At 35.4% G+C, this 133,698-nt stretch overlaps 1 protein-coding gene across 1 annotated transcript; it reads right to left on the reverse strand.

Moving 5' to 3' along the window:
• Positions 1-533: 533 nt before the first annotated feature.
• On the reverse strand, positions 534-114,338 carry LOC145687658 (annulin-like). Its single transcript, XM_081761122.1, has 9 exons — positions 114,158-114,338; positions 92,583-92,715; positions 71,052-71,327; positions 65,900-65,979; positions 42,818-42,962; positions 38,562-38,707; positions 31,538-31,698; positions 6,872-7,011; positions 534-1,191 (listed from the first exon to the last, which is right to left on the reverse strand). The coding sequence occupies exons 1-9, from the start codon at positions 114,303-114,305 to the stop codon at positions 1,014-1,016; spliced, it is 1,407 nt and encodes a 468-aa protein (XP_081617248.1). The 5' UTR covers positions 114,306-114,338; the 3' UTR covers positions 534-1,013.
• Positions 114,339-133,698: the final 19,360 nt, after the last annotated feature.

Consider the following 133,698-nt stretch of genomic DNA (forward strand, 5'->3'; position numbering starts at 1 on the left):
AGTGGGAATTTCATTTTTAACCTTTCTATTGTGCCACCTATTAGAGAACCAGGAAAATTCTGTAGTCACCAATATATACATGTTCTAGCTATTCTTTATTTGAAACTAGCAGAATACCCGTTCTTCCCATGGGGAGAATACGTTTCATTTTGGACATAAAGGGGGGAATTTGGATTTAAATGACATCGGAAATGTTACTCTTCATCTCAGTGACCCCGAAAACTATGGATTTCGACGCTAATATCGGTCATTTTCGATCATTTTTAAATATTTCTTCCTCCTTTCCTCTAAGTTGCACCGTCAAAGTGAAATGATAAAAAAAAAAAAAAAAAAATTCTAGGCCCGAACCTCATCTATCTTGAAAATCTGATCGAGATCGGTCTGTTGGTTCAAAAGGTATGAAGTCACAAATATAGCCACTTTCAGTTTTATATGTACAGATTAACTCAACTTCGACTTAAATTGTTCATATATTTTTGATTTAGGTCTTTGATATACCACGAAAATAGAAAAAAAAAAAAAAATAATAATAATTTAAGGTTTTAAGCCTATTTATTAAATATAAACCCAACAACAATTATCTGTAATCTGAAATTACATAAACCCTTTCGTTTCATAACTTACAATAATATATCAAACTTAGCCTGCTATTGTATACACTGTATATTTTCCTTGCAATATTTTATCAGCATTACAATTAAAGGTAGAATGAAAACTTTTAGTAAAAAAAAGGTATTATGATTGCTCTCAACATCTCGTTGGTGAAGGGCCAAAGTGGCGTAACTCAAGAAATCGTGATTTGAGTTATGAGCACCATCCATCCTTATTTAACCTGCTCTATTAATCATAAAACATTTACAGCTGAATTTCTTATATTAACGGAGACCTGAACTTTCTGGACATGGCGAATCTTAAAATAAGTAGTACGCTATATTGTTACACGTGAAAATTTAAATCACTCTTCTGTAAAAATTATAAGTCAAGATACGCCACTTAGCCACTTCATCGACGAATTAAGCATCATCCGTACAAGAACAATAGTTGTCAGACTTTGGTTGAACATTGAGGATTAAACAGCCATTAACATCTTGCAATTCCTTGGATGTGAATTTTACTGCAACGCATCTCCGACCGCACCACTTGGAAGTGAGTTCGGATTCCATACATGCTATTTCATTTGGTGCCACATCCCTATAAAGACAAGAGAAATAAGAAACTATAAATATGTTGAATATTATAGTAATAATTCAATTTAAATGCGTATATTATCCCATATTTTCTGCACAGAAAGGCAGAAAGAAAGGACACGCTATTTTGTCAGTAAGAAACGAAAGGTAAAATTTGAATGGTATAACTTATAACATACAGATTTCCTTTTCTCCGTGTGTTCTATAGTATGCGCATACTGACGAAAGCACAATCCTTGTATACTTCTATTGTTGTCACAGAGGTTTTGCTATAAAGTAAACTTTTGGAAATATCCCTTCTTTTGAATTTGTTAATTCCATTAACACTTAGTTGGTCTAAAACATCTCTTAGTTGGATAAGAACTACGTTCTTGTTCTGCTCGAAATTAGATATTTCCGATTATTCCTGGAATTTGTGACGTCTAAACTTTTCTTTTTCTTTCTTAGACACGGCTGGACATAATTAAGATAGATAGGGAGGTAACTAAATAACAAATGTGTTAAGAAATTAGGAATAATAGTCTTTTGGTGTTGAGTCAGCACTCTGAAGACGAATGAAGTGGAAACCAAATAAAGAAATAGCGTGCAGTACATCAAATGACGGTGTTGTGCATCAATTGACCAAGCGCCATTTTGCGATTTTCGATATTTTTACATCAGTGAGTAGAAAACCATGTAAATAATGTAAAAACAAATTATTTGAAGCCCTACTATTTGTTTATATATTCAGGAAAAGCTATTCGACCAAGCGCCAAGTACTGGATCGTAATGGGAATATGTTTTTATTTCCTTCAATATCTCAGAACCGTGTTTTGGCTCTTAGTCAATTGATGCATAACACGGTCCTACCAGAAACAAGCATTTATCAGTTTTGGGTCCCTTTGGTAGTTAGTCAGTCTGGAGTTTAATGTTTATTTTCAGCAACCAAGCTATATGAGATATGAACTGACAGCTTAATGTAGAATCCGTATCGTATGAGCTCCCACCACCTGTCAAACCCGTGGCCTCTCGCTCGAAATATGCGTACCTTAGGCATAAGATGATCTCGGCGTTGGCTCGCATTCAGAACAAGAAATGAAGAAGTTATTTACTTTGCGTCAAGATAGCTCAAAATACTGATTCTTTCAAGACCGTGAGACAGGTAAAGAGGTAATTCAGAAACGAAGCACCAGACTGTTGCTAAACAAACTCAAAAATAATAGAACCGAAAGTTATTTGACTATGTGTTAACCAAAGTAAGCATGCATCATATGTCCAACCAGAATCATTCATGGGGAGTGAAGAGTCATGCTTCGTTTTTTTTTTTTTAAAAAAGAACAATATTTACAAGTAGTGTGTGCTTCACTGTCCCTGCTGCACTTACAACAACAAATATAGTCTGGAGGAAAAACCCTACTTTTGGACCAAACCAAAAATTTCAGTATGTCTAATGTTTTTCAGCGGTATTTAGCTCATTTGAGGGTGCTGAATCTGAATCTGCCGGGTGTACAAATGTACACCTTGAGCATTTTGAGTAATTCAAGATGGCAGCCAATATGGCAGCTGTAAAAGTGATAGGAATATTTTTGTATATTTTATCAAGATGGGTATCAAATTATGTTTTTTGGGTTGCAGATTCTAATAATAAAGTCAAAAATGTTATGAAATTGATACAAATCGAGATATTCAATATGGCGCCCAATATGGCGGCTGCAAAAGAAGTTTATGTTGTCATTTCTGAAATCTATTTTTGAAAAAAATATTTACTGACATGAGTAATGATAAATCGTAAAATCTTAATTTTGTGCTCACAGATGGCAGCATTTTCATAGAATTTAGGAAAAAATATCTCAGAAACAAAATAAGAGATATTTCCAAGTGAAATACTAGAATGATTTATGAAATGCGAACATGTTCAGCGTCACAAACCAGGTATCTGGAATGCTATATGGTCAGAGATGTTCATTGAGAATACATTTATGCGTTATGGCCATGGACCAGGAGGAATAGTCGGACTTACACTAAATCCGTCAGCAGTGAAGCGATGGGCTTTCAGCCTTCACACCTGCAGTCGTTTAGTAAATGACATTTATGTCATGAGAGATGCTGGACGAGATATGGAAATAACTAAGCATAAGGAAGGAATGCCATCTTGAGTAAAAGGAGATGCTGCAGACCGAATTAAGTTAAAGGAAAAGCTGTCTCATTGTATAGATCCTCTGAAGACCGATGATCACCCAAAAACTATTGTGAATATTGTGACAGGGAAAATTTGTTCCCAGAAAGTGAATGTCAATAATGCTGTTGAGATAGGTGAGAAGGCGTTGTGTTCTTACGAAGAAAAACTACCAACTGGTTTTCACGATCCAATCTAAATAACGGTTCGTAATGTTTCCTGCGATGACGACAAAAAACAGCTAGTATTGGTGTCATTGACACAGAACTCTTGTACACGCGTGCAATGTGACTCGCATCTACAAGAGATATTGAAGCTAAAGGAATTATTTCATATGAGCTTGCCGCTGTCCTCACATCTTTGTTTGATGAATATGGGACTCCCAGGTTCTGCAAAAGTAATTCAAAACTGAAAAAAATATTACAGGTAGCGAAGTCTATGAGATCGTACAAGCACGAAGATGCTATCATACTTGGTTGTGCCGTTTTGTGGGTGATCAACTGGCCATCTAACGGAACTGTTCTTGACTTCATAAAATTGTATCGGTCATATGTGCTTGAACAATTGAACAAATGCAACGTGTACCTGATATTTGACTAATATAAGGAGTACAGCACCAAAGGAGGAATAAGAAGCGTCAGAACAGGATCAACATATAGCAGGTATCATAAATTGTCTTTCAACACATCCTTGCCCTCCCAACAAGTTGTGCCAAATGTTACGAAGAATAAGGTACAACTAGTACAGCTGATCTGCTAGTATCTAATGACAGAAGGGTTGCCATCAGATTCCACCAAAAGCCTATTCATCACTGGACCAGAAGATGTTACAACAGAAATAACTGCTGATTGTATCAAGGAACGTCAAAATATGAAAAACACTCACGAAGAGGCTGATGTCATAATTATCACACAAGTAGTGACGGTAGCCAATCAGCTGGACAGAAATTGTACAATCAATGTAATTAGTGATGACACGGATGTTCTTCTCCTCCTGATGCACCACTACCACACACAAAAACTTACTTGTAACATTTTTATGGAGGCAACTCAAAGTCATAGAGGAGTTATTGACATTGGATTGTCTGTGTCCAAACACCGTGGTATTGTTTCAAACTTACTAGCACTTCATTCCCTTTCTGGCTGCGATACAGTTCCTACTCTTTATGGCATTGGAAAGCAGAAGGCAGTGAAAGTACGACAAAGTGGGGAAAGCTTGGAAGTAAGACATCACTACTTGAAGATGTGATTCAGGAGACAACTGAGTGTATAGCTTCTTTCTATGGTAGTAGGAAACTGGCCCTACAATGTCTGATGTCAGAAGAGATGTCTGGCTGAAGAAATTGTCAAAGAAATCTGCTGTACATATCCCGAAATTGAATAGCTTGCCAGCAACTACGGAGGCATTCTCTGAAAATGTAAAAAGAGCTCATTTCCAGGCTTGTATTTGGAAACAAGCAGATAAACCAGACCCACCAGACATGGATCAGACACATTTTGGGTGGTATCGTGATGAGTTGAACAAAACATTGGAACCAGTTACTGTACCACCGGGAACTGTGATGGCACCGAAAGACATCTTGAAGACGGTGAGTTGCGGCTGTTCTTCTGAAAACATGTGTAAAGGATGTTGTGGTTGTGTGACAAATCATAATAACTGCACTGACTTCTGCAATTGTGAAGTCTCTAAACGATGCCAGAATATCTTCACACGTCAAAATACTAGGAATCTAGAAGACGAAAACATGGATACTTCTTCTGACGAAGACTGACAAGTGACTGATCTGTGATATTTATTATTTTGTTGCGGAGTAACATAGAAAGATCGGCATTTTGTATTGTAAATGTACATATTTCGCATTAATGTGGCCAGCAATATAATTTTTGATTAAGAAAACGTCCGGGAAAAAAATAAGAAAATCTTCAAACCTAAGCTTGTGTTGTTTGTTTTCTTTTGCACACAGAAAAGAATGATTTTGTAAATAAATATAGAAAAGTCCAAAATGTGGAAAAAATGTTCTGGAGTGCAAACAAGGTGAGTTGCGGTGACGGAGAAAGCATCAACACCCAATCCAAAATTTCAGTGTATCAGATATTGTTCTAAGCATGTACCTAGCTCGAGGGTCGCAAATCTGAATATTCCATATTGAATATATTGATTTCTATCAATTTCATAAGGTTTTTGAAGTAACTATTGAAATATGCAACCCAAAAAACATATAATTCGACACCCATGTCGATACAATACTCCAAAAATATTCTTGTCAATTTTACGGCCGCCATATTGGGCGCCATATTGAATATCTCGATTTGTATCAATTTCATAACATTTTTGACATTATTATTAGAATCTGCAACCCAAAAAACATATAATTTGATACCCACCTTGATAAAATATACAAAAATATTCCTATCAATTTTACAGCCGCCATCCTGGCCGCCATCTTGAATTACTCAAAACGCTCAAGGTGTACATTTGTACACCCGGCAGATTCAGATTCAGCACCCTCAAATTAGGTTAAAACCACCGAGAAACATTAGACATACTGAAATTTTTAGTTTCGATGGATTTCCTCCAGACTAATACAATCTGCTACTAAATGGTTCATATTTGTTGTACACAGCACATAAAAAAATATGATTCCAGCAGAAGAAAAACATATTAAATGAATCTGATTTGCGACGACATACTTTTTAAGGCCAAAAAAGTCCGTTCTCCTCGAAGTTTTCGAAAACTACAAATGAAAATTCACTTTCAAGCACGTCATTTTATTCATCAAGTTGCAATCTATTGATTGGTATATTAGGAATAAGAATGAGATTTCTCGGCTTTCGGGATCTATAGCTGTGTTAGCCCATCCATTGGCGATCACACAACCGGAGGTATAGAAGAGGAAGAAAGGAACGGACAAGAATGGGAGCGGCCTAAGACAATGATGTTACGCATCATCCCACATTTGTCTGGTCGGGATGAAGAAACACCAGGGAAATCTCACTTAAGATGGCTGACGTTGAAAAAAGCTTTTACACTTTTTGCACCGAGTGTCCCCACCGAGAGTTGCACCCGGGACCGCTTGCATCAAAGGCAAGATCGTTAACGACTTACTACGCGGAGTCACTATCGATTGATATATGTCTCATCTTTGGATACAAAAATTAAAGTTTACGAGTTGATAATTATTTCGGGCTATATCTCATTAGCCATTGTCCTCTTACTAATGTCATAATGAAATGTTTAATTAGTGCATGTTTCAGAAAGAGTTCCATCTTAATAGGTGAAGTGATTAACGTATCGTATATATTTTAAGTTTACAAAAGAGAAATTTGATTTTTATCGATTTTCTCAAAAACTACGCATCAGGATTTGTACTCACCCATGTAATTCGGTTCAGTTTAATGAAATATATCGATTGTTATACGTTTCATTTTTGGATTTTATTAATTTTTAGAAGTTGTAGTTCTAATTTTTAGTTAAAAATAGTAATTTTTAAATTAATCACGTGAAATTCTAAAACGTGTCCTATACTTACTTATGCAATTTGATTTTCAGTTTTCCTTCTAGTCCAGAGCCTTCAACAGTAAACTTTCCTTTCCTCAGAGGAATTGGAAGAGGATTTTTGAACGACGCCATGATTGAAAATTCTTCTCCTTGAATTAAGTCACCACAAGTCTGTGAAGAAAGAAAAAAAAAGTCAGAAATTATTTGTTTGTTTATAACTAGCAGCGTTCACCCCGCTTCGCTGCGGTCACCCCGGAACGCAATAAACTTTGTTACTTAGATAATTTTTACTTTTTCGCTTTCAAATTGCAGTAAATGTTAACATTATAGCGCCTGTCATTTATGTTAACCCGCCGAGTGACCCGCTTCGCTGCGGTCACCCCGGAACGCAATAAACTTTGTTACTTAGATAATTTTTACTTTTTCGCTTTCAAATTGCAGTAAATGTTAACATTAAAACGCCTGTCATTTATGTTAACCCGCCGAGTGACACGGTCATGCGGGTTGCATATAAATACGTTTATTTTTACCTATGATGAACTAATAACAAAGGATGACACTTGAATGGTCAATTATCTCAAGACACTGGTAATTAAAAATTAAAGTGATATGATAAAAACCATCTAGGGTCCAAATCCTAATAACCCCCCAAAAATGAAAGAAATTGGTTCAGCCGTATTAGCGTGATGAGCGGACAAAGGATTTGTACGTTCTCTTTTATATATATAGATTGTCAACATCATCAACATTAAAACCAACACTATTATTATCATAAACACTACATTATCACTAACAGGTCAGTTGCTTCGAATTGAGAAACTTCTATACACTTTGTTTCTGCACAATCTAATCTCTTTGATACATGAAATAGGCAATAGTTTAAAATATTGCTCTAGAAATGCAATGTTTTTCCTTCTTTATTCTACTCCCTTTAGCCAGTGGTCGAAGTGAGATGGTATGCAGTGGTATGCCATACCACCTCTGGTTTTTCAGTGGTGAAGGTATACCACCTCTGTTTTTTTTTAGTAATCAGACATACCGTCACTGGAGAGTAAATACTAAATACCTTTAATAAATCCATGTTTAAACACAGTAATTGACGAATAGTTTTGCAAGAAGAAAGATTTTATTTCTTATGTGGAAATAATTTTTAAGTTGACGACACCGGCATTTTTGTTCTCTTTTTCCTGGGCGGATTTAGGGCTTGTCTGCTGTGCGGGGCGAATATTCCGGGGGTTTCGAATACTCCTCAGTCGAGTAGAGGGTTTGGGAGTTTTCCCACAGAAAATTGTTAATATAAAATCTCGGCTTTTGAGCATTTTCGTGTATTATTGTCTATAAGACAACATAAGGAGATATTGTTTTTTACATTTTTTTTCAGAAAGTTGTTGGCAGGGGATCAAAGTCAATCCATCCCCCCTCCCCCGTACTACAGAGAAGCTCTCTAATGGTTTTCAGTCATTATGTAAATAGAAACGCAATCTTTTAGGCAACATACACCCTCATTGTAGTTCAACATTTTAGATAGCCGGTATGCCGAGTCAAAATCGTAATAAAACATACCGCCTCTGCTTTTTTTTCCACTTCCAACATTGCCCTTTACCTTCTACGGGGTACAGGGACTAAAAGCATTCCCGGAGTAAGATTTATTGCTGAAGTTCATTTAACGAACCTTCTGATCCTGATGTAAACATTGCAGAATGGTATTACTACGTCAGTCGTCAGATGATTGGCTATCGGTCAGCGCTTCTTGCGAGAAGTACGTGCTTGTACCCTGTGGATGTTCTACATATTCCCTGTGGCGGAGCCAAGGGAGGCCCAGGGGGCCAGGCACCCTTGCTCAAATTCTTGGCCCCCCTAGTGTCCCCCCCCCACAGAGTGATACTTCTATAGGCCGACAAGCGATGAGTTGATAGTGGCCACAAGTAAAATTACTACCGAAACATCTCTTGACAACACAGTTACCAACTGCAGAATACCGTATTTTGCAATAGTCTGTGTTCCAAGTCAAATAGCTCCAGGCTCGTTTTTGTTTGTAGTATAGCAAGATCTTATTCTTCGAAATCTTTAAGGTGCATGCATTGACCTCAGTATTTAAATGTTCCTTTTAATCTCTGTCCCTTATCTGGTTATCTCCTTTGTTTCCAACAAAGAACCAGATAAAAAAGCAAAATAGTCGGTATTCTCATTCGCTTGAATGTTAAAAGTCATACTAAAATATGAGATGGTTACTTACAAATAGCATAAACTGCAGTACAACGTTATGCTTGCGTTGGAAGAAAGAAGTCTTCGTAGACTACTTATTATAATTCGTACACTAAATAATTAATTTTCATTCTTTATGGCGACATAGAACAAATGCATAATATCCATGAAATAATTTTGTATTATTATTATTATTATTATTATTATTATTATTATTAAAGAATCTTAATATCGAGCCGTCTTGTTTACTATACAGTAAAAGAAGAGAGCATTTTTTTTATTATTTTTGAAATAATCCTTCTCTCTATTGTTCGTATCCCGATTGTTTGAGAAAAATAAGATATTGAATACTACCAACACCTACTACTTGCTACCGATACTGATTCTCGCTTTCGACTATGTTCTGGTCTTGTCTCTAGTTCGTCTAGTTTCCTAATGCTCTTGGCCATTGGCAACTCTGTGAAACCTTCTGCTATGATGTTTAACAAGCGATACTACAAAGGATCTTGTAAAATAGAGATCCTTGGATACTACCGATCTCCAAAGAAAACGGAGTCAGCGTTGGTGGACCTATACTACTAACTAAAGCCTGGGCAAATTAAGTAAAAATCAATGGTTCTTTGTAAATAAATCGTTCGGAAGTATTTTCTTTTAAACGATTTCAACTGTAGCTTAATCCCAAAAATACTACTACATAGAGAAATTCCAAAGTTTATCACAGAGCCACTGTTACAATCTCCTGGTAACCATCAGGTACGATACCGAGACAATACAACTTGGTTGTAATATTATTTTGTGTAAAAGTGGTAGTTACTACCGCGACCAGGTTATGACATGAATTTGTAACGGATCCTTCTGAATCCGTGACATTGATTCTTATAGTTATCGATCGTGTGTTTTGTTGGTATTCCACGATGTAAAAAAAAGCGTTTGTCTGGATATGAATTTATTAATTTTCTATAGTTTACAACCGTATTCTCAAGCTGTACCGGGTACTCACCAGTTCGTATATTTCATTAGGTTGTAGTTCTTAGTTAAATAATTTGATTTATAAATAAGATAAATTAAAGGTAAATTTAAATTATATATATTGCTTAAGGACTACACATGATTAGATATATTTTTAAGTTCCAACATTTATAAACTTTTAATCAAAAATTTAGCTACAAGAACAAATGTGCAAGCTAAAATTTCTTTACCAGTATAGTGCATTCTGATTATATGTAATTATTTATATTTTAAACAGTCTATTTTCCACACAAAGAAGTTAATTATTACGAATATTAAACTATTAATATTGCAAATGATGTCGAACAGTGCATGAACGTTGATGGCTGTAATTACTTCTCTTAATCGGTGCTTGCCATTTATAAGTACGGGCAGCTGAAATTAATAGAAACCAAACAACTGACGAGCGAAATTGAAAGAGGAAGTAAAGAAATAGTGCTGTATAAAATAAATATTTTATACATTTTTGGATGAAATAATTTAGTATCAACACTTATTTAGGAATTACGGGAGTAAATTTTGAATGTTAAATATGATTCAAGGCAATAATGTTCTTACAGAGATAAATTCTAGTTTGTTCATAGCTCGGCATTAGTTGTTAGGTGTGACGTATGAATATAATTTTGATAAACCATAATCGGTTTATGCGTCGGGACAAGTCCTGCTGTTATTCAATTTAAGTTATAAAATTAAATTTTTGGGATATTTTATCTATGCAAAATAATTGATTGGAACTTTTGATAATGACAATAGAAGCAATGAAGTAACCTGAGTAGAACTTCGTACGTGAATTTCAGTGTAGACTATGAACTTTACACCAAGATGATGATTCGTTTGTAATACGGTAATGTGGTCTTCCGACATCGTCAGATAATCTCTTATCAGTCATGGGAATATACTGCAGGCACAACGAGGAAGTTTATTTGGGACTCGAACGGTGCTGGATGGTATAACTGTTTTATAAGGCAATCCCTAATCAATTATTTACTTCACAGGAGTTCGGATAGCTGCAGTGGGAATCCCAGGATGACTGATTAATACGATAAATTTGGCAATAGGTATAAATACAAAGTTTTTTGTCTAGTTCTTAGTGGTGGCATTAGCGGCAGTGAAAATTAAAACTAATCAGTGATAAAGAAATTTCTATAACTTTTATTTTTTTTCGTGTGTATTTGAACAGTGCGATGATGATGATGATGATTAGTAGCTAATTACCGGTAGCGTCATGCGCTTCAGGTTCATAGTGAGAATGACTTATAGCTGTAATCGCGTGACAAATATAAATTCTCGATTTTCATAATATTCTAAATTCTTTAGTTGATTATTAAATTTTGTAATTAATGAATGCTAACGTACGAAATGAACTTCGACGGTACAAATCATTCACAGTTGCCTGCCTCAGAAAACCTCTATCTGGTTACAATACGATTCATGCAATATTTAGAAATGAACCCATTTAAGAAATACAGATAATATTGTTATTATCATATTGTCTGGTTAGTTGGGCCATGCTGGAAATTGGGATTTATCTATAATCAACTTCTAGTATAATGCAATAATGAACGATTTTATTTTTTTTAAAGCTCAAGTCAATGCCTCACATTCCATATATGTTTTCTTCATGTAAATATCCTCACATTCCTCATTAATTTTTTATTGTTGAATAATTATAGAATTTTCATACTAAGTAGTAATTATTCGGAGAAGTAAATAGAGCTGGAAATATTGGTATATGGTATCGCCAATGTCATAAATCCACTGCTCTGCTCCTTCTTAACTCACGATAAATAATTTATTAGTAGTAGTAATAATGTATGTGCCATTTAATGTTCGTGTGATGGCATGGCTGATATAAACTTTGTAATATTCGTCAGAATAAGTAATTATAGTGTAAGATGACCTTTAAGCTAATCTTTTTTTTTTTTTTTTTTTTTTTTTGATACTGCAAGACAACCCTGATGTATATCCCAGTTTCTTAGCAGGCGATAGCAGGCCCTATTTATATGTATTAGGTCTAAGTAATGGATAGATGAAGATACGAGCTGCTGTGTTGAGGCCAAACTCACTGTCTAGGCAACTGTCATGTATATGTGATGATGGATGTTTCTTTGTTATTTCTGAGTCAATAAACATATTGAACAGGTTATTTTCATTTCAATATAAGCGCAGTTACAAATTTCTCAATTTAATTACTAACCTACAATACAAGATTTTTGTTATGAGAAAGGAATAAAGATTTAATTTCACTGATGGAATTGCTGCTTAGGACAAGATCCTGGTAACTTCTGATCAATAAGCGAGATTTTGCTTAATGTCAGTACAGTAGATTTCTTTCAAAATAACGAATAGTGTAAAATCAGTTTTTTTCCATTAAAATATATTTTCCATTTTTTTCAGTCATAATTATTTAATATTTTAATTATTTATTTCTACTTTGGAATAATTATTATTATTATTATCATTATTGCTGTTATTATATTCTGCCGACCGGTAAAAAAAGCCAGAGAAATTTATTGGTCGTAACAAATTTTCAACAGGATATACTGATTAATTTCCCTCCTTCAAATCTAATCACAAAATTAACAATATTAATTCAGCATCGACTGCAGAATAGTTGCGTTAAGTTACTTCAACCACATTAGAATTTATTTTAAGACTGTAACATTCGAGACCCAGAGGATAGAAATGAGGGAAATGAGTCAATTTGGCCATAGAAACTTCCTAGTGACACCGAGGAAGAATCTTGGTAAACTCCTAACTCGAAATATTACCCCGAGGGAACGATCACATTATCTTCCGAATCTGAAGTCGATGTTCTACCACTGAGCTTTGGCCATTTGTTGTGGGTCTGAAGTGTTTGTGTATTTGAATTCACGTCGAATTCTAAAAACTAGAGAAGGTAATCAAACGAAAGAAAGGAAGAAAAAGGCTATGTATACTTCTTGGGATGTAAGGAATCCCGATTGAAATGTCTATTCTAACAGTTTCATATTAGGAAAAGAAAAACATATTTCCTCTTTTTGCTTCAAAGAGTGTACACTTTATCATTTTAATGAAGTAAAGGCAAATTCATCACTCAGTTTTTAGAGCTCAAGGGTAAAAGTAACCAAAAATAATTGAACTATGGCCAAATCGAAACAAGAGAGTGTGATCTGTACAAGAGGAAATGTTTCCGGGCTGCTAAAATATGAGATGACTGCTGCCAAGCTATAACTTTTGAGCTTCGCCTCATCTCAAGTAGATGCAGAATGTGGGAAGGTTTGATTCTTGTAGATTCACTAGTTAAAATGTTGTCGAAGATGAGGTCTGGAGAATATGATTCTGAACGAACAAGAAAATTTATCAAGAATGTTTGGAGATATGCAAAGAAGCTTGAAATTCCAGAGCGGGAAACAGATAGCCTATAGGTGTTCCTCGTGGAAACGAACTAGACATTTGCCATCGAAATATCACAAATTCATTTTGGATGAATCTCTTCCTTCATTGGAGGCAGAAAATGAATTTTCTGAAGATAATATACTAAGAGACTTTTTTTTTTGCCGACTATTCATAAGGCAACCAGTGAGATGAAAAACCGCTTTGGATCATGTAGCAAAATCATTAGATCATTCGGCGCGCTGGAATTTCGTCCTCCAAATGTTTTTCTTGGAGCCCAAACAGCTTCAAATTTATTTCTGTGCAACTACCATGAAAATATTTGCTTATTTCCTCGTTCTCTTTTGGAATTGACGAAAAGGTGTTTCAACTTTCATTGCAAGTATTGTGTGTTATGAGTGTGAAATGAAGTGTATGATATTATTGTGCGAAAAATGTGGTGCGGACTTACGATTCAATACATGTATGAATGAAATCATTTCCGAAGATAGATAGAGTGATGAAGTAACATACTACAGTGGATGAAAAGTGGCGATGAAGGAAGAGTTTTTGGAAACAAAATAAGTGATACAGTGGAGGAATCCCTGAATACGCTGCAAGAGAAAAATGCTATAGTTTTTTTCAACAGGAATTATGTTCATAAAAATCAACTATTTGTACTATGACAAGACGACATAATCTATTGCCAGGAATGATATTGCAGCAAATGGATTTTAGTGAAAATTATTGCTTTATGTACCAAGCCGAGATACAAACTTCTCACTGGGTAGTATCTAGTTGTACTTCGTACTCTGCAATAATATATTTTTCTGGGTCGAAATAAGACCACAGCTCATGATTCGTACGCTATTGTATCTGATTATATGCATCATTAGTTTCCACTTGCTTCTTTCAGTTCTATAGTTATGGAAAATTTTAAAGGCGTCATCCAGGGTTGTCGATCAACCATGTACATTGTCGGTCGGATATGGTGTTGCACAACATTTTAAACAAAGATATTTACTTCGCCCTATAACATTGCAGAAAGTCGGAATGTCTTGATATTTTTCGGCTACGATCCATTGCTAAGGCCCTATTGATGGTATTGGTGGGTCCGTCAAGAGACGTATAAGAGAAACTACATAACCAAGATAAATTGATTCTCAATCTGCTGCAGAATTTGCTGAGAGCACACGCAAGTTATAGCCAAATTAATGTAGTATATTGTAGTGAAGAGAATGTTACGTAATTCAAGAATACTTGAGCTAATGCGTGAATGGAAACCGTGTAGGAAGGAAATATGTAATATTCCAGAAACACATAGCTCCACTATTTTCATTCTGTTTACGTGTATACAATTGAATATGCCCTCATCTCAGACATTTGATCATTGCGAAGGAAGTTTGTTTTCATTTAGGACAGTTCATTGGCCTATGTGAAGAGAATAAAAGCTGATCAAGTAAACGAAAATATATCCACCGGAGACTGAATATTGGTGCTCTTTACCGGAAAAAGAACTATTAAATATTTTGTTGGATGTGTGTTGATAAAAGAATCAAAAGTTTTGTATGTAACGATTTTTTCGCCATGATCATCAAAGTAAAATATTTTATTGGCCGTAACAGGAAGGTGAGGCTTATTTGCATTAACCGACTTCCCTGTTAACTTTCCTTTTATCTCTAAATCATCAGTACCGCTCTATCCTTCAAGAGATTTTGAAAGTGTAATTAACCCATTTAAATTTTGGGGTTTTTGAGGCATTTTGTAGACTTTCACTCAATCAGCTTTGCGTCAAGACTATTTATCGGAGGATCATGGTTCATACCTCGTTTTTTTTTCGGAATGAAGCAAAGTTTCCAATTCCAAATTCTCCTGTTATGTACCTAAGACAACAAAATTCCCGCCCAAAGTGGGAAAAGATATTTTTTTAAAAAAGTCCCCGTTTCCCGAGAATTTCTCCCCTGAAGTACACGACACGGACATGAGAATGTTACCAGAAAAATCCTTGTTTTATTCCGAACAAAACGAGGTATGAACCGTGATCCTGGAGTAAATAGTTCTGGTGCTAAAATTCATTTACTATTTTTTCCCGACCCACTTTTTCCTAATAACTGCTAATCTATTGTTATTCAATAAACTCTATCGTCGAGACTCTTGATCGTAGGATCATAGTTCGTACCTCGTTGTGTTCGTAATGAAGCAATGTTTCCAACTGTACCACTCAAATTATCTATTATGTACTAAAAGTGTAAAAATTCCGCTTTAATTGGAAAAACATATTTTTTGTCAGGAAAAAATACCTTTTTCAGGAATTTGTTCCCCAGGTACATGCTAGTGCCACGTGAGTAGTAGAGTTTGAAACGTTGCTTCATTACAAACAAAATAAGATACAAACCATGATCCTACAATGAACACTCTTGACGCTAGGGCTTATTGAATAACAATGCATTAGTAATTATTACCCAGAAATGGGGAGGAAAATTTATTAAATCCGCTCTAGCTCCAAGAGTATTTACTCTAGGATTATGGTTTGTACACCTTGTCTCAAAAAGGTTGAGCGCATTCTTTATTGCTGTTTCGAGGCAAAAATTTTCTAAGTCCAACTTCGGGTATCTTCGGGAAAAAGTAAACCAGGTTCGAACCTCGAAGCCAACCTTTGCAATCGGGAAAAATCTTGCAGATGTGTTTTTCTTCTTTTAAATATAATAAGACTTGTTACCAATTATATATAAAAAATCAACATTGATTGAAATACTTAATGATACAATATTTCGAAACTGTATTAATGCCAGCACATGCTTGTTTGTCATTTTGCTCTCCATACTTAATGGAATATTTAGATACGTAAACGAATCTTTCCATATGTAAAAGAATGGTGAAAGTTAAGACATAGAACATTATTCTCTCCTGAGTACTAAAATAAAAGTCAAAGTAGAACAAAAACAGCGTTTGCAGTGGATATGAATGTAATTATTATCTTAAATACCGTTGTATATTGCTAGAAGTATTATTCGTGGAGCGCTTGTGTTAGCTCAGTGGTACGCCGTTGGATTTCAAATCGTAAGGTCGAGGGTTCGATTCCCATCTTGGTCAATGTTTTTGTATGAAATTCTATTTTCCACAATGCATGAAAAATTATATAAAATAATTACATTAAAATACGTTAGTTGTATATATATAACACAATCATTGCAGAACAAAGTGATTATTATGTTTAAAATATAACAGGTTTTCACAGTACGTTGGTATTCTATGATATATGTGAATGTTAAATACAAATTAAGAAAATAATATCATCGCAATGAATAAATTATGGTGTATTTATTTGCAGCTATTTGTCATATAGGGGTTACTTCTGAACATTCGTATTACAGCATGTCATTGATATTCTTGAAAAATTATCCGAGGCATAAAAAGAGGGTATAAACAGAGAATCCAAAGTCGGAACGCTCGCAAGAAATTCATGAACCCCAAAGGTCACGTGAGCAGACTGGAATTGTCCTTATGAAGCATGCCACAGCAGAAGGTCTTTACATAGATTTTCAAGTCAATACCTGATATATGCTTTTGCAATGTGGAAGTGGTGATTCCTTTGGTCGCTCTCTCTCACTTTCTCGCTCGCTCACTCTGTATTTATATATATGAAAGTGGATGTATGTGTGTGTTTCGACATAATTCTGATATGTCTAGAGCAATTTTAACCATATTTCTTACAATCTGGAAAAGAGTACTGTCGGGATATAGGCCTATATCAAAAATGCTAGAAAAGGATCGATATTAGTATCGAATCCATAGTTTCGTGGTCGCTTAGGTAAACAGTTCTACTTTCAATTCAAGTCCAATTAAGCTCCCATTAGCACCCAGGGTGGTTACGTAGCGACAAAAAATATCGAAATCAACCAATATTAGAGTCGAAGCGTAAGCTTTCAGTGCCGTATTTCCCATTAGTCCAACTAGGCCCGTGCCTAGAGGGCAACATATTTGAAGAGCGCAAAGTTTAAAATTTTAATTTTTTTCGTATGAAAAAGTTAAAAAAAAATCGAGAGCAAATATACTATTTCATGAGCAGTCCTCTTTTACTATTCTAATATATTTAATGATAGCGTAAGAAATCTGAAAATAATTCAGAACATGTTTCACATTTATTTTTTGTTACGTAATTGTAGCTGTAGCATCTAGTGAGTGGTATTTAACTGCAATAAATTCACTAATTAAGCATATTCGAATTAAGTTTTATTTGTAAGTTAGGGATCAAGGGACGGAGAAGTGTGTAGTTATTGGGGGCGCCGAGAGCAAAAGTGCGTAGGGACGCCGAGCTTCTAAATGCAGCACTGTTCGCTAAATTAATTGGTAGAAATTTTAATGCCATTTAAGACCAAATTTAGTCCTAGCAGTGGCAGTATCCGTTTGCTGTCCTGGGAGAAATGAAAGGGACTGACATCAAAATTATATAAAAAAAATGACCTACATTAGTGTCGAATCTATAATTTTGGGGGTCTCTTAGGTAAATATTGGAACTTCAGATGCCATGTAAGTTAAGCCCTCATTAACACAATGAAGGAGTTTGTGAAATTTGTGACATGTAGAAATAATTGAACATAACCAATGTTAGTATACAACCCATATCTTTCGTGGTCGCCAAGTTCATTGGGAGCAGTTCTGATGACCTTTAAGTTTAAGTTCAACTTCCAGTAAGAGTAAGATCCCCCAGCACATCTAATAAGGAGAGCGTAGTTCTGGAATGTCTGGGACAACCTTTACTAAACTTGGGGGACATATTACTTTCAATCTAAGAAGAAAATATTGTAGTAGTATGAAGTTATGGAAGTTGGGAGGTGTGACATGTAAAAATAATGTAAAACGACTGATGTTAGTGTTTTATCCATAATTTTCTCGGTCGTTGAGATGGATACTGATGCTCCCAGTGGAGGTTACATCCAAATTCATCCCCATCTTGACAGGATGATGGCCTGGGAGAGCTAAAAATAAAATCTCAAAAATTACTTAAATATTTGTCGAATTCATAGTTTTCGGGGTGAGAAAGCGTTTCTAGTAACTTTGGAAGGTAATTTGTACCCACGTCAAGATGGGCTTTTTAATCATATCAATTTCTCACCTTAAGAAGAAATTACCATTACAATTATGATATTAAGCCAACCTTCGCAATCGATGAAAAAATTATGTGGATGTATGTTTCGTCTTTTAAATGAAAGAAAAAGACATGTTAAAATCAAAGATGGAGTGGGTCAGTGGGTCGGTTGGTAAGTGGATGAAATGGGTCAAGATTTGTGAGTGGATCAGTGGATCGTGGGTCAAAAGGACGTGACCTACTGCGAAACACCACTCACCGTGACTCACACTGGCGCACCCGGTGGTCACCCTTTTAGTCCAAAGATATTTCGTCCAAAGAACATTTCGTCCAGAGACATTTAATCCAAAGACATTTGGTCCAAAGGACAATTCGTCCAAAATACAATTGGTCCAAAGGACATTTCGTCCAAAGGAGAATTGGTCCAAAGGACATTTCGTCCAGGGATGTTTAGTTCAAAGCGCATTTCGTCCAAAGAACATTTGGTCCGGTAACGCTTGGGGGTCAAGGGTTTGTTTCTATTAGAAGAGTAAAAGTGATTCATATAACATTATAGGGCCCACTCACGGTCCACGGTTTGCGCAAACATCATGTTTGTGCAAACATCGTGTTTGCGCAAACACTCGGCCACACACGATACAACTGTTTGCACAAACTTCAGTTCAATTTTGAGTTTAATCGCGTAAGCATGTCCACTGAAGCAGCTTGTTTAGCGATAGTAATTGCTTGTGCTTTGGAAGCGGAAATACCCGCGAAACCAAAAAGAAAGAAGAGGGTGTGGATGAAAGAGTGGTTGATTATGATACATACATTGGCAACATTATTCACAATCTAAATGTACTATTCCAGCAAACTCAAGAATTTTGACTATGCATCCTAGAAGTATATATAGCAACTAAATTACTTACATGTTAACTTTTCCAGTGAAAATGCTAAACACTTGTCTTCAACACTACTTTCACTATCATCTATGTCAGTTAATATTTCGTCTTTGTCTGAATCTGACTTTTGTAAATTTATTTTTATGGGTTCCAAAAACTGTAAACACAAAAAATAATTCTTCGAGCTTGACTTCGTAGCACTTGAAAGAAAAAGAAAAACAGGAAGACGGAAAATAAAACTTCTGCTGTACTCGGTTTGCTTATAATTCCTAAGCAACTCGATATGCTCGAGTTTGTTTTGGGTTACGATAATTTATGACACCATTCAGACGCCTGATGCTTTTGATTCCCTTATAGAGGAGAAATGAGGGTGTTAAAAGTCGCAGATAAGGCAGTGGAACGTGAAAGAAAAAAAGGAACAAAACATACTGCGTTCCTTCTGTCGAATAACAAAGGGTCTATCTTGAAGTAAATTTCAAAACAAATTACAAACTTCCCATGCTTTATTCTTACGATGATGGCAAAGATTGCAAAGGTATGTAGCCACGGGGAAAAAGGGGCTCTGTCTTTCCGAACTATTTCCAGCTCCAAAATGAGGTTCGTCTGGTATATGTTTAATAAACTTATTTAACAGTTAATGCAAATGAAGGACTTTATAATAAAATATGAATTTTTTTTAAAAAATCAATCATCATCAATACGGTTTCTATACCTAATTGAATCAACTAAAATTAATCATATGCTTTATATTCTCATTTCCCTAACTGGGTGCATTGTGAACTCACTACTATATTATTGCATAATAATATCGGAGTTAATATTTTTTCGTTTTTTTTTTCCTCTTTAGAATTTTAACCTACACAAACACAAAGTCAGATAAACAGACTGCTATAAACAGCATTTATTTTCTTATTAATAGCTTATTGATTCATCTTTTACACTCAGGTTTTTAACTTCAGTACTGTCACGATCCGTCTTTTGATAAGGAAGCATTGTGAAAATATAATATGCGCATAGTATGTATGTATGTATGGTAAGTTAAAATCCTTTCATGTTATGAAAGAGGTAATTTGTTCTGCTTTTAATATGTGAAAAGCTTGCCTCCCTTTGAAAGTAATCTTCTCCTAGAACAACTTGCTGGCTACACCGCTGATTATCCTGTAATAAAAGTTGTGAGTTCTATTTGAAAATCGAAACAAAATCCACTGGAAATTAGACGCGGGACTCAACGCTCGTTTTACTAATTGTTTTATATGGAAACCTTTCAAAGCGTCTATCATGACAACCAGTTGACATAGAAAGATGTAGTTTTCACGTATTTGTTCGTAATTATTTTCTCTACTTGGTAAAGTGAGCAGTTAATGTGCTAGTACAATATTTCTAAGTAGCGCCTGTGATATTGTCAAGATTCGCAATAGCGCGAGAAGACAGCGTGCATAACTGCTTGTCGCGAACTGTCAACACCGCTCAATGCCAATTGGACGCCGTGTGAAGCCAACACAAGGCCATGTCGTTTCTCATCTGAAATCTGCAGTAACTTCTCAAATGCCACATTTTTCAAATTCCTGTTTTTATAATCTTCACTCTTTACCTTCCACAGTTCAGGTAAATTTCGATAAAGGTCAATAAATTCTCGCCAGAATTTTTGATTCCTATTCATTGACGCCATAGCGCAAGAAATAAGCGTCTGTACACTAGGCTTCCTACTCGGAAATAAAGCTCGTGTTTGCACAAACATGCCCATACACGGTCCACGTGTTTGCTCAAACATCATGTTCGTGTAAACAATTTTCGAACGAGTTCGATGTGGAAAATGTTTGCACAAACGTTTGCGCAAACAGTTCATACATCGCCACACACGGTCAAACTGTTTGCACAAACAGCCTTGTTTGCGCAAACCATGGACCGTGAGTGGGCCTCTTTATGACTCAGTAGCTTCTTATTTCTAAAGGAAATTTGAAATAGAGATTTATTCCGCAATTTTCATTTTGATAGAACAAATAATGCTGAGATATTCAGAAAAACGTAAACGCCTGAAAACAACATGGCCGAACAACAGGAGTGAGGGAAAGGTTGTAGTGTGAAGTATGTTGCTGTAATAACTGCTAACATGACATCTAAAATTTTCATGTTGTGAATGAAATAGTTCTAAAATAAGTACCGGTAACTAAAATTAATGGAGTTTAAATTTGACTAAGTTAAATATTAGGTATTCAAACCCTTGTGTTAGAAAAGTGAAAAATTATGTGTCAAGTATCTTTGAAGAAATACTGAGAATAGAAAAATACACATGTGTGAAATATATTCTTAGTGTCCAAAGATAATACTCTTAAACAGTCACATTCTTGGCTGCAACATTGTGAAAAGTGATTGACAAATATAAGATGAAAGTTGGAACATTTCGTGTAGAATATACGTATCTTTTCAGGTTAACCACAAGTCTGGTTTCTATTTGTAGACTATTGATAGTGTGTAACTTCGGCAGACGTTTCTACATAATTAGTGAGTTGTATGACAAACCAGAATTGTTAACTTGTCTTGTATTTTTATTTCAGTGTTACTCCTTATGCAAATATAGTATATACTTTTGCTTTCATATTAATTTTCTCGGTACAGCACAGTACATTTAAGATATCCGTTGCAAAGTCTCAAACCAAATACAAGATTCACATGACCATGCGGAGGCAATATTGTCCGCAAATGAAGAGGGAGTATGCTCTTCAAACGGTTGTTTATCATTTTGGGAGATGAATTCCTTAACCAACGAAGCTACAACTGTATTTCTGCGAAGCTAAAACTGTATTTTTGTAAAATTATTAATGAAAGCAAAGAGAGGTGGCCATTTAGTTTTCAGGCGTTTACGTTTTTTCTGAATATCTCAACATATATTTGTTTTATCGAAAAGAAAATTGCGGAATAAATCTCTATTTCAAAATTTCCTTTAGAAATAAGAAGCTACACAAGTAACACTTCCCAAGTGTAACACTCCAATTTTGATAAAAATTTGGCAGGCAGATACTACACATAAAATAAGTAAATACGTGTTTTTTTTATTTTCTGCGGAAAAACGGTTTTAGGGGGCAAAAGCCCCCACCCAAAATTTTGAAAGTTGTCGCCCGAAAGGCAAGAAGAAGTGGACAGAAATGAATGAAATCGTGCACAAATATTGTAGACGAAAAATGAGGGAATACGGGTTTCGTGTTTTTCTAGAAAGAATGGTTGGGTGGGGCACGGACCCCTTCAAACCTTTGCTCATGAAATATCAAAAGTGCTAGTAACAGTATGTCAGAAGTGTCTAAATTTACATGAAGAATTGCAACGAAACTTTGTGTATGGACAATATGCAAAAAATAAATGAACACGGGTTTTTTATTTTCTGCGAAAAAAGGGTTATAGGGTGCAAAAACTCCCACCCAAAGTTTTGAAAGTTGAAGCCCGAAAGCCAAGAAGTGGACCGAAGTGAATGAAATTGTATGTAGATATTGGATACGTAAAATAAGGCCTTTCGTGTTTCACAAGTGTCTCCATCTGATTTCTTCAAATTTGGCAGATCAACAACAAGCACAAACAGTATAGTGTATTTTATAGCATTTCAGGAGGCACCTTTAACCCTTACAATGTTTTTCCGCATAAACAAAAACACGTAACGATTAAGTTCCTGTTTGCTGTTGATGTGCCAAATTTGAAGGAAAACGGATGGGGATACTTTAGAAACACGAAAGACCTTATTTTACATAGGGTCTCTAAAATGTCTACCCACAATTTCATTTGCTTTGGTCCACTACTTCCTGCGCTATTACGGTAATATTTACTTTTTTTCGGAGAAGGCCTAGGCCCCAACACTGTTTTCCGCACAAATTAAAACACGTTTCGTTTATTGTTTTGCGAATTGTCCCTATACGAGGTTTCGTTGCAATTCTCCATACTCTTTAAGAACCTCTGACGTATAATTATTTGCACTTTTGACATTTCGTAATCAACAGTTTAAAAGGTCCGTGATATACGCAACCGTTTTTTCTTTTTTTAAAGGAAAATACGAAACCCAATTACCTCAATTTACGTCTACAATATCTGTGCACAGTTTCATTCAATTCTGTACACTTCTTCTTGCCTTTTAGGCCTCAAATTTCAAAATTTTTGGTGGGGATTTTGTCCCTTAAAACCGTTTTTCCTCAGAAAATAAACTCGCATTCGTTTATTTTTTGCGTATTGTCCCTACACAATATGTCGTTCCAATTCTTCATGTCCTTTAAGCACTTCTGACATACTGTTATTCGCACTTTTGATGTTTCACGATCAGAGTTTTGTAGGGGTCTGTGTCCCACCCAAACCTTTTTCTTTTTTTCAGGAAAAATACGAAACCAGTATTACCTCATTTTATGTCTACAATATCTCTGCACAATTTCATTCACTTTGGTTCATTTCTTGTGACCTTTCGGGCCTCAAGTTTCAAACTTTTGGATGGGGGCTTTTGCCCCCTAAGACCGTTCCTTCGCAGAAAATAAAAAAACGTATTTATTTATTTTATTTTTATTTTTTTTTTTTTTTTGCGTATTGTCCCTACTCAAAGTTTCGTTGCAATTCTTCATGTTCTTTACACACATCTGACATACTGTTATTAGTACTTTTGATATTTCGTGATCAAAGGTTTGGAGGGGTCTGTGCCCCACGTAACCATTTTTTCCAGGAAAATACGAAACACGTATTCCCTCATTTTACGTCTGCAATATCTGTGCACAATTTCGTTCACTTCGGTCCACCACTTCTTGCCTTTCGGGCGTCAACTTTCAAAATTTTGAGTAGGGGCTTTTGCCCCCTTAAAACCACTTTTCCGCAGAAAAACACGTATTCGTTTATTTTGTGTGTAGTATCTACCTGCCTATTTTTTTCAAAATCGGAGTGTTGCACTTGGGAGGTATTACTTGTGAGTCATAATGTTATATGTATCACTTTTACTCTTCTAATAGAAGCAAACCCTTGACCCCCAAGCGTTACCGGACCAAATGTTCTTTGGACGAAATGTGCTTTGAACTAAACATCCCTGGACGAAATGTCCCTTGGACCAATTGTCTTTTGGACGAAATGCCCTTTGGACCAATTGTCTTTTGGACAAAATGTTCTTTGGAGAAATTGCCCTTTGGACCAAATGTGTTTGAGCTAAATGTCTCTGGACGAAAATCCTTTGGACGAAATATCTTTGGACGAAACGACCCCCAACTACCCACCGTCCCATTCTGTTCTGCGCATTGTAGACAGCATCTTCTGAACACTGGTGAGCTTGTCTACGTTTTACTTTCAATATCTCCATTTTTCTTCTTCTGAATCTCCATTTCTAATGAAAAAAGCTCAGGCATTTTTGGATTTTGATATTTGCAATTGTAAGAGTGGCAATAGCAATAGGAGTTCAATTTTGAGATACAGCTTGTGAGCTTTTAGAGGAGCTAACTGCTGGGAAAAAAATTGAATCACCTGTAATATATGAATTATTATACCTAGTATAAAAAACTGAAAGTAACTATGTCTGCGTGATTATCACGGTCAAATTGAAAAGTCAAATGAAATGACATTTGGTATATAATCAGGCCCCAATCCCAACTGGGAAGTTATCATACGCATATCACTTTCATTATAACACATATCCTTAGTGGGGAGTAGGTGTCCGAATTTTTGCGAAAAACTGAGTATCTTACAAGCCGTTCAATTTAGAGAGCTTAAATTCAGTATATAACTCTTTACTAAATATAAACAGAACGTGTCCTGGCATTTTTAAAAATGTGTTTTATGAGCGGGGGGGGGGGAAGGGTTTCTATATATTTTAAATTGGTAGTGGGTTGATTTGTAAAAATTATCGAAAACGATTGATATTAGTTGAGAAACTAATTGAGGAATGAAACTACAGTCCTTTGTATTTTATACCCACTGCTTTCTAATATAATAATTGCTGAAGCTGGTGTTTAATATATGGATCGTTCAGAGCATAAGGCAATCAAACCATAAAGTTGTGAGAAAAATAGACATAACATTTGTATTCCAAGCTTAATTTCATGAGCATTTTAAATTAGTACGGCATGCTTAATTATATGGAAAACTAGTTTTTCTTTCTTTTCTTTTTACGTTGGTCTACTTTATCTTGATTTGACACTTTCAAATTTCATCCTGTTTTCTACTGAAATGTATATGTAAGCCAAGAAAAAAAATAATTATATATGATAAATTTAAATTCATCTTAATTTGGAAGATGAGAAACACTTTACCATTGTATATCGTAAAGGTCAGATCCACCGGTATTGTAACAGAGCGGTGCTTGAGCGATTGACGGTAGGAATTCAAACTCCGATAAGTGAAAATTTCACAGTCTTGTTTTATTTCAAGTGTAACCTCTTTAGTCAATGGAGAGAAGGACGTGGATCATGGGTCAGAGTTGATTACGTTGGTGGGTCGGAGTTGGTCACAATGGTTCATAGTGGTTCATAGTTGGTTGTGGGTCAATTCTGTATTCTACCATTAATTTCATAATTCGCAATCACCCTGTCCTTTAGCTTAAAGACACAATTGTGGAACGTAGAATTTAATATTAGTGATGTAATAAACCCATAATGGGTCGCTTCTTGTTTTACCTTGGTGCATTATACTTTTGCAATGGTAAAACAAGTGTTTACCTCTTCTGGGTATTTTCACAGTTTCACATTTGTAGAGGTGGTCAAGGAGTTTTCAATGAAGGATTTATTACCATCTTGAACGCTCGCTATTTTGCACAAGTTAGCATAAAGACTCGGGACTCTTACCATTTTTTTTTAAAAATTTTAGTAATACTTTTAAATGACATACTACTTGATTCCCCTTACCATTTTCAAATTTTGAGTTGCACCCCTCCTGAGACCCACCGGGGAACCTTCGGGCAAATCTTTTTCCTCGACACGGGGTACCTTTGAAATTATAAAATACATGTTTTCCGGTGTTGACATCTGTTTCATCGTTTCAGACTTTTATTAGTGTCAACGGGCTTCATGGATACCATGCTTCTTTATTCTCTTAGTTTTCAGATACAAGCCCTAATGTCGTAAGCGTCAGTGGACCACCGATGCGCAACTGGCGACATTTCGCCAAAAGTTGGTGACCCCGCAGCTACGATCCGTGGTGACCCCACTTCGGTTTTGAAAATTATATCACCAGCTGCAGAGACTCAACGAAACGCCAACGAACCACAAAATTTCTCCCCAAAAATATGTTAAATCGCCCATATGCTTGATTTCTTTATATTCAGGTGAGTGTAAAAAACACTAGGGGAAAAAAGCAAGTATCCCGAGGTGGGCGTGAACCTTCAATCTTAAGTTTACTTGCCGCATATTCTTCTGACTTCGCCACGGAAACGATGAAGAAAATCTCGCTTGTAGAAGGATAAATTATTGAGGTCTTAATGTAGCCAATCAAACAAATCCCTCTATCTCGAGTTCTGTGAGATGGTACTGTGAACCGTTTCAAGATTTATTGCTTTCTGGTGGGGTACTATCTATGTGCAAAATTTGAGAAAATCGCCGACGCGCACCTTCGGAAACTCTCCTCTTTAGTGCAATGTTGACAAGAGATGATGTGGGTCAATGAAACCTTGATCCACAAAATGCTGACCCACTACACATCGTGACCCACAATAACTCAACACCCAACGTGACCCATTCACCCACCATGACCCACTCTGACCCACCACCAACTATAAACAACTCTGAACCATTGTGACCAACTCCGACCCACTAAAATACATCGTCATTAAGTTTGATCCATTATCCACGCCATCCTCTCTACTGACTTAAGAGGTTATATTTGTAATAAACCAATTTTTTCCAGTAGTTAGCTCCTCTAAAAACTCATAGCCTGCATCTCAAAAGCCAAGCAGTAAGTCCTATTGCATTGTTACAACTGGAAATATCAAAATCCAAAAGAGCCTGAACTTCTTTCTTCATTCCAACCAAATGAAAAAAGAAGAAAAATGGAGGTCTTGAAAGTAAAACGTAGACAAAGTTGCCATTGTTCAGAAAATGCTATCTAGAAGGCACTGAGCAGAATGGGTTGGTGGGTCAATAGGTCAGTATGAGTCACAGTGATGGTGTTTCGCAGGGGGTCACGCCTTGCTGACCTACGATCCACTGACCCACTCATAAATCTTGACCCATTTGACCCACCGACCAACTCAATCTCTGATTTTACATTTAGTATATCATTTAAAACGCGAAACATACATCTACACAATTTTTTCTCGATTGCGAAGGCTAGCTTGATACATATACTAGTTGAGATGGTAATTTCTTCTTAAGGTGAGAAATTGATATGATTAAAGAGACCATCTTGAAGTGGTTACAAACTACATTCCAAAGTTATTAGAAACGCTTTCGCGACCCCAGAAAACTATTACTTCGACAAATATTTAAGCAAGTTTTTACATTTTATTAATCATATCTCCAAGCCCCTCATCCTGTAAAGATGGGGATGAATTTGAATATAACGCCATTGAGTGCCTCACTACTCATCTCAACGACCGAGAAAACAATGGATAACACTCTAAAATCAGTCATTTTACACTATTTTTACATGCCACTCTTCCCAACTTCAATCCCTTGAGGTATCTGAATTCCACAATATTTTTTTCCTTAGATTGAAAGTAATATGTCTCCCATGTTAGGTAAAAGTTGCTCCAGACATTCCGGAGTTTCGCTGGAATATACACGTATACATACATCAAAACATTTAGAGCTGTGTGAGCAATGCTTTTGATGTTGCTCCTGTAAATTCAAAATCCAGGAGGCATAGTCGCTCATACCAAAACGTGGCATTAAATGACATTGTGTTTGTAACAGTGTCACGAACTCAAACTATGGATTTGACACTAATCTCAGTCACTTGAGACATTTTATTTTTCATCCTTTATCGCCCGCAATAATAATGGGTTTTGAATCAATTGAATTGATTTTGAGTTTAACGTCCCGTCAGCAGTGAGGCTATATGAGACGTAGACCTACTAATTATCGCGAACTACATGAGCTCTCGCTGGGAGCCGAATCTGGGTCTCCCACACCGAAAGCGTGTACGCTATACGCTTAACCACAAAGGAGCTTTACGATGAGAGTTAAATTTGGACTTTAACACTTTCGGAGTTGTAATTATTAATTTCTGCAACAACGAGAACTATGGATTCGACACTAATATCGGTCGCTTTTACTTTATATATATTGGCGGAGAGAAAGGGACCACACCCATATACAAAAGCCTTGCAGATTATTGAACTGAAATCCTTTGGAAAGAAATCCTATTCTGCCTTCTTTCTCGAGTATAAATAAGTCTCTTAGACATGACTTCGTGTTCGTAAATTTCCTGTTTACATAGTTTTGGGGATCGGGAGTTTTGTGTCTGTAACGAAGATTGGAGTTTGTATAATAATTTCTAATTTATACCCGAATAGTCTCTTTACCTTTCAGAAAGCGTAAATCACTTGCTGTAATGAGAAAATTCAGAAGTAACTTCCGATGACAAATAGCTCCAAATAAATACACCATAATTTATTCATTGCGATGATATTATTTTCTTAATTTGTATTTAACATTTACATATATCATAGAATACCAACGTACTGTGAACACCTGTTATATTTTAAACATAATAATCACTTTGTTCTGCAATGATTGTATGTTATATATATACAACTGACGTATTTTAATGTAATTATTTTATATAATTTTTCATGCATTGCGGAAAATAGAATTTCATACAAAAACATTGACCAAGATGGGAATCGAACCCTCGACCTTACGGTTTGAAATCCAACGGCGTACCACTGAGCTAACACAAGCGCTCCACGAATAATACTTCTAGCAATATACAACGGTATTTAAGATAATAATTACATTCATATCCACTGCAAACGCTGTTTTTATTCTACTTTGACTTTTATTTTAGTACTCAGGAGAGAATAATGTTCTATGTCTTAACTTTCACCATTCTTTTACATATGGAAAGATTCGTTTACGTATCTAAATATTCCATTAAGTATGGAGAGCAAAATGACAAACAAGCATGTGCTGGCATTAATACAGTTTCGAAATATTGTATCATTAAGTATTTCAATCAATGTTGATTTTTTATATATAATTGGTAACAAGTCTTATTATATTTAAAAGAAGAAAAACACATCTGCAAGATTTTTCCCGATTGCAAAGGTTGGCTTCGAGGTTCGAACCTGGTTTACTTTTTCCCGAAGATACCCGAAGTTGGACTTAGAAAATTTTTGCCTCGAAACAGCAATAAAGAATGCGCTCAACCTTTTTGAGACAAGGTGTACCTAATTTTGTTCGTAATGAAGCAGCGTTTCCAACCGCTGTTCACACTTCTTGCATGTTCTTACCATGTACGTGAGAGGAGAAATTTCCGCCCAAAATGTATAAAGAAGTAGCGGGAAATTGAAATTTTCAAAAATTTCCTTTTTCGGGTATTTATCCCCTAAGGTACAAGAGAGCGCAACGGTAGTGGTACCGTTGCAAACGTTGCATCATTACAAACATCACGAGGTACGAGCCATGATCCTACGACAAATAGAGATGACACTGTAGCTACTTTACTAAGCACATTGACTAAAAATTTGTAATAGAGGAAAAATTCAGAAGTTTTTGAAAAAATTCTACTTATCTTACGATCATGGTTTGTACCTCGTTTTGTTTGGAATGATGCTAGGTTTTAAACTGTACCACTCACATGTCCCTACCATATACACTATATGTACAAATGCATCTACACATCTGATGCACGTGTGTTATTCCTTGTTTTCACATGTGCTTCATACTTGCACTTGCGTATGTACGAAAACAGGTATACCTGTAAAACTGTACGTGTACAATACGTATACTACCCTTAAACCAGAACTCTGTAAGTGTGCAGCGTTCGTGCTTAACATGTGTACGTGGACACGTAACTGCGTATTGTGCACATCACTCGTATTAATCAACAAGTACATATGTACTGTTTTTGTACGGAATATGCACCCGTGCAATACAAGTATGTGCTATTTGGATCCTACTCTCGTTTCTGTTCTTAATTCATAGTTCAATAATATTACCTGTCCTACTTTCTCTTCTTCAACTTGTATCGTCTTTTTACGGAGCAATATCATTATACTCTCTCTGCTGCTTCGTTAATCTTATTTTTCATTCTCTTCCATACCTACAATTTGAACATTTCCAGTCGTTTGTCATCGCTCCTTTGTTCTTCATCACGTTTCTTCAAAAACACCTGACCATCCATCTCTTTTTCAAAAGCTCTGCACTGTTTACTATAGTTGGAATTAAATCAAGCAAATGAAGGGATTTTCTTTGGTCGAATTAGATGTTGATTTACGGCCAAAGTATTAGAATTTCCCGCAGACGGTTGTCCGAATATGGCTTTCTAAACCAAGATAGATGTCAAAGATATATATATATATATATATATATATATATATATATATATATATATATATATATATATATATATATATATATATATATATATATATATATATATATATATATTTAAAGAAACCTGTATTCATTTATTTCCTGTACATTATAACATTTCATGACTTTCTTTTATAACCTTTTGCTTAATGATGCAGTTCTCCTTTCTCCTGAACACTTCTATCATCATTCCTATATAATATTGCTTTTGTTTTTTGTGGGCATTTCAGATCACCATTAATAATAGCACCTATTCCATTTACTTCTTCCAACTTCTGTATTCCTCTTGTTTCAAAATTCGTAGTAATATTTATTGAAGAGAACAATTCTTATAGCGAAAGCAAAGGATTGGCTAAGAACCACGAAGATAATAGCTTCTCAAATTATGGCGAATGATATATACCTGCTTTAGAATAGTTATAATTATAACAATCTTATACATAGCGGCAGCGAAGTATAATTTTTAATATATTAAGACATCGCACGACATTTATAATTGTTATCTCAAATATTATGTTTTCTTCCTAACATAAGGTTATTTTTATAGTTTTAATTAATTACATTTAAAAAGTCTTTTTATAATCAGATCACTTGCAGTGATGTAAACAAACAACGTAAACACTATTAACATAGAGAGAAAAGTATGAAAAATCTTAAATTTGTAAATAATATTTAAATATTCATACCTCAATTTTGATCTCAGGTTTCTTAAGTTGAAAATCTTTCCGAGCAAAATAATCGTAATCTAATTTATCGACATTGGCCAAGCAAGAAATATTGAAAAGACATACGTCCAGAAGTTTACTATAGTATTCATCAAACGAGACATCCAGTCGCACGTTCTCTTCTGTAAGAGTATGTAGAAAAAATAATAACAGTAGACAAATACTTTGTTACAAACATAAAATATATAACGTGTATTGATTTTAACGACGGGTAAAAGTAGATCTGAAAAGGTAGGGGGACGGTAGACGGCGGCAAGACATCACGCCGTCCCTCTGCCTATCTTTACCCATTGTAATTTTTGGGAACTGGGGAACGCCATACATATTTTTTGGAGGTGGGCGGACGGCATCCCCCACGTTTCCTCTCACTTTTACCCCTGATTTTAACACAATTTATTTTTGAAAGTGGAACAAACATGCGATGATAACTATTATTCATTTCGTCTTGCTTTTGAGAAAAACACAATCAAAGTCACACCTGTAACTAAAGTAGGCTGATTTGCTGATGCATGTATTCTTACGCAAATTATTTCATTATTAGAAGCATAATTTTACTACAAAATATAATATGAAACTAAGAAACTATGACTTAGAATGAATGAAAATAAATAACAACGGAGAAATTATGTAAAAATACTAATATCAAGAACAATTTGAGAATTAATAGAAATAATGTGTCAGCATAGGCGATGATAGGCGTTCTCGCGGAGTCAGTTGAACTACGTAAGTGTATATGCCTGATGTCCAGTTCTGCGAGTGTTTTGGTGAAACAGAAACCAGATTTTTACGTATAATCAAAAGCATTTGTACTAAATGTATAGTCCACTATATTCATTGGGTGCTAAGGAAATTCTAAAAAGAAAAAAGAAAAAAAGAAAAAAGAAAAGGAAAAAAGAGAAAAAGAAAATTATTGTATTATAAAACGCCATACTAGTTTGCTGTGTGCTCCTTATATAACACAGACTTGTCGAAAAAGCATATGTATAATTACTCCAACATTGTCTGCTAGCCAACCAATTTTATGAATAGCAGAAAGATACACGAATAATTTTGTTTATTCCCGTTTAGAAGTAACAGAGAGCAAACTAATGTTGTCTTAGCATATGAGGTTAATGCGTTCCAGAAAGTTATTCACAATTTGCAACTCTATAGCTCGTCCAGACTCGAGTAGAGTATATGGGAGTATATGAGATTTCACTTTCCATCATCTCCCCCTCATCTTTTGTAGCATTAGTTTCGTCTGGAGATGTTTTTAAAAATAATTTAGCTTTAATAGGAGTAGGAAAATAAATTATGCCGTATGTTCTTTACAGGCTTATTTCCAATTATTGGTTTTAAGTCCGATTTTCTTTAAACATTTGTACTTGGGGGCTCTAAATTATATGCTCGTTAACGTTGCAGCGAATCTAACTGCAACGAAAGGGATGCATTGTTGCTTACTGCAGCAAAATATTACTACAGACACATGAAGTTATTACAATAGATGCACATTCCTTATCTTTACTGTGAGTGAGTATGCATGCGTGTCTTTCTTCCATGCGTTTTGATAATCGTTTCATTGTGTCTGACTGAAATCCAGTGGTTCAATTTCTTATAGTCATCTTTGCTGTGTTCTAGGATTGTAACACGTACACCGTGTATGTTGGTATTAAGTGTGCGCGCGCGTGTGTAAGAGTGTATCCTCTTGAGTTATATTAAAAACTATCTTATTACGATGGCGGATTCAGGTAATACATATTTTAAGTGCTAGAGTGGTCGGGTGCTTAACAGTAAAGAAAGACAAATAGTGATAAACGTATTTGAATATTTCAAAAGAAAAAAATCCAGACAGAAGTATCAATTGGGTGGTTAATGAAACTGCAGAAACAATTGGTATTTCGCGTGCAACGGTACTCAAAATACAAAGTGAACTGTCTCAAAGCCCGCTTGTAAGACCGAAGAAGAGGAAGTCAAGAAATGAACTGCAGATACGTTAAATACAATTATTTCTTCCGAAGTAAAAAAAAAGTCCACGAGTTTTATTTCAGGAATTAACCACCAACTTTGACATCCGTCCTTGCAGTTGTAAATTCAGACGAAGATCTACCCAATTTCAAGAAATCGACGTTTCATGTAAGAGTTAGATTTCGCGTACAAGAAACGGAAATCCAAGGCAATGCTTATAGAAAGAGATTTAGACCTGGAAACAGAAATATATAAAACAATTTAGTCAGCAAGAGACGCCTTTCTTGTAGCCTTAAAATTCCAATAGCATGTAGTCCCCGATAAGCTTTAGTACATGCTGGGAATGAGCAAGGCTTTGTTACGGGGACAAACTTCGTATTTTTACGCAAAATAATAATAAATAAAATATAAAAATAAAAGGGCCGATGCTCATAATGAAATGGACAGTAAGTTATATGAAAATTATTTTGAGGAAAATTTATTCCGAGTCTTCTTCCGAGGACACTAATAATTATTGACAACACATCATATCAAAGTCGAAAAAAGAAGCATTGCCAACAAAGTCATGGAGGAAACACGAAATACAACAGTGGTTGTGTTCTCATAACATTGCATTCGAGGAAGAAATGCTGAGGAAAGATCTAATGGACCTTGTATTTATTCATAGATTCGCATAAGACAAATGCAAGGTTGATGAATGGGCACAAGAAGCAGAGTATACAGTTCTTCGGTTACCTCATTACCATTCTGAGCTTAACCCTATAAGGTTAACCGTGAGCTTAACTTTAATGGGCTCAAGTTAACATTATGTAAGTGTCAGCAATACAACATTCAAACAGCAAGATGTTTAAAAATTAATCGAAGAAGGTATTCAGAAAGTGACAGTTCAAAATTGGAAGAATTACGTGAGGCATGTGCAAGAAATCGAGACAGAAACGTGTAATGCGGACGAACTTCAAGACGACATTGAGCCGATAATAGTACACTTAGGGGAATCTACATCTTCAGAATAATAATAATAATAATAATAATAAGAAACGAATGGAGAAGAAGAGTTTATGGCGGGAATAGAGCCCTTGGAGAACTGAGACGTCTGGCAGTAAGTTGTAAATATTTTCAGCACTACTAAATTTTACTTATGAGAACATAGAATTATCTAATTACCCCTTATATTTTGCTTCAACGTTCATACAACATTTAGTATAGTTGTATTATACTTATTATCCCTTATATATTCGTTGCATAGCGAAGGACGTTTATCAACAACCATTTAGAGACGTTATTTTATTTGACATTTTTTTAAAAAAAGAAAAGACATTAGTAAATTTGTTTTTCTGTTACGGTTTGTAGTAGTTGTATTGAGTCGTGTGAGTTCACAATACTGCCTGTATTATGTGCTGCAGCGATAGCTATTTCTCTTTGCTGCATGACACATGGAGCGGCAACCTTGTATTCATAAGCGGAACAGTCTATTCTAAACTGTGGATAATGACCTATAGTATTTCGAATCCAATTTTCTCCTTATAAAATAATACAGAATCCATTAATACATGTCATGCTGACAAAAATATTAATATAACAAGTGAAATACGCATAGTAATAAATAAGATTGCTTTTCATTTGATTAATTTATTTTTTTTAAATGAAAGTTTGATTTTTAAATTGATGTTTTAACAGTATTTATTGCTTTTTATTATGCCTAATAAATTGTTTAGAATCTTGATTGTGCACAGCTTAGAAACCAGAAACCTTCACATCATAATATCCGTAAACTTCTATAGCAAGCCAAGGTCTCCCACCATACAGATCGGATGACTTCAATTGATTTCTTTTGAAAATATTGCTCTTGGATCAAAAGTCTAGACAACATGTTTCACACGCTTATACTAAGAAGTCATTCACCGAGTCAAGCTTAGTTCCGGTAATTGCCTATAGCTCGGATACCCAAAGCCTGCAAAACATAATACGTATTTTACACTCTTTGTATAAGCAGGTCAAGGTTATATCATCATGCCAAGCTTAATCCCGGTCGGATGAGTTCGGTTGACATAGCGTTTTATATATAGGGAAAATCAAATAACGTACGAAACTCAATATTACATAGTATTTTATACAGAAGAAAAGTAATTTCCCAGACAAATAACACAGATAAAACACAGCTCAAATACAAAGTACTCTTTCTTTGTTCATTCAAGAAGTATTTTTGTTTAGAAAATAAATTTTGTATAGTCTATTTATGTGACTGAGCGTATTAGCATTCTTTATAAAAGAGAAAAAGGAGGGAACACACTTGTTTCGGTATCTCCACGAGGTCGGAAAAACTGATATTGTAGGAAGATAGTTCTAGTACGAAGAAATGTCTCAAAATATAATTCTGTCCAAATAAGAACATTACTATTTTGAGATTATTTTCTACGTTAAAATTTGCAAAAATGTAGGACAATTGTCAACGGCTATCGGTGGCTATCTCTTGATGGTGTAATTATTGATTAGGTAGTTACCGATCGAGGATTAGCCTACTTAAGAGAAGAATCTCTAAGAAAAAACTCAGAAAATGTAATGTTGCCTAATAATAAACCTAAATAGTAGTATTAGAAGTGTACATTTGAACGTTGTTTAATTACCTAACGAAACTACTCAGGTTATCATTAAGCAAGTCTTTATCTACACATGTATGTTCATAACTACTATAACCTATTTCTTATGAGAATGACTGTAGATACCAATACCTCAAACTTAATCTATAGGCTACAACAGTAAAAAAGTATTAGAATATTTTATTTGATAGTTGATTGTTATTATGTAGTTATCTGCCATATATGTCTTATTATTATTTCTTTCTTTTGTTAGCTGAACTGATCTTATGTTATTATTTAATTTTATGATCATGTATCATAATTTACAATGATAAGTTCACAATCTCCCATAAAATGGCTCTCTCATTTATGGCAGGATTGTACATAATTTTATCCTAATAATACACTGCAAACATCTCAGTCTGCGCGTCACTCTAATTCTAAAAATAAAGTGTCACCGTAATATATGTCCTTGACTTGTGTTATCGGGTGTTAAATTGTGCAGGCAATTTGCCGGTTTAAAATTATAACTTTATCTAAGTATTGAACTGACAGGCTATATTAAGCTGTACATTATAGCCTGTATGATCTGCTAGTTTAATGGCATTTTTCAGGAACAAATGTTAAATTATTATTATTATATTTATATTTGAATTCTTTCTATATTTTGTTTCTTTACCAAGCAACTTTCACATAGCTGTACAAGGAATTGTCCTTCGTTTGATTTTGCGTAATCATAAACTTAGTGACTATGCTCGTACATGATTTTTCGTTAGCGTCAAAGTAAACTATTTACCTGCAATTGTCATGAACAGTGTTTACAAGAAGTTGCTGTGTACAATAAGTCTAATCATCACTTTAACTTGACCGAAATTTCGAAGTAGCTTTCTTGAATGCCTGTGGATTACACTCTACAATACTCAGTTCCCTTTTGTGTAATGGCTATAGCAAATTCTCCGTTGTGACAAATTAGGTGATCAGTGAAAAGAAATTGGGGATATGCTGATCAGCAATTCGCTTTCGAAGTGGTTTTCCAGTGATCCATCTAACGAGACACTCACTGAATTACGGTAGTATAAATTTTGTCTGTATGTAATCGTTGCCTGCTGAAATAGATATGCTGACTTCTATGGTATGGAGATATTCAGACGTTCAAACTGAAGCGTTTCAGCCAAGAGAAATAATTTGGTTGTTTCAGGGACTTGTCCCAAATTTATATAACCCTAGTCCTTGATAACTTTTAGCTTAAAACGAAGGTGATCTGACGAAGGTTGCAGCTAATGTAACCAACTCTACTGCTGTGTATTGCGCTTCTCGAGACCATAGTTCAAGGAATCTCCATTCATTTCGCTGGTGATATCCTACCCGAAGAATCAATTCACGTATCAATAGGATCAGGAATCCTTTTCATTGTTTCTTCAACATTATTAATTTGAGAAGTTCTCTCTTCATTTATGTTGCTTTTATCCAAGACTAACCTTTACGTGATAAAATTAAGCAGTATTTCTTTGTTTTCATTATGCTCGATAAATCGGTTTAAAAGTTTGGTTGTGCAAAATTTAGGAACCAAGTAGTTGAATATCATTATATTTCACAAACTTATATAACGGTCAGGGTCTACCACCATTCCAAATTTGATTCAGGTTGAATGAGTTCGGTTGAACTTGGACGATATAGGCTTACGAGTAAAGCGTCCTTGTAAGTGATCTTTAAAAAAAAACTGAAACATAAAAAAAGAATTATAAAGTAGTGCAAGTGATAAATATTGTAATACAAGTATGCATTTCAGGCAATTGAAACTCATTCCTCTATCTGAAAGGGTATTTAATTGCCGTACATTCTTCGGCATTCATGGATTAAATCAAACTAATGGAAAAAATCGAAGACAAACTATCCTAAATTGAACTATCATTTCATTGCTTCTAATCCCAATATATTCATGGCAACGTATAAAGGCAGTCTGCAAATTTCTACAATTGATAACCTGCAATTAATCCAAATCTATTTCGCTCTCAAGGGACTTGTTAAAATGCAGATGAATTCATTGAAACTAGTACTGCGTACACAATTATAATGATTGACTGCAAGAGTAATGAGAATATTAGCAGCGAGATTACGAAATACTGTACATCAAATGAAGAACACATATTTATCAAATTGTTACGGCCTAAACTCTTCTGCAATATAAATATAATGATGAAGCCTATGAAAATACAATGGAAAGAGTAAATACGCACTTATGGATATTTAGACTTTGCCAGAAAGCGTTTGTTTAGAAAGGACGTTAAAAATAAAAATTGTTTAACTTTGGATATAAATTCCCTTTTACGGTAGGCATACTGGAAGAAAACTCGTTAAGAAATGAGTTTGGTAACAAGGAAATACGTGAACATAACTATTATAAATCCAAGGAAATTTACTTTAGAAATAAAAGTACTATATAAACCTTCTAAGAACCACATTACCTTCTCCTGATTTCATTTTCTTTTTGAACTTCAGAGTTTTAACCTCCTTCATAATTTTTCCAGTATAGACCTTACTGTCCACCCGTAGGGTCAAAGAAACCTCGCGATCTTCATCAAAACTCTCGTTCTTAATCGTTACTTCCACGCTGAAAAGTAACAAATATTGATTTGAGACCATTCTCTCAAAATAACAAGAGGTGCATCCAGAAAGTAAGAAAAGGCAATAAACACAAAGTAAAAAAGAGCAGTAAACACAAAGACGACATAGTTACCTTGAAACATTTATTGCCACAAATATCACACAGGTGACACTACTTTTCAACATTTTCTATCAAATTTGTTACTGAACAGGAATTTCTTGATATGTAAGAAGACAAAAATCCGAACTTTATGTCGTATGCTCATCTTCTGCCTCGTTCCATTGGGATGTGTTTTACCACCCCACCGTAAACATTTTAAGTTCCCTTCCTTTAGCTTCTAGAAATACCTTTTTTTTTACCGATATGACTCCCCCTCAAAATCCATCACTGATTTTTATGAAATATTTTGTTATTACGTTTAATATTTTTATTGTGAAATATTGCGTAAGATCGTTAAAATGTTTCTGAAAGTTTGAAAGTAATGCCGAGTAAGGGAATTGCGGGTAAGTGCTCTCATGTCTGATTTCCAGTATTTGGTAACTCTGCTTAATGACTTACCAAGTCTGTAATGAATGTTTAGGGGAGTAAAGTGTAATGCTAATCGGCGGAAATTGCGAATACGCTAATTTTGAGGAAATAGGAACGCTCCCAAGTGACTGTAATGTTCAGTTGTTCCTTGACGTAACACACTTTCATGAAAGATGTTGAAGTGTAAAGGAGCTGAGAAGATGCATGACAAATTGAGAACAAACAATTTCATATCAGTTTGTTAAAAAGGTGAGTAACTAGTTGTAGCCACATTGCACTAATATTATTTTGATGTATAATATTTTATTACTTAAATTGCTTAATATAGATCTAATAATTTGTAACATCATCTCGACGTTGTTTTTCTTTGTTCAGACGGAAAAGGAAAAGTACTGAGCACTAACTACTCGGTTCATTCAAGTACTTAGAGGGATATGGCGAACGACAGGTGTGGGATATCGGGATTTCCCCCATACAAATATTCCGTATTCCATATTTCAGAAATTAAATGCCGCAATAATTTGAATAGGGATGTGCAGCTCCAGTTAGAGACTTTTCCGAATATAGAAAGAATTACTAAAAGTAAGGGGATAAAATTAAAATATTAATGTAGTTATTGTAGTGTTGAAATAATGACTAAAAATTGAGCAGTCTTGGAACGGCTCGAGTGTAAAGGTTTTGTGTGTGAGGGGGGGGGGAAGTACCCTTCAATATGTCTGATTTCTCCTTCCCTGGCAAAATACGATAGTGTAACCCAAAAAAATATGGAGCTATTAATTGTGCTGGTTACATATGATAGGCCTATCAACAGAAGTGATGGTCTGTCAAAGAGTTACTTTTGAGGTGAGAATTTTTATTTGCAATCTATGGAGAAATTTGCAAAATAAATGTTAATAATACAGTTTTGAACTTCGGATTACCGAAATAAAGAAACCGGAAAGTTGCATGGTGAAATGAGAAAGAAAAGAGTATTCAAGCGAAATTTCAGCTATTGTTAATTCTAACGCATATACTGCCATATATATAGGCTAGTCTACGTGCTGTATATTTGTAATAGCCAGGTCATTCATGTGAATTGTAACTAATATGAATATTCTGAGAAAAATGAATGGTGAAATTTATTCATCATAAAGATGATAAGACTTGCACACTATCAGAAAATGACCAAATAAATCAGTCTGTTTCCGATAGTGCTGTAATATCGTAACATCAGCACACAAAGTCTCAAAGCAGCTCAGCACTCCAAGAAGCGATGTATGTTATCTACATTTCCATCGACATCTGGTGCCAATAACTATAAAAGACTATTTACGGGTTGTCTCTACTTTTGTCAACTCTAGTTACAGATTGAAGACCAAATAAGCTAAATAGAAGCAATTGAAGATTCTGCTAAGTACCCCCTTAAAAAAAAAAGTAAATTCAGGAAAAAGTTAAATAAGGGAGCGGATTAACCAGTAAAAGCCCTTTGTAAAACTTCTCGCCCTAACTTGAATTTCATGCTGAAAGCAAGAAGTTGAATGAGGACTTCTACTGCATTATCTGCAAAGGAAAGTGTTTGGAGAGTTGGATTAAGTGTTGTAAGTGTGCAATTTTATGCCACGAACAGTGTAATGACTTCAACCCAGAGAACTTGAAACAAAAAATACACTTATGATTTGTGCCGCTAAAAAAGTCAGTTATCGTAGACTAAGCCTACACTGGATAAGAATATTACATAATTTGTATTTGGTATGATAGTTCCTTACAAACATCTATCTAGTGCCAAGCGCCACAGTGTAACTGCTATTTTTCATTCTTAGCTTAGGTTAGGATAGGGTTAATTAATATGTTGCAATATTTGTTTTATGTAGATTATTTTTGTTTTATATAGGTTTCATTATTATAAGTAGATCGAACTTGAACCACTATTGGCGTAAATCCGAATTTTCATGTATAATATTTAGATCCCCTTAATTTTAATTTTTCTAAAGTAAGTCATTAAATTTCTTTTTGCTAAATTATATTATTATTTTTATAGGCTTATAGTTTTGATATGATAATAAACTTTCTGGCATCAGTGGCAAGTCACTTATCGCAATTTGGGAATTTTCTACTCACTACGATTCTCACTTCGTCACTGGCAGCTTCTTGTGCATAACGTGCCCGCGTGGTGTTGCATGGAGGAAACAGTCAAGTGACTTTTCACACATTTATATTACATATTACGTTCCTTTCCTTAATTTATAGTTTATACCCTATATTTTATTATACATTTCACTCTTTCCCTCAATGTTTACTTTAATCTACCTCATTCTTCATCCTCGTTCAGACTAATGTTTCCCTTTTCCCATGTTTCACCTTTTCGCGGTTTTGGTCGTTCTCTTTCCCCGATTGTGACATATACTTTTTACATCTTTTTTTAATCTTGTTATTTTTTACATTTCCTATTCCTATTATTACTCTTATACGATTTTAATTATTTCCTACTTTTTCCTACACTTTCCTACTTTTTTAAAAAAAGTTTATATTGCACACTTTTAACTACTTGTGTAAATTGACCCCACCAAAAAAATTCCATCCAAGATGGTGGCATTTGTGTGTGTGTGTGTCGCGTTTAACAGAAGACAATCACAGTTCTCCTTTAATCTCCCTGTTTTGACGTAGAAATTATCGCCTAAATTCCATCCATCAATTTAAGTCTTTCTTCCTTCCCTCGAGCTCCTTCGTGGCTAAGTGATTAGCGTACGCGCCTTTGGCGTGAGAGATCCGAGTTCAATTCCCGCAGGGAGCTCATGTGGTTCGGATTCCATGTTTATCAGTAGGTCCACACCTCACATAGCCTCGCTGCTGACCGGAACGTTAAACTCAAAATCAATTCTTCCTCCCCTATTTTTCATTTCTTATCATGGTCTTTTATTCTTTGCAAATAATTCTTTAGCTAATTTCTTTTACTACACTTAAAAAAAGCATTATCAGGAGACTGACCAAGAGGTATATATAAGGACTGTTCCTTTAATCATTAGATTGTGTTAATTTTGTTTCTAGAAATACTAATTCTAGCTCGGAATACATATGGCAACATTTCATGAAAAGACCACAACTTCATCGCTCACCTAATCCCAAACAATACTGAGTGAGACATGATTGCGTGTAGTTTGTGTGGTCCATTTCGAGTTATAAAATGGGGAAAATAGATTAGAGATAAAAAAAAATATAAAATTTATGGTACATTTTGGTTTTAAACTTAGGAAAACGACTACAATGATGTACGAAATATTTATGGTATGATTCGGACCACATCAATTAGACGCTTCATTAGTAAAGACCATTGAGTTGTTTTCACTTTTCCAAGGTGGAAAATGCCCATGGAGGATTATCCCCGTCCTACTCGCCCTTCCATGAGTTGAAATGAAGAGAAAAATTGTCTCACCCAGTACAGTGTTTTATATGATCCCACTTAGACACTGGCACTTGTTGATAAAATAATACAAGTTACAAATCAGGAAGTTTTTCTGACAATACTCCATGCATTATGGAACATGTTTTAGAATTTGATATGATTATCATTACATCTAAAAGTATGTTAATAAGACAAAGAGTACTTCATACCTGAAAGGTGAACCAATGTCAACGTCATCATTAATAAGATTCAAATCAAAATCAACATCGTGGAACTGTTGATTAAGGTAGTATCGACTATATTCATTATGTTCTCTGAAGGCTCTAATCATAACTTCTGCTTCTTCCTCAGTTCCTGAAAGAAAAAAAACGGAATATAAAATTGTAGTGTGCATACTGGTAGTAACGAGTTGCCTGCTTCTTTTAAAAGAGTAGAAAGGTATACTAAGGAATTCCATTATATTTCTAAATTTAAATTCAGTAGAACATCTATTACAAATGTTTCATATGCGAAGACACGGAAATGATCATTGTAAATTTCGACAAAAAGAAAAAAAACTAACGAATTGACTGAAATCTATTTTAGTAAGATCACGTGCTTCAAATAATTGCAGATTTGACAGAGTTTATGAGTAAATGTTGTCCCACGTTGACATCTCCGAGGAACTAATACAAAAGAAGATAGGTAAATGAGAAAATAGGTTTTGAAAAAGGTGAATTGTTACGAATCTCTCTATATAAAGCAAGAAAGTCGCTAGTATTAATTACATAGAGAGGTACACACTTGATTTAAAATAGGGTCGCGGTGGCTCAGTGGTAGAGCGTTCACCTCTGGTGCTTGGGGTCCCGGGTTCGATCCCAGCCCACGCCAAGTGAACTTTGTGGTGGACAAACACCGTTTGCGTGGATTTTCTCGGGTTCTCCCGTTTCCTCCCACTTTCTTAATTCCACCGTTTTATTCATCACTCATCATCAATGTCTCCTTTAGCGTAACTGGCATAACCGTGGGACGTAAAACTCAAAGATTGCACTTTTTTATTTTGATTTAATAGCTCGAGGTTTCTAGATGAGTGGGATGAAAAAAATTCATTAAAGACAGGCTTGGGGGAACTATTTAAAGTAGGAAAAGTGAAAAATATTGAATACTTCCCAAAAGACCTACATAGATTCAGGTAGCACATGCAACCGCAAACCAAATGTATATAGGTAACTAAGTAATGTATAAATTTATAAAAGTAACTAACATCATTTCATATGTTACATATTTTTATATCCAAGGTGATAATACCCTCTTAACTAACTTATGTCCTGCACTTTATTCGGACGAAATCAGTTCATTTACGTAACTTTACAATTAATCATTAGTATCGCTAGGAAATAATCCTACAAAATGGTTTCGGTTATTTAAACCTATGTGTATATGAGATTTGGTCTTTATCGTAGAGATTCTGCACAATAATTTCTCTTTAGTTTACGGAACTCCAAATTGATGTCGTACAAGTACGTTGTTGTTTAAAGGTAACCAAGAAAGTTCTGTCGCTTTTTCACACACCATTTTCAAACATCGATATGTCACCTAAGACGTAACTGGAAGATCGAAAATAGTCTACATCAGCATCGACGACTTTCTTCCAACGTTCTGGAAGGACATGGATTCCATCGCGACAGAACTTGGTAGACCGTGAAGCGAAGAAGGTATCAAGTACACTTTGCACCTCTACTAGGGATTTGAACTGGTGTCCTCGAAAGTGATTGCCCAAGGAATGGAACGTGTGATAATCGGACAATGCAATGTCCTGGGAGTATGGCAGATGCAATAGTGTTTCCCATCCAAGGCGTAGAATAGTGTTCCGGTTAATCCTAGCCACGTGCTTTTTAGCGTCTTGTAACAGGAGGATCCCTTTGCGATTCATAAGTGCTGGCTCCAGAGTTTAGAGTTTTCTTGAACACGTCTCAACTGCTGCATTGATGCTTTAAGTAGTTGATAGCAAATCCCTGATGCACGATGCCTCGAGCAGTCCACTGAATACACAGGAGGACCTTCTTCTGGTGCAGTGCTGGTTTCGGCTGTTTTGGAACCGGTTCATGGAATGCTAACCAATGACGACGACGCCGTGAAGCTTCGTACAGGACACACTTCTCATCACATGTCAACACTCTGTCCAGAAATGACTCCTCCCTCAGACGAGACAGCAAAGAAACACAGGTATCTGCTCGCGTTGCCTTCTGGCTCGGAGTCAAGTCATGTGGGACTCATTGACACAACTTGTAGTGCTTCCCAAGTTGATGAAGGTGCTGCCGAATGGTTTCTCTACTCACACTGAATTGTAGCCCCAGTTTTTCACATGTCTGGCCACTGTTCGCCTCAATTACTGCTTGAGGATCTTCATTTTGTACATGTGTTGGTCTTCCGCACATGGTGCGTCTTCGAGTGTTTCGTCACTGTCCTTAAGCATGTTAAACCACCGCTGCACTGTAGTCACGCCACCCTCACCAAAGGCCTGGCACATCCGCTCCGCTGCAGCGGCGTTTGGCCCCAGTTTGAACTCGTACAGCATACACGCAATTATGACGCTCTGTGGAGTTCTCATGTTCACTCTGTCCTTACGCAAGTTCACAGTGTAACAGAACTTCCACAGTCAGGTAGTATTTTGGATATACCCACACTAACAACGGTCTTTCGCCTTATCTTTATTCGCATTCAACTGACAGTGAGAGGGGAGGCCCAATTGAACACAGACCTCCATAAAAAGTAGCAGAACTTCCTTGGTTATCTTTATAGTTCACAATATAAAATGGGAACATTCTAATCGCCCCACAATGTGAAATGTCAGCAGTCTAGATTGAAAAAGTTCAAAATATCTATTTAACGAGACCTTCTGGTGAGCGCTTTATTTCGTTTCTAGGGTGTCTACTTCTCAAGCAAAGGATGTTAGTTCAGCAAATCCCCACTAGACGCAGTACTAGGAGCACGCCAAACATTCACTAATATGTTTGCATTTTAGGCAGCTTCATCCGCGTCAAATTAGAACAAAAAGTTTACTTGAGTTGTGTCCTTCGTCTGTTGAGTGTTAAGGACTGAAGCAGTTGTCGTGTGAATTTGTAACACTTAGTGGTGTGTTAGATGAACAGAAGTTGAAGTTCTCAGCCCATTAAAGTCCATCAAAATGTGCATTTTGTATGTAACGTAAAAAATCATAAGGGATATGTTGCGAAAGTATTAGTTTTTAATTTGTCTGATTTCAGCGGTGTGTTTGTGCTAATATTATAGCTAGGACATTTGTGATTCTATATATCAAAAGAGATCTTGCGAATGTTTGCGAACTTTTTTGTCTTCGTTTATTTCTTCCAAAATGACACTTCAGATTTCCCGAGAGAAACTGTTTGAAATATGCGTTTAAAGCCCAAAGGAGGCAAAGTTTGACAATTTGATTGCTCATCTCTTGCAAGAAGTAGGTATTGAACGTAATAATATTTATTTAAACACTACAATAAGAAATTTTTGTCAGCAAAAGCGATGAAAAATTGGAAGCTTTCGAAACTTAGGCATGGAGAAAAAATAGAGAATCAGCTTGGTTGAACGGAAAACGAATGAGAAAGTGTTACAAATAGTAGCAGTAGGCTAGAAAAAAGAATTTTAAATATAATTAACAGGAGGAAGAGGAACTGGTTTGGACATTGGCTGAGCAGGAACTGTATTATGAGGGACGTGTTAGAGGGTATGGTAAAAGGAAAGAGAGGGAGAGGTAAAGAAGACTGTAGTTCAAGGAAGATAATAAAACAGAAAATTGCTACGCCAAGATGAAGAGACTAGCTGAGGACCACAGTACATCGAGGTTTCTCAGTTGGAGCAAGTGACCTGCCAATAATGACAGAATAGCTATGATGATGATGATGATGGTTATTATTATTATTATTATTATTATTATTATTATTATTATTATTATTATTATTATTATTATTATTATTATTATTATTATTATTATTATTATTATTATTATTATATGGTTAGCAATATTCGTTAAAAAAGAGAGAAAAAAATAAAACAATATTTATTATAATCAAACCAGGTTTAAAGAAATCTTCAATAGTTTGAGTTTACTGCTGCTTTAATGGAAATAGTTCCTGCGCTTCGTTGTTATGCACTGATAAAAGTTTTTTTTTTTTTTTTTTTAAGTCCTGAAGTGTTTCTGTTTTTCATTTTTATTGCCACTTTATTCTTCAATATTTTGCATTTTTGAATACCGTAAAACGGGGCTACTTTGACATAGGGTTACTTTGACATAGAGTGGGGCTACTTTGACAGATGAGCAATTCGTGCTTCCTGTGAGAATTGTTGCATATACTTTCATAGATAAAGGCTGATATGGTGTCCACGGTGCGAATTACCGGAGGGATGAGGGATTTCTCCCATTGTATTTCTACCCCCTCTCAATATCCTTCCTGTCCCCCAATATATAATATAAGGACTTCTAGATCCACCACTGTTTATTCCCCCAAAAAATGAATAATCTAATTCGCACTCTGACGATATATATCAACGTGTTGTGGAAGGGTGGAAGAAAGTGGATTTAATGTGTCCTGTGCAAAAAATGGGTGTGTGGGTTTTGTAATGGTGGATCAAAAAATCCTCAGTATGCTTGTTACGACTGTGATGTTGGCGACTAAGGTTTTTCTTTCCATTGTTACATGTAAAGATAACATACCGGTACATATGTAATTATGTTAAAAGTAAAGTAGAGTAAAAAATAAATTAAGAATGTAAGGTAAAGCACCGTAATGTTCAAAGTAAAAGATGTTAAAAGTAAAGCTTTAGAAAAACTTGTATAGTGGTGTATAATGATGTACCACAACAAAATAAAGATTTCGTGCTTATCAAGTATACAGCATACCGTATCTTACACATGACCAAAACCGTGTTTTATACACTTTACATAAATTCCATGTCAAAATAACTCCATACGTTGAGTAACTTTGACCGGTATTTCTTAATTTATTCCCGCCTAAACTTACTTGTAGAGACTTAGGTTTAGTAGTGGATATGATAGCCTAGATACCTATTGTTATGATGAGAATAGTATCATTCATTGGTTGCAGAAAGTGTCCCGTGTACACATCTAAACTATTCCAAAACCTGTCAAAGTAGCCCCGTTTTACGGTAACTCATAGGCAGGGCTGGATTAACCCATCTGGAAGCCCGGGGTAGAAAAAAATATGTGGCCCCTGCTGACTTCACCTAAATATATTTCTGTGAAAGTACAGAAGGAAAGTTAAGAGAATATGTCTCATATTTTTGGTCATATTTTATGATGATGATTGAATCTTCATGATTCTTTTTAGATAGCCAATTGATATTTTGATCAGAGTCGAGGCCCCTGTCCACCTGGAGGTCAGGGGCTATAGCCCTCTAAGACCCCCCTTGATCCGACCCTGCCCATAGGGATACCCCCCACTTCCCGCAACAACTTTGAACTACGCATGAAATTTACTTTTTGCGCTCGCCATTTGCTGCTTTTATTTTGCAAATTCCTTCTTACTGGATGTTTGTAGAGTTTCGTCAGTAGATTGCTTGAGGCAAAGCAGTCCAAATCTTTCTTTGGCTAGGACGAGCCGATAAATTTTACCAGCTCGAAGGTCAAAGGTTTAAGTGTATTCCAGATAACACACACGTAGAATAGTGTCTGATTTCCCGATAAGTAATCCTCATTATTTAAAAACGCAGGAATACATCGTAATCCAGCACCAATGACACATTTCTTTATGTGCAACATGCTTTAATTAGAATGACACCTGTGTGGCTTGAAAACGAGTAATAACTACAGAAAACGCGTACAACGGATTCAGAAAACTGTAGCTATATGCTAAAGGGACAGATCGACTCACACGGATTGCATAAACTACTGGAAACATAATCACTCCAGCTATATTTTCACTGAAGCTAAGCAATTCAAGTGAAAGATGTAACGATTTTTTCCCCATTTTACATTCTATAAATTCAAGTAGTACCGGTATTTGTGCAAGACTCTTGCGCAAGAGTCTTGGTCTTGCAGGTATGGTCTTGGTCTTGGTCTTGCACCCCTTGGTCTTGCTCTTGGTCTTGCATCGGAATACCTGGTCTTGGTCTTGGTCTTACATGCAATACTCTTGCAAAAACTGCAAGACGAAGACTCTTGCGTTCATCACTAGAACCACCCCAGGTCCGAACTTCATCCATATTGAAAATTTGATTAAGATAGATCCTGTGGTTAAAACGGGATGAAGTCACAAAGACAGTCACTTTTATTTTCATTCTTTTTACATATATCTCCCTCCTCCCCCTCCCCTAGGTTTCACCGTAAAAGTGAAATAACGAAAACATCCCAGGCCCGAACCTTATCTATGTTGAAAGTTTGATCAAGATCGGTCTGGTAGTTCAAGAGTTATTAAGTTTTATTTATTTTTCTAGATTTCTCTCCTCTCCTCTCCCGCCCCTAAGTTCTACCGTTAAAGTGATATGATAAAAACCACCTCAGGTCCGAACCTCATCTATGTTGAATTTTTTTAAAAATCGGTCGGGTGGTTTAAGCGTGATGAAATTACAAAGACAGTCACTTTTATTTTAACTTTTTTTTTTACACATATATCTCCCCCTCCCTTTCGTTGCACTATAAAAATGAACTGAAGAAAACATCCCAGGCCCGAACCTTATCTATGTTGAAAGTTTGATCGAGATCGGTCGGGTTTTCAAGAGTTATTAAGTTTTATTCATTTTCATATATTCCCCCCTCCTCCCCTCTCCCTCCCCTAAGATCTACTGTCAAAATGAAATGATAAAAAACTTCCCAGGTTTCATATTCATATATGTTGAAAATTTGATTGAGATCGATCGCATAGTTCAAAAGTAATTAATTCACGAACATAGTCACTTTTATTTTTATATTTATTGATTTTTATATCTCCCCCTCCACCACTCCTTACGTTGCTCCGTCAAAGTGAAATTATAAAAATCATCCCAGTCCCGAACTTCATCTACATTGAAAATTTGATCAAGATCGGTTGGGTGGTTCAAAAGTTATTAAGTTTTATTTATTTTTTCTATGACCCCCTCCTCCCGCTCACCTAAGTTCTATCGTCAAAGTAAATAGCTAAAAACACTTTCAGGCCAGAACCGCATCTACATTGAAAATTTGATCGAGATTGGTCGGCCGGTTCAAGAGAGTCACTTTCAATTTTATAATATAGATAGCAAAATGAAGAAATTTCTGTGAAGTCGGAGAACTATATAATGGTGCAACATAACTAACTAACTCTATGGCCTATGGAACCCGGAGGTTCAGTGCCGCGTTCACAAAAGCTCTCCACTGACTTCTATCCTTAGCTAATTGGATCCAGTTTCTACTTTGTATTCCTATCTCTGCGAGATCCATCTTAATATTATCCTCCCATCTGCGCCTAGGTCTTCCTAATGGTCGTTTTCCTATGGGTCTACCAGTCAAGACTTTGAAAGCGTTTCTACTTTCTTCCATTCTAGCTACATGACCTGCCCACCTAAGCCTCCTAGACTTGACGACCCTAACAATGTTGGGTAAACCGTATAAACTATGTAGTTCCTCGTTATGAAGCTTCCGCCATTCCCCATTCTCGTTCCTCTTGGGTCCGAATATTCTTCTCAGGATCCTGTTCTCAAATACTTTCAGTCTATGTTCTTCCCTCAGAGTGAGCGACCATGTTTCGCAACCATACAGAACAACAGGCATGATTAACGTTTTATATATTTTAAGCTTCAAATTCCTCGACAGAATTCGCGACGACAAGAGATTTTGAACCGAATAGTAACACGAATTCCCTGCTTTTAGTCGACATTTAATTTCTTCGTGAATATGATTTTCGTCTGTTAATATTGATCCTAAATATTTGAAAGTATCCACTTTATCAAAAGTATTATTTAATATTTTAACGCCTCCACAATTTGCCGTATTACGGTCCCGACGCACTTCCATGTATTTAGTTTTCTCTGCATTTACTTCTAAACCCATGTTCCTGCAAGCGTTTAATAAGATCTCTGCATTTATTTCTACTGTTCTCCTATCATCCCCTATTAAATTTACATCATCAGCATATGCCATAACCTGGTGAATGCCGTTCAACTCTAGGCCCTGGTTGCTATCTTTGATTTTCCTTATGGCGTATTCCAGCACAAAGTTAAATAATAATGGCGACAACGCATCTCCTTGTTTCAGGCCATTTTCGACGTGGAAGCTCGTGCACAAAAATTTTCCTACCCGGACTTTACTTTGGGATTCACTTAAACATATCTTAATTAATCTAATTAGCTTTCTCGGTATTCCAAGCTCTGTAAGAACGTTGTATAATGTTTCTCTCCTAACCGAGTCGTAAGCCTTTCTGAAATCAATAAATAGTTGATGTACCGGGGTATTGTATTCCCACTTCTTTTCGAGTATTTGGCGAATGGTAAATATTTGGTCGATAGTTGATCGATTTCGTCTAAATCCGCACTGATAATCTACAATAATTTCATCTGCGTATGGGGTCAATCTTGCTAACAGAATATTTGAAAGGATTTTATAGGATGTTGACAGAAGAGAAATGCCTCGATAATTATTACAGTCAGTTTTGTCGCCTTTCTTGTGAATTGGAACAATGATTGACTCTTTCCACTCTTGTGGCAATTCTTCCTTGTTCCAGATAAGGAGAATGAGTTTGTGTATCTTGTTCCACAATTTTTCGCCTCCAGCTAAAATTAACTCAGCCGGAATTTCATCAACACCCGGAGATTTGTGTTTCTTTAATTTCTTTATAGCGGCTTCCACTTCTATTCGATTGGGTTCTGGAATATACGGTTCTGCGGTGTGTATCTCCTTTTCTCCACGCACATTAGTTTTTGGCTGCGTGTTCAGCAAATCGTTAAAGAAATCTTTCCATCTATTTAAGAGACTATCCGTATCAGTGAGAACTGTTCCGTCAGATTTCTTTAATATATAAGCACGAGGTTGATAGCCTTTCTTAAATTCGCTGATCCCCTTATACATGTCCCGAATATTTTTATTTTTACTATTATCTTCAAGTTTCTTAATTTTAGCTTTCAAAAAATCCCGTTTCTTTGTTCTAAAAGTTTTGGAAGTTTCCCGCCTGATATCTGCGAAATTTTGTGTAGTTATTTCATTCGGATTTTGTAGCCAGCGTAATTTTGCCTGTTTTCTCTTCTCTGCTAGTTTAATGCATTCTTGGTCGAACCATGGTTTGTTCCTACGTATTTCCGCGTGTCCCAATTTTTCTATTGCTGAACTTTTAATGTTATCTCTAATTTCAATCCAAGTATCCTCAACACTAGTGCACTCCGAGTCTTCTAAAACCGAGAATCTATTCGAAACTTCAATCTGGTATTCCTCTCTTACCTGGCTCTCTTCTAATTTCTTTAAATTAAATCTCTCCGTTTTCGGACATTGAGTATTACCTTTATTCAACGATAATCCCTCCCGTATTATCGCTGCTACCAGGTAGTGATCAGTGTCACAATCAGCCCCTCTAAACGACCGGACGTCAATTATGCTAGATTGTCTTCTTCTATCTACTAAAACGTGATCAATCTGATTATGTGTTTTTCCGTCTGGTGATGTCCAAGTGTATTTATGAACGTCGCGATGTGGGAATTTTGTACTCTTCACGATTAGGTTTTTGGATGTTGCAAAGTTCACGAGTCTAACACCGTTGTCATTACTTTCCTTATGCAAACTTTCGTTCCCTATAATCGGTTTGAAAATATCCTCTCGTCCTACCTTCGCATTGAAATCCCCTAATAGGATCTTCATATGGTATCGCGGGAGTTGGTCAAATATCCGTTCCACTTCTTCGTAAAAACTGTCTTTTATATCGTCATCCTTATCTTCAGTTGGAGCATGTACATTTAAAACAATAATATCACACCACCGTCCCTTAAGAGTAATAAAAGAAAGTCTGTCAGTAACAAATTCAACCCGTTTAATTGCTGGTAATATTCGTTTGTGAACGAAAAACCCTGTTCCTAACTGGTGATTTTTATTTCCTTCCCCGTAAAAGAACGTAAAATTTCCGGAATTCTCAGATCCATTTCCTTCCCACCTAACTTCCTGAACTCCTACTAAGTCCATCCTGTATTTCTCTAACTCACTCGTTACAGATTTTAACGCGCCTGCCCTATAAAGACTTCTAATATTCCATGTTCCAAATCTCATGTCCATTTTCTTTTGCTGATGTCGTGCCAAGTTATCAGTCCTTGTCCGAGTCTTTTGTGAATGTTTCTGAACAAGTACCTTTTTTTTACAGGATGAGGGTGTTAGCCTTACCCAAACCCCCAAGCTGGAGGACCACTCCTAGTCGTCTGTCCGCGACTGCTTATTCAGTATATTCGCAGCTAACCTCTATATCTAGAGGCCTTCTCCTCGATCCGCAACCTGAGGACGCACCATGCCGTGGTGACAGGAACCCACGTTACACGGATAATGGTGCAACATACGGGTAAGAAAGGAGGGAAAATATGCAATAATTGTCGAGGAATATCTATAAGCTCAGCTTGCTATGAGATCGTGTCTATCATTCTACTAACGTAGTTCACCCAATATCAAAACAAGTAAGCATTGAGTGAGATCATTTCAATGAGAAAGATGTGTTATACACATCAAAATATGTTCAATTGCAGTAACCAATCAATAAAAAACTACGTACTATATAATATACAGACTCACTGTAAGTATTATTTAAGCGCCATATGTAATGTAGTGTTGACGACTTACTTGTAACTTACTAGTTTTTAAATAACGCTATGCCAAGTTATTACATAAGTGTACATAATGGTGAGCAAAATCCATATGGCTTATTGAACATTCTTTTGCATGTGAATGATGTTCCATGCTTATTTCAAACGATACTTTCTTCGAACGACAAAATCAAACATAAAAATGGGTTAATCCATCTGAAGTTGTCCAAAGATGAGGAAAATGGTTCCTCGACCATCTCCGAAAATTACAAAACTTTGAGTGTGATGAACCTTGAATGGAGTGCCATTTCCTGCATTCGCAAGCATTTACGAAAAATACAGTTACTCAGGACGTACGTATCAGACGAACTCCAAACAAAAACGAATGCTTAGAGGAGAGATAGGTACATGAGGAACATATACTCTTACTTCTAAATACATATGCAGGATTGCAAACCAATACATGAAATCACGAGAAAAAGTGCAAAAAAATTACACTTTTAAAGGTGTTGTATTTTGGAATGGTATAAACTGGGGGGTTAGTAAGTTTTGTGCTGAACACTATTGCATGTAAAGAGTCTGCAGAAATATCCACAGTTATAATACTACTGGCATCGTAGATTTATCGGGGTCCGAAAGTTGAAGTTTGTGATTTGGATGCCATGTTTGGGGCGTAATATCTGAGGAGGGCAAAGTGCTAAAAATTGCTACTTAGGCCACAAAGTAATTCTGTATGTGAATGAACTATTACAAAAAAATCATGACTGATATTACATGGAGAAAAAAGTGAGGACATGGTAATAACGCGAAGAAAGCACGCGCGTGACGATGCTCGCAGCCCGAAAAATTTTAAATGTTTTGATATGTGTCATGCTAAATCTCAAAAACTACGAATGGTTCAGCAATTACGTCCGCTTTGTTTGTTTCAGTTGTGGAAAATATTGCGAGTGGCCTTTGTACCGTCTTTCTAGCTCCATGGCCACTTCTGTATGGTAAGAGGGTTAGCTCCTCTTTGCACCCACGACACCCATCGTCGAACTGGACCGCGGTATTAAGACACTAAATGTATCAGCAAAGTATCATTGAAATCCAATCCCAGTTACGGAAGTTAATGTGTTCACAAGGTTTCGTTACACCTATCTATCCTATCCTGCTGAAAATGACGTATTGTGGAAAACATTTAAAATGATTCTTGTTTCTTTTCTCTTCTATAGCAATACAGCAATAGCTTTTAGTAGCTGTAATTACAGCAAGTTCTCGCAATTACACGATTTAAGCAGTGGTGCAAACTTCAGCAATGTTTATCATATCTCTGAAACGGTTTGAGATATCGAAGTGCTGTAAACGGCAAAAAATTTACACATCCGTTACAAACCATACAAGTAACTAGATATGATACTTATCTTAGCATTTTTTCCAAATAAATGCTTTCAAAAGAAATTAAAATTTTCAAGCCCTGGTAACTTTGTTCCTATTCGTTCGAAACAAGTCATGCCATGACCATGATATCCAACACTAAAGTACTTTCGATGTGCATTATTCTGTGCATCCCCGTTATACTGTATTTGCGATAGAGGTTTCCGAACTTTGGATATTTTTGATATTATAACATCCTTAGTTTGCAACACTGAATAATATAAGTGGTATTTTAAATTTACGTTCGACACGTTAATTTGGAATATGTAATAATATGACGTAGTGCCATTTGAAAAAATATAACTTTATATTGGGTTGGTAACACTGTTTTGAGTCTGTTTAATACATACAAATATGTCCCCCCTTTTTATAGTTGCTTCGTGCAAAGTTTCGGTTTTCTCTGTCTTTTGGTTTCTCCGTTATAGCGGATGGTCAAGTTAAATTGTCCATTCTGTAGACGTGGCAATGATCATGGAGCTAGAAAGATGGAACAAACGCCACTCGCAAGCTTTTGCACAACTGAACAGAAATAAAAGTGGGCCTAATTGCTGAACCATGCGTAATTTTTTAAATCTAGCATGAAACATATCAAAATATTAAAATTTTTCCGGGCTACAACCATCGTCACGTGCGTTTTCTTCGCGTTTTACTATGTCCTCACTTTTTTCTCCATGTAATATCAATCATTATTTTTTTTTACAATAGTTTATTCACACACGGAATTACTTTGTGGCCTAAGTAGCCATTTTTAGCACTTTGCCCTCTTGAGATATTACGCCCCAAGCATGGCATCAAAATGACAAACTTCAACTTTCGAACCCCCATAAATCTACGAAGCCAGTAGTATCATAGCTGTGGATATTTCTGCAGACTCTTTACATGCAATAGTGTTCAGCACAAAACTTATGACCCCCCCCCCGTTTATGCCATTCCAAAATACAGCCCCTTTAAAAGTGTAGTTGTCTGTACTTTTCCTCGTGATTTCATGTGTTGGTTTGCAACCCTGCAATAGTTATTTAGAAGCAAGTATATGTTCTCCGTGTACCTCAGTCTCTCCTCTTAACATTTGTTTTTGTTTGGAGTTTGTCTGATACGTACATCATGAGCAACTGTAGTTTTCGTAAACGCTTGCAAATGCAAAAAATGGCACTCCATCGACAACAAATATGGCCGTCATTCATGAACACCTGTACATAGGACAACATGAATAGCGTTATTGACCTTCTCATACACAAGGTTCGTCACACTCAATTTTTTATAATTTTTGGAGATGGTCGAGCAACCACCTCTGGACCACTTCGTATGGATTGACCCAAATATGATATAAATGAATGTATCTGTTTCTCATACGAAAAGAATAAGACTTAATTAGCATAAAACCGAAAATTTTAATATTGCAGAAATTTTGTTTCCTTTCCCTGTCTAGAAGTGGAATTTTCGAAGATGGTTCAATACTTTTTCACTCATTTTTAATGAAGAACTTACAAGTATATACCGAATTTCACATCTGCAACCTAAGAAAATCCTCACACTTTGCATTTTCTAAACAAATAATCGGATATTTGGATATTAAAGAAATTGCTCCCCAGTCTCGCCATAGGAGTGGAATTTTTTCAGGTACACTGAAACACGTATCCCACAATTTTAATTAATAATTTATGTACCGGATTTCACATCTCATGTTAAACAAATTCTCACATTGGAAATTTTCTGAATAACGGATCGTAAATGTGAATATTATAGAAATTCTCCCTTTCGGAACGAAACTAACGAAAACTCTTAAAAGTGTATTTAGTCATTTTATAATGAGAAGTTTATATGTCGAGTTTCATCTTTCTAACATCAGAGATTTCGAATTCTGGGCGGGAAAAAAAATAAATTCACCTTAGGATACGTTTCAAAAGATCCTTTCTTATCTCTTGCTTTCGTGACTTCAATCAGTTTTCTGTTCAAATTTTACGTTTCCATCTATAACAGTATGACCTGGGTAAACACACATAAGGTGCTGCCGAGTTAGCAACACTGCATTCTTTACGATATATATTTTTTTTTAATTTAATGTCCCACAGATGTGCCCTTTAGGCTAAAGAAGACGTAATTATGACAGAATTGATAATAAGGAAAGTAACAGGAAATGTCCTGGAAAACTCGCGGATAGCATGATACTGTCTATCAGGGACTATGCAGGGGTCCCTGGTAAGTCTTGGGGTTCACATCCTCTCCGAAATCTCTACTTTTCTGCAATGTTAGTATCATTTTAGGCGTGATTTTACAAATGTTAATATAATTTATCATCATGCTGAATTTGGTACTCCCGAATATATTCCCGCGTACGTGCCTGCTGTCCATCACACACCCAGAAGGCCTGTAATCGAACAATTGATTAGCACTCTACCACTGAGTTATCACTTTCTCTACGTACACCAAGTTTTAAATAAACACTCTTTATGGCAGATGAAGGAACTCTTTCTATAAGCACATTCACCAAGAGGAGAAAATTCTTTTTTATCAGGCGTGTCTACAGATGCTCTCTCGATTTACGGTTGGCAGCGGAGCGCATTGAAAGACGTGTTTCCCATTACACAAGTTAAGGGTCATTGGTGCGATACTATTGTTAAAAAAATACATGTTCTAACAGGAGAAGAGGATGACGACTTGAAGGACAGATTTACGAAGAAGTAGAACGTGTATTTGACCAACTCCAGAGATGCCATATACAAAGTTGATTAGGGAATTTCAATGCGAAGTAGGACGAGAGGATATTTTCATACTGATTACAGGGAACAAAAGTTACATAAGGGTAGTAATGACTACGGATTAAACCCGCTAATTTTGCAATATTCAGAAACCACATGGTGAAAAGTACAAAAGTCCCATATTCCGACAGTGATAAATGTATTTGAACATCGCCACATGGAAAAAACATAATCAATTTGATAATGATTTGGTAGATAGAAAGAGGCAATCTAGCATGATATATATTGGGTCGTCTAGAGGCGCTAACTGTAAAACTCACCACTACCTCATGGCAACGATTATAAGAGACAGATTATCTCGAAAAACGAAAATAACAGCATCTGATAATGAAGATATTTAATTTAAAGAAAACCAAACCGAAATGACGATCTCATTCTCGGTTTTTGGGAGGCTCGAAATGCACTAGTGTTGAGAATACTTGGGATACTATTAAGGATAGTATTAACATTTCAGAAAAAAGAAAGCTGAGGCACGAAGTAGTGCATAAGGACAAACAATGATTTGACCACGAAAACACTAAACCAACAGAGACAAGACAACACACAAAACTGTGTTGTCTACTAATTCCAAACGGCAGAACTCCACAAATATCCTTGACATATGGCAGCAAACTTTCAGAACAATGAAAGGTAATGTTTTAGAAGCTAAAGTTATTGAACTTCAAGATAACAGTAAAAAGAAAATATTCGGGACATGTATAATGGCATCAATGAATTTAAGAAATACTGTCAACCCCGTGCTTACATAATAAGCGGACAGAAAAATTATCATGGATATAGATAGTATTATGAATAGGTTGAAAGATTTGTCAATTTGCTATAATTACTACATGCAGCCAAAAGTAATGTTCGCGGAGAAACTGAAATACATATAACAGAACCGTACATTCCAGGGTCTAACCGGAACAAAAGTCTAGACGGAAATAGAAATTGCTTTAAAATATAAAGAAATACATATCTTCAGAATTTAAACGAAATTCACCATGAGCTAATATTAGCAGGAGGAAAATTTGTGGAATGAGATATACAAACTCATTCTCCTCATATGGGACAAGAAGGAATTCTGCCAGGAATGGAAAGAATCATCTATTCCTCTCAAGAAAGGCAACTAAACTGATTGTAATAACTATCGAAACACCTCTCTTCTGTCAAAGTAAAATCCTCTCAAACATTTTGTTAGCAAGAATAACCTTATACGCAGATGAAATTATTGGAGATTATCAGTGCAGATTTAGGCTAAATTGAGCAATTATCGACCAGATATTTACCATCCGACAAATACTCGAAAAGAAATGGGAACACAATCAATACCCCGCTACATCAATTATTGATTTTAGAAGGGCGAAGGAAACATTGAACATTTTGGTATGACTAAAAAGCTAATTACATTAATTAAGATATGTTTAAATGAATCCGAAAGTAATGTTCACGAACTTTCATGTCGAGAATGACCTCCAACAAGGAGATGCGTTGTGGTCATTATTGTTCCATTTTGTTTGAAATACACTACGAAGAATATTAAAGATAGTAACTCACCAGGTTATGGTTTATGGTGAAGATATGAATCTAATAGGAGATGAAATGAGAAAAATGGAAAGTAATACAGAGGTTTGATAAACACCTCCAAGGACATGGATTTAAAAATAAAGGCAGAGAAAACTAAATACACAAAAGTTCCTTTGAAGCGTAATACTCCACACTATGGATACCTTAAAATATCAAGCAACACTCTAAAAAAAAGTGGACACCTTCAAATATCTAAGATCAATATTAACAGGAAAAAAAACTTATGTACGAAGAAGTTAAATGTCAATTGAAAGGAGAGAATTCGTGTTAATATTCAGTCTAAAATCCTATCGAATCCTTCCAGAATCCTATCGAAGAATTAACTAACTAACTAACTCTATGGCCTATGGAACCCGGAGGTTCAATGCCACGTTCACAAAAGCTCTCCACTGATTTCTATCCTTAGCTAACTGCATCCAGTTTCTACTCTGTATTCCAATCTCTGCGATATCCATCTTAATATTGTCCTCCCATCTGCGCCTAGGTCTTCCTAATGGTCGTTTTCCGATTGGTCTTCCAGTCAAGACTTTGAAAGCGTCTCTACTTTCTTCCATTCTAGCTACATGACCCGCCCATCTAAGCCTCCTAGACTTGACGACCCTAACAATGTTGGGTAAACCATATAAATTATGTAGTTCCTCGTTATGAAGTTTCCGCCATTCCCCATTCCCGTTCCTCTTGGGTCCGAATATTCGTCTCAGGATCTTGTTCTCAAATACTTTCAGTCTATGTTCTTCCCTCAGAGTAAGTGACCATGTTTCGCAACCATACAGAACAACAGGCATGATTATCGTTTTGTATATTTTAAGTTTCAAATTCCTCGACAGAATTCGCGACGACAAGAGATTTTGAACCGAATAGTAACACGAATTCCCTGCTTTTAGTCGACATTTAATTTCTCCGTGAATATGATTTTCCTCTGTTAGCAAGATTGACCCCATACGCAGATGAAATTATTGGAGATTATCAGTGCGGATTTAGACGAAATCGATCAACTATCGACCAAATATTTACCATTCGCCAAATACTCGAAAAGAAGTGGGAATACAATACCCCGGTACATCAACTATTTATAGATTTTAATATTGATCCTAGATATTTGAAACTATCCACTTTATCAAAAATATTATTTAGTATTTTAACGCATCCATAATTTGCTGTATTCCGGTCCCGACGCACTTCCATGTATTTAGTTTCCTCTGCATTTACTTCTAAACCCATGTCCCTGCAAGCGTTTAATAAGATCTCTGCATTTCTTTCTATTGTTCTCCTATCATCTCCTATTAAATTTACATCATCAGCATATGCCATAACCTGGTGAGTACCGTTCAACTGTAAGCCCTGGTTGCTCTCTTTGATTTTCCTTACAGCGTATTCCAGAACGAAGTTAAATAATAATGGCGACAACGCATCTCCTTGTTTCAGGCCATTTTCGACGTGAAAGCTCGTGGACAAAAATTTTCCTATCCGGACTTTACTTTGGGATTCATTTAAACATATCTTAATTAATCTAATTAGCTTTCTCGGTATTCCAAGTTCTGCAAGAACGCTGTATAATGTTTCTCTCCTAACCGAGTCGTACGCCTTTCTAAAATCAATAAATAGTTGATGTACCGGGGCATTGTATTCCCACTTCTTTTCGAGTATTTGGCGAATGGTAAATATTTGGTCGATAGTTGATCGATTTCGTCTAAATCCGCACTGATAATCTCCAATAATTTCATCTGCGTATGGGGTCAATCTTGATAACAGAATATTTGAAAGGATTTTATAGGATGTTAACAGAAGAGAAATGCCTCGATAATTATTACAATCAGTTTTGTCGCCTTTCTTGTGGATTGGAACAATGATTGATTCTTTCCACTCTTGTAGCAATTCTTCCTTGTTCCAGATAAGGAGAATGAGTTTGTGTATCTTGTTCCACAATTTTTCGCCTCCAGCTAAAATTAACTCAGCCGGAATTTCATCTACACCCGGAGATTTGTGTTTCTTTAATTTCTTTATAGCGGTTTCTACTTCTATTCGGTTGGGTTCTGGAATATATGGTTCTGCGGTGTGTATCTCTTTTTCTCCACGAACACTAGTTTTTGGTTGCGTGTTAAGCAAATCGTCAAAGAAATCTTTCCATCTATTTAAGATGCTATCCGTGTCAGTGAGAACTGTACCGTCAGATTTCTTTAATATATAAGCACGAGGTTGATAGCCTTTCTTAAATTCGTTGATTCCCTTATACATGTCCCGTATGTTTTTATTTTTACTATTATCTTCAAGTTCCTTAATTTTAGCTTTCAGAAAATCGCGTTTCTTTGTTCTAAAAGTTTTGGAAGTTTCCCGCCTGATATCTGCGAAGTTTTGTATAGTCATTTCATTCGGATTTTGTAGCCAGCGTAATTTTGCCTGTTTTCTCTTCTCTGCTAGTTTTATGCATTCCTGGTCGAACCATGGTTTGTTCCTACGTATTTCCGCGTGTCCCAATTTTTCTTTTGCTGAAATTTTAATGCTATCTCTAATTTCAATCCAGGTATCCTCAACACTAGTGCACTCCGAATCTTCTAAAGCCGAGAATCTATTCGAAACTTCAATCTGGTATTCCTCTCTTACCTGGCTCTCTTCTAATTTCTTTAAATTGAATCTCTCAGTTTTCGGACAATGAATATTACCTTTATTCAACGATAACCTCTCTCGTATTATCGCTGCTACCAGGTATCGCTGCTACCTATCGAAGAATTGAAGTTCAAAAGATATAAAGTATATTTATACCTACTGTATGGTTACGGAACATGGTCGCTTTCTTTGAGGGAAGAACAGAGACTGAAAATATTTGAATATAAAATGCTAAGGTGAATATTCAGATTGAAGGAGGACGGGAATGAGGAAAGGCGGAAACTTCATGACGAGGAACTGCTTAATTGATACGGTTTTACCTAACATTTTTAGAGTCATTACGTCTAGGAGGCTTAGGTGAGTAGGTCATGTAAACAGAATGGAAGAAAATGGGAACGGTTTCAAATTTTTAACTGAAAAACAGTCGGAAAAATAACGTTAGGAGGACTAAGCGAATGAGAGAAAAATGTTAAGATGGATCTCGCAGTAATAAGAATGCAAAGTAGAAACTGAATCCAATTGGCTTAGGACAGAAGTCAATGGAGATCGTCAGTGCATGCGACATTCAACCTTGGGGTCCCTTAGTGTCATAGAGTTAGTTAGTTTGTAAGTAGAGGTGGAAAATTAATGCTTAGGTAGAGAGTGCTGAGCACTACATATAGGAACCCGAACTATTTAAACTGGATATGGTAGAGAATACACCGAGACTGAGGCGTTGGACACGATTTGGAGATAGAGAAGGACATGCACGCGTCAATGTGTCAATTTGTCCATTGTAAAGTGCGATCAACTTACGTAAGCGTCGTTTACCGAATGTTAATTTGGAGCTTAAAAGTGGCTATTCTTCTTGATCTTGGCTTGCTTGGGAACAAGATTATCAAATGAGCGAAGTTCATGAGGAACTAAGAAGTAGATAAAGGATGGGAATACGTTCAGAATTCAAAAAGTAGAAACATTGCGAGTATTATTACTACTCTACATTTATTTTATTTACTTTTTTGTCACTAGAACTGTTGAGAATTCTAAAATTTGGAATTTCAAAAAGGATAATAAAGAGTGAACATGGGACGAAAAGTGTTCGTCGTGAAACCTTAAACCAGTGTCGAAAACAATCTTAAGACGTGTGTATTTCTAAATAATAATAATAATAATTACGAGTAAATGGGAACATTGTTGTTTGCAGTTTTCAACATGTATTTTTCATATATCTTAAAACAAGTTAGATTATTGTTTCCATACCTGTATGTTAGAAATAGGCTTGATTTTAAAAAAGAAATGATGGAGCGTTCATATGTAATATTACTTTTATATTAATTACAACAGAAGTAGACGCAGAATTATATAAAAAAATACCACATGGAAAAAAAACTAGATGAGGTGTTTCTTCTCTAACACAAAGGACAACACTGAACATTTATACAACTGGACGACATACTATACAAATAAGGTGTAATATCATTGGATGGCATAGAAAAGCAGACAGTAACACTAGATATGATGCAGTTGATAGGTGGTTTTCTACCCCTTCCTTTGGTTCGACTATCGAAATATATTTCCTGTTGACTTATTTTTTCGCGGTTATTTCATAAATTTATTTAATGCAATTGTTACAATTTTATTCAAATTATTATATTTTTCTGTTATTCTGTTAGCAATTATTGTTCCATTCCTTATTTATGCCTGTTGTTATTTTATTTGAATGTCAAATAATTTTAAATTGTAATAAAAATATGTAAAATACACTTACTTTTTCAGAATGTGTATTTTCATGTGAAATAAAATTTAAAAAATTAATATTAAAAAGTTTGGGAGGGAAGGCATTATGGTATTTTATTTATTCAGTAGCATTAAAGCAGTGCTAAACTCTGTTATGTAAATCTTGAAACTTATCATATGTTTCTGTTTCTCCATTATCAAGTAGTATTTCAGTCAGTTGGATCAAGATGTTGGATACGGTGACTTGGACCTAATCGGGTATTCTAATTCATTCCACAAGTATTCAATAGGTTTCAATCTATGAGTCTAACAAACCAATCTGGCTCAAAACAGTATCAGTGTCTACTAGTCACTGCAACATATCTGGCACAATCATTTTGAAAAGGAATCATATGTAAAATTTCTAGAGTTGAAAATTTTTCAGTATACAGAATCATATCATGGTCTCCTTTACCAGAATAAACAGACCCACATTACAATACCACCTCCACAGTTCAAGCTGATGGATTGAAGTTCGCAATATACCGAAATAAAATGAAGAAGCTTGTAACTTGTAATAAATAATGACTATCGACTAAATCTGCTATTTCTGAATCTCATGTTGCAGTATTGTTGTAGTCTTTTAGATATAAGTCCTTTTGGTGGTCTGGTACTTATACATTATTGCAATGTCCTCCTTTTCAATTTTTACATAAACAGTAAATTGATTTATGTTGACTGATCTTCGCAATTATCTGCCTGTTAAAGGAGCCACAAATATTATATCTAATAATAATACAAGTACACGAGCTTTGTATCTTGCACTGTTGTACGTACGTACCTTACTACCTACTGTGTTGCATAGGATTAGGATTAGAAATAGGAATTAGCTTTCCGGACTTCCGGCAGCTACGGCCATGTCAGACCGTCACATATGAGAGGGACATCCCTCGGCGATCACACTATTTGCCTGGTGTGAATGAGGAAACCCTAGGAAAACCGCACTCATGATGGCTACCCTGAAAAAGCTTTTCCATTTTTCTCCACCGAGTATCCCCACAAGGAATTGAACCCGTGATCTCTCACGCCAAAAGTGAGATTACTGTATTACAACATATATGGAAGTCTTTACTAGAACGAATCCATTCTTCTATCGCACGAATGTCAATCAGTTTAGGGAAACTTGTATAAAGGTAACCAAGGAAGTTCTCTTCCACTTTTTGTGGAAGTATGTGTTTAAATTGGCCTTCACACTGTGAGTTGAATGCGAATGGAGATAAGGCGAAGGTCAGTTATCGGTGTGGGTATATCCAACATACTACCTGCTTGTAGCAGTTCAGTTACACTGAGAACATGGGACCTCCACAGAGCGTCCTAAGGGCGTGTATGCTGTACGATTTCAAACTGGGGTCAAACGATGCTGCAACGGAGCGGAAGGTACGCCAGGCCTCTAGTGAGGGTATCGTGCGTGGACAGTGCAGCGGTGGTTTAACATGCTTAAGGACAGTGACGAAACACTCGAAGACGCACCACGTGTCGGAAGTCCAACAAATGTACAAAATAAAGATCCTCAAGCAGTAATTGAGGCGAACAGTGGCCAGACATGTAAAAAACTGGGGCTACAATTCAGTGTGAGTAGAGAAACCATTCGGCAACACCTCCATCAACTTGGGAAGCACTACAAGTTGGGTCGATGAATCCCACATGACGACTCCAAGCCAGAAGGCAACGCGAGCAGATACCGTGTTTCTTTGCTGTCTCATCTGAGGGAGGACAGAGTGTTGACATGTGATAAGAAGTGTGTCCTGTACGAAGCTTTACGGCGTAGTCGTCATTGGTTAGCATCCCATGAACCGTTTCCAAAACAGCCGAAACCAGCACTGCACCAGAAGAAAGTCCTCATGTGTGTTTGGTGAACTGCTTGCGGAATCGTGCATCGCGAACTGCTAATGCAACTGTGTACTATTAGCAGGTGAGCCATGTTCAAGAAAAACTCTAAACTCTGGAGCCAGTACTTCTGAATCGCAAAGGGTTCCTCCTGTTACAGGACAACGCTAAACCCCACGTTGCTAGTATGACCCGAGACACCATTCTTGGCCTTGGATGGGAAATACTATTGCATTCACCATACTACTCAGACATAGCACCGTCAGATTATCACCTGTTCCGTTCCTTGAACAATCAACTTAGAAGACGCCAGTTTTAATCCCTAATAGAGGTGAAAAATCCACTTGATACCTTCTTCGCTTCACGGCCCACCAAATTCTACCGCGATGGAATCCATGTGCTTCCAGAACGTTGGCAGATGGTCGTCAATGCTGATGTAGACTATTTTTGATCTTCCAGGTACGTCTTAGGTGATATATCGGTGTTCGAAGGTGGTGTGTAAAAAAGCGACAGAACTTTCTTGGTTAGCTTGATATAATCATAGTCGCAATGGAAATACTTCACATTTTACAACAGCTGAACTATGTAATTAAATTATATTTCTACATAAGAATGCACGTAAACCAAATAACATACCTTTTCCATATTTGTAGTTATTTGTTATATCCAGTCTGTCAGTGGTTCCAATTGCTTTTGTACTTATGGACACGCCACAGCTGAAAGTAAAAGGATTAATTAGTTAATGAATAATAAAGGAAACGATAAATATAGTGTAACTAGAAAAGTCATGAAGTATAAATTATATACGGATTATGCAAATTCGCAATCATCCGACATCCAGCTTCATTCGACATTTTACGGGCGCATTCGAACATTAGAAATATAGAGTAATTTCGGTCAATTCTTAGTCAAAACCTCGAATTTAAACAAATCTTCACAAAGAACGAGTTATAATAGTCAATTCTTCAGTAGAAGTACGAGCGCGGTAGATATCTCTAAGAACTTAAGTTCAATCACCCAGCACTAGAATACCGGTAACTTTCCTAGAATAACTTTCATTTTCTACTTCCGCCGGTTAAGCATTTAGTTAATTTATGCTAGTTGTACTTTGAATCTAATGATGGACATACTGCTATATCAGGAAATTATTATATGTATATTCAGAGTATAAATTCTGCAGTAATAATTTTGTACCACTTTTAGGAATCGTCAGTAATAATATTAGGCCAATGGTTTTGCCATTGTACAGTACTGTATTCTATAGATAGCACAACCCTAACATGTCTTTTCTGTTTCAGAACCAACCACGAATACTCAAGTCTATCAGTCTCTAACCATGTCTGGATTGCACGTGTGGCAATTGCAACAAGGATGAAGAGACGGAAAAAGAAAGACATAACATAAAAAAAACCAAAACCAGTCAAGACACTTCACTTTAGTGGGTCTAGTAAATTAGCCTGTGGGTTTAATAAATTAGCAGAAGAGGATTGGATTTAAAGATTGTCACAGAAGCTGGCAGTGCTGTCTCATTTGTGGGTGGTTACAATTAATCAATATATCAGTTCTACAAAGCTGAACTCCTTTTTAAAAAACGTTAGAAATACAGGTAATGCAGAAATTATTGCTATGTATGGTGAATTACAACTCTCTTCAGATGAGAAGCAACATGAGCAGTAGCCAATGATACGCGATATGTTGCACAGCGTTGCCGGCTTGTGGACTTCCTTTTTTCTAACTCTTTGGTCGTTATGTTAGTCAGAGTCTTAAATTTATTATAACACGGTACACGTTTTGTTAATCGCTATTTCATGAAATGTTCTCTTCTAATTTTTCTGTATGTTGTGCAAAGGACTATCTCCATTCTTCCTGTTACAAGGTTAGAGAGAAATGGATGGATCTCACAAACGAAATGAATTCTAAAGCCTCTGTTTTTAGTTTTAGAAATTAAGTTCTTAATTTTTTTTTCTCTGACACGAATTTGTTTCTAGCTTTAAAAGAAAATAAACTCAAAATAATTCTTGGAATCAATTAAAAATATTGCCAACTATTTTCAAAATACATTTTCTATAACTCCCGAAAGTACAGTGCGCATTTTATTTACTAAGATAGAATTCGAATAAAGGTAAGAACTCTTGTTTCTTCCCAATTGTATCAGCTCTTCGCGTTGTGAAACTGTCAAGTTCGTTTTGGGTGCAATAATTTATACCATTTAGATGTCTGCGAATTTGTTTAACAATCATTAACTCATATATTGAGTACAAGGTTAGAAGGAGGAGGAAAATGAATTATGAAAAATCACATTGTGTATACAGAATAAAGAAATATTTGTTTTAAAATTGTTTTCGAAACAAATAGAATCTTCTACTTTTATATATATATATATATATATATATATATATATATATATATATATATATATATATATATATATATATATATATATATATATATATATATATATATATATATATATATATATACAACTTGTACAGGGATGCATGAAAATATTTGTTTAAAAGTATGTGCTTATATATATATTTTTCCAAGCAAAGAGAGCCAAGTTGTGTACGGGTCCGATTTCATATAAGAGAGAAATATTGAACAGAAGCTTGAATCAAATCTAGTGCTCTAAAATTTTGACATTTTTTTAAATGGAAACAGTTAAAATTCTGTATCATGACAATCAGTTGACATAGACGTATGTGGTTTGTACGTAGGTGTTTATAATTCATTTTTCTATCTGTTAAAGACAGAAATTAAGAGGAATAATCACTGCGAAATTAAAATATCTCTAATTTTACAGTAATTATGTGATATTTTGAAATAGATAAAAGAAAATGAAATCTGTAAGTTTTACGTCCCACGCTTATGCCGGTTAGGCTCAAGGTGACGGTGATGATGAGAGAAATGGTGGAATTAAGAAAGTGGGAGACAACGGGAGAACCCCAAGAAAACCCACGAGCACGGTGTTTGTCCACCACGAAGTCCACACGGCGCGAGCTGGAATTGAACCAGGGACCCCAAGCACCGGAGGTGAACGCTCTACCACTTTTTTTTAATAAAAAAAAAAAAAAAAAAAAAAAAAAAAAAAAAAAAAAAAAAAAACTTCCTGACTTATTTTCTATTGCAACCACTTTTCAGGACTACTAGACATGACAGGGACACGAACACAGAAATATCGAGGATAGTTAAAATTCCACCCTTGCTACTAAAGAGGGACTCGAACCCCCAATGGGCTTCACCTCGCGATCATCAACCTAACGCCTCAGACCGCTCGGCTACACCCACCGGCTCCCACTGAACCACCGCGCCCCCTAGATAAAAGGTAATCGAAATGTGGAACAGAGCGTGCAAGACAATATTATTTTCCATAAGGTACCGTTATCATGAGTCACCTAGTGTCTTTCCGTTTGCAGACATTTAGAAAGGCGAAAATAAGTGCCGATTTTCTAAATGTCTTAAAATCGAAAGCAGATAAGTGAGTCGTTATGACGGTATCTCATGTAAAATAATATTGTCTAGAGAGCTCTTGTTCCACTTTTCGATTATCTTTCATTTATTTGAAGATATCCCATAATTACTCTAAAATTAGCGGTATTTTGATTTCGTCGTGATGGAGCTCCTTAATATAGTAATACAATATTTCTAGGTAGCGCGTCTGATAACGACAACATTCGCAGTGGTAGAAAAAGTCAGATATAATATAGAATGCAACAAGCTGACAACACTGGGCAACTGCGATTAGACGAGGAAGACAGTCCGCCCAAGGCCAACCGGGGTTACTTGGAAGATCTGAGTCTATTTGGAAAACTGATATTTTCGTGTTATATGGTATAATAATGAGGAAACTATGACAGATACATCGTTTTCTTCTAGGCCAATGAAAACTAGGCACCTAAAATAAACAATATGTGTTGGTCATAAGTGCTATGTTTTATTTATAAACTGATCTAAAAATTCTCACACTAATGGATACTTTTTTTTAATGTTCTGTAAATTGCCCCTGTGTTTCCGCAAACAAAAGTGTTTTTTTACCTGGTTGTGCTATATATCATTGCTTTTAGAAGTTTCCTAATGAGACGAATTAATTTTATATTTCCACTTCTTTTCTGGACAATCTGTGGCCATTTTTTAAAAAAAAAATCCTTCCGTTTTTCTACTAAAAATGATTATATTGATCATGAGATAGATAACGATGACATTATTGAAGTTTCGCCTGAACCTACCTACAACCGCAGAGAACAAGTTTTTTTTTTTTCTTTTCATATGACTTTCCAGCAAAGAATTTCAATATGTGAATTTTTGTCCTTATCGTCTGTGTTATATTATTATTATTATAACAGTACTTATAATATTTTTGCAGAGTTAACGTAAATGTTCCTTGTAAAAATGGTACCAAGTAATTTTGTAAAACAATGAAAATCAATTACCGACCTGATACATACTGTATATTAATTTCATATAATTATGTATCGCATGATTTTGTGTCTTAAAGAAGTCTCAGGAACTTATGCATGTATTGGCATTTTCCAAATTTTCCCTTGCATTGTTTGAAAAAAAAACTATCGTTTATAAAAGCATATTGCAAAAATATTTTTTACTGGTCTTGTAGGTCTTCAGGAAGACAAGCTTACCAGTGTAGTTAGTTTAGATTGGGTCAACAATTTATTGTGTTTAACTAAAAGGTTGTGCAAAAAACGACTCTTTTTTATTTTAAATAACCTAGGAACTCACTACTATGAAAGAAACATAGACATGGTGCATATCAATCTTCTCAGGAAAGTGTGATCTTGCAAATACTTCTTTCCAAATAGTCCCAATATTTCGCACAGCTCTTACCACTATGAAAAACATATATTTTCCAAGTAGCCTCAAAAGCGGGGCTACTGAAAAACAGCACATTTTGGCTCCTGGGTGGCTTCAGTCTCAGTTAAATTTTGTTATGACTATAGGAAAAGGTAACATGGAATAAGCTCTAGAAACATCACAAGATGAAAAATTAGTTGCAACATGTAACAAGGAGTAATATAAAAAAGAAAAAAAAATGCAAGTAATCCCAGTTTACGGTAGCTTATAATTTGAAAAGTGCTATAATAAATATTTTAAACGTGTAATGCCAAAATCTCAACGTCTCAGGAAATATTAGTCAATTTATTCTAAGAGGTTTAGTTTGTTTATTTTATAACTTTTACCGCTCATGCATTTGAAGTATCTGGATCGTGATTCTACTTCTAGTCGAGAAATGTATTATCAGTAGCGTACCCAGGAATTTATTTCGGGGGGGTCCAAACTAAATATGAAGCTATTTTATATTAAAATTGCTAAAATTGCCCCTAAAATTAGGCTAAATTTTTAAAAAGTCGAAATTTCGGGGGGGTCCGGACCCCCGTGTCCCCCCCTTCCTTACGTCCCTGTGTATTATTTACTATAAATCTATCACGAGACACAAAATTTTGCTTTTTCGATAAAAATCTATAGATAAAAATAAGCATCAAACGGTAAGTGCTAGTGATTAAGTGATTACTGAATTTTTTAAGATTTTAAAGCCAGAGTTGGACATCTTCATCCTTACGAAGAAATGAAGGTTAGATTTCGCCTTTATATAGAAATTTACAACAGTTTATTTTTATTTATTTATTTTGTGTCGTATCTTAATTTACTCTCAAGAAATCTTTGTGCAAATAATGAGATTTTCGTAGTACAATAGTAATATCATTAGTAGACTGTGGCTTGGAACTCCTTATTAATTACTTAATTAATTATGTTCAATGAAAATCTTATTATTTACCTGTTAGTAACTTTGCTTAGGAGTTTGCGTTGTCCATTTTCACCCAATATTCTCCATGTAACTTCGTGAGCATACACCTCTGCAAACACAAATCCATTGTCATAATATTCTTTCGACATGTCGCCATTCTTCACAGCAATTACTGATGCAGGACCACATCTATAGATGCCGTCGCTGTGCTCCTGAGGGGTTGCATCAACCACTTGCCAACCACCGTATTCTTTAGGCAGCAAATCTGGTCTTTTCATCCAGGCCTCATTCCAGACATGGAAGGTCCTATGTATGAAAGAAACTTTAGTTGTTAGTAGCTTTCTTTCGATTTACGTCAATTCACAGCAACGTAATAAATCTCGATAGTTAGAACTACATATAACACTTTGTTCTTATCAGGGTTGCCAAATAAAAATATTCAAAGTAAGGAACGGGTTAAAGAGTTTCAATAAATATAACGGGAAAGGTTTTGATAAATATGATAAAAAGAATGAGCCAGGCATCAAATAAAAAGAGTAATCATTGTAGACGGAAAGAAATACAAAAGTATGAAATGATACAAAGAGTTATTATAAGAAAAATTAGGTAAATCTTACTTTTAAAACATTGGATTTAGGTTACTTAAACTTTCTTCAAAAAATCGTACTTCACGGTTGACTTAACTGTAGAGTCAATCCATTCTAAGTGATCAAGCATGTGCCGCTCGACCATCTCCAAAAAATCTAATTTTTTCATGAATGTTTATCCTATATCAGGGTACTTCGAAACCACAATTAATTATTTTTTTACAACATCCCATGGCTACACAGCAGCTGCCGCCAGTTTGCGTTTTTTCTATTTTAGGCGTTTGCGTTGTTTTGAATATCTCAGCATGTATTGTCCTACCAAATTGAAAATTGCTGGACGTCTATAACTCGTGCAGAGCTAAAACTTTGATCTCTTAATATTTTTGCTTAAAGCCACTTAAGGGGGTGAAATCAGTTCCTGCAGTTGCAACATTTTTGGATATTGAAAATATATTTGGGAAGAGGAAGCAACTGACGTAGAGATCTTAATTAGTGTGTGCATGTAGTCCCTGAGTTAATGCACAAAAATATACAGTGAACACTTACTCGCTGTAAACACTGACTTGGGAATGTAGATCAAACAAAAGGGCAACAGTCTCCTGCATGAGTTGACAGTTAAAACAAGAATAAACATAATTAAATATCCTTGATATAGCAAACAGCAAGAGCAATGAGTACTTACGGACTTCTTGTCAAATGTGCATTTTGACTTTCCTCGCCTTCTGCTGATAGCGGCATTCTTCACCAGTGGTGCTGTGGGTGTAATAAGACAGTGTTACAACTAGAGAAAAGAAACGAGCTTTTGAGGCTTGACTGGACTAACCATTCATCCTACTTTATTTTACTTCACAACAACAAATTTCCAGCTGAATTTATGAACAAAACACCTTCTAGAGTATGACGTCGTTACTTACTACTTTGACCCTCTTCTGCTCAAAAACACAAAATGCGCTTTGTTGTGTGTTATGGTATACCAAAGGACCAACTATTCCCAAAATTTCAGATTTTTTCATCCAGACCCATTGGAGATATTGGATATTGGAACATGCTAAATTGACATAATTCCCCAACTTTACGATTTTTTTAGGCCTTTGGGAGCAGCCACAGGTCTGTATATTTTTGTATATTAACTTATGACCCCGGACTACATGCACACACAAATTAAGACCTCTACATCAGTTGTTTCCTCTTCCTAAATATGTTTTCTATGTCCAAAAATGTTGCTATTGATTTTACCCGCTTCAAGTGGTTTTAGGCAAAAATGTTGAAGACCTCTGCACGAATTGGAGACGTCCAGCAATTTTCAATTTGGTAGGACAAATACATGCTGAGATATTCAAAACAACCTAAACGCCTAAAATCAAAAAAACGCAAAACCGGCAGCCGCTGCGTCGCCATGGGATGTTATAAAAATAATTAATTCTGGATTTGAAGTAACCTGAAACATTCGTGAAAAAATTAGATTTTTTTTTTGAAAAGGTAGAGTGGCAATTTTTCTTTTTTCTCTATCACTTTGCATGGATTGACCCTGTATTCATAATGTTTTCTAGTTTGGATTTTTCTTTAGGCGTCGAAAAACTCATTATAGCTTAAAGTAGAAGAGTTGATTGCTTTATAAGTTGAGATAGTAAGACAGACTATGGGCGCAACTGTAACAGTTGTTTTGTCTGCTAGACTCTGACAGGCGGACGACTCGCGACGGACGAGGGGCGCGGGAGCCGGGCAGTCAGACGACTCATTAAAAATTGCGGGCTTTAAAGTTGTGTAAGGTAAATTTGTCATTTGGGCAAAATACGGTTGTTATCCCGTATCGAAGCTACGCGAGACAAAATCATAAAAGATGCGACTGTCCCTCAAAATCCGGGACATTTGGGAACCCTGGTTCTTATATATATATATATATATATATATATATATATATATATATATATATATATATATATATATATATATTCATATCCGAGTAAATAATGTTGCATGACGTTTCATTTATAAGAACAGAGTCTACCACAAGTCTAATCATATGTCAACTCTGTTATCAGTAAAAGCACGAAAATAAATGGAAACAGAGGAAAGTTGTTGGAAACAGTTTTTTAATCTAAAATGGTGACATTTTTCCAATTGCGCCATCCGTTTGGGCTCCACATTGGTAAGGCGCCTTTTGCTACAAGAAAAAGGAACATTTCAATTTTAGCAAGTTGTTCAAACGAAATGTAAAGGCAAGCAGAAATGACAGAAGGAGGACTCACATATTATGTGAGGGAACCGCCTCACAGAACACTTCGAATCCAATGTCCAACAGTGCTGTACTGATGATATTGTGAAGGCTCAGAAGAACAGCTTGCTCAAATGGCAAATCGCTTTCTCATTTGACATAGGACTTCTTACAAATAAGGGGGTCAAAATATTAGGTAGGATTGGATAAATTCTCTACTTTAGATTGAAAACCACCTATTTTCAACAACTTTTCTCTCTTTCCATTATTCGATATTTTAACTCAGAACGGAATTGGTGTATGGATCAGGAATATTTATATAGGGTGTAACGGGAGGTAATGCAAATACTGCGGTAGATTATTGTATGTGACTAGTATATGAAAAAAGGTCATATAAACATATATCGCAAATCGCCTAGTTTTCGAGTAAATTGGAGAAAAGGCAAATCAATGAAGAACACCACGTACGTATTCCCCGATTTATTGCTAGTAGTAGCGAAAGTGTACATATGCAGTGTGAAGGCTTCTGCCGGGTGAGCCTAGATCCTATGTTCCACGCCCAGTAGCGAGACCCTGATTCCAGATCCATATCCTGTGCGTCAGTTTTGTGAGTGCGGACAGGTCAGTGTCATTGTTGCAGTTCGTCACAGTTTCAGTTCGGGGCGTTGCATGGGCAACATGCCCAACGTATTCATAAATGCAGAATACAGAGACATAATATTTACCTATGGGTTCTGCAATGGCAATAGTCATCTGGCAGTAGACGAGTACCGGCGTTGATTTCCAAACCGTCGAACAACATACATCCGTATGTTCGCCAAAATGTACCAGTCCATCAGGGATTATGTTAGACATGCTGAGAGGAATAGAAGGCTCCCTCGTGCGGCATGTCACCGTATACTGCAATCCATGGAACGCAGCCTAATAATAAGTACCAGGCGCATAGCATGTCGGCTCGAGTTCGGGTATGATATTGTGGAGAACATTAGCAGAGAAAGACCTCCATCCGTCCCATTTCCAGCGTGTACAAAGCCTTCATGATGGTGACGAAGAGAAACGTGTGGCCTTTGTATATGGGTAACACAATATGAACACTTAATCCCGTATATCATGTTCACAGACGAGGCTACTTTTTCGCGAGATTACATAAATAATAGGCACAATTGTCATTATTGGTATGATTACAATCCGCATGCCACAATCCCCACAAATTTCCAGCACTGATTCTCGGTTAATGTATGGTATGTCATGGTGAGTGATATTCTCAATGACCCAATCGTCCTAAACAATAACCTGAATGGACAGACTCTCCTTCAGTTCTGGAAACACTACCACCTGCGTTTGAGACATACCACTGGGCATTCGCCAAAACATGTACTTTCATTAATGATACTAATAGTAACAAGTCGGTGAATACGTTCGTGGTGTTTTCCGTTGTTATTTCTTTTCCCCAATTTACTCGAAAACTAGGGGTTCTCTGATATATGTTCATATGAACTTTTTTCATGTACTAGTCACATACAATCACCTACCGCAATATTTGCATTACCTCCTGTTACACCCTGTATACTTTGTAGAAGGTGGTTCGTAAGTTCAAATTTAGTAATCTTCGAAATAATTCAAACGTTTTATCACTTTCTTAGCTGATTTTTAATATTCAACCATGAGAAGCTTACATAATCAACTTTTTGCATATTTAACAAGATGTCTACATACACACACACACTTATTTACTACGTTTCCATAGCAACCACTCTTTTTTTCTAGTTAACGATTACAAAAATAATCTCTCGATATCTCTATGTGTCTTTCTTTTCTTTATATGTAATACTGCTCAAACAATTCGCCTCTGATCCCTTTTTATAAGCTGGCACTGATTGCAAATACTATATACAACGTTATCGTTGTAGATGTCGTCCGGACGGGACTTCCGTAATAGTTTTGCTATGAAGGAAAGAACCCTGGGTTGAAGATTATAAAACACCTACCTTTTGAATAGCCCTCGTATATACTTAATATCACTTTTAATACAAATATTTTACTCTTCCATTATATATATAATATATTTTAACATTACACATTTTTATATTTATCAATATATATTAAGACTAAGAACGTCGATTTACAATTATCGTCGATGAGGGTATTCAAAAATTAAACCACACTGATAGTTTCCTTCATATTCAAACAACATTAATTACAAATAAAGATCTTTATAATATTAAATATTAGTAGGATCAGAAGGCATCAAAATTAGAACATATAAACACATTGAGAATTATCATTTAATACATTAATAAACTTTGAAAAATTAAGAGATTCGATATTCATTATTCATGTTCTTTCCATATAATAAGTTGCATCTATTTTATATATCTGTCATTACCTTCATACGTTTACATTAATATTATGATCTATTATTCTTGAATATTTATAATATCCGCATGAAATTCGCATAGAATAAAAACACGAAAACAAGAGTAGCGTCTTACAATAAAGCTTTTAGATAATTTTTTAGCATGAAACACAAATTAACATTTCCTCAGTTAATACTATAAAAGGAAATTGCAACAAAACTATAAGGAACAAATTCAATAATATTTTCCGTTTACTACCATAACTTAATTTCATCACTTTTTCGAACTATTTCACAATTACATATATTTTTAACATACATTTTAATAATAAATCGAATGAAGAACATATTAACCATAGACGTAAGCAAAGGTCAATTTAATACAAATCCATCGGACGCCTTTTTGATAGTTCAAGTTATACGTTCGAAGGGCTCATTAAAGCAACATTGTATAGCACAATCTTGTGTACATTCTTGTCTTTCATAGGATGATACCATATTTTGATTCCTATTTACAGAATTCCTGTCATCTGCAAATTCATCTTGTGAAAATCGGCGATAATTATTACTTCTACTGAAATTCCTGTTGTTATTTCTAAAATTCCTAACTCCATTTCTGTGATTAGGTTGCGTTTGATTATCGGTACGATTATAGCTATTCATTCTATTATTAAAACTATGGACATTAGAATTATTTTCAGGTTGTATATTTACATTACAAACAGAGGCATATTGTGTTTGATTGCGTCCAAAATTATCCTGACCTCTATCCTGCATTTTATTGTTATTCTGTATTGCCGACTGACTTTCATAATTCTGAATAAGCATAATTAGATGATTAAAGCTAATGCACTGCGCCGACATTAACAACTGTTGTAGTCGAAATGGCAATAAGATTCTAATGGAAGCTATAATTCGGGATTCCGGATGATTTGGATTTAGTGATCTTAACTCATTATATGTAGATACTACAAATTCTGTAATACTCCTGTTTAACTTTGGATTGAAATGTTTCGTTCGCAAGACGGCATCTCTGTTCGCTATCATAAAATCATTTTCATAATTTGATAGGAGAGCATTCTTGAAATTTGAATATGTACGAAGATTACCCCTGATAGCTTTGAACCATGTTAAACAGGGTGGTAATAATATATGCGGCAATAATTTTAAAAACTGAGATTCATCTACACCCATGAGCTCACATTCATCCTGAAATTTTTCAAGAAATGCCCTAGCGGGGATATCTTCCGGCACACCACTGAATTTAGTAAGCGACTTAACTTCGCTGAATCGTAACTGTTTACCTGTATTTGTCTTCATACATCTGTTGGAATTGTGTTTCCGCCGGGATGATTGCCTCTCTCTCTCCTTTCTCTATCAGTACTCTCTTCACAGCTCGAAGATTCATTAGGTTCCAAAATTGGTCTGGGATGACGAGTAGGTTCACAACCTGTAGATGTAGGATGCACCACATTCATATATCCATTGTCCTGAAATACACTTTCGGGAATACATTTCTCCTTGATAAAGTTCACCTCATCTTGCAATATTTTAATGTGATTGGCGTGAGCGTTTATCGTTGACTCTAGGCCATCTACTGAATCTTGAACTTCCGTAAATCTTTGTGCTACTTTTTTCACTTTTTCGTCATACTGTTTAATTTTTTCTACTATGTGTTGGTTTGTCTAACTCAGTTGACGTTGAATAAGATCCCATCTGCTTTCATTACATTGTTCTAATCTCGCTATCTTTTCATCAAAGTCCTTATTTAGCTGGTTTATCTTCTGGTCTAGTTTCTCATCAAAATGTCGACCTTGTTTCCTAATTTGTTCAGACTGGTTCCTAATTTGCTGAGCTATCTCATCACTTTTTCGTACTTGATCCTTAATTTGTTGAGCTAAGTCTCTTAAAATGTCAGTCAAATTTTCATTAGGATTCATTTCTGGATACACACTCTGATCACCAGTTATATCACTATCTGTTGCACTCATGGCCATATTTCGGTGTATCACCTTACCGCTTCTCAATATGGTAACACTAAGGTCACGTTGAAAGCTTGCCGTTTTTAGTATTCTTCAAAACGACACTTTTATATTTCCCGGTGTTGAGGCACCAATTTAGAAGGTGGTTCGTAAGTTCAAATTTAGTAATCTTCGAAATAATTCAAACGTTTTATCACTTTCTTAGCTGATTTTTAATATTCAACCATGAGAAGTGTACATAATCAACTTTTTGCATATTTAACAAGATGTCTACATACACACACACACACACTTATTTACTACGTTTCCATAGCAACCACTCTTTTTTCTAGTTAACGATTACAAAAATAATCTCTCGATATCTCTATGTGTTTTTCTTTTCTTTATATATAATACTGCTCAAATAATTCGCCTCTGATCCCTTTTTATAAGCTGGCACAGATTGCAATTACTATATACAACGTTATCGTTGTATTTGTGCATACAGTTTCTTAATGAAATTAAAAGCACTTTACAAAATCGATTTACGTAAACTTCAAACTATTTAAGGGTTTACTGAACGTATTACTAATGTAGGTTTGGGAGATTATTGTATCTATATTCTATATCTGATAAATAAAACAGTAATGGAATCGTTCCCTTTATAGGACAATATGGTGGTATTGCTTTCTCAATAGGAAAACTAACTAGTGTTGATTATATTTATGTTGAAAATAACCAAAACTAATCACTATTATCCTGCTTTAACGTTCTCACATTTAACAATTTCCCACCTTTTACTACATTTTTTTTGAACAGTTTCCTTCAGTTTTCCTATATTCACAATTCATTAAAATTCTTGGTGCTTAGGTTTACACAATTTTAATTTTCCACTATTTACGCCATGTCATGCTGATTTCTAGCGAAAATCAAGATAGCAACACAGAGATGATAGAACTAATCATGACGAAATCAATCATGTCTTCCTGCTTCTCGGATGAGTTGGATGGTGATACTCGTGAACTGTTGAATGGTGACGTTCGCTGTCTATTGGATTCCACTATATTTCGTGCGCGAAGAAACTTGTTCACATTCCATTTCCGTTGTTCTATAGTGCTGCCAAAATGTAATGAGCCGTGGCAAAAATGCGAACTAAAGCTCACACCCTCGACACACCCACGCGTTGAGTCAATAAGTATTCAGTTGTTGCTAAGCGAGAAATCCTTAGCGAAATGGAGTGGAATTCTTTCAGCCGACAGCAGCGCTCGGAAGGGAAGACTAGATGTCAAGTCAATGTGGTATATCTTTAGGTATATATTTCTACATGCTACTTTCGATAGTGCTACGATCCTCATGTGTTCAACTTGTCCTAAGTTTTTGTTCTTTGGTTACGAAGCTGTTGTTGCTACTTATTACAGAAGGGTAGATACGGAACAGGGCAAACAGATTACATTATTTAGTCAATATTGTATATTATTCCATTCAACATTTTTGGTTGAAGAAGTTACGGAACATATGCAAGTGATTAGCTCTTTGAGCTCCTCCACATTCCCGAAATTTACACACTCCCCAAGGCACGTAGCCAACGGGGGAGGTCCGTACCCCCCTTCGAAACCAGAAATGAAAAAAGAATTAAGGATGAAACAAAATGAAATGAGAAAAATAAAGACGAGCGTTAAAAATAAACTACAGGAAGCTTTTAGTTACTCTTTCTTATAAGAAGATTTGTATTACTTGCAATACATGGTGGCGAGGTGAGCGAGATATCCTGGAAGAGTCGGAGTACTGGATGGAGTCGATATTCTGGATGGAGTTAGATTAAAAAAAAAAAAAAAAATTGTCATAACTAAAGAAAATATACATTTTCAGTACGTAAAGTATGATATACCAATTTATAGTCAAACGTTCATATTTTTGATTCGTTAATATATCCATCTTTGCTTTTGATTACAGCCTGAGAAATTTTGGGTAAGTGTGCAACTAAGATTTCTAATATGGATGTGATTATTTTGCGCCATTGGTCTTGTATTATTCGCCATAAATATTCTTGAGATGTAGGTCAACGTCTCTGTACCTGTTTGTCCAGTTCATCCCTCAGCAACTCTATGGGGTGCAAGTCTGGGATCTGTCAGGGTCATGTCATGACTTTTAAGATATATTGTTCTTGTGCTCCAAGAACTGTTTTGCACACTTTGGATGTGTGTTTATGGTCTTTCTCATCTTCAAAGGTAAACCCTGGCCCAATGAGACGGATTCCAGAAGGAAAAACATGATTTTGCAATGTTCGGTTTGATTTAGCTTAACGCCCCACGGTTATGCCTGCTAGGCTAAAGGAGACGTGGATTTTGCAACATATCCATGTCCTTGTAGCCTTCTTTATTCAGTACTTCCTGTATTCGTACAATATCCCCTACAGCAGAACCACCAAAATAGACCCAAATCATCATAGAGCATCCGTCATGTTTGACTGAAGGGACGGTAAATAATAAAAATGCTCTCTCCTCAGGCCGACGGCAGGCAAATACTCTTCTCTTGGACCCACTTCAAATTTTGATTAGTCGCTCCAAAGGACTTTTCGGCATTCAGCAGTTGTCCAATTTTGTTGTTCTCTTGCCCAATTGAGCCTCTTCTTCTTGTTTATCGTCTTGAGGAGTGGTTTTCTTGAGGAGTGAGCCGGATCCCAATGGGTTTCCAAGCACGTTTTAATTTATCCTAAGCTAACAAGAGCTGCATCGCCTATAAAATCAGCATTAAATTAGTTATTCTAGTTATGGTAGGACCACAAAAAAGAACTCAGAGGATCATCTTGTTATATTAAGAATTAAGAAATAAAAACCTCCTGTCATATGCTCAAATATTATCGGATGTAGTTGAAGGGATCTTAAAACTATAAACGTATGTGTTTCGTTTTCTTTCAGTTTTTTTTTTTTTTTTTTTACATTAATTATTAAGGAATTATTCAATATTGTCTTGCGCTGAAAAGTAAGGTTTTATTTCCACTCAAACACTATTGTACCACGTGAAAAAGATGCTCTGACGTTAAACAGTACAGTGTTGTATATACAATAGGTCATGCGGTGGTGCATTGCATTTCTTCTCTTTTTTTAAATCAGCTTATCTCACTACCTTGCCAATATAATAACAAAGTTGTTAAGTTAGTGAATAAGACGTGTACCATGTGACCACAGATTTAAAAACTTGCAGTCGGCGCATTCCGCCCAAAAAACTCTACAGGTCATGTGAATAAATAAGAGCTTCCTATCCTGTGCTCACCATATCAAACGAAGGGTACGAGCTGGCAACTCTGTATTAGTACTATGAAATACAGAAAGAAGGATCGCCAAGAACTGTTATTCTTGAAAAATTTATTTAAAATTGAGATCAGCTGAATTAAAATAAAGAGAAGCAGTATCTGCTGAGTGCTGAATACGTACAGGATTTCTCATAATTGCTATTATTGTGAACATATACAGTATATGGAGTAGAAAATTAGAAATTGAATATCGTCCTCTAGGCAACTGTAAAGTACGTACGGTACCTGCATGAAATTCTTAAGTATGTGTATTTTTAGTTTGTGGATATATATATATATATATATATATTTAAAATGGACAAATTTGTTAAATGAACAAATATTTCGATTAGTGAAACTGAAATTTCAGTAATGTGTCATCCATCCACATCGAGTAGTCCGAATAATATCGCAACATTAACGGAGAGAGAAAAAGAAAGGTAGTTTTTCTACAGGCAGTCATGGAAACAGTGTTATCCGTTGCTTGATTATGATAATGTCTTGTTCTGTTTGTAAGATTACGTCGAAACATGGTACTAATCCATCAGCGTATGCTACATCCGATAAGAAATCAATAAATAGATTTATCGAAAAATGCTTTTCAGCCTGGTGGTAAACAATAGAAAGGATTAAAATTTACCAAGAAAAAAATCGTTTCATAAAGCAGCAATTCTGATTCGTAAGTCTATAAAGAAAGATGTTAACATATCGGCGTCGACTTCATATATGTAGCCTTCTAAGGAATATTTGTGTCACTCCTAGGAGAAATAATACAGCAATAGATACAAACTACTACACTGAGAAAAGCAACGTATGTAGCGTACGTAAAAATGCAGGTTACATGTGTAAATCCTGACTTTACGTAGAGCAAATGTATAACTGAAAAGTATTTTTACGTTACTTTATGCGTAAGTGTTCCGAATAAACGTACTTTCCCTATGAATGAATAAACTGTATATACGTAGTCAGAATCTCACATAAAGATGAACGTATATAACATATAGCTGACAGTACATAACATACGTATGTATGTATGTAATATACAGAAGACTGTTAGATGTCAGACATCCTACAACGGCATGATGCAACATCTAAGCGGAAAAAGGGCAGTAAGTATGTAGCATGTTGATAATTCCGATAAAGACACAGATACACATATTTCCGTAGTAAACATAAAGATTCCGTATATTTATACAATATACCGCTGTGTGTATAACTGATTTTTTTCAGTGTGCTAAAAATATATACTTAAATGTAGAGTACATATATAACTAATATATTCCTGCAAAATATTAGCCATTAACTAAATTAGATTGGCAATGTACGACGTACTTTTCAACGCTATAAAAATTTATTTCCCTAAATTTTCTCAAAAAGTACGCATGAGATTTTACCGTTAAGTATATTATTTTCTTAATTTGGTGTGATGTTTCGATTGATATTAGGAATGCGCACGAGACAAGACGAGACAGACTTTTCCTGACAGAATTCAAGTCGAGACACAGCTCTTCCACTAGAGAAATATACATTTTTTGAGTCCAGACATTACTTTTACAGCACATTTTCGAGACGAGACAGTCTTAAATCTTGTCTTGTGCGCATCTATAATAAATTGTTATGTCATATCCTTCTACAATAGTATGGGTAAACAGAAATCAAAGTTGTTAAAAGAATTAACCATAATTTTGGTATACATCTTATTCATAATACGATACCGTACAAGGGCGCCCATGTTGTGTTTTCCAAGGGGAGCAAATATAAGCGAGGTTTCAAATATAGTTTCAAATTTTGCTACAACTAATGTAAAATTCTATTAGGCTTTCGATATTCCCAAGTACGGTTTTCTCTTAGGGGGGCAAGCGCCCCACCTTGCCCCCCTGATGGGCATCCTTGGTACCGTATAATATTGGCTTGCTAGTGTGATTATGAAAAGCTTGATGACTATTTACTTCGGTATCAGTTTTATCTTAATAGATGGCGTGGTTATGCTAGATTTCTTTTATAAGTCTTCTCGGAAACCACTCACGAAGATGTATTATCTGTCAAAAAAGTAAATGTACACCTGTTTTTCGAGTCTGGCATTCCTGCGCTCCATCCGTGGAGAGTATGAGAATTAAATCAATCAAATGTTTACTGAGGGGCAAGAAGAAAAGTCTAGTCTGAATAAGACATTGCAGAGGGGCAAAAGCTGTGAATACGAATAGTGCATAGTGTAAATAAACGACAACACCCAAAGAGAAAGCCAGAAACAGCTGCTAAACGAAAAAAAGAGTAAAAATTGTCGAAGTGGGAACATAAAACACAAATACAACAAATACGCCGACAACTAAACGTTTACCACGCCATGATCTTGGTGTAGTGGTTAAGGTGCTGGCTTACAAATGCGAAGGACGCCAGTTCGAATCCCCGACAAGGACATTTTTAAAAATTTTTGTTAATAATACATACAGCTCATGAGAGATGGTAGAAGAGGTCGTATTTAGTCTTTCGTAGCAATTATTATTGGTAATGTTTAGTACTGATAATACTTTTTGTCTTTGCGTATTGCTTTTATTCTTGTCTTCATTTCGAAAGAGAAGAATATCCGAACAAATGCCACAAATATTCCTCTTATTTTGAATGTAAACGCCATTTGCAATTAGTAAAGAATAAAAATTCAACGTTCCGACGTAGTTGCAAAAAGTAAAAAAATGGAAGGAGAGGGGTTCGAATCCATACTCATGGTTATTAAAAATACAATTCCTACATGCCTTACACCTCTCGACCATGTTTCTACGTTACCAAATAAGAGGCTTGTGTTTAGGTTAGGCTGGTCAATACGTTTTTCAAAGAGGCCTGGTTTACCTCTGACGCAGCACAGGTGCGAGAAGGGAGCAAAACACTTTTTCTCTCTCCCTCTGTGTGTCTATTTATCTATTTATCTGTATACATACATACATACATATATATATATATATATATATATATATATATAACGCTATTTGAGAATGCCATAACCATTCTAATTTTCAGCGGATTGAGACGAAACTTGGCACAAACATTAACTGTTGAAATATCTTGATGAGTTCGTTAACCAGAATAATCAGATGAAAATGTTCAAAATGGCGGCCCTTCAAACTCTTAAAAAGTCCCAAGGGAAGCAAATTTCGCCCATGAATATTTATTCAAAAAGTTTGATTAACTTTTCCTCTTTTACTGAAATATTTGTGTGCAGGGACTTATCCTCTTTTATTGAAATATTGGACCCGATTAATCGCCTAAAGAAGGTTCACGCCCTTTCGCTACGGTCAGGCTTTTTTTGCAGGAGGGGGGATATTTTCCTATCGGAACAAGATGATTGTTAGTGACGATATGAAATTACACATTGAAAGTGAAGTAACTTGTGAAATGTTATTTGAAAGAATAATATAATAAATGTGCTTTCCCCTAACACAGAGAACTGTAAATCATGTATTTCGAGTTCGGGAGCCTGAATGGCGAGGAGTGTTATTTGATTTGCTTTTTAGTAACACATTGCATTGCAAATAAAGGTAGGCAACATTAGTGGTAAGTAGAACAACAATAATAATAATAATAATAATAATAATAATAATAATAATAATAATAATAATAATAATAATAATAATAATAATAGGTGTTGTTTGTGGCAAGGCAATATCTTCCTCAATTCTTCTTCAAACGTAATGATTGTAACGCCATATCTCCCTTACAAACAAAATATTAGCAATTTATATCGAGAGAACGGGAAATTGTATAGTGATGGGAGCAACGTTGGACAGTATGCACTCATACTACTCAGAAAAATAAGCGATTTCAATGCAAAAGGAACGAAGAGTCATGTCATGGGGAGTCATGGGGCCACGGCAGAGCCCTCTTTAGGCAAAATGTCGATAACTTATATCGAGAGAACAGGAGGTGATAGTGAGAGGGGACCAACGTTGGACACCGTGGACCCATAAGGCACATCGAAAACATTAGAAGGGGGCGCTAGACAGCCTTACTTATTTCCATAATAATATAAAATTATATTGTCGAAATACACACACGAGTTAGCTAGTAATATTTCATATTATTATTATTATTATTATTATCAACAATGTCTTTTCATTACGTGTGCATGTTTGACATGAAACCAAAGAGAAGATCCATCATTCGTAGAAAGAATAAGAATAGCGAGTTACTTTAACTGTGAAGGATGGCGAAAAATACGAAAAGAGTGACTACCTGTAGCGAAAAGAAACAATACTTTCTCTCAACTGGATAAAAAATCAAGCCGAGATAGATTCGAACTCGCATGGACGGCGCGAAAAGCCAGTGCTTTGTCCACTTTTTTTTTAACTGACTCACCGAACGTGTTTCAGTAACTTGCTTATTGCTAATTTTACTTGCTTCACTCGTTTAATTTTGTTTTTTCTAATAACTTTAAGGAAGGGACACGAACACAGGAACATCGAGGACAGTTACAAATCATAAATTCTCCCCCGCCGGGAATCGAACCCGGGACACCACACAGCAAAGGCTCACGCGCTAGCCACTAGACCAGCTGGTAGGACACTGCTCACCCCCTGTGTCGTTAGGGATTTCGACCACTGTATTGCCAGCTATCACTTTTGTAGGCTGTATACTATGATCACATGTTCCTTCTTTGCTGGAAGAGTTAAACATACATTCTATGCAATACATGAGGTATTTAGACCTACATGCTCTTCATATAATGTAATAAAAGGGTCATAAGAAAAAGAATAAGAAAAAGAACATTGCTTGGACAAAACAGAAACTATTGGCATCAGAAATATTTATCTACGAGGCATGCGCAGTAGTATAATTCAGAATAGTTAATGTTTAGTTCAGTAAACGAAGAAAGGGGCATAAAAAAGCAAATATGAAGCGATCAACGAGATCGACCAGAGTTGACAGAAGCGGAAGCAGATGTGTAGTAATACAACAACTTGGTTAAATTGATAATTCGTTCTGTATCATGTAGTAGATCGTATCACAACCTAACGGGAGAGCAGAGAAAGACTTACTAACGTTATCATATAATAAGCTTTAGTAACAAGATCATATAGACACAAATAGATGAAACTGTGAGTACTACAACTTGGATTTAACGAAAGCCGTGTTGATATTCAGTGGTTTGCAGGGTTGTATAAGACACAAAAAGATAAGACACAATACAATTCTTCATACCTCAGCTTCCAGTAGCTAGATACATGCAGTTTCTGGTTAGATACTGAAACTCCTGTCGGATTTTAATACATGACGTATTGCAGGATACAAAATGCTTTGCATTACTTGTTTGTTTGTAGTCAGCTACTTGCTTATTGTTCTGAAAGGTTGTGTATAAACTAGGGATGGCCAATTCCAGAATTTTCACATTTTTAGACTCCCGAAAGTAAAACCGGACAAATTCCGGATTTTGGAATAATTCCGGAATTCGGAAAAATCCGAAATTTAGAAATTTTTGATTTCGTTAACATTCCGGAATTCGAAAAAAATCCGGATTTTTTCGAAATCCGGAGTTTTTCTCAATTCCAGTTTAAGAACAGCTCAAGTTATTAATGTAAACTTTGTCGACATCATGAAAGAAATACGAAATACATTTTGAATCGAAGAAATGTAACATACAAGTTTGCAAGCGGAGACAAAGAAACCTAACGTAACCAGACTAAAGACGAAGCGTTTACCGCGTAGCGATCGCGGTTCAGTGATCAAGGTGCTTGTGCGAATCCACGTCGCATTTTTTTTACTTTATGATTTTTGATGGCGATTGATCGGCGATTACATATCTTTTGATGTACCACCACTTGATAATTTTAGGCTTCATACCATATATACGGCGAGTCGAAACTTTGAGACGCTTTTTCTAAGCTATTTCTGGCTATTGCGCTCTCCCAGTTTAAATGTGCCTACTACCTCGCGAAAGATGGCCCCTAAATTCATTTAACAAAGTCTGCCTTGTCCTTGTTAGATATACTCATCTCAGCTAAGTAAACAGAAACAAATGCAAAAGAAGAAGAAGAAAATGGAAATCCTAAAAGTAAAATTTAGACAAATTCGCCACTCTTCAGAGGATGCTATATACAATGCACTAAGCAGTGTGTGTTGGTGGGTCGTAGTGGGTATGTAGGTTATGGTGGGTCACGGCGGATGGTGGGTTGCAATGGGTCACGTCCTGTTGACCCACGGCCCACGATCTACTTCATCTCTGGTGAGAGGCTTCCAATCCAGCATGGGCGAGACAATATAGGTTTTGTTAAATCCGAGACGAGATGAGACAAAGCGTCTGTCTCGTCTCGTTTTCCTAGACGAGACATGACAGGTCCTTGTCTGGACTCGTCGCGTTATAAATGTCTTGAAAGCATTCCATAGCCCTCTCTTGTCTGATTATCAATTCTAACTTGTAAACTTCGTTACATTTCGAAGCCGCATGGCTTCCAATTTTAGTTCTATTATTATGAGGTTTACGAAAGAAAATTAGACGAAAGAAGACTAGATAACAATTTGTCTCGTTTCGGAAACACGAGATGACACCGGGATAGTCACGAAACCAGTGGCGGATCTAGAAGGTAAAAACTGGGGGGCTGACTGAATTGAGACTATGATAAGTATATCGTGACTTTACTATAAATTTTCAAAACTATAAATAATAGCTTAAATTATTTTCGTCAATCTAAAAGTGGGAGGGTCTTAGGCCCCCGCCCCCGAGCTAGATCCGCCACTGCAAAGACGAAACACTGGCGTTTTCTCGCCTCTCTAAAACTATACATTTTCACATGACTAGACGAAAATATGTTCTCGAGGCAACCATGTGTCTAGCGCATCATAACCATTCCTTTTATAAAATTCTGTTTTCATCTCATTATCAAGTTATTTCTCGAAATCCTACCTCGGATCATCTTCCTTTCATTGACTGTCATTGTTTCCTTCACTAACTTGTGTTTATAATTGTAATTTTTAAAAAAAAAATCATTTTATTTTCTACGGTTTTCATTCCACGGTCAGTCTACGGTTTTCATTCTACCACTTGTGAAGTGGAATTAACATATGATAGGTTATAATGGTGTTGTGAATCTTTGTTATGTGTCTAATTGTTGAAACTAATGTATATTTAGACAATCGATATTATGTGGGGTTAATTGCATTCATCTATTACTACTTAACTGTCTATCTATAAGTGTAGTGTTCAACGTTTTCCTTCGTAGAACACAGTTGTTTGAAGGCCCTGGATTAAGTGCAATGGAACTGTATAATAGTCTAGGCATGTAACGTTGATGGGGAAATGCATGCTGGAAAGACTACAAGGTGGATGCAATGCTGTGCTAAATTCTTGTCGCTCTGGCGCATGACGTCATCTTGGTCGCAGATGTGGCCAACGAGAGTCAGATGAACTTTTAACAAGCGCTTGCTCGCTGGTATCTTACACGCAAACTTCTCTTCTATTTATAGTGATCTTCAACGAAAAAAAATTTTAGTACAAACAATAATTATATAAACGTAATGTAATCAATGCTTAAACTAAGTGAATTCAAAGGAAGATATTTAAAATAACAAAAGGAACAGCAATAGCAGTTCATATTAAACAACTTTGAAGCTTGAACAAGCCAATATTGCTCACTACATTTTCTGCTTTTTCTTTCTTTTCTTTCTTTCTTTCTTTCTTTTCTTTTTTAAACATCTGAAGTAATACACTCGAGTATGTATAGGCCTGAATAATCTATAACACAGTGTGTCGTTAATGCATTTCATTATTATATATTTAGGCATGCTCAAGTATATTTTCGTAACACATTGATCGGTTTTGATTTACTATTATTATTATTATTTTGCTTGAAAGAGAATTCTTTACTGATGACCCCATATAAACTTTGAGAATATCTCAAGGGAGAATTTATGGTTTTCGTTAAGAGAGATGCACGTATGTATATTTTCGTTATGCTTGACAGTTTTTTTTAAAGAGGTTGCTATTACGTAAGTTTCATCAGAATCTCAGGGGAGGTTAAAAACTTTATTGAGCAGGAACGCACGTATTTAATATTTTAAACATCGTTTTTATTTTTGATTTATAAAAAATCATCTTATTTGAAATCGCTAATCGCTTATTTATAGAAGTTGTATTTGAACAAAAGGTTTAGTGAAATTGACAGTTCTCTGAATATTGGTGTCAAAATTTACGCCTTAACAAATTGTATTATTAAACATTTGTACGAAATAGAACGCTACATATACTATCATGTTCTAAAAATATATAGAAATAAATATGTAGATACAAAGCAGCCCAAATAAAGAAATTGCAGCAACATGACTATTTCAAGCAAGAACCGAAGTACTAGGCGTAAGTTAAGACGATGTAGGGGTGTTACAGCTAGACTGGAAAACATATAAACCATAAAATTACATAATTTTCTTAATTTTCTTGATAAGTTTTCTCTTTTCTGTCCCGTGGACTAAAGAAGACAAAAGATAAATGGAAGTGAATAATTATGTGCAATTTGGTGGAATGAGGATGCGGGAGTACTCCGAGAAACTCACGGACACGATGTTGCCCACCACAAACTCACTTGACCGAGAAGCGGACCAGTACCCCTTGCACCAGAGGTGAGCCTTCTGCCATTGAGCCACCGTGCTTCCTTGATTGGTTGAGAATCTACCATAATTTAAAATTTACTGCAGTCATTCTTAATTTTCTAAATATGTATATATAATTATACAAAGTTATGATTAAAATGAACAAAAATTTCAAAATCTGAGTATAAAAATGTCCCCAAAACGTCGCCCTGACATCGTAGGTGGATACTTTATTCTCTTGATCTAATACATTGTTAATAGTTATCACAAACCTTTGATTCGTTAGTTAATTTGAAGTGCAACGTCCCATTTCAGCACCGAGGCTACGGGGAATGCAGACCTCCAGAATGAAATGGGATCTGAACTACTTTAACGCGTTCAATGTTTCCATATGGGTAACTCGAGGGAAATAAGTCTCCTAGATCATCGTGCCTGCCTTCTCGAATTACATCCCTGTCTGTGTGGGGAAAATTTTGTCTCAATATCTTATGTAGAAGGAAATGATAATAGAAATGATAACCTCTGTTCCCCCCTCCCTCATGATTTCGAATCCGGGTCTTGCATCAAAGTTTGTCTTTTTAAATCGTACTATTGGATTTTTGTATGCAGAATCAACACAAGCTACTGTATCCCTATATACTATTATTACATACTTTAATACTAAAAAGAAACTACATAATGAAATCGCTTTTTTTATAATTTCATTTAACATTGCATTTATTTATTTTTACGTAAAACTTACCACATTTTAGGTTTATTTTGTCCTGTCGCCTGCAAGTTAAAATCCATTTCTGGAGACATTTCCCCTCTTTTTGAGGAAATCTAAAGTATTTTATATTAGTTCCTTTAGTTTTTCTGTAATAATTACTACAATCGTACACCGAACAGTTAGGCATTCTCAATATCATTTAACAGAACAAAATAACAAAGAATTTCCACTTGTCACTTAAAGCCGCACCTTTTCCCGTTGTCCCTTGCAAACCAGATGACGTCACAGCGACGACAGCGCTCCAGGCGACATGCGCATGCAACCACCTTGTAGTCTTTCCACCATGGGGAAATGGAAGTTAAAACTACAGCATGAAGTGTGGAAAGAGAGATCTTTCTTCTTTTCTCTTGAAATGTCTGTAATGCATTGCTTGTTCCGTTTACCGTATCGCTATTCTCGCTGCTTCCTTCAGGCGTTATTCAGCGTGCCTCGGTAGCTAGCATGTGCAGAGCAAAACTCACGAGAGTAATATGCATGACTCACTGTGTAACGCAGTGTTGCAATAACTTCGCTTTGTCGTTAACAAATATAGTGCTTTTGTTGTCTTGAATATCAATAAAACTAGTTGTGGAAAAAAATAACTGAATACGAATCTGCTAAAAGTCTACTTATATAGTTTAATATTGTAGTCTCAATATGGTCCCTCAACCCAAAACTTGTGTTTGTTTTCACAGGACACATTTGGGGAGAGGGGTAGTTGTGTAAGTGACAATATTTTGGCATTCGGGATAATAGAGATATGTTGTTCGGATCTTGGAACCTTAGGTGATAACGCTTGCAATTATTACTTTGCTGTTTTATGGCTGTTTGTATTCGGCATTCTTATTATGTAAGTGTCTATTTGTCATCTCGTTGATTTGAATGGAAGCAGCACACTCTCAGTTCCGGGAGCATCTCTCTCTCTCTCTCTCTCTCTCTCTCTGCAATAGGCACATTTCTGAAGAAATTTGTCTATCGTAGAAATTCACATGGGCGAAATTCGGGAAAATCTCCAGTTTTTCCGGTCACCACTCCCTGATACAACCCCAGATTAAATATACTTGCTTCCTCATCTACATTGTCTCACTTCTCTAATAAATTTCACCGAAATTTTTAACTCGTTCTTACTTAACATATTGAACGGGTAATACGCTCTCTTTTACCACCTTTCATGTGCTGTGTGCATTATTTAAAAAAATATATATACTACTTGGAGCAGATTCGAACCGCCGTTCTTTGGATTTATAATCTAGCGTCTTAACCACTACACCAATTTTGTTGTTTGTTAAATGCTTAGTTGTTGGCATATTTGTTGTATTTGTATTTTATGTTCCCACTTCGACAATTTTTACTCTTTTTTCGTTTAGCTGCTGTTTCTGGCTTTCTCTTTGGGTGTCGTCCTTTATTTACACTATGCACTATTCGAATTCACAGCTTGTGCCCCTCTGCAATGTCTTATTCAGATTAGACTTTTCTTCTTGTCCCTCAGTAAACATTTGATTGATTTAATTCTCATACTCTCCATGGATGGAGCGCAGGAATGCCAGACTCAAAAAACAGGTGTACATTTCTTTTCCTGACAGATATTACACTTAGACATATCCCGCCTTATGCAGAGACGTTTTGACGTACGATTAGCATCATACTAAATGTCTGACTACTGCAGGAAACAAATGTTAGTCGATCTCTTTAGTATGGTACTAATCACGCGTCAGAAAGACTCTGCATAAGGCCCATCATTTTTTCAAACTGAAGAGATACACCGATGTGTGTGTGATACATTTTGGACTTTTTTTACCTTCGTTAAACGCTAAAATATTCTTAGAGTTCTTACCAAATACTATCGTATTTTGAAACCTCTTCGTTATTCTCATTCACATAGCGATCGATTGTAAGATTCCCATCAGTGTCGTGGGCAGATTGTAAGTTGGTAACTGAGCGACATGGGATACCAAGAGCACGACAAACTAGAATAAAAAGCATAAAATTATGAATTATTAAATTCTATTAACATTTTTTAAAAACAAAACTTAAAATAATACTTTTATAAAACACACGAAACAAGAAAATGATTTTTTCCTTGTTGTGGTAAAAATGAAGAAATGGGACCAAGATTATTAAAGCATTGGGCGCTCTAAGTAGGATAACTATAATCTACTATATTACGTATAACAAATAGCCTCAACACTAATAACATTCTAATTGACGATAGACTTGTACCAACCTTGCATTTCCTTTGAACATCATTTTATAAGTACACGTTTGCGCCAGCCTCAGATAAATGCATTTTAATTGCTATTTGTCGGTCATAGATAACACTACGTATTACACTGTGTAACATTTGATACAAAATATGTTGTGTATATCATGACATTTATATGGTGAACTTTTTTACCGGTGGCAACACTGGAATTGCCATAGTCTGGTTTCGCACCTGCCTCAGATGCCATTGTATGGTCTTCGTTCACCGTGTTAAGAGAAGACTGCTGAGTTCAAGAAGTTAGAATCGGGTTTGTAATGAAACAAGATTTTTTTTCTTTAAGTATAAAGATTCATATAAAATTCTGTATAATAACAAGTGATAATTATAGAATTTTATAGCGACGGAAAAAGGAAATTGATTTCTTCGACATAAAAAGAGCAGTCCAAAAGGCTGAGTGTGAATGAGTGTTCTAAAGTACTTCTGGTTTCTATGAGTATATTTAGATTTTTCGTATTTAACCCTTTGACTGTCAACGGGATGCATGTGTCCAATGCGAATAATTCAACAATCGTTGGAAATTGGTTTTCAGAAAATTCTGAAAAAAATGCATGTTGTTCTCTCATCGGGTCTAATGTGACCAGAAGACTGTTTAGTTACAAACCTGTGTACAGATGTCAGGAATATATCACATTAAAGGAGTCGTACATATAAAAGAATGTCCACATTTAAAAAAATGTAGTCAAAGGGTTAATTTCTTTTCATAACTAGTTGTTTAAATTCGTATTAGAAGTATTTCTTTAAAAGATAATAGAAACGATTATAGTTAAAGTTACGATTTCCATTTGGCTGTGTGTGTGTTAAGAGTTGGAGGGAAGGTAAAGTTGTGTGGCATATGTTTGCCTGCATAACTAGTTTTGGTTACTCAGTCTGGCGAAGGAAGAGTTCCTACCACTTATCTATTAGCTGTGTTATTGTATTTTTTCTTTTCTACGAAATTATACCTTACCATTTAAGGAATTAAAATTATGTATATTTAAATGGATTTTGTTTCATTCGAAGTATAAAGATCCCGTGTATTTAACTGCTTGCAACCCAGTAACCATTAACTTGTGTTTGCTTTATTTTGTCCTCTCTTGATAAAACGCCGAAAAAGGAAAGAAAATAGAAATAAAATATTATTCAGGATTTTGAAGGATAATTAATCCAGGGAGCAACTTTGTTAAACTTACGATTTCTTCTTACATAAATTATTGTCAGACTTTTTCGTGAATCGCAATTCAGCATTAATTTGTTAATTTTCGAGGGAGAAAGTAGAATATTTTTGTTAGTTTTCTATGTGATGGAAAATATACTAATTTTTTATATTTAGTGAAGAATTTATCCATGTGTTCTCATGCCTCTATTCCTTTAAAGAATTACTGCATTTCTTAATGCGGGAAACCTGTAACTCTATATGGTTTCACAGGTAAGGGTTTTCTCTGGTTTTGTTATTTCAAATGGAATATTGGGATCGGATCATTCGGGCACTTGTGAAATCATAATAGTGGTTACAAGTATGAGACCACACAATCAAATTATTAGAGGGATACTTTTACTTCCATGTAATTGTGCAAATTTAAAATTAGTCGGAATTTATATTTGAAGCAAAACTAACTTGTGTTGTGCCTTGTTTCAATTACTTTATGTCTATTTATGAAAGATTTGATGTATGTTGTTTTAAATTTGAGATTCAATGCGAGGGTTTTTCAAAATCTAAATACGACTTATTGGTAAAGTTTGTATATTTTTGTGAAGAATTTCATTACGGAACCTGATTTAAATCGTGAATTTTGTGTTTTCATTAGCAGAAACTTACGATAAAGTTAAATTTTCTGATAAATGTCGCCTATTGTCACCACTTACTACGAAACCCAAAATTATATGAGGTTCTGTCATGAAATTGTGAAATTTTCCGTGTTGTTTTAAAGTAAGGTAGAAAATAAGGATGATTTATTTATACTCGCGTTATCAATATTAAGGTATGGAATCTTCAAGCGAATATATTGCTGTAGATATCCCCGGAGATTACGTCACCTTAGACAGAATTGGTCTTGTTGAATCTCAATTAAGAAATGATTCTAGTCCATTTGCATTTCGAAGTGATACATCCTTTAACTTCGGAGATTCTTTTACACGTAACTGTAGTATTTGACAAATTTGGCAACTGCTACGAGTAGTAGAATGGTGGTAACGCCCACTGTTGGTAATATATTGGAAGTTTCGAACCATAATGAATTATCACATAGAAACTTTCATCCTAGTTCTGTCTTTATCGAAAATTCAAATGAATGTGTTAGTGTTAACCGTTAAAGGTACGACAGTTCGCGTCTGTCATATACGAGGGGCTATCGAAATGTTGCAGAAGTTAATCAACAAACGGAGTTTAATAGAGAGACGATCACATTTATAAATACATTTGATAAAGTACTAGATAAAGGAAATCGTCAGGTGTCCAGACCTAGTAATGTCCGTTTTCGTAGAGATATTGATCAAAATCTGAATGTAAACTCAGAGGAAAATGAAACGAGAGTAAAGTCAAGACTTCACTCAGAATATTTATACTCAGTTACTGGTAATGTTTTTCCTGAGGATAATGGTACGGGGTTAGATAATAATTTAAAACAATTCGGACCGGTTATTTCTTCAAGCTTTAGTGATTTTAATGCTTCGAATGATCAGTTAGGAAATATAAATCTAAATGGAAAAGGTTTTTCATAAAATATGTTCGATCTTGATTATAGCAAGGTGATGAGATGTAACTTTATCAAATTACTAGTATTTTGGATTCTAAATTTGATAAATTTCCAGTTGTAAATGGTGAAAATAGTTTTTTGCATTCGATCTTTTGGTTCGAATTAAAGATGTTTTGGGGTTAAATCCAGTTATAAAATATAAATGTCTACAACAAAATGTTCCGGTAAATCTTGTAGAAGAAAATCTTTCTATATCTGCAATATAAAGAATCAAAAAGGAAAATTTTCGAATAGTCGCTGTTTCAACTTTCAGTAATAGTACGACTACTATGCATAAAAGAAAACATGAGAATATTTTTTATAGTACCAGAAAGGGTTTTCGAAGATTAATGAAGTTAGTAAAGCAAATTCTAATTTGGCAAATGTTAGTTAATGAATTTCACAAGTTCGATAAAGGGCGTTCCAACCAAAAAGTGATAACTTTAGTGAATGAAAAAATCTTACATTTTGTGTGGTAAATGGAATGGAAAACAGTTTCAAATTTGTTTATACAGTGAATCTTCATTCAATTTAGTAAAACCGCAAGTGTTAGAAACACTTTCCATACAACTTACTAGTTTGAAGAATGTGGATATTGAAATTCGAGACTCCCTCGCGGCATAAACTAATGGCTGACACGAAAGTCTGTTAACAGTGATTATCGCTGTATTTCTCATCAAGTCAACTTTCGGTTGACAGATACCTTGTCCTGTGAATGTTTGGTTGGTGTATCTTGAAAGCTGTAAGAACACGAGCGGATTATGTAAATTATGTTCTATATATACATAATAGGAGCAGACGAACAAACGTTTATTGGCTGATGGGTGAAAGTTCTTATTTGAAAGTGATCTCCCAATATCAGTATTGTGGGTATATTTTCTTCTAGTAACCAGATAGCATCAATTTGATTTTGTGTGCGTCCAAATGTGGAACTGGGCTTGGATTGTTATGGAAGTAAGAAATCTTATAGAAACTCTAATTAAAAGGATTTGCTAACCAGTATAATATTAATATGATCTTGAAGCTTTGCTGGCGTCTACTATTAATCCAATGTTCTCGGGATTGCTGCCAGAGTAGGTGTTGCTGTGCTGAGCTTTCGTTACCATACAGCGGCAACATCTTCAGAGCTTCAGAGCTCTGAAGATGTTGCCGCTGTATGGTAACGAAAGCTCAGCACAGCAACACCTACTCTGGCAGCAATCCCGAGAACATTAGATTAACAGTATAATATTAGTTTAGAAGAACTAGAGAAAAAACTTTTAACATTAAATATGGATTTTCCGCGTCAGTTGGAACCAGAGTTAGTGACTTAGACAATGAAACATCTTGTGGGGGTAATGGTAATAATAATGATCAAAGTGTAAAAAATTGTGGATATGAACAGAGTGGAAGTCAAATTGCAAAAAGAAACTTCTCATTGAGTGATAGCTCCTCGGGTTGTTCCGATATGAATGAGGACTTTTCCCATAGGTTTCACGAACTGGTTAAGGGGATGGAGAAAATGCCTACTTCGGAGAGATTGCCGAGGAAAGTAGGACAGTCTAAAAAGTTGACCGGTAATGTTAGTGCTATAGATGTGTCGGAATTCGATCCAGGGATGACTAAAACTAAATCAGTGAAAGAAGATAGTCAATGTAAAGAAACCAAATGATTGGGTACACTCCGATTCCGACGTTCTCGTATTCATTGCTAAAATCAAAAAGGATTATGATGATGTCATTACAAATAAGGTTGTTTGCTACAAGAGATCTGCCTATAAGATCTATTTAAAAGAAAATAGGCCTTTCCTGGAAAATCCCTTTCCCATACCTAAACAAAACCAGAAAATATTTGATGAATTGATAAAAAAAAGTTGCTGGAACAGGGTATAATTGAGGAGGCTGATTGTTCTGAATACGGAAATAATTGTTTTTAGTTAAAATTAAAGATGGTAGCTATAGACTACTAGTAGGAAATTATACGACGGCTAACCAATTAGTAATGGAGGATGTTTTTCCATCTCCAAACATTAAGAACTGTGTGTCTAGCTTAGTGGGTTGAGTTATATAACCTGCCTGGACATGCATCGAGCCTTCCATCAGCTGGTCTTGTCTGAAAATTCTAGGTCGATTACGATTATTTTGCACACAAAAGATTATTATAAACTAGTTATCTTTGGTATCAAAACTGGGAGTAATTTATTGAATAGAGTTATACAAAAGATATTAGGAGATCTAGAAGATATCGGTGTTACTATATTTTTCGATGATCTCTTATTAGCTCATGAAGACAAAGAACGGCATAAACAAAAATCAAATTGGTGTTAGATATGTTAAGAAAAAATGGTTTAACAACATCTCCAGATAAATCATTTTTTTAGAAAAAAAAATATGTATTTGGGCTTCTTGTTGGATGGTAACAATATATAAATTTATCCATCAAGAATTCATGCTATTAGAAATTTTCCGACACCTCGAAATAGGAAAGAGTTATTATGTCTACTGGGTATGATAAATTTTCTGGGTCGTTTTTTGCCCGACTTGCAAAATAAAAGGAGTCCTTTAAGTGATCTTAGATCTCCCAAATATCCTTTTGTTTGGAACAAGGTCCAAGGTAATGCTTAAGATTCTCCGTGTTTACCGACGGATGTGATAGATCCATTGGTGGATCGATCGGGCAATACGATAATCAAAATAATCTTATCCCAGTTGCGTATTATCCCAAGAAACTCTCGGATCCAGATAGACAGATCAATGAACAAAATAACTTTATTAGTTTAGTAAAACGATTTAAGCATTATTTAAGAAATAAATCTGAAGTTTATAATTTAGGAATAAAACACATAAGACTGGCAACTTATCATGGTGAGTCAGATATTTCAGAACGCTATATTAAGACCCTACAGGACACCATGAAAGCGTATTCTCTTTGTCAGACAAAGTGGACAGATAATATCTATGAATGTCAATACCAGTTAAATATTTGTGGAAAATCCGAGTTAAAGGTATTACCTATCGAACAGTTTTAAGTCAACCGTATAACACCACTTTGGAGAACCGATGGTGTGTCTCTGATCAGGAATTGTATAAATCAGATAGGGTTGAAATTTGGAAAAGTCCCCTTGATAACATGCATAAATCTTGGCAAAAGAGAAAAATATTTCTGGAACTAAGGAAATCAGTTTGTATTAATGTAGGTGGTCAGATTTTAATTAATTCACATAAAATCTTCGTTATCAGATAAAATATCAAAAACTCTATCAGATTATTGGTGCGGTCCTTATGTACTAGATAAAATTTTAACTTTGAAATCGATGCTTGCAACTAACGTTAGTAATAATATTGATGTTAGAAGAGCCCATCTTAACAAAGTGAAGAAATCTTATCCCAGAAGAGGTAGAAATTCTTGATTGGTTAATGTAGTAAATGGCATTGCCCAGTAATATAGATATCTATTTCTTTGTGCATTATAAAATTTGTAAATTAATGAGATATCTGATAGTTCAAAACTTTTCCTCATTGTGTCGTTACCATGAATCCTAAGATTTAAAAATTAAATAAATTGGACTTCTATTTACAACTAGGTATACTTTTTTGATTGACTAAATTAGAAGAACATCCAAGTCATGTCTATCTTGTGTTATTTCCTTGGAATTCCTTTGTATTTTCCAAACATGAGAGAGATATGTTATATTCCATCAGGTAACAAATGTATCTTATGTAAATTTCAAAGAAAAACCATATACATGAATTTTTGAGAATTTTGGATTAACTTGAAATTGTGAAGATAGAATTGGCATATTTGGAAATTAAATATTCAAGTTCTTGATGTTCAATTGAAATTTAAAAATCTGTAAGGACTAAGAATCAAAGCTTAAATTGTAGTGAAAGTATGAAATTAAAATAAAATTCTGGTTGAATATTTCAAAATAGTATATTGAGAGTAAAGAAGGAATAATTCGAAGTTACACCCTGAGAGAATTTAGAATTCTAAAATTTAAAAATATAGAATGTTAAAAATTAAAATCTTATAATTTTTTTATATTTTGCATAAAAAATTATATTTCTCCAGAGTGAGGACCTTATAGCATTTGTTAAAAAATTTGTCCTGCGTATCATACCATTGATATCGTAAACTTTTTTATACAGGTGGCAACATTGGAATTGCCATATTCTGGTTTCGAGCCTGCTTCAGATGCCATTGTGTGGTCTTCGTTCACCATGTTAAAAGAAGTTGGTAATGACTGCTGAGTTCAAGAAGTTAAAATCGGGTTTGTAATGAAATAAGATTTTTTTCTTTAAGTATAAAGATTCGTATAAAATTCTGTATAATAGGATGTGATTATTACAGAAGTTTATAGCGACGGGAAGAGGGAATTGATTTCTTTAAATATTCGAGAAAAAAGAGCAGTCTAAAAGGCTCCGTGTGAATGACTGTTCCGAAGCACTTCTGGTATCTATGAGTATATTTAGATTTTTCGTATTTAACCTTCTGACTATCAACGGATACATGTGTCCCATTCGAGTAATTCAACAATCGTTGGAAATTGGTTTTCAGAAAATTCTGAAAAAATAAATGCTTGTTCTCCCATCGGGTCAGATGTAACCAGCAGACTGTTTAGTTCCAAACCTGTGTACAGATGTCAGGAGTATATCACATTAAAGAAGTTGAACATATAAAAGAATGTTCACATTTAAAAAATGTAGTCAAAGACTTAATCTCTTTTCATAACTAGTTGTTTAAATTCGTATTAGAAGTATTTCTTTAAAAGATAATAGGAACGGTTATAGTTAAAGTTACAATTTCCATTTGGCTGTGTGTGTATGTTAAGAGTTGGAGGTAAGGTAAAGTTGTTTGGCATGTGTTTGCCTGCATGACTAGTTTTGGTTACTCAGTCTGGCGAAGGAAGAGTTCCTACAACTCTTATCTATTAGCTGTGTTATTGTATTTATTTTCCTTTGCACGAAATTATACCTTACCATTTGAGGAACTAAAAGTATGTATATTTAAATGGATTTTGTTTTATATGAAGTATAAAGATTGCGTGTATTTAACTTCTTGCAACTCAGTAATCATTAACTTGCGTTTGCTTTATTTTGTCCTCTTTTTTTTAAACGCCGAAAAAGGAAAGAAAATAGAAATAAAATTGTATTCAGTTTTTGAAGGAGAATTAATCCAGGGAGCAACTTGATGTTAAACGTATGATTTCTTCTTACATAAATTATTGTCAGACTTTTTCGTGAATCGCAATATAGCATTAATTTGTTAATTTTCGAGGGAGAAAGTAGAAGAATACTTTTGTTAGTTTTCTATGTGATGGAAAATATACTAATTTCTTATATTTAGTGAAGGATTTACCCATGTGTTCTCATGCAATTTTCCTTTTAAATAATTACTGTACCTCTTAATACGGGAAACCTGCAACTCTACATGGTTTCGCAGGTGTAGGTTTTATTCGGTTTTGTTATTTCAAATGGAATAGTGAGATCGGAACATCAGGCACTTGTGAAATCATAATAGAAGTTACAACTGACAATTGTCTATAGAGTAATACTGTTTTAGAGGCTACCGAGTTTATCGAGAGCTTCCGTCTAGTGAGAGTATAAGATCTGAAAAATTAAATTGGCTACACGGAAGCTGCGCATCAACATGAGCAGGGCGGGCGGAACTAGATCACGTGAGCAGAGGCTAGGGGAACAGTTGCTCAACTACAGTCTTGAAACAAAGAGCACACATGCAGAGGGATAGTGGGTATTATTCTGTAATAACCCTTTTTGCATAAGTGCAAGTCTTGTTCGGTATTGAGATGAACTAAGTGAAAGTGCGTGGATATATTCATTTTATTTTTATTTTAATCTTATTTTATTTTATTTTTATTTTATTTTATTTTATATAAAAGTGTAGGAATTATTATTGTTTCTCCTTACAGAAAACAGTCAGTTGGAAATCCTTTCTTAAAGCCCCTATACTACTATATAATACACGAATGTGTCTGTGTGAAAATATTATATTGTTATTGATTTCACTCTATCTGTACAAAATTTCAGAGTTCTAATTAACAATAGAAATGCTTAAAATAAATGTGCTAGATTTCAACGTGACAAAACAAGTTACCTATTATTAAGCATTATAATAATAACAGTATTTCAATTCTTAACTTTGTTAAATATTATCAAGGTGAAAATATACTTACATAGATCCTTAGTTTTATTAAAATGAGGATAAATAATATAGGAAGGGCCGGAAGGCGAGGAAACTCAGAGCCCATTTTAATTTTTCCTAGTACGTAGGAGGTTGAGATACAGTTTTCTGGTCATATTTTGTTTATTAATTACAGTTATAGGCTAAATCGCTCACTTGCTCTTCTCGATGGTCTAATAACTAGGCCGCTCATATCTTTGATTCACGAGGTCATGAATTTGATACCCGGTTTTGACAAACTACAAGGCATTATAATGGTCCAAAATCCCACTTTAAACTGTAGGTCTCGTCCTATATATATTGCGAGATTCTACACGTGCTCCCAAGAAACACCGCAGGAGGCATCAGTCTCCGGTGAGTGATCATCTCTTTCACTCTCTAGGACGCCTAATCTCTGAGAGCTTCTTTATCCTTCCCACTATCTAGGACGCCTGGTCTCTGAGAGTTCCTTTATCCTTCCCACTCTCTAGGACGCGTAGTCTCTGAGAGTTCCTTTATCCTAATCACTCTCTAGGACGCCTAGTCTCTGAGAGTTCCTTTATCCTTCCCACTCTCTAGGACGCCTAGTCTCCGAGAGTTCCTTTATCCATATCACTCTCTAGGACGCCTGATCTCTGAGGGTTCCTTTGCTAGGACTAGGACTAATCTTTGAGTGTTATCGTAATCGTTAAGACGCCTGGTCTCTGGAAAATACCTAGACACACTCTTTGGTCACAAGAGCCATGGAACCTCTCACCCTAGTGCAATTGGTCTCTGGATTCTTACAAACTCACCAACACACCACAAAATAACTAGGAAGAACTGTAATTATTATTACTACTGTACATACGAAGAATTTTTATAATAAAAGGTGATTTGGAAAGTCTAAAATTCTCGTGTACTATTTTAGTTCTATCCCAAAAAAGACATAATTTTAGAATATCTTCGTTGTTTGCAAAATACACAAAAACAAATCAATGAATAAAATCCTCAGTCAATATTCACTTTGCAAGACAGAATATATTTTAATTACGTGATCTTAAGTTCCTTACATAGTAAACAAACACAGTCCTGTGATAGTAAACATACAAGACCAATCATGTGATTTCTATTACACTGCTTGCAATTGCTAAGGAACAACTGATTTGTGCCACGTAGCATTCCCAGCACTCGACCAACTACTGTCAAATGCAATGCAAAGGGCGTAGTTGTGCAGGACCTGTTATATTTATTAAAGACAGTGCATGAAAGCTCTGTATCAGCCGAAACTGCATGCAGTCAAGTGTTTAACATAAATAGCGCCGTAGATGGCGGAACTCAGTTCTGTAAAATTCAGTGTGGAGGGCCAATAATATTCAGTGCAAACTGGCTTCAAGAAATTACTTGAGTGCGTATGATCGTGGACGTTCAGTTGGACGGCTGGAAAATGGTCAAAATGTTACTGCTGTGGCGAAAGCAATGTCAGTGTCAAAAAGTGTCATCTCGTGATTGAAAAAGGCCGCTGAAGATGGAAATGCGATACGAAAGCATGCCGGTAGTCATCGAAGGAAGACTACACTTCAAGGCAATCGATATGTATCCCTAATGGCGAAAACGAACAGACAGCGCACTCCTCGTAACATAACTGCAGAACTTGCAACCGCTACTGATACACAGGTATCTGCCAGAACATTTCGCGGCGCTTAAATCAGGTTGGTTTGTGTTCACAGAAACCTGCTAAATGCATCCAACTTTAACCACACCATCGTCGCGAACTTTTAAAGTGGTGTTAAGAACACGTTGGTTGGTATCAGCAACAGTGGTCCAGAGTGATGTTCTCTGACAAATCCCATTTCAATGTGACAAGTTATCCTGGCCACCAGTTCCTGTAGAGAGATCGGGGAAAACGTTATATACAACAGAATGTTCATAAGCATGATCGCTATGGTTGGACCTTGATGTGGGCAGGCATTATGCACAATGGCAGAACCCTGCTTCACATCTCTGAACAATTATATCCTATATGAAGGTAATGAATCCAGAAAATGATTATTTCACTATAAATACCCTATATTAGTGAACCTCACTACCACGCCGTAGATGGTTGAATCTTACCGGTAGTAATTGCTACGAAAGACAAAAACGTACAGCTAAGCTCCTACTGAAGGTTCTTACAATTTTGGCTTAAGTATGTTAAGAATCACTGTGTTCAAGTCCTCAATGGACTCGAACTCATGTACACATGCGCATCAAGACGTAAGTAAATATTTTGTGTAAGGCTACACACAAGTTTACTGGACAATAGCGTGTGTAGTACTAATCCTAATTCTGTGTATATGTAAGATCGATCCCTCCTCATGCTGTGTGGATTTATGGTGAATAAACACCATGTGCCTGGCTTTTCTCGAAACAGAAGAGAAAATGGGACAATAATCTGATCTCCAAAGAATCGTTCACGATATTGATGCCACGTAGTAAATCTGTGCGTGGCGTCGCAAGCATCTTCTTGTTTGTTGAAATGACAACGTCCAGTAATGTGAATATTTTTGTTATTGTTGTTATTAATATAATTATTATTATAAACATAGTTTATACCTTTACTGCGAAATTACTGCATAATATATTATTATTTCCTGGACTGTATGTCATTTAGTTTATTAAGGGGCGCTAATTTGTCTTCAAGTAATCAAACAAATGAATTTCGGCGTTCACTTTGGTGTAAATTACCTTACAGAAAGACGCCGGTTCGTTCGAAAGATCAAGGCTGAATGTGGTAATATTTGGCGTATGATTTTAAGTGACTAAGTAGGGTAGGGGTAACATACTGGATTTGTGAGTTATAGTTAACATAGGTTCAAATCCTGTTGAAACTAACATGTTTCGTACAAAACGATCGTGAAGAATCAAAGACTTGACTTCACATAACATTAAACTAGCAATCCTTAACGTAGAAGCAAACGCCTGGTACGATAGAGACGATATAGGAATGTTGGTTGGGAAAGAGCAAATAACATCTATGAGGATTACAAGTACAGCTCAAAACACTTCATCGAATTGAAGTATCCACTTTTCATGTTATTGATCTTAGTAAGGAACACTATACCATCTGTTAAACAAGTTTTGGGTAGAGTAATCTGTGAACTATTGGTATCGTGCTAGACTTCCAAGTGGAAAATGTTGGTTCGATTCCCCCACAGGCATTTTTTTCGCATAAAATAATAGCTGCAAACAGAGATTCATGATGTGATTGGAGAACTTTTAAGGCATCACTATCGAGAATCCGAGTAAACAGTGTATGTGTTCTTTATCATACAGTGTAATGATAACTAGTTTTCATTTATATATTCCATCTCTCTGTCTTTTGTGATGTTCCCTTACTGTTTTTCATCTTTCCCTTCTGTATCTCTCTCTTGTTATTTTATCTCTGTCTCTTATTTATTGCTTCTCCCTCCCTCCCTCTCTCTCTCTCTCTCTCACACACACACACACACACACACTCACACACAGTCAGACAGTTTTGATGGCCTGGTGGCAAGTCCTAACTCTAAAAGAAGCATCTCAGTCCATAACTTGACTGAATGATCCAATCGACCCGGTCTGGAACACCTTTGAAAGAAATGTTGTTTAAACTCAAGCAACTAGGTAAAATCTCTTCTTGCCCTCCGGGTTACGGAGTCTCAATCGAATCACCGAGTCAGTACTTTCGAATTCTCGAGCCAGTGGCGGTTCATAATCTAACCTACATCACCCAAATGATGCGATGACCCGTTTCGGCTCTAGCGTGTTTATTCTATCTTTTCAGATTCGAACGATATATTCGCAAAAGGTGAAATCGAGAGTGGATGTTCTGAACAGATAAATGTTCAGAGATTACTAGAAAATGGCTCCATTTTCGGTTATTTCAAGAAAATATTTTATTAATATTAGTTCGACACAAACTTCGTTTCCATCCTATAATTCAATGTATTTTATTCACGTTTGAAATGTGAATCATTCAAGGTGCACTACATTCCGACTACTACTTAGTTACTAGTACTCTATGAGATTTCTTCAAAAGGGTTGTCCTAACTTCAGCCTTCTTTCACCAAGCCGAAAGTTGCTGTATGTATTTCTGTTTTTCTTTATTTAAACATTTCCAGTTCTCCCCCCCTCTCTCTCTCTGACCTTCATTTTATGAAGACAGCTATCAAGTTAGAAGACTTTGCCAGTTTTACAATAGTCGAATAGAAAGGTTTTATAGGCGTTGGTCTAATAATTTTAAACGCTTCAGTTCAAATACACTCTGCTCCAAAATAATACTTTTAAATTTAATATGTTCTTAGAAGGTGAATGATAATTTCTCTTTCCTTAAAGTGCTCCATCTAGAGATAAGATGCAAGAATTATGTATATATTACAGAGAGAAAGAGAGAGAGTGGAAATAAATATTATCGAAATATCACTAGGAACATTCATCCATATTCACATTTCCTTATGTTTTAGTTCATTTTTATTGTTTTTACGAAATTACAGTTCTCCATTCTTATAATAGTAACAAGGGATAGTGAATGATATAGTATGACATTCTGCAAGAGAGAACGTATATTCCTTTAATATTTTAAATGTTCATAATAGAGACATGCATGCATTATTAATTGGAGATTAAATTACACGAACTCAGGTTATGTGCACACAAAATATGACTATTTGTGATATTTGCAACATATGCCATGTTTTCTATTGATACAATAGTTTTCGCACATCAATCTGTCACACACTGCACATCCCGGTTTTATTTTCATAGATGGTCTTCTTTTCTGATTGCATTTTGCGACAACACTGGAAACAATTATGTAACGCCGGAAAATATTTTGTTAGCTTTAATGAGTAAATGACATAAAAATATATTTTGTTAAAAAAAAGTCAAAAACCATGATGATTTTGCGAATGGAAGAAATTCTCGGAAAACTAAGATGGGAGTCAAATCACCCCTCACGACGTGATTTTTTTTGTCATTGTTTGAGTAAATTTATTAAAACTGAAAACTAACAAAAGTAAAGGTAACGTGAAGATATATATATATGAAATCACAGGATTATCCCTTTCGGGATCCTGGCTTTTTGGGCTATTTTTTAGACTTTCAGTCAAGCAGCTACTGTATCGTCACTATTTATCCTAGGATCATGGTTCATACCTCATTCTCTTCAGAATAAAGCTGGCTTTCAAATGGTACTACTTGCATGCTCATACCGTATACCAGAAGCGGAGGAAAAATGTCAAAGTGAAAGTTTCGGAGGGAAAATTTTTTCTCGAACTTTGGCCCCTCCTGGACCCCCCCCTGTGTGAACGTAGCCATCTAAAAAATCTGAGAAATAGTACTTGGTATACTGAACGTGTGTGCCAAATTTCAAGTTTCTATCTTGAATAGTAAGGGAGGGAGAAATTTTATCAAAATTTCCCACAATGCCCTAAATTACCACACAACACTATGATCTCAGGAAAAAAAATTCCTGAGACATCCCTAATTACCCTAGGGTCATGTGTCGCCCATATTCTCTTCTGAATAGAACTGCCTTTCAGGAGGTACCATTCACATGTCTCCATCATGTATCTAAGGCGGGAGATCGCAGAAAAAAGGGATTTTTTGGGTCTAAAAATCCCTTTTTTCAACTTTTAGCCCCTCTGGACCCCCCTGTTTTAACGCAGAAATCTAAAAAAATCCGTTAAATACCATTCGGTGGACTGAATGTTTGTGCACAATTTCAATCTTCTAGGTGCAAAAATAGACCCGCCAGAAAAAAAATCAGAAATTTCCCCATGTTACCCTATACAGAAGTATATTTTGAAAAAAATTCACTGAAACGTCCCTAATTACCCTAGAATAATAATTCGACCGTCATTCTCTTCAGAATGGAACTGCCTTTCAGACGGTATGACTCACGTGTCTCCATCATGTATGTGAGGCGGCAGGATTATATAAACATTTTCGTAACACTTTTAACCCTCTATTGTAGATGTAATGAGGTAATGAGAGCTAATCAGCACTACTTCAGACGAAGTAAATCAACGCTAAAACAATATTTTCCATCGCTCAGAAATTAGATACAAAATGAGAATGGTTAACCAACTCTCCACTGATTTTAAGAAATTCCATAAATGGAACCGAAAGACGTTATTCAATACGTTCGGAATTCCCAAGAACCTAGCAAGTTCGGTGAATGTTTTATTTGTAAACTTATTTATTTATTTTAGCAAATCAAATGTAATCCGGTGTAATTAGTGATTTTAAAATAACAAGCTAAAAATTGATTTAGATGTTCAAAATTAATATATCCTTAAATTCTCGTATGCGGAAACTGACATACGACATCATCAAAATAGCCACCGACAGAATTTATCACTTAAATTTTGGAACGTCGTGTGTTTTGAAATACAAACTTCGTTCTTACTTTATTTCATAGACCATACACTAGAAATTGTGATTTGTAACAATCACTTGTAACAATACACTATTGCTGTCTTCAAATATGACGATTTAGAGTGAAAGCAATGTTTATTCCCAATTTGTATTTTAACTGTGCATTACTTTGAAACGATTTGATATGCTGAAAATGTGCTTAGTTTATCGTTTTAACAGCTTTCTAACTATCTCAAAACTACCACATTTTTTAACCTCTAAAACTAATAGAGAAAATCATTTTCTTCATTGACTAACTTTTAGAAATGAGTGTAGCCCAATCACTTACAAGGACGCTGTAAATGGTAATGAGCAAGATTTGTACTGCTAGCAACAGCTACAGTGTTCAGAATAATATTTGCGATATTTCTACCATAAATAAATTATAAATATATATCTTAGAAAACCTCCTTAATTGCCCGATGTAAACAGATCTTCTCGGGTTAGCAAGTAGGTAAATACTATTGTATCTCGCAACATTTCGAGGGCTGACATTGTCCTTATCTTCAGGCAAATATGATGGAGCAATAGAGTGCGTGGAACATATACTTCATGCTTATGTGATTGGACTCTTCTGATTGGTAGTTGAAATGGCAGCTTAGATCTTATCATTTCAAGCTCCAATCAGAAGCCGTCATTTCAACTACCCATCCTATTTGTCTGAAGATAAGGACAATATCAGGCCTCGAAACGTTGAAAGATACAACAAGTATTTACCTGCTTGCCAACCCTAGAAGATCTGTTTGCAATACGACTCCAGGAAAGCTTCAATGGAAGTTTTTCATAGATGTAGTCTACGCCATGGAAAATACTTTTCACTTTAATAAAATTCAATTAAATTGACTGGACCTCATTATGCATAATGTGTTTTCTTTTGAAACCTTTTGTAAGCAAGATATGGCTAAGATATGGCATTCCAGGACCTATAGTTCGTCATAAAACTTTTGTGGAGTTGATAACCAAGCCACATGTCTATGCGTAAGAGCTGGGCGGAAAAAGCTCTATATGTATAAAGAATGAATTTGGGGTTAAAATCAAATTAGTGCCTCTCAAACACGTTATCAAGTTGATCTGACGGGGAATATTAGCTTGTAAATTGGAAAGGTGGGCATTCTAAGAAAGATGTTTGCCGAAAGTGACACCAAGGTACTTAACACTATTTTGTAACGGTATTGGCGAGTCTAGTAATGTAAGATGTAAACATTCTGATTTCTTGTTAAGCAGTAGTTGTTACATTTAATTTCAAATAACGTCGTTTGTGTTTCAGATTAATTTAATTTGTTTCCATTTGAGATACCAATTAACAACTTTATAAATTGCTGGTGGCAATGCTGCGTTTATTCGGCCCGCTGAGGAATATAAAGCGAGATATGCCGTATCATCAGCAAACTGAAGTGCATTAATTGGTGTTTTTGCTATTGGCATATCAGAAACATATAGGATATATAGTAGTGGTGACAAAACAAAACCTTGAGGTACTCCGGCCCGTAGGATGAAGTAATGTAATTGTGCCTGATTTATTTGTATGGAATCCGAGCGATTATGGAAAAAATTGACTTTAAATTAAATGTACGATAGTGGCAGAATGCGGAGTAATTAGAAGAGAAGCTCTTGATACCAGAGACTATCTCAAATGCTCGATCAATATCAAAGGAAATGACAGATGGAAGTCGTTTATTGAAATGCTTAACAAGATAGCTCATAATTTCAACAGTTGATCAGTAGTGCTAAATGACGGTCTATACCCTGCTCGTGTCGAAAGGAGGATTAGGATTAGGATTAGGGGATTAGAATGTAGTTGTTTACCAGGATTCTGTCTAATGTTTTGCTGAATACATTTGTAAGATTGATTGGCCAATAGGAACCAATGTTAGTAGGAACCTTATGAGGTTTTAAGAACACGACGATTTTAGTAAGCTTCCACAAAGTAAGAAAAAAGCCTGTAGTGAGTATTAAGTATATAACTTAGCAAGGATAAGATGAAAAGCTAATGATGTCTGGCGAAATTGGTTATAAGTGATTGTATCGGACCCAGGAGCTGTATTTCGGTGATTACGGAGAGCATCGACAATATCGGTACACAGAATTGGAGCTGTAAGAGATGGAGTCGGATCTACGGGATGATTAATGATGGTGTGAATAATGGTTATATAGGATTGCTAATACTGGTAATATGTCGATGAGTTGGATGAATAAATAGTGGAGTAGAATGAGGGATGAATACCTTCTCGAAGCGATGAGCGAATTTTGTTGGTTTCTCTACATCAGTTTCAGATACAGTACAATCAACATAAATTGGATACTGTGTTTCCAGTAAGTTTCAAAAGCCAAGTTTGAAAATTTCGTGCAATTTGTTCCATTGTGTAATTGATTCCAAGAAGTTCTTCAGTCTAGCCGTTTTTGTGCGATGATAAAATGTTTGACTATGTGCTGGAATTGGTGATGAAGGTGTAGAAAGTGGTGATCGTTAGTCTTCCTGTATTCATCAAAATATTCGTGAAAACGTTGAATAACTGTGATGGCGTAAGTAGATAAGCTAAGCCTATTAAGATGGGAGCGACATTTTGGAACTGCATGTTTTGTAGCGTTAACGATAATTGTATTTAAAGACGTAGGGATAGCTTCAACGCCTATGCCCTCTATGGAACTGATATTAATGGTTATAGCTGGGACCTACTCAGAGATATGCGCTTGGTATTTATCCCAATCTGCTTTGGCAAAGTTATACAAGAGCTTGTCAATAAAGAATGATCATAAATGAATGTAACATAATTATCTGTACTAACAATCCAAATGTTGATGGTATTTTCCAAAATAGTCCTCATTACATGCAATACACTTGTCCCAACGTTTTTGCCAGTCATCAAAGACATGCTGGAAACCATTTTTGGACAGATCCTTCAAAATTGACTCCGCAGTTTTCACACTGTCCCTGAAAATGCGAAAAACCGTCCTCGGAGGTGTTTCTTCAAAGTTGGGAAAAGAAAGAAATCATAAGGGGCTAAATCATGGATATGTGGGGTACACACGGAAGGTTGATCTTTGGAAGATAGTCAACAGAATTTTTGTACTGTTCTTCGCGTGTCACTTCCATGTTCCCTTACGCGAAACTGAAACTGCGTGTGCTTGAACGGCAGCCAAGACCACATTCCTGACGTCATGGCCTTCAAACTTGTTCGATCTGTTTGTCACTTCTCCCACTACACAGACGTGTTTCGTTTTCTGTGCCTTGCGTTGTATTCATTTCATTAACACTGATAATCAGTCTTTATTGATCACCCTACGTATTTTGCAGCAGAAGCTTGTGGCTCCATTGTATGAGTGCCAGACGGAATGATGGTAAGAAGTATTGGTAGGTGATCGCTTCTTACTGAACTGAATACCTCCATGGTAGATTTAGGTAACGGATTGTTACTGACTATGACGACATCAATGTGGTGTTAAATCTCACGCCGAGTGTGGTGCGGTAAAGGTATACAAGAGCTGCAGGTGGTTTCCAGAAAGTCCTGGAAAAGCCGTTGTTGTGTCGCTGTTCTAAAATCGTAATTAATGTCTGCTAAGACAATTTAACTTTTAAAGTTAAGATCCAGATAGATAAGAAAACGATAAGACAATGGCTAAGTGGAGCGAACATACTTATAGATAGTTGCCACAGTCAAATTAAGTGCTAAGAAATATACTGTTGTGATGACGTGTTCAGAGTATTGATCCAGATATTGCAGTATGATATGACGATGAGGTAATGAATGTTTAATAGCAATAGAGGCTCCACCACGAGAGTCATGAGGTAGATCGGAACGAACCAGATGATAATTATAATGTGGAAAGTAAAGGCGTTCTGAGGGTTTTAAGAAGCTTTTGTTGAGTGCAATACAGTCGACTTTGTGGAAGGTTGCCATAGTTTCAAACAAAATTCAATTAGTTTTAAGTTATCTGTTATTGGCCAATAGTAGGTTGACGGCTTTTTATTCCTGTTCCTGTGCATTCTGTCCACGATTGTTAGAGTCTGAATAAAAATGGAAATGTGAGTAAGGGCCTGAATAGGTGGCTGCCATGTGAAGGTGGAAAATCTCTTATTCAGCTTTTGTGGTATGTGTAAGAATAACTTTACGTTGAAATAAAAAAAAATTCTAGAGAACGAATGTGATAAACTCTAAGACGTTTTCTATAGCTGGAGGAGATAAAACCAAGTTGATACATAGGTTCATGTGAAAGACGTGTGGAGACGGAGTGAGACAACAGTCTCTGGTTTCTCAGGCTGAGGTTTAGGCTTATTCTTACATTGGCAAGAGTAAATAGAATGATTGCCATTGCAAGTGTTGCAGGCAGAAGGCATAGTAAGTAATGTGCTGTTTTTGAGTTTGTGTGGTCCTTTACAATGCGAACAGATGGGAAGTAGAGGACACTTATTGGTTGGATGAGAGTTATAATTGAGGCAATTTTCGCAACGTGAAGAGAGAGGTTGTGGTGTTCGAGATGACTCAACTCTGTGCGAATGATATATGAAAACCCAATTTTGAAGTAGGTCGTCGATGAAGCAGGTTGTCAGTAAGTAAGCCAAACATGCATGTTGACCCTGTTGCATTTTTAATGCGAATAGCGCGTGAGGATGAATCCCATAAGCCTTAAATTCTTCCAGAACTTCTTGCTCTGTAATCGTGGGATCGATGCCTTAAAGCAGCGGCGTATGTTTAGATGGAGGTAGTGTTTTGTGACCCGAAGATTTCAGTAATTGGACCTTTTAATTGGTGCCAAATATTTCTGGACCGACTTTATATTCAAGAAGTGTCATATTTTTAAAGCATGTAAATGGGAAACACTTCTTGGGAACGTAATCAAGTCTTTTGGATTTCTTGTCTTATAATGTTTGAAAACTTCTTACGGATTCTACTCACTCACTTTTTTGTCTTATTTTATGTTCTTAAATAACAGAAACTCTCTTGATTAGGTTTGCTGCCATCACTTGCTAATAATGACTTAAACTGTTTCACCATCTACTAAAGAAATAGTACAGCGTCATAATAAATCGAATTACGTAATCACTGCTAACTCCACATAAAATTGACTAGCTCGGTTGGCTCTAGAGATACAACAAAGGTTTCAGGCTCATTGGAAAGCTCTTTACAAATCAAATAACTATTACTTTAGAATATAAACTCGTATATAAACTCGTTTCAAAGTTATGTGCTGTTAAAATACAAATTGAGACTATCCCTACATAGACCTGTTCTTTTCAATTTAAGACGTCGTGTTTGAAGATAACGATAGTGTGTGACCAGTAGTCGTTACAAATAACAATATCTAATGGATTAGAAGTATTTGAAATAAAGCGAGAACGAAGTTTCTATCTTGAAATATCGAGCCAAGGAATAGGTTCTGTTGGTGGCCATCTTGATGTTTTACATATCAGTTTCCCCCAAGAAGCAATTTTTGAGACTTTGAATATGATGATTGGAACAACATTTTGCTATCACTAATTAAGGTTTGTTACTATAAAATTCGGTATTTGAACTATTTAATACCTAATCTTACTAGTGTAGAACTTAGGCAAGAATAATTAGGAGTGTAAAAATATCGTAATGATATTGATTATATCTAGTATCACAAGTAACTGGTAATCTAGCCTTAAATCATAGGGTTACATGAAAAGTGGCGTTCTTTTAATAAACAATGGAAAATTTGAAGGCTAATATTCCCCTCTACGTAAAGAATATAGACGAGCGTACTTCAAAGTTTCGTATCGTACTACATATCAATTCATTTTTAAATGTTAGAGTGGCAATTATTTATGAACTTTACCAGAACAATACTATATTTTGTAGCAGGCCTTCAAAACTACCAGATGTAGCGAAAGCAACTTACCTGAAGTAAAGACACCTGAGAATACCCAGCACTGTGCATATTTCACTGTCTTTTTGTCATCGTAATACGTCTGCAGAATTTCGACGCTTCCACTCCAGTAAAAAGGCGAAATTCCTCCGCTGAAATCTTCTTTCCATCTACCCTTCATAACGCCATGGAATGTTTGAGATCGTTCATAATTCAGCTTAAAAGAAAGTCGAAAACTACGGTTATTCTTGTCAGTAACAATTTCTCTTGTTATTAACTATAATTTGATTGAAATAGGTATGAATTTTACCCTGAAATGAAATGGATCTCACATACATGCTTATATCCTGTGGCTACAGAAACTAAATTTGATTGATTACTGAAGACGTGGTGAAATGAGTATATGGGAGTAAACGAGAGACCTCCCCCCCCAAAAAAAACAGGACATGATAACGACAAGCTCATTTTGGCTATCGTCGAACCAGGGACACCTCGCACCAGAAAGGAATTGGTAAATTTATGACTTCAAAAACACTCGAGGGTAAATAATATGGGTTACTCCCATATATCAGCATGTTTATACTTTGACATGGTTGATTCTGAGTTCGATTCCCAGTGGGTGTCAAATTCATGGTTTTGGTCCGACATTGTGAAGTAATTGAGGGGTTCTATCATTGCATTATAGACAGATAAACAACATAAAAAATGATCCATACCTTGACCACACATTACTCTTCCAGAGAGCTTATTGTGCTATAGTGGCAGGAATGATTGTTTGTATCTAATTGAACATTTTATGGAATGTGAAATTTATTGATTAGTTGCTTGTAGAAACACATTTTAAAAACGTTTCTGACGAACCGCTCTACATATAGGATTTGACGTTTACTGACGAACCTCTTCTACTGGAGCGACTACTGAGCATCCGCGCACGTGACACATTACCCAGAACTACCTGATGGCTCTTGGTATGCTATGCTATTTGCGCAAGTGTTTCAGTTTCCACTACAAGTATATCAATATAAAAAGTACATATGCACAAACCTTTTGAACAAGATAGGCTCTTAATGTCTTCAAAAATGCTATACAACTTAATACCTCTAGGATGCAGATTAAGATTAGGTGTATCAATATGAAATAATCACGTGTATATTTTGCTTTTTGGACAAGATAGACTCTTAATATCTTCAAAAATGATATTTTATAAGCGATGTTATATTCCTCGGTGCAAGTTTATTTTATGATAGACTCCATCATTATTGCTATAAATACAACGTTTTCTGGACTGGTATGTTCGACTCAAACCACCTTAAGCTCGAACTAAAATCATTTTAGTGTAAAATTTTCTCAGTTGATGACAGCTAATAATATATATACCTAGATACATGGATGGATGAATATATGTAAAACCATAATCATGCATGGAATGACACGATCAATTTCAATTAAACTTTGTACACATACGACATGCAGTCTGGAAAAACTGATGTGGAGGTAAGACATCCCTACATTTCCTTAAGAATGGAAGGGGGTTACATATAGAAATAATCGAAAAGATCGATATTAGTATCGAATACATAGTTTTCGGGGTCGCTAAGCTTATCGGTAACAATTCAGATGACATTTAAGATCAAGTTTAGACGATGGAGTGTGAGTGAGAAGAGATAACATGTTAAATAATAGAAAATGTTCCTGTCGAATCCATAGTTTTCGGGATCACTGAGAAGTGTAAATACTTGCATTAGATTTATTTCCAATTTAAATTACAACGAAAATCTCACACCATTTTATATATATATATATATATATATATATATATATATATATATATATATATATATATATATATATATATATATATATATATATATATATATATATATATATAAAACTCTCATGGCTGACTCTAGTAAAACAAGAAATTCACATAACATTGCCCTCTTTTACAAAGTACATACTACGTCAGAACCATCGTATCTAGCACTAGGCTTTTATATTTATCGAAATTTCAGAATAGGAGCAAGAGCTCACGAGATAATTTCTTGCTTTCCATACCCAGTCATAAATCGGGTTAATATTTTTTTTACTCCAAATCCTTCACAGTAAGTACTACATGCCTTTAAATTTTACCCCAAGTATTACATAGTGTTTCAACAGTTGCCAAATTTTAAAAAAAAGTCTGTGAATTTCCTTCTCTTAAGCAAGTATAATTATATTAGTGGCAAATGAAGCATCTTCGTCTTACCAGATTATTGATTACCTACGAATAAACACACATCTAATTAGTAGCCCTTGTTAATTTTTACAGCGTATATACATACTTCTACTACTGCTATGTACAATATTTAATTCATGTTTCTCTATGTTATTTTTATTATGGATTGTAATCTTCCTACATTGACGTCATTTTTGTTTTATTTTGTTTTTGTTTATATGGTTAAGATCGTTTCCTTTTGTAATTATTTATATTTTCGTGCACTTATGTTTTTTTTTTTCAGAAAAAAACAATGTATAAATGTGGTTAATTTCTCGGAGAAGACTGCAGAGCCTTAACATCGCCACGTAAACGAAGTCATAAATAAAGAAAATAGTCACATGTTCAATGCTGATTAAGGCCACGTTTGGGGGAAAAAGCGCAAAAAATTAATTTTACATCATTCACTTTCATTAAATCATTTGCTTCGTTTAGCCTGAAGAACATACCCGTGGGACATTACACTAGAAATTTTTATTTTATCTCATTTTTGGCCATGGATGGAACTCTTAAATGCTTATGGATGCCTGGAACTTTCGAATGCATTACTTGTGCATTTTGTAACTTGGAAACATTGGTGGTGCCCATTGCAATCCGAGAATCAGAGGTTGACAGACCCTTTCTCCGTGACAATTCGTATTGTCAATCTTTCGCAAATTAAAAGTTTAGCCCCTTTAATATTGGTTCTAACCCCAACGAGTAATAACTGAATGTGGTCAGATACCTTGCTGTAAAAGCGGGGTTCAATTCTAGGCGGGATCTTATGTGGTTCGAATTCTACGTTAAGCTGTATCTCACATCTCGCTACTGAACGGGACGCTAAACTCAAATCAACTACTACCACAACCAAACGCGGATATTCTAGAAATTTTGCAGACAATTTTATTCATAATGAAGTGTTATTCGTATCAAACAGAACGAACGCCTATGTATAAAAACAAAGATTATGTAAAATTTCCAAAATATTCAAAAGATCGTTTTTTAAAACGTTTGATGTAGGTGCTTCTATTAAAAATAGATTTTAACAAGCAAAATAGGCATATTTAGGCACTATTAATTTGATCAATTGCTTCATTTGCTAAAGAAACGATGAATTTGTTCTTTCTGAAATACACACAACGGAAAAATAGGTTTTGACCTAAAAGCCGACATGGAGTAATAATGTAATTAGTTATGATTATTTATAAACAAATCGAAAAAGAGGCGGTGGTTCAATGAGCCATTCCCTGAATTTATCACTACTTTTGTCAGTTTGTAATAACATTATTAGTCTGTATAGCCACGGGACGTAGAACTTGTGTTGAGTTCCTCAAGGCATAAAGTTCTTAACATATTTCAGATTCTGTCAAGAATCGAGTTCAAGATGTATATTTCAAGGTGATATGTCACGTATTTAATCAAGAAACTTGTGTTTCAGCATATAAGAAAGAATACTTTTGCTAACTTCCAATATCTTGCACTCCAAAGTAGTTATTTTAGTATAAACCATTGCTTACTTTATCACAATTTTTTAAATATTGTTTGTCACATTATCTTCGACATTTTCAAGTATAGATGCATTCATTTTTTCCATCTATTTTGAACTACGCTCTCTACTTTGTTTAGATCTGAAATGAGTATTTTATTTCTAAAGAAAAAGTAATAATTTTTATTATATTTAATTTCAGAAATAAAGGCGATGGAAATGAATTCACTGACTTCACACCAAACAACTGAAATCTAGGCCTACCTTATTGACTATAACTTTTTATAGACTATAATGGAAGAGAAGTTAACTTAGTTTTCATCTGTAAACTTTTTCCTAGTTTCTATTAATAGAAAAATCTAGAACGGTCTTTATGCTTTTAAAATCCTACATCAGCCTTTTCACTTGACCAGAAAACAATAACCTCCAGAAAGTCGAATCTCAACTGAAATTGTAATAATATTTTCTTTTTGCTGCTGTCCTATCTGATCAATGAAAAAAAAAGGCCCAACGAAGATTCGGACACTGCTCGTGTAGCTGGGAGTCCTGTACGTATAACCACGGAATAACATATAGCTGAACATATAGCCGACAAGTTATGGCTAATAGCCGTTGTCAGGTTGTGAGAAAATCTAGTTTTATTTCCTTCTTTTTATTAAGTTTTTTTTTTTATATTTCTATATTGTCTTGTATTAACTTGAAAGAGGAAAATAACATTTATCAATTTTGTTAGGGATTAGGTCTTTAAAACCCTTTATATATTTAATTAAATCGCGAGATAGTAGAATTGTACGCATATTGATTTCATTCTCATAGTAAGGGCAAAAGATACTATCTCGCAAAGAAACATGCATTTTTTTTATTGTGAAAGGTAATACATAAATATGTGTGTATGTTTCAGCATATACGTGGAACGCCTGGAGCAATTTTGTATACTTAATACACGTATGACTTACAATCTGGAAACAATTACATATGGAAGTAAGTCATCCCTAGCAGCTCTGTGGGAGTGGAAAGGTGTGATATGTAAAAATAGTCTAAAACGACCAATATTCGTGTGGAATCCATAGTTTTCAGGCTCATTGAGATAAATAGTTGTGCTCCTGATGCTGTTTAAGCCGGAGTTAAGCCTCCATTGGCATGGTGATAAGAAAAGGTGAAAAATGAAATGTTTAAAATGACCGACATTAGTGTCAAATTTGTAGTTTCCGGTGTTGTAAAGCTAATTGGAGAGTTTCGACTATACTTAAGCGCAAGTTTAAGCAACAACGACAATGTCAGCTGGCCCAGGCTGACTTTCCGAACTACACGAACTCCCTAAAAACTTCATAGTGATCCCTTCAGTAAGCAGAACGTGGAACAAAGATGGTAAAACTTTCTCTTCGTCACAGATACTAATCACGATTTTACGGTATGACTATTTCACTCATCCTAAGGCAAGACGTTGCCAGAAATTGTAATTGATCTCGAAGAGATAGCTCTAACAATATCACATGTTACTTCATCTCTAGTCCGAAGTCTTGAAGAATCTTATTTCAACCAATAATTCTTTAGGAAAGGATATCATTCACACACTCCAAAATGTTCGAACGAGAGATTCAACAACACATTCACAAATACTATTATTGATTTGAGCGGTTCTGTCTCAGAAGTTGAGCTATCAGAAAGTGAATCTTCTGATTCTGAGCATAATAAGAGCAAGCACGACATCAGTTGCACGCTAACTGACGCAGAAGAGAGTACCTATAATTCACACACTCCAGTCAAATCTCCACCTCGAGAAACTGCCCACAATTATAAGAGTTCTATTTCGTGAATGGAAAGATAAAGACAATGGGCCTTATGCAGAGTCGTTTTGCCGTATGATTAGCGTTATCCTAAAGACCTGACTACTGTAGGAACCATATGTTAGTCGAACTCTTTATTATGGCACTGATCATGCGTCAGAATGACTCTGCATAAGGCCCAATGTTGCGTGATTGGATTCTACAACAACAAGCTATTCAATTCGAAAATTCCTCCTGGGCATATTAACTCCGGGACTTATTTTCTGTTGCACAAATTGATGGCTATAGACACATTCACTGAGAACTTAGTTGTAGCTATTTTGTTTACATGTTACAAGCAACAAAATCAGTCAACTCTCGTGCTTTGCATTCGTGTGGTGTGCACTTTGTTAACAAAGACTCAGATTATCAAAATTCTGACGGACGGTGGTGTCATATTCCATCCACACTCGAGAATGAGATGTAGACAGGGTTGATATGTTTAAAACAAAATGTTTAAAACAAGTGTTTAAAACATGTTTAAAACGAGGGCTGTTGTTTTATTCAGTTTGTTTTAAACGTTTTAAACAAATTGTTTTAAACGTGTTTTTTTTTTCGATGCTGGTTGGACATGTTTAAAACAACTAAAATATCAGATTGAAGAAGCTAATTTAATTTTCTAACAAACAACCCATCCTCCGCAGGGTTTGTGCATGGAGTAAATTACAAGCAGAGTTATATTCTTATTATAACAGCAATTACTGAACGAAATTCTGCACATCAGTGTGCTTATAACTAAACCAACAGAAGTTCAAGTGAAGTATTTGAACATTTCATGAGATATACACCATTGAAAAGCTTATAGACCACAACTTCCAACGAGATAATATGCGTCAAATTCCCGCCGTATTCGTAGAAAAAGAACAGACATAAAAAATCATTAAAAATATGAAAATATTGACTTTGCGGGGCCCTGGCAACCCTTGCAGTTACCTGCGCTGACAAAATGATGCTAATGTGTAGGCCACATACTTGTGACAATAATATAAGAAATGGTAGCCATTGCTGCCATTGCGTAATGAATTCGTTTTATGTAGGAAATATTTTTTAAAAAAATATGCGCAGAAAAACATTCATTGAATTAGACATTCTCTCCCCTCCCCCACTATAGTACCACGTCCATATGCAAATCATTTTTGCTGCACACATCATGTATACGAACAAGAATTATGCTTCTAGACCACTTCAGTGAAATATATCTTGTGTTATACGGGACTGTCCCGAAAATAAATGTAAATTAACCAAATTTGACCCCCTCTTCCTCTATAAACAACAAGTACACATACAGGTTACTATCATGTAGGGGACTACTTCATTGCTTCACATACCAATTTTTATGGATGTACCACACAGAGGGGAAGAATACCCGCCAAAACCTGATGAAAAAAAAATGATGAAAAAAATAAATTCATCCTCCCTCTCTCGGCCGTACATACGTACCCTGTATATACATAAAATGCAAGTGACGGAAAGCTTTATCTCTCAAAAATACTTTGGTACCAAATCATCTTTCTAGCTTAATTAAGGACTGAGCTATTGATGTTTGTTGTAAAAATAAATGTAATTTACGTCAAAAAACTGAAACTCCAAAAATTGGCTAACTTTGTCCCCTCCCTGCTCCCCATAATAAGCAAGAAGTACAAATCAGGGTTGGCAAAAACCATGGTTTTTATTGAAAAAAAAAACGTTTTTTTGGTTTAAACCAGGTTCTTTTGGTTTAAATAATTTGCTCTATATATTCATATCATATATGGACAGAAATAAGTTTGTTTCCCCTTGATGTTATTATGCAACTACCGGGTTATGCTGTAAGGGATCACATAAGCTTAAAGCGGAATAAAAATCGTTTCTCGAGTTACATCCGAGAGAAATTGTCCTCCATTTGAACTCGGAACCAGGACTAATTGGCCACAAATGCGATACGTCTGCCGACTCACTCACGAAGGAATCCTGATAAAAATACGTTGTACTGATCTTTACATGCTTCTTAATATAACTGTCAAGAGTCATTTCAGAAGGACAAAAAGATAAACAGTTGCACAAGTGAAAGCATTATACAGAATTACATATGGACAATTTCAAAGTACTACGGAGTACAGAAGAACTAATTTAGTTCGAGTTAGTTAACAGCAACTTTTATTCGTCCAAATTAAAGAAATACAACGACTTAATTTGCATATTAGTAAGAGAAGTGAATAAAGATACGAATTATTTGAGTCCACTTTGGCTCAGACTCATTTATACATAAATAAATACCAAAGAGACTTCTCATTTCACTAAATGTCTCTCGTGGGGTCTGACCCCCCTCCCCCACACAAAAAGTACGGCATTTCGATGTATTTTATCAATAGTAAACATTAAAACGAAACAATATTTAGAATTTTTCTTTGATTGCAATTAAATAAAAACAATAATAACAACTACAAAAAAATCACAAAACAAACATTTATAAACTTATATATATATATATATATATATATATATATATATATATATATATATATATATATATATATAAAGTTGCTTATGCAGTATAATCTTTTTGAGTAATGAATGGGGAATTTAGGTCTGAATATAATACGAATAATATACGGGAGTGAAACGTGATAACCCACAAACGTGTGTTCATCAAGATTTTACAAACACTTACACTTTTAGGAACATTTTTCGTTTTTTGGTTTAAACCAGCCAACCCTGGTACAAAAACACGATATTACCATGTAGTAACCTACTTCATTGCTTCATGTAACAATTTTTATGAATCTATCCCCCAAGAGGGGGAACGGCCCCCAAAAAACTGTTGAAAACAAAAACAAAAAAAACACGATATTTACCCTCCTCCCACATACATAAAATGCACACCAGGAAAGTTGCATCTTTGAGGAATAAATTAGTACCAAAACCATCTTCCAGCCTTAATTTGAGGTTTACGACTGAGCCATTGAGGTTTAAAGCCCTGACACAGCAGTTGCGTCAATGGGAGTTTAAAGATGAAGAATGCAGACGACCAGTAGAACGTAACACAAAGAAACTAAACTACATATTCTGTGAACGGAGATCGGGAAAATCCCGATTTTTTCTCCGGAATTGAACATTTGGGCGGATCGAGATTAGGGAAGTTCCCGAAATTTGATATAGCGGTTGAATATAGATGGCAAGCAGTACCTAAGAGTGTAAAAATGTAATATATATGCTTATGTAGATTATTGTTTTAAACAAAATAAACGTTTTAAACATGTTTTTTTCTTGTTTAAAACAAAGTACTTTGTTTTAAACGTTAAAAACGTTTTAAACAAAAAAAACATGTTTTAAACATAAAAAACGTTTTTTATGATTTTTTTTTAAAAAAACATGTTTTTTTTCAACCCTGGATGTAGGATCGTTGGTTTTTAGCAGAGTTAGTTTTGCTTACAGTTCACATATGGTAAGTATGCTTCATGCTGTTCTGTAACCTTGACTAATTTGTTAACTTCAAAACTGATAAAAATTTTTGAACTGTAAGTCAATTGAAAAAAAAAATCTTGAAACATTGGCTACTTAGATTATTGTATGTAATATATACAATAAGTACAAGAAAAGGAAGATAGTTTCGTTTTGCAGAATTAATGTTATTCTTTATCAATTCATTGAAAACAACTAAGTTTCGTTTCTCATCGCAAAACTACGAGTTTCATTGTGGGGATTTCATAATGAAACTGGAGGCAATAGTACTCCCACTTCGGTTTTAATAGACAGATAATTGTCGTAGATGAAACCTATTCTTGAGAGACTAAAACCACATATAACCGCATCTCGCTATCTATTATCGCTTTCTTTCTATGGTAATGTACAGTGGAGTCTCGTTAATTTGAACTTGGATAATTCGAAATATTGGATAATTCGAACAGAAGTCCATTCCCCTTGGAAACTGTATTGAAAACAATAGTAAAAAATTGTGGATAAATCGAACTTTTGAACCTATGTTTTCGATAATTCGAAGTAAATAGAGTTGATTTTTTTTTAATATTGGACAGATGTAAAGAGAGAAATAGTTTTAACGTGTTTTCAGTTATCCAGATGCAACCATAGGGAAGAGTAGTACAAAAAATAAATAGAAAATCTATGTAATGATAAAGATGAAGATGAGAAGTAAAGATAGAGAACGTGTGCCAATCTCATCTTGTTTCAGAATTGGTTGAAAATTTAAGATGAATTATTGAAAAAGTCAACCAAATGTTATTAATATCGTATTCCATGCAATACATGAAGTTCAAGATTTATTGACCGTACAAAAACAATCAAATTTAAGCAAATGAGGTTTACGACTTCTTAAAAGTGAGAACAGAATATTCAAATTGTTACTGGTGTTTAATTGTTTGGGCTATTCAATGTATGTTGTAGTGTTGTACGTTAATATATTTTCCATTGTACACGTAGTTTTAATTATATGGAGTCAATGTCGTTTGTTAGTTTGCGGTATTCGATCACGCAAATAATAAGCTGCTTTAAGGGTAAAGTCTACACCATATGAATATATTTTTGATGCGTAGTGCTTTGGTTTGTTTGTTGTTACATATGTGAAAATGAATATTGTTGGATAATTCGTATTTTGGATGATTCGAAGTCTTTTCGTGTCCCCTTGGACTTCGAATTAAAAAGAGTCCACTGTATATGTACTATGGAGATTCTGTTAAATACTTAAGAAGAGTATATTATAAGTAAATTGGTAATGTAACGATAATCGTAATTAAGGAAATTATTTAGTAAAAATTATCAAATTAAATGAACGTTACTGGACAAATGAATTAATACCGAAAGGTTAGAATTGTGTAGATGTTCGGATTATATTTCTTTAATGTGTTTTCCATTTGCTGTGTATTTTTATAAAGCAAATGGGATTTCATGAGATTATGGTATATATTACGGTACATAATATCCATAAAAATGTATATGAATATCCGTGTGTAGCATAATTTGTGGTTTAAATTAAATTGAAGCAAACTACCCAGGAACTTTTAACTAGGCTCAAATTTACTTTTAAGTTCTTATCAGGTCAATAATCCTACAATTAGCTTGACGAAGCTTTCCACTTTTCCCTATCTTGAACTCATATATTTTCGATTTTAATGTTAATCGCTATTCATCCTGTTTTAACGTTGATCATAGATAGAGAGAAACGGTTTCCTTTACGCGATTAAGCATCCCAATAATTCATTAATATCCCAATCCATTACTCTCTACTAAAACCGGAAGTGGTAGAAATTCATTACAACTTGCTTTTTCAATATTGATTTATACAGACAAAAAACGATAACAGATGAAAAACTTTCTTGAATCTGCTTCAGTAATCTAAGAATATATTCCATATTCTCTCTTCTATTTAAACCAGAAGTGGCAGAAATAAATTACTTCCGGTTTTAAAGTTGATCGACTCAGAATCAAAACTGTAATACATTACGAAAAGTCGTTTATGTAATCAATTAAGCGTCCTAAGAATATATTTCCTAATCTCTCAACTAAAACTAAAATTGACTAAATATATCATTACTTCCGGTTTAAATGATAGTTTAGAAAATATCACAGCATATAAACCAAACTCCTTCACGTGGTGTACGTAACACTGCCAGTTGTCTTATATCTTGTATTATTTGTGTGCATGGTATTGTGCTTCTCTATATCTTATATCCATTGTCTTTCTCTAACCTCCCTCAGGATGGGTAGCCTGAAAAAGCTCTTACACCTTTCTAATCGAATGGTTCCACCAGGAATTGAACATGGGACCGCTCGCGTGGAAAGCAAAAGCTTTCAAGACTATACTACGCGAGCCCATTTATCACATAATCCATCCAATTATCATATATCTTCTTTTCGAAATGTTCTACTTTCTTTTCCTACCATTTCCATATCCTTTCCATTGATACCTTTTCCACTTAACTTTTCCTCCTGTTTTTTAATATCCTTCAATTATATCACGTTTCTAAGGCTTCTATTCTCCATTTCTTCTTTTCCCCAAGTGTCCATGCCGCACATAAATACAATACCACGCTTCATACGTATATGTTCATGAGTCTTTCCTTCAATTGTATGTTGATGCTTCCAATTTGAAGATTCTGTTTTTCTTCAAATGCTTACAGGATTATTGTTGCTTATACATCTTATTTGTATCTATTACCTTCCGTAATTGTCCTTCCTAAGTAACAGAATTCTTGCACCTCTACCACCATGTTATCTCTTATTTTATTCTTCGTTTTACTTGTTTCTTTTTAGCGCATTTCATAACTTTGGTTTTCCTCTTGGTTGATTTTTATGTTAAATTTGCTGCTAAGTACTTGATGCATTACACTTACATTAGACCTACCTCTATTTTTTGCTCACTGTCTGCGATTATCGCAATATCATCTGCAAATTTAAGCGTTGTGTCTTTTCTATCCATGAACAGTTATTCCTAGGCCATGAGTGTCCTTGATTTCCTTCATTGCATTTTCCATATAGAGATTAAGCAACATAGATGACTACGAGCTTTCTTCCCTCACCTATTCCTCAATCACTCCTTCTCCTTTCTTTTTCCACTTTGATTGTTGCCTTCTGTTCTTTATATGGAACATAAATTACTTCTGATGCCTCAGAATCTCAAATATTTTGTTCCACCCTACATTCTCAGACTGTTTCTTCAAGTCTACAAAAATCGTAAGTTGTTTTCCCCACTCAAATCCTTTCTTCTATCAATGTTCTTAATGTAATAATTGCTTTCTGTATTTCTGCTTTTTCTGAAACCAAAGTGGTGATATGCTAATACTTCCAGGGTCGGATTTAGGGGGGTGCACCCGTGCACATGTCCTCCTTCGTTACACATGTACATGTATATTACCGTACACCCGTGCACATGTACATTACCATATCTAAAGTGAGAAGCAAGCAATAAAAATAGCAACACTTTCCGAAAGTTTCTTTTATCATGTTTCGGTTTGGGACTTTTAAAAGTAGAGTTTTGCAAAAGCAATAGTCATTTTTTTAAGGTTGAAGGAAAAGGATTCACCGAGACCAGTCACTTAGCATTTCCAGGGCAATTCCTCATTCACACCGCAGATCAAAGCATTTGAACATTCAAATTTAATTCAAATGTACTGGTAGTTATTGGTGCATCCCTGTCACAAAATCTTGGACCCGGCCCTGAGTACTTCTATCTTGGATTCCGATTTTTTACAGATTATTTTTTGTTGAGATTTTTGAAGTATGCGTGATTTTCAGCACTCCTCACCACTTCTGCTTCCAGTATTGCCTCTACCTTGCTCTGCAGTAGCTTAAAGTCGCTTGTCCTTCTTCATGAATGTTATTAGTTTATTTATACAATCTGTTCCGAAGTTTACTTTCCGCATATTGTATGATTTCTGATGGTATCACATCCACACCTGGAGCTTTTCCATATTTTAGGTCTTGAAATGCTTAGTTGTACTGAATTTGAGAATGAAGCCTCCTCTTCCCTCTTCTTCTCCCTCCTCCATATTTTCCAATTCCTCTAATTACTTATTGCTTTCATAAAGCCTTCCTAACTATTCATTCCCTATTTTAATTTTACCTCCAGCTTCTGTCATGTGTCTTCCTTTCTTATTTTTAGTACATTGGTCTTTGATATCCGTGGTTTGAAGTTCCTTTTAATCTTCTTATAAGCTACATTTTTTAAAAAGAATTCTTTTCTATTTTTTTCACATTGTTATCTTATCAGTTCCTCTTTGGCAAGTCTACGTTTTTGAGTTATCTGATTTCCTATTGTTTTATAGTGCTTCTTAGCCTCATTGTTGTTGATATTCTTCAGTTTCCTTCTCTCATCCAGTAATACCAGCACCTCCTTGCTGATTCGTTCTCTCCTCGTTATTTTCTCTTCGTGACCTAATACTTCCTTCGCGGTAGTACGTAAACCAATTTTATAAATGACCACTCCTGATTATTGTCTTCCTTCGTTGGTTCTTGCGTTATCTTCTGTATGTTTCTTCGCAAAAAAATATTTATTTATTTTTGTCGTCGATTGCATGTATCATTTTCTTCTTTTTTTTTCTAGCTTCTTAAATTCCAACTCAGTCTTCATTATAACTAAGTTGTAGTCACTGTCCATATCCGCTATTTGGTAATTTCTATAGTTTTCATTTTGGTTTCTGAACCTTTTCTTAATGTGTATCCTCTGTTCCTTATAATCTCCTGGTATTTTCCACATACAAATCCTAGGCTTATTTTTCTTGAGTAAAATATTTGTTACCACTAGTTTGTTCGTCGTGCAAAATTCAATCAGTTTCTCTCCTCTCTTGTTGTAAATAGTTAGTTCGTTTTCTCCTATTGTTTTCACTTCAGTAATTTCTCATAGATTACATTCAAATCTCTTTAAAAAATAAAATGATCTTCTTTTACGTCTTTCAAACGTTTTCAATAGTTTCATAAACTTGCTCTATTTCTTCATCGTTGTACTGTCGTTCCCATATACAGGGTGTCTCAGAGTCCTTTGACATAGGGTAATTCTGTTATTATCGGAGTCACAATAAAATGTAAGAGGGGAAACTGTCTCCAAATATGATGTTTTCAATCTAAAGTGAAGGAATATTTTTAAATCGGACTAGCAGTTTGGGCTGTACACTTTTTATGCACCCAATGTTAAATGAATATGCAATGCTGCCATTTACCTGTACTCACAACATAAATGAATGAAGTATTGATTTTTACGTCAACGTGTCGATGACCAGCCGCCATTTCAAAAAGTGACTTTATTCACTTATGTTATGAGCCCAGGTAAATGGCAACATTGCATTTTCATTTAACATTGGGAATATAAAGAGTGTATAGCCCAAACGGCTCGTCCGATTTAAACCTTTCCTTTACTTTAAATTAAAAATTGGATACGGTTTCCCCTTTTACATTTTGTTGTAACTCTGATAATAACAGTTACCATATATCAGGGGACTTTGGAGACACCCTGTATATACCTGGATGATAGTTGTATCCCTCAGTTTGATAGTTAGTTTTACTGCTATGATTCTATCGTTTACTATGTTGTAACTTCTTACTTGTCGTTCAATCTTCTGATTCATTATAAATCCAATTGCAGTAGCACCATTTTCCGTTCCTCCATTAATTAATCTATATTCATTCGCAGGTTGATTGCCAAGGCATTATCGTGCACAGTGCTGTTTTTACACTACTGTTTTTACATTAGCAGTTTCGTTTGATCCCACAATTGCAAAAAATATAGACTTTGGCGAGATATGCAAGTTGATGACGTAATTATGGCCGAGTACTATATTTGGTACTCATGGCAACCGAGATAAAAATTTGCTTTTTTGCCATGATTATCAAATTTGGTACTCGGGCATAATTGCATCATCAACTTGCATATCCAGTCAAAGAATGAATCCCCAGGGAGGGACAAGGGGATATTTGTCCCTTCCATCTGCATATAAAAGTACTTTGGCTGGATATGCAAATTGAAGACGCAATTATGTTCGAGTACCAAATTTGGTACTCATGGGAAAGGAGCAAATTTTTATCTCGGTTGCCATGAGTATCAAAGATGGTACTCTGGCATAATTACGTCATCAACTTGCATATCTCACCAAAGTCTGCTTATTTTTTTCAATTGCGGGATCAAACGAAACTGAGCAAGCAGAAATCCACATTATAAACCTCAATTCGAGCTGTAATATACGGACAGAAATCTCTAATATCTGCAATGTTATAACTTTCTTAAAAATAAAGATATTTGAACGCTAAAGCTACCGTTTTAAACAGTGTTTTTACTCTCTTGAAATACATGATAAAACATATGAAATTTAGTTCCAATATAAGCCTACGTGAAAGAAAGAAAAACAAGTGGCGAGTACCAAATTTGGTTGGTATTCATGGCAGTCAACCTGTTAGACGAGAATCCATATTGTTCCTTCCACTTTACTTCGCTGAAAACCACTATATCCACTTTCAGTCGTTCTATTTTTAGCTTCAGATTTTCTAACTTGCTATATAACTCCTGCCCTTCAATCCTTTGATTTAAATTGCCTATCCATAACTAAGGGACTTCTTGCTCTCCTCTACTCCCAAAATCCCTGACTCTTACTGCTTTTGCAATCTGGGATTCTGTGTATGTTGCTCTACCCATTTGAGGTAATTCAGTTTTAAAAATCGCCATATACATGCTGTGTATTCTTTTGAAAGAAACAGTGATGGTTTTCCGTTGCCTTTCACCGGTTAGGAAAGCATGTTTTGCCGATTACTAGTTTTCAGCTTTTCCCATTACTACTGCTGGCACACCTAAACCTTTCCAGTAGACCGGGTTTCTCACTGTGAGGACTGCTCTAAAAATCTAAAAGCATCTTTGCTCAGGACTCTTTTCTAAGAGGCATGTGCCGTGCTTTTACACACCCGATCACGTTACCTATGTATAACAGCATTGGATAAGCTAGTAAACTAAACTTCATCATCAATATTAATGTTTTGAAGTCTAGTAATAGAAATCTTTCAACTTACAGCGGCTGACAATGTTCTAACAATCTTCACCGGATCATTTCTTTGTCTCAAATGGATATAACCACAGTGAGAAAGCAAATAGAGGGAGCAATCTAATATATTTTTCTCAAACTGGCCGAAATTCCAAGGACGAGGTGTGTTATCTGCCGTAAATAGAATGCCATGATCATTCATTACGTACTCCTCTCTCTCTTCTTCGCTCTCCATAAATACTTGGAAAGAAATGTGCTTATTAAACATGTAGCAAGTCAAACAATAGCTTGTATGGAGCATTATAACTATATGCAAATTAGGGAATTCCACAAATCATAGTGGAATATTTACATGTCGGATACGATTGCAGGGATTTCTTGCTAGGAAATATGAATACTTTCTTAATCAAGAACCAAATGTGCTATGATACTCTAAAAACGCTATTGTAATATAGCACCAGCAATACCCATACGTATACATAAAATGCTTAAAAAGAATATAACACTAACGAGTTCCTTTTATGCTAAAAGTTCATCTTTCATTGATTTTTTAGCATATCTTCATTATAAATACACACTGCGTTTAGAACAACTTATTTTTATAGGGAGTAAAGGTGTATTATCTTCCACTTTCCACCTAAAGTTGTAGTTTAGCCACCTTTGCCATTAACTTGAGAATTGAGACCAGGATACCCGTTAAAATATCCTGTTTGTAAATTTGCAGAACTACTGGAGCTCAAGAAGGACAATCAGAAGAGATGTATAACTAAAGAATGTGTGCATCTGCAATAGACAACATACAACGATAGAAGTGGAGTCACTCCCGAAAGTGCTGGAGGAGAAACAGTTGCAGTAGTTCGGACATGTAAAAGTGATGGAAGACGGAGGACTCCCAGAAGAGTGGTTAGAGGGAAAGAGAGCAATAGGCAGAAGAGAGGATAAAGTAGGGAGGGAATACGAAGAAAGGAGACAGACAGAATCTAAAAGAAGTACAGAAGTACAAGCGTAGGAAATTCTGGAGAATTGTCATTATACGACCCGCTCGAACGAGCGTTCGTGAATGAATGGAGAGACTTAGGATGATGATGCTGAAAATAATAATAGAAAACTAACATTGTTTTAAAAAAATATTTTCTAGTTTGTTTCGACGATTATGCTCCGAGGCTGAGAGAGACAGTGGTGATGAGAAAATAATAATGTTGGAATAGAGGATGTTGAGGAAGAATAAGAATCCCAGAAAACCCACGAGTACGGTGTTTGTCCACAAAACATTTATGTGTGGAGCCAAATATTCCCTGTAGTGATAAAAATAAATAAAATCCTCAAATAGATTAAATGAAATACTAGATATTCACTAACCATAACTAATAACCTTAAAAGAGGTACGTATAAAATTTTTAAATCTCTTCCTTAAAATTGGAATAATCACGGAAAGCGGTAAGGTATAGTAACCTTGATTCTGATTAATAATATTCAAGAGGAGTTCAAAGTTTACATGTATTTGTAAACTTGGATACATGGATTTGTCATAGTATGTATATATGTATACATAGTTTGCATAGTATACATGGATTTGTCATTACTTGGATCGTCCAAACCCCAAATTCATGGCCCCTAACTTGAGAATTATAGATCTGAACAGGATAATAGCATTAGACATGCATACTAAGCAAGCATGAACTCGTATAGTGTGTGTACCACGTATATACCACGGGTATGTATACTATCTTTGTGCTATATATTTTCCAGATAGGAATATCTAATGAAGGACCAAAATTGTAGACTAATTTCTGTAATATGTTTCCATATTTTTGTAAAACAATGTTGGCGGTATATTATAATAGTGTTTTAGAGTGTAAGTTTGTATTTTATAATAATGGAGAAATAACAGATGTGACGAAATAATGGAACTATTTTACATTTGTTTTTTCTTTCTTTTAGAATTGTGCTAAATTTCATAACCATCTTATTGACGTGAACACGAAATAATCCGTCTTCAATATTTGTGAAAGTTATTTAGTATTATACACTTCTAGTCTCAGTAAAAATGGATTGCCTTCCAGAGGCTAAATCCAAAAAGTCGAACCTAGATCCTTCATTTGTTGGATCTCCTTAAAACGAAAATCTATTTTCCGTGCATTCTATCACAGAACAATATGCGCATTGAACATTGTCTCCAAGTAAGTAATTATTCAGGTGTCATGTAGAAAACAATCATAAAATATGACAAGAAAAGGAAGATAAAAGTAAAAACTGGCATATTAAATAATACTAGATTAAAACTTGTGGAAAGTACACTGTCAACAGAAGAATAACAAAAGCAAACAGAAAAGGCCAACAATCATGCACTCTTCGTCTAGTGGATAACGTAATGCATTCGCATAATAACTTTATTTGTAACAAGGTTTCGACTCCTGGCTAGGGAAGTTTTTTTTTTTTGTCAGTAGATAATCTACAATTTGTTAACAAAGAGCATTCATGTTTAGACGCAAGAAATTTATAAATATACATCATAGCTATGTAACATAATACATTAGAACATGTATATTATACAAAATCACAATTTCTTCTCTTGTTTTTAAAGTTTATTCCGGCGTGGAAGATTCATATTCAATTTCCGGCGGCAACTAATGCCGTTCGGGTTCCACGTTAAACAGTATGATCAGGTCTTTCATAACTTCGGTGTTGAAAGGGGCGATAAACCCCAATATATCACTGTAGTGGGCCGCAGATTCGCAAATTGTTTTTGCGAATAAATATTTCTTTTTTTATTTTTAAAACTGCAACAGAATTCGTATTTCATTTACTTCTTTTAAAATACAAATTCGTGTTCAGTGTTCTTTTTTTTTCTTAGTTAGAACGAAAGACTTCTTGTCTTCCTGTTCTGAGTAACCGAGTTCCCCCTTCTTGACCTCAGGGTCAACCGTCTGGTAGATAACGACATTACCTCTGTAACAGGGAGATGTCTGGCTCTGTGTCTAACATATATGTAGTCTTGTATTATTATTATTATTATTATTATTATTATTATTATTATTATTATTATTATTATTATTATTATTATTATTAGTGGTAGAATACTTTTAACGAAGTCCATATAATCTGTATGTTTAAAATCTTTTCATTTTTGCTTCTAAAAGGAAGATTATTTTTCTGTCCTCAAACTGCAGATGTTTATATGTTATCTTAGAAGGATCTACATATAAATTATAGTAAGAATATCCTCGATTCAAACATCTATAAAATCTTTGTTCTTTAGTATTTAAAACCATTCATGTTCTATTAATATATTTTAAGTGCTTCAATGTATGAATATTAAGTGATTCAATGTATGAATAATTGTATATCTAGATGTATACAATTCTGCCAGAGTTTGGGGATAACACATCCAACAACACGGAGTACATATACACGCATGCGCACCAACATAATCTTCTCTTTTCATTTAGCGCCGCCCAAGGCAACCTCTTGTAAACCAATCTTGGTGTTAGGATCATGACGTGTTCCAATGGCTTTTCTCTCCGCCCCTCGGAGAAGCACTTTTCTCAGCTGACTTTGCCCTTAGTGTCGTGTGC

Source organism: Thermobia domestica, chromosome 1 (assembly GCF_964235325.1).
Source record: "Thermobia domestica chromosome 1, izTheDome1.hap1.1, whole genome shotgun sequence".
Classification (NCBI taxonomy): domain Eukaryota; kingdom Metazoa; phylum Arthropoda; class Insecta; order Zygentoma; family Lepismatidae; genus Thermobia; species Thermobia domestica.

Coding starts and splice junctions, on each gene's coding strand:
- LOC145687658 (XM_081761122.1), bottom strand. CDS start 114,305: ATGAAGGGTAGATGGAAAGAAGATTTCAGCGGAGGAATTTCGCCTTTT. Junction 71,328..92,582: donor TCAAAATACGATAGTATTTG/GTAAGAACTCTA, acceptor TTTCATACATAG/GACCTTCCATGTCTGGAATG. Junction 65,980..71,051: donor CTAAGCAAAGTTACTAACAG/GTAAATAATAAG, acceptor TTTTACTTTCAG/CTGTGGCGTGTCCATAAGTA.